Below are 144,179 nucleotides of genomic sequence, written 5' to 3' on the forward strand. Positions count from 1 at the left end.
TACCCTTTGTAAGTTGGAACTGTGGCAAGAAACAAAGTGAATTCTCTGCTCTTGTGCAGAAAGTTCTGGCCTTCTTGGTGCTCTCCTGCATGGAAAAATGGTAGCTTGTTGCCACAGTGTTCTCTTGAGACAAAGGTATTCGTCTGGGTAAGCCCTTACTAGCATTTATGTTAGCATGAACGACAACTGCACACCTTTAGCCAAATAAAAGATAAAAGTAGTTGAAAAATTGGCTCTGCTCTCCATTTCTGATCTTCTTGTTCCACCTTGTTTTTTCTAATATGTGTGGCAATCATGAGTATTCTTTTTGTCCTATCACATTGTAAGCAATCTGTGTCATTTCAACCTCAAATATATCTGGATTGCTCTCAAGCAGCTGTAATGTCAGCTTAAAATTCTGTATCTAAATTTTTCGCTGTTTCTTCCTCTTCTTGGGACTTCTGCCCTTTCCTGCTCAGTTTTCTTATTTCTGTTTTGATTTGATTTTTTTTTTTCTTAGACATGTAGTTAGTAGATACATGATTCTGCCAGCTTTTGTGGGGATAGTCCTAACCTACCTCAGATGTGGGAGTAAGCTAGGCACAGTTTTCTTCTTCTTTAGGTGAACTGGAAGAAAGACAGCTACCTTTCTGCTTCAAATTTGACATCAGAGTTCCATTTTGACTCTCTTTCAACTATGGACCTCCATTTATATGCTTCTTGTTACCATCCAGACAGTTAGTTTATAAAATTAAAGTAGTAAACAAAATATCAGATAGTCCTTTTAAAGCTCCATCTATAAATATCTCCCCTGCCTACTCATGCTATCTGATTAAGGGGCAGTAAGCAGTTATTTAGAACCTAAAACAGGTCAGATTTAGCTTCCTGTTTCATAGGAAGTTTTCTGTTTCTACCTGCTTTTCCTCTAGAAACTTACCCCATGATGTGTATAGAGAATAAGAAGAGATGGTTTTACTGAATTCAAAGGCTTTGATAGTCATTTAGGTGACTGAAATTGGACACCTATCACAAACCACTGATGACCACTCAGTTGTAAAAATTACATCAGCACATCCATTATGTGTCCATACATGAAGTATTTTTGTAATTGTTATTTGTTACTGTTTGTGAGTATCCCAAGAGAATGTTCATCTGTACATGAACAAAAAAGTCTAGGTAGAGTGTTCATCAATGTTTGCTTCATTCACTTGGCAATGTTTGCATTCACTTGGCAATTTTTTCATTGAGCAGGTGAAAAATACATGGTTCTGACTTTGCTGCTTAGATTTGCAATTTTTTTTTAGACTGTTTATCTTACAATTTGGACATCAGTCTTTGAAAGTTCAGCTTGCTTTGACTGCATGGAACATGTTGCGGTGCTCTTCTGAATTCCAATTTGTAGCCCTAGCAATTCACTTAGGAAGTTGTTTTGAGCTGATGGGTAGGTAGGGGCTCTGCATGTATGTGGGTTCTTAAGAACTGCTTAGACTGACAAGGATAGAAGGCAACTTCTCAGGAAGCAGAGCTTTAGTTAGCTGTACAAAGTGGAGGACAGGTGCTGTCTAGCTGTTAATTATCCTCATTATTCATTCACTGTGGCTTAGAGGCCTTTACTGAGCGTAGTTCTGCCTCACATCTGACTTTGTCTCTAATGGCTTCCAAACGCTCAGCCTGGTGAGCGGTTTCTTTTTCAAGTAAGGTTTGAATTCTATCCAGCATGGGCACTGCTAGATAGGATAACCTTGACTGATGATAGGTGCAGGCATTAATGACATGCCACATAAAGAACATAGTAAACTTGCCAGTTCCCAAAAGAAACGTTGTTGCCGGGGCAACTGAAATGAGATGACGCTGAACATGCCTGCCCGGATGCTTGATCTTGGTGCCATCTTTTCAGATTTATGCTGTGGAAAGCATGGGAAAATGGTTCGTGTCACACATTTATAAAGGTACTGGTTCTGGAGACCTTTGTATGCACTTCTTGGTGCCTGCTTTTGGGATGTACTGAATGTGTTCCATGGATCAAAAAGATACATGTTGCTTTTTCAAAGCTGTGCTTCTATGTTTTTTGCTTTAATTCAGGATCTGGTCTCCACTGGAAGTTGTTTCTTCTCTTGGTTGCCCTAGTCTGTGATGGCTCTTGTTACCCCCAGCCTGAAAAAGACAGCGCATAGTGACTCAAGGGTTCGCACACACTTCAGACTAATGATAAACGATGTCAAACTGTGTTAGCCAGTCGTAGTCGGGCCGTGAGAAGTGGAATTACATGTCAGGAGCAACAAAAATTAAAATAACATCTGTCATACTGGAAGGGCAGCGCCAAACACAGCCGCAGGTAGCAGACCTCGGCCGAAGCGCTGGGAGGAGCTGAGCCCCCCCGGCCCGCACAGACTTAGGACAGCGGGGCGGGCCGGCGCTCGGCGCGGCCGAGGGCTCCTAGCCGCCAGTGGCCGCCGCCGGCAGCGGCATCGCCACGCCCCACGTGACAGCGCAGCGGGGATAATAAGCAGCAGCAGCGAGCCGCGCCGCTCCTCCGCACGGTCAGCCGCAGGGACCCGCAGCAGCAGCAGGAAGACAGGGAAGGAGACAGAAGGCACGAAGGTCAACACAGGTCGGCATCTATCTGGCAGCTTCAGCCTCTGCTCTCAACAAGACTCACCAATATCCACTCCCTCTCACCTTGGATAAGGGAAAGAAGAAAACAAAAGACACTGCTCGCTACAAGCCATCAGCAAGTGAACTAAATTTAAAATTACATATATATAAAGTAGAAGGCACAGCAGCTGAAGCTGATTTCCGGGTATCATGAATAGCATGAACCAGATAGATACAAACATGCAGTACACCTACAACTATGAAGAAGATGAGTACATGACCCAAGAAGAAGAATGGGACAGGGACCTGCTCCTGGATCCAGCTTGGGAGAAACAGCAAAGGAAGGTCTGAAAATAAAGTAACATGTGTCTGTATTTGTGCTTCTGTGTGGAATTCCATGCTGCATCTGGAATTGCCAGAGCTGTGCAGTGTGCAGTAAAGGGCTCTGATTTTGTAAGAGAATGCATTTTACACCATATAAAGCATGTATACAATATATATTAGCTATGCTATGTTTTGAGGTTAAAGCATTCACTTTTTTGATCCTTAAGTGAAACAAATGTAAGATGATACTAATTTATGAGACTCAGGAGTTTCTTCTTATATTGCACTAGAAGTACTATGTCAGTACCTCTAGGTTTATATCTTAATGTTTTCATAACTTTTAACTTCAGTTCCTGGATCTTCCTTTCAGAGTCTGAATTGATGTGTGTTCCAGACTGCTCTTTAAGAACAGTAAACTGCAATTACAAATAGATCAATGAGATGGTTCAAAATTGCTGTGCAAAAAAACCCTGTATTATTTCTGAGAGCAGTCCAAGAAATTGCTTTTGAAATTATGATCTTGAGAGTCAACTCTTACTAAAATTTACTTTTGATGCTGACTGAATGATCTGACAAGGAAAATATTGCCTAGAAATATATCCAGGATAGATATGGTTCCCATATGCCAATTTACTGTCTAGGGGAAAAAATGGGTCTGTAAGCTCCTTGTAATACACCACTGTAGAGGAAATGCTTCTTGCCTTTTAGGTGTAATAAGACTATTATGTCAGCAAGTACTGGCTATGCTCTTTTTATGAACATAGGCAGAGATTATAATCCCATCAGCAGTTTTGTCAGTAGTTTGGTGCTTTAGTAGTGTTTGCAGTATCTAATTTCAGAACACAAGAGTTTTAAACAGCATATGGAAAAGAGAGAGATAAAGTATTGTAAAGGATTTTTTACTTCCCAATGTAAAAGGTGATGTTGAAGTCACAGCTGACAGATCTGGGATTAAAAGGTTATCTGATGGTTACGAGAATAAAAAAGGAAAAAAAGGAGGTGGGGGGAGGTGGAGAGAGAAATGGTACTCCAGATAATAAGGCTGAATATGCTCCTTTGCAGTAGTGAGCAGCTCATTTCTAAAACTTCAGTAGAAGCTGCAAATTTGTGTCTGATGATAGAGTCTGTCCAACTGTTACAGTCACAGTTTCTATTAAAGCTATGCTATAAAAGCTTTAAAAGCAAGAGCTGTTGGAGTTGTTAGTGCTGTGGGTTTGCCTTTTCATTGAAATCAGTAGAATCAGTATTTTCCTCTCAGTTTCCACTTGTAGTCTTCCTCCTGTGAGTTTTAGCTGGTTTTATTAATTTTCCTACTATCACACATGCTTGGATCCTGCTGCACAAGTTTAGTGGAAGAAGTGCTAGCCTAGGTTGAAATTTACTTTTCTTGATCTACCAGCTACTGCAACCCCTAACCCATTATTAAATTGTAGTCATCAACGCTGATACATCCTTGGACACTGTTTAGACAGTGAACTGTTCATTCATGTTTTATAATGAAAATGGAAATTAGTGCTTAAATACTTGAGTTGAAGCTTCCTAACCATTAACAGGTCACGGGTACATACTGATTATGATTCAATTGTCCAGCATTTCAAAATAGAGAAATAATGGACAGGTTACCGGATAGCACTCTACTGCAGTTTTCCTACAATGCAGATAAGTGATAAAAAATAAAGAGAATTTAGATTCTGTAGGCTTATGCTTGTGAAAGTCTTGTCTTTCACAGAAGAGCAGAGTAGTTATTATAAGACATCTTAGCAAATTTTTTGTTTTCATTCCGCCAAACAGATAGTGCTTCAGCAGAAAGCTAGGTTTCCATGTCAGTAAATTATAGCAGACTCTGCTTTACTTACATAAAGTAGAGAGAGTGGCTGTTTTGTATCACCAGTTCCAAAGGATACATTTTAATGTTAAAGTGATAGCACATTTAAATAAAATTTAGGAGAGGGAATCCTCATTCCCTCACTTGGAAAAGAGCCTGGATTTATTGTTACAATGAAAAATATGTGCTCTCATGATAAAGGGCCTGATAAGCTTTAGAAAATGTAAAGGTGTCTATCTTTTTGTAATTGGTGCTAAGACAGTTGCAGAAAGGCTTGATTTCCTTTTTTATTAGGAGAAGGTTGCAGATACACAGGTACAGATCTTTGTTCTAACTGATAGTATAATGCTGAAAAATTATCCCAGTGGAGTTGTGGCAGTTGGCAGCATTTATTTTCTATTAGACAGTCTTGGAACAACCCAAAAATAAATGCTATTGTTTCTATTGTGGGCTGCCCTCTCCAGACTTGCCATTTCAGTGATATGCCTGGTATGAAATCTGTCAACAGATGCTGGTAACACATGATGACATCCATAGGATTACAATGGACATGACGCCTAATTATAACCATGGTTCATAGAGTATTATGGTCTGCTGTAATCCAGCTTTCTTGGTGGTTGCAGATGTCAGAATAAATATGAAGTACATTGTAGGAAAGGAAGCTGAGCTGCAGCTTAGTTCTGTCTCTCTGCATGTGAAAGTCAATGTAAGTGCTTTAGTTAGCCTGTTTCAAGTCAAAAATGCAACAGTTTGCTATTTGCTGCATTAGACAGTATTGGTGAAAACCAGGATCACATGGTTGGAAATTTCAGGCAGCAACTTTGAAGAACGACAAAGTAACAGCCGTCTTCAGTAGGAACTAATTGAACGCATAAGGGGGAACCATGAGATTGGAAACTTCTGAAATCTGCTCCTTGACCTGTTACACTTCCACTGCCCTTGTGTACTTGAACTGCAGTTGAAAAATCTATGAAAGCGGCCCCTTGACTCTTCAGTACTATATGGGAAAAAAAATAAAAAATAATATTGGAAATCAAAAAGTCTGGCCACAGAGAGTGGTATTCTCTTCTGCACTCTGCTTTGTAACCTTAAGTGAGCTCAGCTCACCTTGGACCTTGATCTTTCTACTGGTAAAGAGAGGGCAGCAGTGATATTTGTAACAATTGATAAAAGTACTTGGTTCTGTGGTATTTCAATCTAGTGATTAGCTGTCTTTCAGTCCCTACCCTGTTGGACTGGATTGGAAGCAGGAATCATACTAACACACAGTGAAATGTCTAAACCCTGAATTTTCTTCTCTCCAAAATAAATCTATTTCGTATGATAAAAAAAAAAATCAACAAACTCTCCAAACTTCTTAGTTTTCCCTAGCCTGTATCTCAATATAACTAAAAGGAACATATGAAAATGCAGTGTGTCTTGGCTTAGGAAACCAAGTACATCAAAGATACACAAATTGCCAACACTAGTTACAGAGATGTGTGTTCAGTGGTCCTCTTTCTTAATTCTAAGTTCTGCTATCAATACTGTATTACAGGTATTTTAAAACATTGACATGGAATGTGGTTTGTTTTTCAAGGAATTCTTAAGCCTTCAGGATAACATTCTGAAGGCTGTCAAACAGGTGTAATGTCTTCTTCAGGACAGTTGTAGAGCACTAAACTGGCTCCACTTACGTCATTTGTGTTTTCTCCAGTCATTCAGAAGTGTCTTGCACATACAAGGAAAGAACTGGAAACATACTTCTTACCTTACTGATAGATGAATGATCTTGCTGTGTCTTGCTATATGGTTCTAATAACACCACTTTGTTAATGCAGAAGGGTTTTATTCTAGGTGTTAATACAATATCTGCCCATTTTGGTTTGATACTTTTTTTTTTTTTTTTACACTACTAAAGAATACAAAAGGAGACTTAGAATTTTTATGTACCTTGATACTGCACTCTTTGTGAATGCAGATGTTCTTGATGACTCTGAACACCATATTGTATGAGTAAGGACTTTGGGAAAGGTTCTTTAGGAAAGAATCTGTGTCTTTACAATCTTCATCAAGACATTCCAGACTACATTTTCAGTGTGATCTGTAAGGATTTATCTGCATGACCTCCTTTAGCTGATAATACAAGCTTCTGTTGTCCTTGTAAGTAAACAAATAATATTTTTTAAAAGCATTCAAAAGGCACATGCATGGCAAAATACTTGGAAGAGAGGACCAGGACTCTGAATTATGGACAAGATCCTTCTTTTTCTGGTGTTGCTCCAACTTCATTAAGTTCAGCAGGTTTGAGAGGTTCATTGCAGCCTGAAAGAGAAACTGACCTTCTGTTGAGTCTGACCTCAGTGTCTATAAATAGAGTTACAGTCAGTGTCCCAGATTCACTGTGGAGTTTGTATGGTATTCTGTAGAGGGAATCTAAACAGATTTCTTACAGAAAAAGATTCATGTAAGAAGCCTACTGGTGAATGAGAAGACAGGTGAAGTAGTGGAAGGAAACAGCTTCATTCTTCAACCAGGAAGAGAAGGAGAGAAACACCTAAGAGTGAATTAATGATTCAATAAGAAATTTAAGGTAGAAAAGCATTGATGGAAGTGGCTAGATGCCACCAGCAAAATTCAGTACTGTAGAACCATTCCTCATAGATTTACAGGCTCTGGATTTAAACCATTATTATAGAGAATATATCAATATCTACAGTTTATATAGGGAATTTCATCCTATTTTTTTGCTTTTTATACTGATAGAATCTGGAAATGATAAAAGTTTTGGTGTGGGTTTTAGCAGGGCCGATTTTTTTTTTTTTTTTCTTTGTTTGTGGTATTCTTTGGTTTGGTTTGGTTTGGTTTGGTGGTGGTGTTTGTTTTGTTTGTTTCTTTGTTAGTTTTTAGGATTTTATAGACCATGCAAAATTCTTTCCTTGGGGTTAAGTTCCCATAGCATGCAATGAAACCAGCTATCTCTCGAGGATTTTTAATGTTGTGACATATTTTACCCACGTAGAATTCCACTGGGATTGTTGAGAAGGCACAGAGATTCCCCTCTGCAAGTGAGCAACATGAACAGGATCTGGATGAGAACCAGCACTGAATGTAGGAGGTGTGAGGGAGGCAAAAGGTACACGCCTTTCTAAGAGTGTATCAGCCTTCTCATTACTTATTCCTAGTACTTAACCTGTTAACAACAGCATATTTCTTAAATAGATGGAGGTCCTTGGTTGAGTAGCTAATTTCAGGAAGGAATTTAATTTGTTAGGAGAAAAATCCTCCAGAGATGAAAGCAGAATTATAGAGAGAAAATCATGTGCTCTGCTGAGTCCTACACTGCAATTTTCTGCTTCCCTTTCATGTACAGAATTAGGATGACATAGGTGTCTTGGGATATTATTTTGTTGTTGTTGTTAAAATGCAGATTTTAAAAATTATTATTAACAGTTAGAAAAGCAAAACATCTTTCTTTTTTTCCCCCTTTTTTTGTACTATTCATCCAGTATTGTGGCTGTAGAAGAGAGTTCTGCAAAAGAATGTCTTGTCAAATGACATATGCCGCTGTAGGTGGCCTTACGATAACATGAGGTTTCAGCATGCGGCCAAATGCTTCTCCTTCAGGTGCAACAAGAATTTTCAAACAGTAGATGCCAAATCCTCAAGTATTGAGAACACACACTCAAAACATTTCTTATTTATTTAAATCCAGGGATGTTCTGTGAGTGAACTTCTCAGTGGTAGATTGCTTCGTCTAGGGTCTGATACAGAATGTGGTAGTCAATGGATAGACTTCCTTTTTTCCTGCCAGAGCATGTCTTGATATTTCAGCATATACTATAACTGTCCTAAATATACTAGAGACTGATGCAACAGAAAGACATGGAGTTGCAGTTTCTGTCATCCTGTAAAGCGCTCACATGAGGATAGAGGGACTCTGTACAGAAATATGGGATGCGTTTATGGCTTGTTCTGTATGGTTGGCCTCTTAGAGATTACTGCTTTTTAAAATAGAACATGTTAAATTCCTCTTGCTGATGCTACTTGCATGGAATGGTGCTTGAGAGGAGTATGCTGAAAGGGTAGTGGAGCACTCATGTTCTGTCTTGGAACCTCTCAATAAGGCATGTGGCTAAAGACCCTGTGGTGGTGGTGTATGAAGGAAAATTCAAATAAAGCTGTTCTGAAATTCACTTAACTTGAAAGTTTATGGAGGTAGATTTTTCAAATACTATGTGCAGGAAAGGAATAAATTACTCAATATTATATCTTCTAATTAAACAGCCCTCTCAATGTTGACCTGTTGCAGGCTCTGAAGTGACCTTATTGCTCTATACAACTACCTTAAGGGAGTCTGTAGGCAGGGAGAGGTTGGTCTCTTTTCCCAGGCAACCAGCACTAGAACAAGAGGACACAGTCTCAGGCTGCACCAGGGGAGGTGTAGGCTGGATGTTAGCAAGAAGTTCTACACAGAGAGAGTGATTGTCCATTGGAATGGGCTGCCAGGGGAGGTGGTGGAGTCACCATCATTGGAGATGTTCAGGAGGAGACTTGATAGGGTGCTTGGTTGCATGGTTTAGTTGATTAGGTGGTGTTGGATTGGTTGATGGGTTGGACACGATGATCTTGAAGGTCTCTTCCAACCTGGTCTGGTCTGGTCTGGTCTGGTCTATTCTATTCTATTCTATTCTATTCTATTCTATTCCCAGTATTCCTGAATTGATAATTTCTACAGTCTCAGTTCAGTTGTTAATTGCCACTCACTCTCAAATACCTGCCAGAAACAGAAATTTATGCATATGAAAAGAAATTATATGAAAGATTTTATAATGGGAAGCAAAGGCTACCTCCTGCTTACACTCACAGATACATACACAGCCTCCCCTGAAATTTGTATAGTAAAATGCCTGCAGATACACTGATCCAATTAGTTAGACAATAAGGATTGGAAGAAAGTATGGATCTAAGTGGGTTTCCATAAGCTCCAACCAAGGTGCTTAAGAGCTAGAGAAAAGCTGTGTGTTAAGAACTGGAATTTGCTATAATCCCTTTGGGGTGGGGGGTCTGCATCTTGCCATGGATGTGTGTTTGGGTTACTGGAGAGCTAACAAGACAGACATGGGAGGTGTTTGCTTGGAAGAACACTCAGGATTTTCAGCCCTGAGACTGCAGTAAATATGGAATTCAAGGTCATACAATTTATAGCCCTGTGCAAGCAAAATCAGGACTCAGCTATATTCTGTAAAGCAATGAATACCAGTAAGAAAATACCACGATTAGATCACCAGTTTCCAAATGAAATTAAGACAGCTTTGCAAGCTAAATTTGACTTTTTTTTTTGCCAGTGGTATAATATAATTAAGAATCTTCCACCAAAACCTTTCCACCATCTTGCAAGTAAGAGAAAAGAGGTTTCAGCATTATAATTGGATACCAAATACCTAACATAAATTTACTCATTGTTACATATATTCTGATCCATTTAATGATACATAGTTTTGGTAATAATTTCTGTATTGCACTGTACAGTTCTAATGAATTAATTCCAGCGAGGCCAAGTGTTAGGATTTTCTTTAGTTGTGAATGGTGGATACTATACAGATATTGGTTGCATTGTAGAAGTTTTACTTCAGAGCCTGCTTACAGAGAATCCAGAATGGAGGTGAACATGATGCAGGAAGAAGCATGTCAGTGAAACAGAAGTAGGAAGAAATTTGTTCTGCTTAATTGTGTTCCAACCCAAAAGACACTCTTCTTGGATGTTATTTTATATCCTTTCAAGCAAACAAATATAAAAGTGCTTACACAGTTGGCAAAGTTGAATTGTCTTGGATGGCTTTATTAACAAGCATAATTTTTATGAGCCCTAATTGTCAGGATAAAGAATGTGTAACTGATGTGGTATTCCTCTACTGTCACTACTGAAAAGTTGTTGACTCTGTCTTTTATGGCTGTTCATTCTTTATTCTCAGTTGATACCAGAAGGGGAGTTTATTCACCTTGAGCACTCCCTTTTCTCTTAAATGAAATTCCATTCCTAATAGTTTGGGGTGATTTTCAAATTTTCAGTCTTTGAAGAACATAATTTTATCAAATGCTGTGATAAGGGGTGTGGCATTTGTTTTTCAAATATCACTTGATTTGTTGGTTTTAAATATACCTCAGTGTTGAGAGACTTGATGCATAAATCTGATCATAACTATACAGGTGCTATATAATGCTCTTTTCCTACCTGATAAAATGGGGCATGTATTTAAAGATAGAATTTACTTTTTTCCACATAATTTAACCAGAAAACGCAACATTATGATCACCCTTTGTGACTCCTTCTGTACATATTCTGCAGTAGCTTTCCCTGCTGGCAGTACAAGTAACTCATCCATACAGATCAAGATAGCATCGTCCTAGTAATCCTCAAACTACTGGTGTGAAAGGATTACAGGGCAGGTATTACTGCTCTGCAGGAACAGGGCATCTGCAGAGACAGAAGTAGAAGACTTTGATATGCAATGCTCTTCTTTTAGGAAAGTGCCCCACTTAACACAGTACCTTGTAGAAACACAATTTTGTAGAAGGCCTGTCTGGAAGGAAGCAGAGCTGACAGTTGGCTAATGTTTAGTTAGTTTCTATATTTGGGCTTTAAATTTGCACATATTCACACAGGTGAGAAAATCACTCCTGAATGTATGTCCTAAGTGCAAGAATGGGCACTGCTGCCCTTACCTCTGGTTCAATTTCTCCCAGTTTTTGAGTTATGAGGATCTACCACTTTGTCCATGTCTTCATCTCCAAAATAGTGGTTGAAATACGTATATACTGGCTTTACAGATGAAAGTACTAAGTGTTGACTGTGCTTGGTATGTGTGAGATTTTCCATTTACTTCAAACGCATCCTCCCAGCAGCTCTTAACTGTCAGAATCCCTTCAGCTTGAAATCCAGTGCTTGTTCTTATTTCTCTTCAAAAATCTGTAAGCAGAATCAGTCCAGCCATCCACTACTGATAACTGAGAGAACCTCATTTGAAGCAGATGGATTTCACTCTGAACTACCCGTTAGAAAAGCCTTGTTCACCCCCACTTACCATAGCAGGAGTCTGCAGAAAATGACCACCACCCTAGTCTAAATTAGAATCTGTGTATATTCCTTAAACATCTAAGGAAATGCTCGTATTTTTAATAGGTGTTGAATACCCAGGCATTTCCACTGACGTCAGAAGGAACTTCTATTTTGCAGCTCTGAAAATCAGCCTGCTATTTTGGCACTCACAGAAAGGCTTAGCCATCTAGCATTAAGTGATACTTTTTTTTAAACTCCGTTTTATGTTTAATCTTGGCACCTGTGTGACTTTTCACTGCTGCAAGACTTAAGACAGTGAACTCTTCAGTATGAAGAAAATTGGTACTCAGCTGCACTAAATACAAATAAAAAAATGTACATAAATGATTGTGTAGCTCTGGGGTATTATTTCATGTAAAGGAGTTTTCTTAGGCTATGGAAATTTCTATAGTCCAAGTTCATTGTCAGCTGTATGCTGGAGTGTAGTTCCACCACGTTTTCTTTGGCAAAGCAGCTGACCAGCTTTGCATCTCATGCATAGATTTTTCATTTGCTGGTGCAATGGTCTTTTGCTATATACCAGATAATTGCAAAAATCTGAAGCACCCCTCCCTGTTCTTTCCACTACTTAATCCCAAATAAGCCCCACAAGCAGCTGTATTAGTGCATATTTTGTATAAAACACTTGTCATCCATCTTGCATTAATATTAAAAGTCAAACAAAAGACCATACATGAGGCTGAAGTTTGCCTGATTTCCTTCTTTTCTATAACCTTAATTTCTGTGACCAAACACAGGTCCCAGCATGACTCCTGTTAACAACAGATATACTGTAAACAAAGAACTAGGTGTTTATCTGACAAACAGTTTGCTTATCACAAACACCGTACTGGAACCACTGGTGTTTATGCTTTCAGCCCTTACAGCCATCATTGTTTGTTATTTACTCATCTGCTCTATGCTAAGTGCTTGACAACAGATAACTTAGCTAAATTTAATATTTGTATAGCATTGGGCCATCCAAAGAACCTAAGTAATGTTTGGCTTTTTTTCCCCACTTTTTTAGAAAAACTCAGTAATTTAGGAACCTAAGCCTCACTAAAAATTATTTAGGAACTCCAGAACTTTTCTGAAAGTCTGCTGTCTTACAGAATATTTCAAACGTTCTAGAAAATGTTACCCTACAGCCAGTGCCTCATAAAAAAAAAAATAAATGAGAGCTTAAAAAATTTAACCTAATATGTTTCATTAGTGCCTTTAACAGCAGAAGTTACCAAATTATTTAAACACTAGATTCTGAAACCAAACACCATATAAAAATTGAATTATTATTTTTTTAATTGTCAGTTACAATAGTAATAAAATTAACATGGACAAATTACATGTCTTATGTACTGTAAATGTACTGTAAAATATTGTACTGAGTAGCCTGGCATATATGCCACAGAGGAGCTCTTTGTTGCATAGCTGAAAATTAATACATGAGGTTTTCATTCTTTTGTAAGAATGTTAACGTTAGTTTAGATTACAAGTGAGACTAGATTTGGTGATCTTCACATGAGCTACTTAACAAAGACATTTTCTGTGTGAATGTCTTGGAGTCTGACTATTGAGAATGCTTTTCCTGTCATTTATTGGTGTCGGGGACTAATGGATCTGTGTGCTGGTGTGTGTGGAATTGAAAAATCTTTGAAAATCTCTTTTAGCTTTATCTGTCAGAAGATAGGCTTTTCTAATTATGGAAGTGTTTTAAAGAATGTAGATACATAGGAATATACTTTTATCTCACACTCACTGACTGTATTGACCAATTTATCATGGATTTACTTACTCACCTGGCAATGTAGTACATAATTCCTGGATAAAGATAGCACTGTGAAGAAAATCAACAGAGAAAGCAAGGGAAAGACATTTTGAAATCCAGTCAACTAAATCCTGGATTAGCCTACTTTAATTAATCCTTCTATTCCCAGAGGGCATACCTTTAGTTCCTTCCATACTATAATGTCTGAATGTTTCTTTTATGCCATCCTAAACAGTATTTGGTTATTTAAATACATGTTTGCTGAAACAAAAATGTTAGCCAGCACTATCTGTGTTATCTGCGCTAGTTCAGGAGTTCTTGGGAAACCAGGAGGAGCACTGTAGGGTACAGGTGATGAAAAGAGGACCCCTGGGGGTCTTTCTGGAAAGGAGAATAGGAAAAACGATCTCTCCCTGAGAAGAAGGTTCATTTGGCACTGGTAAATTAGTGGTAATGTGTGTTCTTTGTTTAATAACTTGAGAGAAAGCCCCAGGCAGTATGAAAGGCACAGACTTCACCTGTAAAGTATGCCTGCATAGTTTTCCCTTGAAGAACAACTACAGTATTGGAGACTCTTTTCAGATTACCTATGCTTCATTTTTAACTTTGTGCAGGAAGAAGTAAATATAAGAGCAATTATTCTTTTATTCTGTAATAGGAAAAAAAGTGGCCATCTGCAAAAGAATACAGAGGCAGGGGAAAAAAACAGCAAAGTATCTGGTCTCAAACCTTTTACCTCTGCAGAAAGTTCTCTCTAAAGCTGTTGGCATTTTTACTGTGAATCATTTTCTGAAGATGCCTTCTAGTTTGTTGATACTCTTATGGAATAGAAATGCTGAACATGGAAGGTGATATTCCAGAATCGATGACTCCTGAGCCATTTCTATTGACCCTGTAACTGTTCAAGTTTTCATAGGATATATTGGTCCCATGACATACTAAATACTGTATTCTATCCTTGTGTGTCTTAGTTTTTCAGTAGTTAGGTGCAAAAAGTGTGCTGTATATATAGCTCTTTGTATAACTAGTGCTTACAGTGAGACATACCACTTTGCTCAGCAGTGATACAGAAAGCACTAGAATGCCAACAGCTCACTGTTTCATTAATTATATCTTCAAAAGTGTAATGAGTATTCTTTATTTTATTCAACCAAGATCTTTGTCTAAAACTGTAGAGAGTGAGAAAGACAGGGTGCTTGAAAGAGAGATGTTTAGGTGCATGCATCAGTACACTGAAGTTTCTAACAGAACCTGCATACACCACATTTTGCAAACTCTCTGCTTAGGTCCCAAGCGTCCTACCTGATTAGCTGAAGAAGGGCATCTTTTGGACAGCATTTTGGAGATATTTATTTGAATGTAAATACAAAAATCCCATCTTTATTGCATGGACGATAGAGTCCATTAAAGCCTATATAAAAATATCTACAACATTTCTTTGCTGCACTGAACTTTGTGCAGCGTAGTGGCAAATTTATTTTAATGCTCTGACAAATGTGCATGAACTGATTTATTTGTAGGCATGTCAGAATTGCTTGTGTCTATAGTGTAAATTCAAGCTCTGCAAAGTTCACTGTATTGGAATGGAGAATATTTGGCTAGTAAGCTCTAAAGTTAGGTGACCCTGTTAGAGGAAAATACTGTTGTGCCATGCAAATAGTTGACAGTCCTTAGAGGTTCAGTCTAGATGCTGTACACTCCCAGTCATTCTGTGTGGGAGGAATATATCTCCATCAAAAAGGCACAGGTTCTTGTAGGTGATGCTTCTCTATTTCTGCAGATTTCAGTAGGAGATATTTTGAAAGGCAAAATTTGTCAATGTTGCATGTGAAAAAAAAAATCTACCATGATCTGTCAATCTTTAAATTATTTAATGACAACATGACTTACTGAAAGAGATTAACATATCCATAAAGTTTTTCTTCAAGAGAAATACAGACCTAACATCTGAAAATAAAATACATTAACAAAAATAGATTATTTCAAACTTCATATTTATATGGTTCCATCAGTCTCTATTTTTTTTGTTTTTAGTTTTATTTTTAAGCTTTACTCCCATTTAAGAAGAATGTTCTGAATATGCTTTTTTTTTCAGCAGTTTTTGTTCTTTGAGTCTTCTGGGAAAAAAAAGTCTTTCACTTGCTACAGCATTTAAAATTTGCAAAATTCAAGGCTGGACAATACTGCACAATCACTCAATTTCAGAGATGAACAGAGCCCTCCTAATTCTGCATTTAGAACCTTTAGTCCATGGGGCATATCTACATTTCATCTCTATTGTGGGGTAAATATTTTGGTCATATGTATAAAGAGGTTTTACCACTTGAAAGAAATTGTACAAAAAGCTGCAGAAGAGCAGGGACTCAGCAGCTGGGGTTTTACTCAGTGTCTGTCTTTTCATTGTCATTAGAGAAAGCAGTTTAATACAGGGCCTATTATAATGCATAAACTTGTTAGTAATTTAAGAACAATATATTTACTTCACATATCATATAATTTATTTATGATTTTGTAGAGCTAATCTTATATCTTGAGCATTTCAATGGCACTGAATAATGGTATGCAGTAAAAAAAAATCAGATATATTAATTCTGTTATGACAAAGTATTAACATACCTATTGTTTTACATAACAGGCAAAGATAGTTATCAGTAAAGTAGTATATAACTGTAAATGATGTCAAGCATGTTGTCATTGAAGTAGGAGGACAGATGAAGAGGTAAGATCATTGCAAACAGCAAGGGATTGCTCCCTGTTACTCCATCTAGCTAGAATGGATTGTCCAGGGCTGCTGTAAGATTGACCAGATGCTGCTCAGAGAGTATTGTCTGGATTCTGTTTGTGACCATCTTTTTTCAAGGATTTATGTATATGATGTGAATGAACAAACTATACTGCAAAACTAGTCATTCATATTTAAGAGAAAGCTGACTTTGTCACCACTTAGCGAGGTGGTGACAGTATTAATTAAAAGCCTCAGTATTGCAAAGCCTTTCAAGCGGAATATTCTAATAGCTCCTATTCCCCAACACATGGTGAAAGATAACCTTGTACTGAAGATGGACTTTTAATTTGTTGGCTGGGAATGTGTGGCTGGGGGGAACCTGCCACTTTTAGATCAGTGTTTTGAACCCAGGCCAGGTGAATAAGTTACAAGGTTGCTAACACATGCAGGGTGTTTGGTAATGTCTGTGAGGTGAGTTGTACTCTCAGTTTAGCTCTCAGGGAGACAGGTGTCCCTATCACTTAAACCACCAGAAATGGCAGCTTCATTGGAGGTGCCCAAAAATGACCTTATTAGTGAGAGGTAGGGACAGTGACTTTTCATCCTAGAGGTGAAAGCTAAAGCAATTTCTCTATATGAAAATGCTTTCTCAGATTGCATCTGTGGGGTTATTCACAGTCATTGCTATTCTTAACAGCTCCCTGAGAGACTTCTTTCTCCATACTTAAGTGGCTGGCAGATTTCATAATTCACTAAGACTTTATGGAGTAAAGGATAACTGGAATGCAACTAGATTAGCAGTAGTAGGGAACCATTTTATGCTAAACAGCTAGCTTTGGGTTTTAAATGTAGAATTAACTTTGAATGACTAAGAACAGATGCTGAAGATGTTGATAATTGTTATGTCTTTTTTCATCTGTTCATAGTAGGTTCTGTGTTTTACTAATTTTACAGTTCTACATTTGCAAGATATTTATAGTTTAGTCAGCTTTCTAATGTTTCTTGCTACTATTTCTTTATTTGATGTTTTTTCATGGTAGTGTTTGAGCATCTCAAAAGGAACAATGAATTCTCCCCCACAAAAGTGCTGTGGGGTATGGAGTGTTTAACATTTGCATTATCCTTCAGTGCAGAAGTGTGCCACTTAAAAGTACTAAGCTTTGGCTAACATTTGTTCATGATGTTCATGTGAGGAGCAATGGGTCATAAACCACTCATCATTTAGGACAATATAAACCTTAAAAAAATTCCTATCATAAATGACTTAAAAGGTGGTATAAAGTTGGGGAGAAAATGCAGGTGTCAGAATATTTTCTCTAGGATCACAATACAGACCTCAGGAAATGCTTGTACCTATAGAACAGTTCAGTGAATTCACTTTCATTTAAATTTGGTTCATGTTTAATTACCCTTGAACACTCTTCTGTCTATTGTTTTTGAATCATCTTTAACTCTATCCTGTTATATATTCAGCTTAATTTCTTTATTGTTCACTGTCTGCACTCTTCTACTTTCTTTTTCTTCAGTATTCCTGACAGAACTTCTCCAATATTATATTTCTTTTTGGTAAGGGAAATTAGGAGGTCATATAAAAGTAGGAGAGACAAGTGGGGATCACCACAGAAAGAATATCCTGACAGAAACAAAATTTGCAGCTGTTGCATGCCAAGTGCTTGGATTCCTAAAAGGGAGTTGTTTTCTGCTGAATGACTTCTTACTTTGTAGTCTTTGGATAACATATACCTAAGGTTTAGGGCTTCTCAGCCACAGAATCTGGAAGAAAAAAAAGGATCTTCTTGCCTATTCTGCCTTTTCAGGGCTGCAGTGTAGATGTCAATTAGATGTGAATCTTCCATGAACAGCATAGAAAGTATGACTGGGAGAATCTTGGAAAGCATTCAGTCCATTCCTCTGTTTTCAGGCAGAAACAAATATGCTCATGGTGTTCTTGGCACATTTATCCAACTTAGAACCATAGAATCAATAAGGTTGGAAAAGACCTCAAAGACCTTCATGTCCAAGCTGTCACTCAAGACCTCATGACTACTAAACCATGGCGCCAAGTGCCATGTCCAATGCCCTCTTGAACACCTCCAGGGACGGTGACTCCACCACGTCCCTGGGCAGCCCATTCCAACAGCTAACAACTCTCCCAGTGAAGAACTTTCTCCTCACCTGGAGCCTAAACTTTCCCTGGTTCAGCTTGAGAATGTGTCCTCTTGTACTGGTGCTGGTTGCCTGGGAGAAGAGACCAACCCCTTCCTGGCTACAACCGCCTTTCTTGTTCTTGATGATGTCCAAGAAGGATTGCACATTTACCCAGCCCATCTCTTTCAGTGTTTCACTGCTTCTGCAGTTAAAAATAATCTAAATCCTCTTCCTTCTTGTTTAAACTCATGACTACCTATCTTGAAATCTCTTTGGTGAACACAGAAAAGTAATCTATTCTCTGTTGTAACTTCTTAAATGATTGAAACAAGTTTTACTTTATTTTCAAAATTCTTGTGATTGAACATGTCCAATGGTTCATGTTTTTATTCCTAGATTTTTTTTTTTCTTCCATGGCTATTTTGTGAATTCTTTCCAATCCCTTTTCAGCATGGTGAAGATGGTAGAAATACTTAAGATATTTGTACACAATTCTTCTGCTTATACATTCCAATGTTTTATTTGCATTATGTAACAGTGAAATATTTTCAAAGCAAGGTAGGTTGTGATTCACTTTTATTTTCAGATCCTTTTCTTCAGTGCTACTGCCATGGCAGTTTTTCTCCATCCAATTTTTGCAGTTATTTATTACTAGAGGAGGGCAGTACTTCAGACTTCTTGGTAACCTCCATCCAGTTTTCTTCAGGTCATTTCACTGATTTATCAAGATTAGTTTGAATTATAGATCTGTGATGAAATATGATTACAGCCCCATCATGTTGTTGTAATATTCAAATATTATAAATGTACACTCTGTATAAGTGAAGTCAGTATAGGAAATGGTTTAGGTCAGATTCCTACAGAAGTGTTTTTAATAAGCCCTGCCACTTAATAGTGAGCCATTACTTGCTATTAGTAAGAATAAACTCTTTGACATGTTAAACACATTCATATTTTTTTTTCTCTCGTATGGTTTTATGTTTAGTTTTCTTCTTACATAAATAGCTCTCTGCTATTGCAATCAGCTTAGGTGCATGACATAAAAAAGGTCTGCTTCTGTAGAGTCTTGGCTTAATACTTTAGCTTAACTAGTGGGACTAGGATGAATGGCTAGAGTTTAGACAAGCAAAATCATGAGGGGAAGGACATGCATGTAAATGGGTGGAGACTTAGAAAAGTAGCACAATGTGAGGTTTTGCTTGCTCATACTTGGAAGTTGGTTCTGTTTTTTTTTCTTAAAATACAAGATTGGATCCTGTGAAAGCTGATACTACTTGCCTGGTGAAGTTTCCCACTACTGCATAAACAAGTCAAACTTCATATCACCTCTTAGACTGTCTTTCTGCCTTTATTTGCTACATATAAATTTACCCCAGACCACTCTGGTCTCCTTAGTGACAGGAATGTGTTAAAAAAATACTCAGAATTAAAAGAACACAACAGAAGTAGACAAAATATTTTCCCCTTGTCTAATTCCTTTACCTTAATAAATAGAGCAGGTTGCAGTTGCACTGTAAAGATAAGAATGGATAAAAATCTCTTACAGGGTTTTCTTTAATGTATGGTAAAACCATGCACATGCTGCTTTTACTAAAGATTTTCATTGGATACTTACCTCCTACTGCTGCATTATTTTGTGGAGCAGGGTTCTCTTATTTGAGTGAATCTTGAAATTCTGAAAATAAAATGTAGACTAGAACTGTCCTACAGATCCTGAGCACTCTTTAGTTTCAAATGAGATTTTAGTCTTTGCATATGCTCTGATTAAAATACATTTAAAATAGAATTATTTTAAACTGATAAAAATGAACAAGCAGACAGCTCTATGACACTGCATGTATTCTGAGATCATACAGAAGCCTGCTGCTGTAAACTTTTATAAATAGATATCATCAACAGTGATGGAAAAGGAAGGAGTTTCCTTCAGAGAATAGATCTGTTACTGTACTGGTGGTCCATCAAAGTCCTGAGTTGTCTAAAGGACTTAAGACTGATGCTTTTCTCCCACATGTGAAGATTGTCATATATGCCTGAAAACTTATCTGACTTTTCCAGCTATCTCAGATAACACACTACAGATATTACCTGCCTGAAATATTTAAACTATTTTAGCCCATCCAAAGATCTTGTGAAATCTCTTATCTTGCTTCCTGTTCTTCCCTCAGAAAAAAACAAAACCCAAACAAACAAAACCCAAAACCAACCAACCAACAAAAATAAACCACAAAAAACCCTCCAAAGAACAACTAAACAAATCCCAGAACCTAAACACACACACAAAACCCCCAAAAACAAACAACCAAAACAACCAAAAAACTGAGTTGAGGACAAGTGCATGCAGTGATCCATACTGATTTTCCCACACATTTTGCTGCCTCCTAAGTTTTATGCCATTTTAGATCAGTGGGGCAGTATAACATTTTTCTGTTGTCATCTTTGAAAGAAAGAAATAATGGCACTCAGTTTGTAACAAAAGGCTTAAAAATCTTCTTGACATTTCTTGGAGGTCAGCCTTGCCAAATTATTCTCTAAGGAATATTGACATGCTTAGGGTTTTCTGTTAGTAGTGAGCGCTGTAAAACAGATGTGCAGTTATTTCGTGCTGAGAGGGGCTTACATGTTTTATGGGAAACCCTAGACTTGCATAGGATTAGGCCACCTGCTTTGTAAAGACTGAGGTCTCTCCAGGTTCTTCCATGCGAGCAGAATGCAAAATGCAAGATGTGTGTGCTGAATTCACCCCTTTGAAGATGTCTCTTGTGAATAATATTTAAGAAACTGGAGTGAAGTTTCCTTAGTTGCTTGAGCATATCTGCTGACAGTGCAGAGTATGCTGGCATATCATGTCTGACACCATCTGTTCAGCTGGATGGATGGATGTGCTGGAGCAGGGAGGGCTTTCCCCAACTTTGGATTTAGGGATCTTGTGAGGGAGCTTCTATCATCTTCCCTTGTAAGACAGCTCTCTGCTATCCTTTCTGTTCTCAAGAAATTGGCTTTGACATACTGCCTATGATTTAAAGGTTTCCTTTTAATGACCGTTTGAAACACATTGAACATTTCCCCTACCTTAGCCTTCATGGCGTCTTCCACTGTGCTTCATTTGAGTTGTTGTTGTGCTCTAGTGTATTTAGTGTTAAAAATCACACTGCCTGCTGAGTGTTTGATTGATCTGTACTGGTGAACCATTTCTCCTATTATAGTTACTCTGATTGTTTTACTGGCTTCCACTGCAAGGGGAAATAAGAGCAAGAGGACAGTTAATAATAATGTGAATCAAGTAAGATGTAAGTTGTATTTATTTTCAGTTCATCAAAACATACTCATGCACCTAATATTCTAAAATGATAGGTGATCTAGGTGTTCTAGAAACATCTAAAAGATACCATGTGTGGTCATTGGTTCCCATTAAGTTAGTTTATAAAGGCTGTGAAATTTTCTGCAGTGTTTCACCTTAATGCTCCTTCTTTGGGGAGCAGAATTAAACAGTTAAAGAGAACCAGTGCAGACTGTATACCAAGCCCAGAGAAAAGCCCTGATCCTGCAGTGGCTAGAACACTGTGTGGACACAGGATCTAGGAGATCATGTTGCAGGTTTGCAACTTACATTTTAGAACGTGGTTAACAGACAGATGGGAAATTCTTCAAGGGGAAACCTCAGTCTGGCCTAGTGGGAATGTTCTGGCAGAGGTTTTTCTGCAACACCCTTGCCATGCTCTCAGAGCCCAATAATGTTCCGTATAACTACAGAGTGAATCACTGCATCCCATTTAGCCTAGAAGTAATGAAGATCCTCAGCTAGCACAAGCAGAGGGGTAAACCACTTTTGAAGCGGGGCTATAAAGCAGAGTTTTAAGAAACAACTGTATTACGCATCAGGTGTTTTCTCCTGCTTTGGGTGTTAGAATTTTAAAGTCCATCTCAAATGAATTGTGCTTCTGCTGTACTTGGCAAAGACAGGAAATATTAAGTTTCTTATCAATGCAATCTTTTTCATAATTCATAGGTTAAATCTGGATTTTGTTTGTATTTTCTGATGTAAACTTTACATAAAGACTAGAAACTCAAAAATCAAATTACTTATGAGTCAGTAGCCTGTCTGGTAGGGGTAGAGACAAGCAAACAAGTGCCTTTTAAAATTTTGTAAATATTATAGCAGTCAGAAATTGATTTGAGTTGCAGAGAGTGAAAGGCAGATTTAACCTTTGTTATGAGATATACATACGAAACAGGACTTGGACTGGGTCCATCTCTCAATTAATTAATGCTCCCTGAATTTGTGGAGTGTGGGCCCTGTGCATGTTCCCATGCAAGTTATGCTGCTGTTTTGGCAATGAACATTTTGGAGTCTCTGTTGATGTTGAACTAGAATTTACCCTGTATCTTCAGCAGGTGGAAAAAGTTGTCTTGTGATTGATAGGTAACAGTATTGACATTGGGATGGCAAATGGTGCTTTCTCAATTCTCTTTATCCCTGTTATCCCTGGCTTTGAAGCACTATCAAAAGTAAGTTAACATTACACACATAAAAAAGACGCATGGGTTTTCTTAGGAGTCTTGGACAACAGCTTTCAGAGATACCACTTTGTCTATCAAAATGCATCCTTCATTGTGCATATATAAAAATACTTGTACAGAGTGGATATACCCTATTAATTTTTGGCATTAGCTGTAATTGTTTGATAATTTATTAGAGCTATCACTTACTGGTTATAGTTCTGCTTGTCAAGGGCTTGTGAAATTAAGTAGCCTGAGAAAATTACCAGGTAAGTTGTTTTTTTTCCTGAGGTACACACTTTGCTGTCACAGATCTGTGAATCCAAATTATGGAGAATATGCTATTGGTAGTCTTCACAATGAGGCTAGGCGGGCAGAGAACATAAGATGTGCTCCATTTTCTGGAATTAGCTTTTCAAAAAATAGACTTGTGACAGCAGTAGACAATTAATAGAGCATTAAGAGAACATTTACCTGTGGGACTGCAAATTGTTTGGCTTCCTGCCCTGTTTCCCCTCTTCTATGGTTTGTCAGATCTAAGAATGTTAACAAAGTGTCTTCTGCAGTAACAAGTTTGGAAGTGAGATTTATTTATTTATTTTTACTTTTGTAGAGCCACCTATGGTAAATAAATTCTAAAAAGACTTGTATAGTTTTCTAGGCACTTACTTCTATACTTCTTGGTATTCGGCTTGGTGCCTTCAGTCCTGCCTTGTTTCTCTGAGCAATCTGATACTCTGAAATGTGCTGCACAGCTCAGCAGAAAAAGGGACTTGCTTTGTCTAAGTCATTTAATAGCTGTCAAATCCCAGTGGGTTACAAATTTGGAGGGTACTATATGCTGTCTGTATCTTGATCTCCAGGACTTAAACGTGCTTTGGATTGTTTCTTAATGACTATTAATAGAACAATTAGTTAAAGCCAAAGAAGTGAGAACAAGTGGTATCACAATAAGAACAGAAGGATGAAGGTTAAATAAAATGTGGACTGTGGAAACTGTTAAAATTTGCAAGTTTTGCAGTTACAGTCATCTGTGAATTGCATCACTGAAACAAAGTCAGTGCTTCCTTAAGTAGCATTCCTATAACTGTGCTAAGTCTTAGGAAAATAAGACATTTGGAAGGTACAAGACTGCGAAGCCACATGCCTGGAGTCTGCTATAACAATGCAGCAACATTTTTCATGAAGCACAAGACGATTGTCATGAGGTGATAGCACCCTTTAATGACCTGGTACACTGGTAAAACAGAAAGCTTTGAGAAATGGTAGTTTAGATAAAAGATATAAATCTCTTGTCCTGGATATAGAAGATAATCTAAAATATCTAGATACAAATAGTTTAAAGAAAGAATCCATATGCAGTGAAGTGCTTCTACAGAATTTACCTCATGAGCGGAGGCTTTGTAGGTACTTCCAGGTTTATCCTTCAGAATGCTACAATGTCAGTGACAAACCCCAATACTGCTGGAAAAAAAATTGTAAATACCTTGCAGTTACAAAAAGCCATAAAATCAGTGACTGTTATCAAACTATTTACTGAAAACGGTTTGACTCAGCAGCAGTAGCATCTTTTCCTGGTTTATATCATAGCAACATTGGCTGCTTAGTGTCTTCATAAAATGAACAAAATTGAGAAGACAGTTTGACTCATCAAATTCAATGACATAAAAATGTCTGTTTTCAGCAGAAAATAAATTATTTGAAAACTTTGGATACAACTTATGCTGTGTGTCTATCAGTGCAGCATGCAGTAAATTCAATCAGCTCTCACAGAGGAACACAGTGCCATTCAAGGTGGACAAAATTCTGATTTGTTTTTATATATGTGTGTGTGTATATACATACACACAAACACACACACACTTGGGTATGCATATAAGACCTAAGATGTGTCACGTTGCATTTATTCTTAAGAAACTAAGTGAGAAGTAACTTTCTTTACAGTAGAAGCCAGATTTATATTTTAAGACTGGATGACGGTAGTGTTGTTGCCATTAAACTCTTAATTAAATGAGAAAAGGGTAAGACTCATTTACTTGAGTGGCACAAATTCAAAACATTCACCATAAATGTCTAAAAGAGGAGATGGAAATGCCTGAGGTTTTCCTCCAAATTGTTCTTTGGGTTTAGCTTGATGTGCTTGGAATAATTCTTCAAACTGCAATGGCATCTTCAGATAAGCACGTGTCCATCACTTAAGCTTAATTCATGAAAGCCTTGTTCATTTACTGGTTCGGCTTTCTAATATTTATTGCCAAAGTGCCATACAATGTTCATGTGCATTTACACTTGGGTGATTTCAGATGTTTTTTCTACACTACCATAATATTGTTGCTTCCAAAGATGCTTGTTGTAATTTTTAGCTATTTGCAAATGACTTAATGTGGTATTAAGCCTTTTTAGAGACATACCGCTAGAAGATACTGCTTGAGGCAGACAAATTAGTCCTATATTAGTCATATAAACTAGATCCAAACCCTAATTCTAGATATTCAGAGAAAGCAGGAAAGAGAAGACAGTATTGGAAGTAGCTCTGGGCAGGGGTCTTGTTTAACAGCAGAAGATGAGCTCCAGGTAGAGGCTTAAGAAATTTGCACTTGACATGCAAACCAAATATCATCCTAAGACTCCATCATATCATGTTTTCTGAAAATTATATAATTTCAAACTAAAACCCATGGTAAGGCTGACCACATCTGCAGGGTCTGAATGTGAAACGGCTGTGCTTGAATTATTGTAGTTTCAAAATCCATTCTAATTGTGCTTTCAAAAGATGTTTTATTTCTCACCGCAGTGACAAGTAGGAGCAGATGTGATTTTGCATATATCGTTGCCTCTCTTCAGTTCTGTGATTTCTCTCTTCTGTGAGAATGCAGGTTACTTGTCCCTGGCATACATACTCCATTTAAGAACTATTTATTGTGGTATGAATTCAAGTAGAAGTCATTGCTTCTGTGTTTGGTATTGCCTACATTTCACTGTCACACAGCTTCCTTTATACCATATCAATCTTTCTTTTCAAGAAGAATGTGTAACAGACAAGTCCAAACATAAAATTGTGTGCTTGTAAAATGTTAAGTATAGCAATAACTATTAGACACATTTTGCCTTTATGTGCAGATATTATTTGGGGAAACATTTGTGAGCAGACTCAAGTACAATATTAGTTCTAATCAAGCACTTCATTGCATCTTCATAAACATCTAGAATAAGAACTTTGAACTCAGCAACGTGTATAAAATTAATAGGAGATGGACACCAAATTTGTAAGGTAGTAATGACAATCTTGGATGTAGTGTTTACTCAGATGGTTTAGCAGTTGTTTGGGAAAATGTCTTGTTGATGAGTAATTTTTTTTTATTTATTTTTTTTTAAATTGTAATTACAGACGTTTACAGCCTGGTGCAATTCCCACCTCAGGAAAGCAGGCACCCAGATTGAGAACATTGAGGAGGACTTCAGAAACGGCCTCAAACTGATGCTGCTCTTGGAAGTTATTTCAGGTTGGCTAAAAGGAAGTTTGCTATGTATTTACAACATGCTAACTGAAACACTCTTAAAAGACCAAAAATTGTTAACATTTCAAAACAGTGACCACAACCTCTGAGTAGACTGAAACATACCATAAACCAAAACAAAACAGCAACCCAGGGGGAAAAAACCCTTTACTTTTTCCTTGGCTCCAAAATCTGTTTTGTGCTTGTGTTCCAGGATATCACCGATACCACAGTGTTGTCGGACAAACCACAAACACTGGGGCCCGGTCTTGGCCTCTAACTGTTAAAAAACCTTTACACTTTGGTGACAAATCTATTTTATTCCATTTTTAGTATAAAAGTTTTGTTTTTAATGATTTTATTGGATGGGCCAATGCTTTCAAAAGTGAGTGCCTAAAGCAAAATTAGATCATTATTTAGTAATGAGTAACTGGTCTAATTTTTCAGAGTGGTGGAACATCCAATAACTCCTTTTGACTAACTGATGTAAATTCACTATGTTGCCCATTTTATGTGTTTTTCAGAGGGGTAGTTCTCAAGATACACCCAAAATGCCCCCGAATGGGAAGGGAATAGCTCAAATTACAGATGCTCAATAAATATGAAATAGGAGAAGAAGGTTTACAAGATGTTTCCACATACAAAAGACAGTTTACATTTTTGCTGAAGATTTCAGTGGGGAAAGAAGATCCTCAAATGATCAGTCTTCATGAAATGGGGAGTCATATTTTCAGAAATTAGTTTTCTTAGTGATCATTTGTAAAGATAAGTTCAATTAAGCACATCAGCCTATGCTCTGAAATTAATTGCTCTGCTGTCTTGGCTGAGGTTGTTAAAAGCCATTGTTCTTGGTCAGGTGTGGAAGAATGCTATAGATAATCTGCTGGATAGAGTCCAGCCTCCCTTTATAGTCTGGAAATTAAAGGTGATGAGCTCTGAGAACATCCTGCCTTCTTAGTGTTTGGCTACTCTAACACAGACAGTAGCGATGAACCAGGAGGAGTATGAAGCACTCATATGTCTTCCAGAGGTTTAGGGCAAACATAAAAATGATATTACTTCTATATCAGCAGGATCTAAGTAAGATGTTTCAACATTTGAATTTTCTCTTCTGTTTTGCTTTTTTTTTTTAACCATTTGACATTCTTTCAGAAAAACATCTGTTAAAATAGCTGCTAATTTTTAGCCAGTGTTCAGGGCACATTCATTCTGAAGTTCTAGTTCCTTGGATGCCTGTAGCCAGAGGTATGTAACAGTAAACACATTAAATCTCTTATTCTGCAGGGGAAAGACTACCAAAACCTGACAGAGGGAAGATGCGCTTCCATAAAATTGCTAATGTCAACAAAGCTCTGGATTATATTGCCAGCAAAGGAGTGAAACTTGTGTCAATTGGTGCAGAAGGTACGTGGCAGAGCTAGACAATGCACCTTACTTAGATCCTAGGCATTCACGTTGCACAGTAAGTCTGACAGAGACTCTTGGCCAAATTGTGCAGGCTGTTCTCTAAATATTACTGGGTGCCTGGACTGGGTACCTTAATATTGATTGCTGACCTGTATCTGTGAAAGGATAAGAGCTGGAAATTTGTGGACACATAGACAGGGATAGGGGTATAAATGGGCTCTGAGATTAGTTTTAACTCCAAGGTTAAATCAAATTGTCTTCTTCAGTGGGTGTACAGATAATGATTTCTTCTTTCAGGGCATTATGTTTTTCCTATACATTATTAACAATAAGGAACTGCTTCAGAAATCAACTGGCTCTCCAGGTTGTGCTTTATCCAATCTGGGATATTTTTTTATCTTTAAGAGATATTATTCAGGCAAGACAAAGTCCCAGGTAACTGGGACCTACCCCCATTTTATTATGAGACAACTGTGTTTCTGGAATTCAAATGCAGAGTTAAGGGAATAATCAAAAGAAATCTTGTTAGCTGGAGAGAGACTGAACATATGAAGGAAGTGAAGCCAGATGTTGCTCACTAAAGTTACTAATTTTTTATTGTTCTGTTGTTCAAGTTGTTACATAAGAAAGTGCAGCTGGCTAGCTAAATGCTTATGGATGTGAACTCTGAGCAACAGAAGGGAGACTTTCACTGCAAGTGAACCTGTGTCTGCTATGATATTAAATTAATTTCTTAAAAAGAATGAACGTCTGTCTAGAACTAGCTGCTCCATGGAGATATTTGCATAATGTTTTGCATATCTGTTAACATACAAAGGAATGATGTGGCTACTTTCGATTCCATATCCTCAGTTGTGTCTGTCCATTCTGGGGGCAGTCTCTAACATGTCCCTTAAAGCAAAACTGTGGGTTTAACCTCAGTATCATAGTGAGAATACTCTATTCACATTGCCAGGCCTTTTAAAATTGACCTATAAGCCTCCGCTTCCTGTTCTCTGGTTTCTCCAGGCTTATGTATGTCTTTATTCTGGTTTCCAAATCTTGATCTCAGGGAGTTTACTGTAAATGTGCCTGGAGCAGGAAGGTTCATTAGATGGGATAAGGGCATCTATAGAAGTAATGGAGGGATGCATCAGCATTCATTAATTTCACAATGGTTTGACCTACCTCACTTGGTTCCTCAAGTATTGTTCACCAAATGTGTTCAGTATCTAGATCTAGCTCTCCAAAATCCCAAGAAATGTGTGTTCTCTGGACAGAGCATTTGTTAGAACTCAACCTTTATTCATTTGAGACTGAACTAGATGTGTCATCTGAGTACAAATTCTATCTTTAGTCATGTTAGAGACCTTTTGGGGGGAAACAGGCAATTCCCAAAGGTACTTCAGACCTCAGAAGAGGTCTACTGCATTTCAGAGGTGCTTGGCTCTTTCCATCTGTTATATAGGCAGTCAAAGGCAGCTGGGCCCTTTGCTCAATTAATTGAAAGGGAGTAGAAAAATATGCCACTACCTTAAACCTCTTCAGTTGTTATTCTGGGAGTGACAATAAAAAATATTTTTACAAATATATTAACAATAAGGAGAAGGGCAAGAAGAACCTCCACTCCTTATTGGACCTGGAGGGGAACACGGTGACTGAAGATGATGAAAAGGCTGAGGTCCTGAACACCTTCTTTGCCTCAATTTTTAACAGCGAGGCAGGAGTTCAGGACGAGTGCCCTCCTGAGCTGGGCGATGGGGTCGGGGAGCGGTGTAGTGCCCCGGTAATCCATGAGGAATTAGATCGGGACCTGCTGAGCCACTTGGACACTCACAAGTCCATGGGACCGGATGGGATCCATCCTAGGGTGCTGAGAGAGCTGGCAGATGAGCTGGCCAAGCTGCTCTCCATCATTTTCCTCCAGTCCTGGCTCACTAGAGAGGTCCCAGGTGACTGGAAACTGGCCAATGTGGTCCCCATCCATGAGAAGGGTCGGATGGAGGAACCTGGAAACTCCAGGCCAGTCAGCCTGACCTCAGTGCCAGGGAAAGTGATGGAGCAGATTATCCTGGTGGCAATAACTGCGCACCTGAAGGATGGCCAAGGGCTCGGGTCCAGCCAACATGGATTTAGGAAGGGCAAGTCCTACCTCTCCAACCTGATCTCCTTCTATGATCAGGTGACCGGTCTGGTGGACATGGGGAGGCCTGTGGATGTGGTCTACCTGGACTTCAGCAAGGCCTTTGACACTGTCCCCCACAGCAAACTGCTGTCTAAGCTGTCAGCTCGTGGCTTGGACAGCATCACTCTGTGCTGGGTTAGGAACTGGCTGGAGGGCCGAGCCCAGAGAGTGGTAGTGAACGGTGCCACAGCCAGCTGGCGGCCAGTCACCAGTGGTGTCCCCCAGGGATCAGTGCTGGGCCCCATCCTCTTTAATATCTTCATTGATGATCTGGATGAGGGGGTCGAGTCAGTCATCAGCAAGTTTGCAGATGACACCAAGTTAGGGGCAGATATTAGTCAGTTAGAGGGTAGAAAGGCTCTGCAGTGGGACCTCGACCGACTGGACAGATGGGCAGAGTCCAATGGGATGGCATTCAACAAGTCCAAGTGCCAAGTGCTGCACTTTGGCTACGGCAATCCCATGCAGAGCTACAGGCTGGGGCTGGAGTGGCTGGGGAGCTCCCAAACAGAGAGGTACCTGGGGGTACTGATTGACAGCCACCTGAATATGAGCCAGCAGTGTGCCCAGGTGGCCAGGAGGGCCAATGGCATCCTGGCCTGCATTAGGAATAGTGTGGCCAGCAGGAGCAGGGAGGTCATAGTGCCCCTGTACTCTGCTTTGGTTAGGCCACACCTTGAGTACTGTGTCCAGTTCTGGGCCCCTCAGTTTAAGAAGGACATTGAAACACTTGAACGTGTCCAGAGAAGGGCAACAAGGCTGGGGAGAGGCCTTGAGCAGAAGCCCTATGAGGAGAGGCTGAGGGAGCTGGGATTGTTTAGCCTGGAGAAGAGGAGGCTCAGGGGTGACCTCATTGCCCTCTACAACTACCTGAAAGGTGGTTGTAGCCGGGAGAGGGTTGGTCTCTTCTCCCAGGCAATCAGTACCAGAACAAGAGGACACAGTCTCAGGCTGCGCCAGGGGAGGTTTAGACTCGAGGTGAGGAGAAAGTTCTTCACCGATCGAGTCGTTCATCACTGGAATGGGCTGCCCAGGGAGGTGGTGGAATGAGCGTCCCTGGAGGCGTTCAAGAGGAGATTGGACATGGCACTTGGTGCCATGGTCTAGTCATGGGGTCTGTGTTGATAGGTTGGACTCGATGATCCTCGAGGTCCTTTCCAACCTAAGTTATACTGTGATGCTGTGACATGGCATTCAATGGACAGTAGAGGGTACTGAAGAGACATTTTATATGTGGAAATGAAAATTAAGAATATGGAGGCCTGTTTGATAGCTCGTGCAAAAATATTGAGAGTACAAAGGGAGGAGCAAATGAATGGTAGTTTCTGTCATATCATGCTGGGACTTTGAGGCTTCCTGACCGAAAACAGGAGTGTAGCAAGAAGAGTATCTTGTGGGACAGGGTGGTTGTTCTCACTGATCAGTTTGCACAATGTACAATTTTCACACCCAGATTGTTAGAACAAGGCTGGAGTATTTAAACCAAGGTATCTCAGCTTTTATCTGCTCCTAAAAGGAGCAGACCAGTCCTCTGCACTCCCATCTCTCCCATTTTGGCCTGCTTATTGCTGCCTATTATTACCAGAGTGCACAGACCAGGGAGTAGCACTTGAATACTTTTTATATCACCTGCAGGCAAAGCATCTGGGATAGCTCAGATCAGCTATTAAAAGCATTTAAAATAACCCTACTGTTCTCCTTGGCAGCAACTGGCATGGGTTTAGGTGCCCTGTCATAACAGTCAATCCACCCCAGGAGGGAGGCAAGAATAAGAAGCAGTAACCTCTTTCAGCTTCTCATCTAGTTGCTGCAAGGTGATGTCTGTTCATGCATTCAGTATGTCTTTCTGCACGTAACAGCAGCTGTAGCTAGTAAGCCAGGAGATTACGATTATGCTCTCATCTGTGCTTCAGGCTTCATTACTTGTTTCTGGAATTCTTAATCTGTTAAATGGAGGGACTAGAAGCAAAAATTAATTTGTTAGCATAAAAAAAAAGAGGTTTAAATTCTTGAATGGAAACACAGGAGAAAAAATCACTGCTACTGTCACAGCTTAGATGCAGAGAGAAACCTGTCATTGTAAGACATTGCACTATGTCAAGTATGGCTACACACATTAGATTACATCCATGTGGGCAGAAGCAGATAGATTCATGTGCCGTCCACTCCTACTCTAAAAGGGCTGAACACAAAGCCAAGACCAGTCATGCTTAGTGCCCTGTTAAATTTACCACATCCCCCCTACTATATTTGTTATCTAAGGCACAATGCTGTGCTGATGCAGCAATGCAGTATCACATCTGACTGGGTATAATTTCGCACTGTGGGACCTTTGGCACCAGTATGTATTTAGAGTCCCTCTGCCCCCTTGTCCTGCATACTTGCTCCCACACTCCACACCCCTACCCTATCACTTGGCCTGACAACTGTTTCTGTAACTATGCTGGAAACTATATCAGCAATATGATCTGATTTTAAAATGCGTTTCACCTCTTTCTTCTCTTTTGTTGCATTTTCTAGCATTGTTGACTAGGCAGTCATTATAGTATGAAGATGGAATGAATGCCAGCAAGGAGGCTGAGCACAGGCTCCTTAAGCTTGTAATGTTATCAAAGTGCTTAAGACTCTCTGTGAGAGCATGGGGCATGTGGGCTCATCTGCACCCATCTGCTTTGACATTCTCTGAGTTACGTAGATGTTTGGAATGCTTTTTAATTGCCAAAGCATGAAAGTTTTGTATCTAAATATGACAAGGATCATGTTTTGTTATCTGACATGATGTGTGGTAAAGAGCGTGTAGGTCTAAGGGGACCAATGGGTCTTCAAAATGTAGCCTCAAAACAAAGATTAAGCTCATGTGGAACATGAGTACAGAGTTCAATTTAGTACTTTTTTTAGGGGGGCAGGGATATTCTTTAAAACCACCATTACTATTCTGAAACTGGGTTCCTTGGAATTTCTGTGTGAGCAGGTAATCACCTTTAACTGTGATGCTCTGCAGAAGACAAGTTTAGCTACTCTGGTTTGTCTTATGGAAGAGTCTTTATCTCCACTGGTGATGAAATGAGACTAAAGAGGCAAAAAGCTAAAGCAGAATCTGTGAAAGTAATCTTTTTGATCCATTAACAGCCCACGAGTTTAAAGGTTTTTAAAAGTTCAGTAACTCCATTTGCAAGGTAATTGGCATCCTGAATGAAAAGAACCGAGATGCAGAAAATGACAGAAGATATCCAAGTATCCTGTTAGTAGGAAATACTTCTGTATTGGTTTTTTGGGAGCGGGAGAAATATTAAAGACCAGGAATCTACTATAAGTAGGTTAGAACAAACTTAAATAAATAAAGCCAAAGCAGAATTAAAAAGAAAAAAAAAAAAGGGGGAAAAGAAAAAAAGGAAACAAACCTTTGAGAACTTGCCACATTGCTTTGCTTAGCTTTTTCCCTAGACCATTTTCATTTTTTTTCCATTTCCTTTCTCTCCTTTCCTGTCCTCATAGGTCAGCAAGAATGTTTTCTCCAGAAAGATGTAGTTTTGCATACATGAGGTGTAGGATCTATGTTCCTCACAGAGTAAATAAACAGTGTTAAGAAATAGTCTTCTGTTGACCTGTAGAGGAAAATTATAGGAATTAATTAGCATTTTTCCAGACTGACTGGTACTTTGCAATGTTTAGAAACTATGTTTTCCTTCTATTAAAATATTTTTGCTTGTCTTTTAGATAAGTCCTTTTTTTGTATGTGTTTTATGCTAGCAATAGATAATGAGAAACCAAAGCTGGCAAATCACTTGAAAATTCTCCTGAGGCACTACATAGAAATTTCCCTCTTGCTCTTCCATTCTGTCTGTGTGTACATAGGGATGTGTAAACCAAACCAATGATGTAGTGATTATGCAAATCCATGAACTAATTGCTAGGCAATCAGCAATGCCTCCTGAGTATTTAAATTCATTTATTTACATTTGAAGAAGTTCTTCTTTACTGCGTATACATATTAGAGATTGGATCAAAATACAATTAAATACTTGACCGAGGAGGAGGAGGAAGGAGGAGGAGGGAGGAGGAGAGATAAGTAGCTGTGTGCCCTAATTGCCACTTGGTCTGTTTTTGAGTAAAAGAATGTAGTTTTCTGATTTGAAGAGACTTGATACCTTTTGGGGCCAGTAAGATAGTTATCATACGTGGAAGGTAGGCAAAGTCAGGAAAGAATTCTGGAAAATTAGTGTAGAACCCAAAGGAGAAAGCTGAAAAATAGCCATTCATATATAAACTTGGATTATCCTACTAACAAAGTATAGACTAATGTTGAGTGACATATTTTCTACCACATTTGTTAATTCCATAGATTCAAAGGACAGCTTCTGCTGCATACTGCTGCAGTTTAGCATGTGTCTCAAGCCTTGGAGGTGGCAGCTGCTTTGTTCTGTAAAAGTTGCCTCTGGATTCCAGCAACATTTAAGCGGAGCTACTGCATTTTCTGCTGCCATCCCTATTGGCATTTGATGTTAAATTGAGGAAATTCCTTCTGCAGCAAGTTCCTCCTGCTCCTTTTCCAGAATACTAGTGAGCCCCCAGGCAGCCACTGTTGTGCCACTCTTTGGGGAGGGCTGGATGTGACTTTAAAAGTATGGGAGCAGCTCCACTGCTCTTTTGGTGTGAGGTGACTGGAGAGGCTGTTAGCAGTTCCCCTGTCTCATTATTCCACCTCTTCCCCTTCCAGTGCAGGACCCTTCTTAGAGTCTCACTATGTTCTTATAAGTCTCTCACCATACTTTTCAGAATGATTTAACATTATCAACACCCTTAAGTGGGATGGCAGCACATTTTTTGGTGTTGAGAAATTTAAGTGGTATCAATGTTCCTGTTACTATGTGGGAGCACTGGATTCTAACTTGGCTGGTGGAAAGGACTCCCATATATGTGTGAGAAAGGTTGGAGAAAGCACTTTTGTAGTGCCCTGTATTGTAGATAGAATCAAACAGTCTTCTAACAAATTGAAACCTCAGACTTTAAAAAAAAAATAAAATTAGATTAAAGATAGTTAAATGTGCATGGGCATCAGAGCTGTAAGACATTACAGCTTTGTGGCCATATTTCCAACTGCTTGTCAGGAAGCCGCATAACTTAGTCTGTGTCTCTTGAGGTGTTCTTCATATCTAGTCTGTTCTGACACTAAAGGTAAATTTCTCAAAAAGGTCTAAACTGTATAGAAGAAATTCTGAGTACCATTTTATTAAAAATTAGTACTGTTAATGTTCAGTAGTTTCTTAAAATCTGGGGTAAGACCAAATATTCCCCCCCACCCCCAGTTCCTTTGTATTTGAAAACAGTAAGGCTGATACTGTTCAATCTTTAAATAAATATTTCCCCTCAGGCTCTGTCTAAAAAATTCAGCCTAAAAGTCAGTGTTTGAGACAGTTAAAACTGCCTGAAGAGAAACCTTTTAGCATTGAAAGGCTGAAGTTAAGATTACTTAACCTTGGCAATGTTCAGTCCTGCTGCCAGTGTAGCACAAGCATAAGGTTGTTGAAAAATGAACCCAGATGAACTCTGCTTAGATAGAGAATTATGTTAGAAATAGAAACAATTTTGTAGATACAATATATTATTTATAGAAATATATTATTAAAATAAAGCAGAAACCACATTCTAAATACTACTCTGCTTTTTTTCACCTTAGAAATTGTTGATGGCAATGTGAAAATGACACTGGGTATGATCTGGACTATCATCCTTCGCTTTGCCATTCAGGATATTTCAGTGGAAGGTAATACTATTGCTACTATGCTAAACAGGAAATTTGTTTAAGAGTATTTTTATATGAATTGTGCACAAGTTGGATGAATGTTTAAAAAATGAATTAGTTTTCACAGTGAATTATACTGCAAGTTCCCTACCTAGTGAAAAAATCAGTTTCTGGAGGGAAAAAGTAATTACTTTTATCCTGTCAGAGACCTCGAGCCACCTTAACACAGAAGTTCTGGGCATGTGTCTCAGTTATGGAGATAGAAACATGCCTGTTTTTCAGAGCTTTGGTGGCCCAAAACTGTGCTCTACCCTGCATGGTGGTCCTATTTAAAACATACTTTTTTAGTCCCATCTATTTATCATATTCTGTGCAAATATTATCTGACTATATCTTTCTTCTTTCTATACCTTTTTTTTCCCACACTGCTTCAGATTTTATTCTTAATTCCCAGTTGGTTACTGTCTCCAGAAAGTATATTGTAGTTACAGTATACTTTAAATTTGGTCTGTGTTCTGAAAAGTAGAATTTGAGAAACTAGTCTCAATTTTCAATAAAATTAAGCTCTGCATACTGCGCTACCTATAATTTGGAGGACATTAAATGTGTACATAAGGAACTATTTGATCTTTTCTGTCCTTTGCTTTTGCATTCAGATGCATTCAGGGGCACACAGAGTTTAGATAATGAAAGTATTTCTTCAGCAAATGGACAGAGTCTACAGCCCTGTTTCATGTAGTCACCAACACAGTCTTGTATGCCTATTTCTATTCTGTTTGTATTGGGTATTTTCCTCCAAATATATATTCTGCTATCCAACAAAATATAATTTCTTAATCTTCTAATATCCTAGAATTACTATGCAGGCTGAGACTCTAGTCTTAAGTTGTTCCAGTTGAGCTGCCCTCTGTGTCCTAATTGAGCCCATTAGTCCTTTTGTATGAGTATCTTTTAGGATTAAATATTGGCTTGTGCCAACAAGTTTCAAGTTTTCAAGGTGGCTGACTACATTTACGAAGACAAAATAATAAATACTTGAGCACTTTCAACATTGTTCCTTTATTTTTTACTACCTGATGTCTTTTACAGAGACCTCTGCCAAAGAAGGGCTGCTGCTGTGGTGTCAAAGGAAAACTGCTCCTTACAGAAATGTGAACATTCAGAACTTCCATCTTAGGTAAACTTCCATTATTTCAAAGGGTATTAGCAGTCAATAATATTTTAGGTCATTTTTCCCCACCATTGTGTAGGTATATATTTTACAGGAGCTTTTTACTCTTGCCTGTTAACTAGATTTTTTTTTTTTCAAATTCTCTTGCTCTGTCTTCAAAGTCTTATTTTGATTAACCTTTGGCATTATTTACCATGGCTTCTCCAGATACTATTTAACAGAAAAAGAATTGCTACTACATACAGAATGACCATATTACATTATTGGAATCCTTGATATATGAGAATATACTAATGATGCAGCATAGTGACTTGGTGACTTGGCAAATGACTGCTTCAAATGTGAGCCACTCTAGACTGTTCTTGGCAACAATACCAATGTGTTGAGCATGCAAATATATCATTATATTGAATCAGTCTTTATTGTTTTGCAAGATAACTATAAATAAGGAGTCAAAAGTGCACTCAATACACAACAGCAGCACTTTAAACACATTTGTTTTCCGAATCAGGATTGTTACTTAATGGGGAAAATTTAGTCAAGCTCCCAGACCATACGCGGGCTGCCTGATCTGCGGATTTCACTGGGCTAGTTCCTGTAGCTCTGCCAGTGACACCCCCGCCCCCCCACTAAACTACAGGACTTGCCAATTACACTGTTTAAGCATGTGATCTTGCCTTCCTTGAAATCCTTGTAGTACTTACAACAAGAGCTCCATGACAGTGTTTTGGTGTTCTAAGTTAATTCTGCAGCTGCAGCACCTTAAGGACATGTAGTGATAGAAAAGATACAGATCACATATGCATCTATGGATAAACAGAATGTTTGATTTACAGTCCCTGTATTGCCTTTAAGAGATCTGAAATTTGTTATGTGCTATTTTCCTTGAATATATAGAGGTATATTTCTATAGATCTTTATATGGATGTAGAGTATGCTGTAAGTTAGGATATCGAATCTTAGTGTGTATACATACATATGCTGATCTGATACATGGTATGGGGAACACATCTTGAATGGAAATACCTTGATTAATGTTTGAGTTAATAAATTCTTACTTTACAAGGGGTTGTCAAGATCATTTTAGTCTTTCCCTTTTGGAAAAAATGATTTTGTTTGTTTCAGGTACCTTGATTAATGTTTGAGTTCATCAGCTCTTACTTTACAAGGGGTTCTCCAGATCATTTTAGTCTATACCTTCTGGGAAAAATGTTTTTGTTTGTTTCATGCTCATTTGTTTTCAGTTTTACCTTCTGGATGGTTTTATATTACATAATGTATGTGTATTTTGCTTAATTGTATTACATTTTTATTGTAGATGATTGTGTTACTTGGAGGATCTACCTAGACATCTCAGTGACAGGGATTCTAGCAGCCTTAAAATGCTTAGTATCACATCCTTACTGCACCGGATAAGACCTCAAACTCATAGACACAGTGATTACATAAAGTGTTTGCAAAAAGTATCTTCCAGAATAATTGCTTCTGGCTGAAAGGAACCTCTCATAATCTCTCCAAATAGATGTTTTTAGTATCTCTGTTCATTATCTATTCTTGCCTAGAAAGGCAGTAGGGCTGAAGTCACACTGATGTGTATATTTAGATCTACACTCAGAATGAAGCTGTCATATGTATAAGCTGATTTGTGACTTCTGTGAGCACATGGTTGTATCAGTAAAGTTGTCTGAAATAACTGACATATAAAAAGCCAGCTGCTTCAGCAAATTTAAGTAATTGCAGGTTTGCTCTGCTTTTATATTTTCACAAACATGCTCTAAGTGTAATTGGAGATTTAACTCTGAGCTATCCTGAAACACTGCACAAATTAAATAGTTGAAGTCAGGAACTGTTGCACATATTGTACACTGCTTAGAAAATATGGATGCCTTGAGTGTGTGTGAACTGTAAGATACATACTACAATAAAAAAAAAAAAAGTACAGTAACAGGAAAGCTCAGAGGGCTGAGAGTTTGCAGAACGTGTCAGGATTTGACAGGATTTTAAGGCTTGAGCAAGGATCAAACTGTAAAATGCCATGATTTTATTAACTCATTTTTTCCATTCTATTTTTTGTTGTAAAGCTGGAAAGATGGCCTTGGATTATGTGCACTTATCCACAGACACCGACCTGATCTTATTGACTACTCCAAGCTAAATAAGGTCATCAGTCTGGGGGGTACAGCATGCTGTCCTGCAGTGATTTGGCTCACTTCTGGTTTGCTTAGCATGTTTTCTAAAAGGCAAGCTGAGGAGTGCATACTAATTCTGACTGCCTATCTAAGCTCCCTCCAAAAGACTGTTACATGCAGGAGGGGATCTCATGACTGTCCTGTGTCCTTCTTTCCATCCCATTATGATGACTCCAGCATTTAACTGCAAATAATCTGGTTCTCAGCTGCCAGGTAGTTGATGAAGGTCTTTTATGCTGCCGCATAGAGACATTAAATCAAATACATTGCAATTCTCCGTTCACCACTGATAGTGTTGTACAGTCCATTCTGTTTTGTATGTGGTGTCAGTGACAGTAGATTGCAGAGCAGTAAACAGTGATGTGATGAATAACCTTAAAGTTCCTTATAATAAACATTATCCTTGTTAATTTATGTTATGCAATAAATTACTAGTCTTACATAGAAAATATTCACCAACCATACTTCTACCTATACTTCCAGACAAGTAGAAATAAAGCTGATATCCTAATGTCCTTAGGTAGTGCCTCAAGGAAATTACAAAACTATTTTATTACAGTGTGCTACTCATGGCAAAACGCACCTTTTCTAGAAGATACCACTTTGGTTTGAGAGGGAGGAATGAGGAGCAAATAATAATGTCAGAATTTCAGGGTTTCATTACTGAAGAATAAAACCTAGAAAGAAAATTGTGTGTTCTTATTGTACATTAGCTCTCACTACATATGTACTATTGTCTGCTCTCTGGAACGAATGCATCTTGAGGTCTCGTATAAGAATCAGTGAAACAGAAAACTTAAGCATGGTTTTAATTAGTTGAGTGCAACTTCTTATTGATGTGAAGAACTGGTAAAGCATAGTTCCATTCCATACCTTTCCATTCCAAATTGATTTTACTAGTGGAATCAACTTCCATCAGAAAGCTATTGATGACAGGGAAAAGATAATTAGTTACATGAAAATATTTGAAAATGTCTATATATGTTAAATTTATGCTGGGGTCCCCAAGGTGTGCAGTGATGAAAATTAAATGAACTTATTCCTAAGCTCATAAGATTTTAATTTACGCAATTTTAAGACAACTGCAGATCTGAACCAAAGGGCAAAATATTAGTCATCAACACCAACTTGTTCTCTCATTTTGCATACAAAGTTTCATACAGATAAACTAATGGAATGACTAAGCTACCTGTTCCTGGGTACATGTGCTTCAGCATGGCGTAAACAAGTTGGTTTGATTGAGTTTGTGCTTTGAGAAGTGATACACAGTACTAAAGAACTTAACAGTATAATACATATGAGCGCTGAGAAAAAGGAATAGAACATAAGCAGATCTGCATCAGCATTACTATTTCCCTCTTAGAGCTTTCCAAAATAAGAACAGGTCAGGTTTCACACTGAGGCTCAGCTGTGGCACGTAAAGCACATGCAGAAAAAAACCTAAAATAGATCTTGCTTTTCTGACCTGGCTGTGTTTGATTGACTGCTCATTTTGGTTACATTAACAGCTGCCTTGGTGTCTTGTTTCATGGTTTCTTATCTCCTGCATGCTGTCCTTTCCTTTCCCCACTAATGTGCTTTGTGTGAACTTATAGCTGGAAAAATGGCCTTGCTTTCAACGCCCTTATCCATAGACACAGGCCTGATCTTCTTGACTATGACAAGTTAGATGAGGTATTTCTTTAGCTGTAGCAGAGATTTTTAGTTACTGTAGTTTGTAGTTTTGTTTAAAAGGATGGATGATAAGCATCTCCAATTATTCAGTAGTTGCTATAATATTAAACGAATCCTTTATCAGTGAAACACTGTTTATTCATGTACTCAATACCAAGCACACAAACAGGAGGTGCTCATCACTCATCCATAGCAAGTGTTTTCACTTAGTCAGTTGTTCTCATTTCGATTCAGGGCATTTTTGTCGCATTTAATTTCAGTCAGAGTTTTTATGTACGTATTTAGTAAATGTATTGCTCACGGTGTCTTGTGTAATAGCAAAAAGAAGTTGGGGTTTTTAAAATACTGTCTACATTTTAAGTTTCTCTTAGTGATGCACAAAACTGCTAAATGATGATAGAGTAAGAACTAATGAATAGAGTCTTTGTATTCTATTATACCCAAATTAGGCTTCAAAATTTACAGTGTCCTTCATAACATGTTTCATTGAACCTGCAGCTTTTAAAGGAAAGGCTATCCAGTATGATATGTTTATAGGAAGACGTGTCACAAACATTACTACTTAATGATTCCTGGTATATGTAAGTGCATGAAGAGCAGAATTTGTGTCCTGTTTTTCCAACCTCTCTCTGTAGTCATTGATATTGTTCAGAGTGGCTATGATCATCTAGCAGTTTTTGAATACGTGAGAATAATAATAACATTAATGGTGTGACCTGCCATTTCATATGAGAATTTTCTCTCCAAGATGTTGTGGAAAGGCTGCATTAAGGACAGTCCTAATCTGACAAGCTTTTGCATTGCCAACAGTAACTGTAGGGCAAGATAAGAAATTGTATGCTGCTTATCTGAATTGTGCTCATTGTTTGGTTTCTCTTTCCTTCTTGAATTTCCACAACTCTAAAGTTCAGTTTATAGAAACAAGTACAGATTTGTCTGTCCAAGCCCAAACTGGGCATGTCTTGCTCCTTCTGGAGAAATATTCATCTGTCTGTGCTTGTGGTTCTGACAAACAAAGAACTTGGTAGAAATCATATCCCTATAATGTAATGCATAAGAGGTATAAAAACATGTAGGACTAGCTTGGTGATGATGGCCTAGTGTAAACCCACTAGACCAGTGGCCTTGACTATATGTATTACTGCTGTACTTAATTCAGAATTACCTCAAATTTATGTGTACACTACATACATTGTCTATGCTCCTGCCCAGAATATATTTGCAGCAGAGTCCTAATGGTACAGAATAGCTTACTACTGGTTTCTTTTGAAAGTAAAGTGGAAGATAGACCAAAAGTTCATATACTTGTATTCTGCTTTTTGAAGTACAACAGTTGTGACTCTAGTTTACAGTTGTGAAAAACATGATAAGTTTTAGTGTACTTACTGTAGTCTTCCTTCAAGGAAAAAATTCCACCTTTGACTAGTTGTATTTTCATCTTTAATGCAGGATGACCCCATAGGAAATATCAACCTTGCCATGGAAATTGCTGAGAAGCATTTGGATATCCCCAAGATGTTGGATGCAGAAGGTGAGAGTTGTGTCTTACTGCAGTTTGTGTTACTTGCAAACAGTAGACAGTAAAACTTTTTTATTTTGCACCTAGCAAATTTTCAACATTCCTTCTATAGGAATCATAATGGAACAACCTGCTTTGCTTTCCTTCTTGTTCACCATTTATTTGATAATTACACTCACTTCTGGCCTCATTCTTTATTATTTGTTAAATGTTTATATTTATTATAGTACTTTGGGCCCTAACCTCAGCAGAGAATCAGAAGATAATCCTTGTCTTTAAGAAATCAAAATCTAAGTCTAATAAAGGGAAATACTATGTCAGCAACTTAAAGCATATTCACTTCCTTAAAATGTTTAAATGAGAGAACTAGAAATAGAAGTACAGAATTTTCAAAATATACTAGCAGCATGATCTGTGTGGAAGAGAGCTAGGTTGAGGGAAGCATTTTGGGGGATTTATTGTAAACCTTTTGCAGTGATAGTTTTAACAAATGGTTTCTTATTTAGTTCATACCAAAATCATTAGAGCTTGCTGATAAATAACAAGGAAATATTCATTAAAGTTCCCTGAATTTCTTCAAGACAACCAATACATTTGGTACTCCAGGCAAAAAATGGTGCCAAAATACTGGAATTTGCCTATATTAGTTCAAAGCATTCTTTTCCAAGTATTCAGAAAAGTTAGGCCAATGCAGGGTGATTTGGAAAATCCAGGCTGAAACCTTGCCATTGAGGTGGTTTCCTGGTTTCACCTTTATACTTCAAAAGTAATTGTTTTCATTTTTTAAAATTGCACTTTCCCTTTCAAGCACCCCTTTATTATTTTACTCTGAAATACTGTACAAGGAATAAACAGAAGTGCTACCTCCTTAGCAATGAACACCTCCTACTATCATTCTCCTTCTCTCATTTTTTCTCTTCACATACCATGTATGAAATCTTTTTCCTTCCTTACCAGATTTTCCACGCGTTCTAGACCTTATCTTACTATTCTTAATCTTGGCAGGTGAGGGTGACATGAAACTATACTTCTTCTTATACCTTCTAAGTATTCACCATTGCTTTTTACTCAGTTTGCTGCCACTATGTTTGTTCTCAATAGAAACTTTGCAAAGTTTTGTTCACAACTCTGAAGTAGAAAATCAGCAAGTACGTTTGTCCTGAATTCAGAAATCTCACTCTTAATGTTGGAAATTGTTACCTCATTCCTTGGTCTTTTCACGCCAGTATCTTCTCACTCTTTGCACCTTCTACTAGCATCATTCATCTGTACTCATCTGTAACTGATGTAAACTCTCCTTTTCCTGCCTTTCTGTTAGGTTTTGGGAAGGTCTGTGTTTACCAATGTACTCATACCTTGATTGCACCCTCTCTATACTTTTAACTGCCATAATAGAGACAAAGCTATCTGCTGCCAAGCCAAACTCTTATGTGATGTATGCTGTTAACTAAAAAGGCAGACACTCACAAAGGTTGCAAAACTGCTACTCTTCAAGATTTTCTCAACACAAAATGTATTTTTGAAGGACTGCAGGAGTTCAACAGGTTGCCAATATATATCAATATCCTGTCAGTCACAGGGATCCTGTGCTAATGTACACTGCACTAACTCCTGTTTTGTGGCTGTGTTTAACTCTGGAATAATACTAGTTATTTAGATGAAGCTGCTTTGGAGTGACAATGAAGCTGAACCCAGCAGATCTGCTATCCATGCCATCTGCTTGGAAGTTTTCACAAGCCAGAAGGTAGCAATAGCCTTCTGTGTAGTCTCAGCCTTCAGATGTTTTGTCATTTCAGAGAGTTACACCTTTTCCATTTATGCAGTCCCAACCTCAGGTAGTTTTGCACTGATATCAATAAACAGCTGCAACCTGAATAATGCTATATTTATTTTGAATCCTTACAGCACTGAGGTGGCATAATCAAGCCTGATCTGATCGAAATACCATGTGAGAATTTCTGAGCAGTTAACCCTCTTCTCTCTACACAGATGTAGTAAACACTGCCAGACCTGATGAAAGAGCCATTATGACTTATGTTTCCTGTTACTACCATGCATTTGCTGGTGCTCAGAAGGTGAGACTGTAGAAGATGGATCAGATCTCATCGTTCACCTTCTGTCTTGTTTCCTTCTGCAATTTTTCCTCTTCTGATCTTTTGCTCACTAGTTACTAGGATAGCATCTTAGAGCTGAGCTCATTTCCTGTTGCTTGATTTTTCTGGGAGCCACTTTCTTGGTACAGCCAGTAGTAGTCTGTTCATTTGTTCCATAGAAGCAAACCTCATCTTCTGCATATTTACTAATAATATCCAGTAGGTTTTAGGCATCTGGTTACTGAGTGGGATAGAGGATATTATTCTCTTTAATTAAACTTGTGTTCATTCATTTAAATCACCTTTAAAAATTCAAGATGAATAAAAGCTTATAGTGAAAAGCCAATTTCAATAGCAGAATGCCATCTTTTTTTTTGTCCCTCCTGGATATTATTCTTGCTACAGATGTGAAAATCATTGTAACAGATGCTAAGAAAATAAACCCTTCTCTTATACTTTCAGGATTGTTTAAAAAAATGTTAAATGCTCAATGGTAAGTACAAGCAGCAACATAAAACATTGCTGCTGTGCAAAATAGACACAGAAACATACACAGACATCTCAGATCAGCTCTGGAATTGTGTCCTAATGAAAAGAAGGAAAAATTTAAACAGCAAGGCAGTAGAGTTGGACATATTTCAGGTATTACTAATATAAATAATCTGGTATATAATTGCTAAGGTTATAACTAATCTGTGTGCAACTTCCAGAGAACATCTCTCCAGATAAAAATGCAGTCTTTTCTTTCCTGTATTGTAGTCAAAACCTCCCCGCATTCTAAGTCACCACACATACGTGTGTCAATTCTTTAGCAGATAGTCCTGGTAAAATTAAGGTCATTCCCCCTGTGACAGTACTGCAGGATCAAGTGTATTTAAAAAATTCCACCTCTTTGTAACAGCTTATGTTGAATTTCCAGTGTTTTATTCTGTCAGCACCCATCAATATAACACTAAATTTATTGCAGGTTTATCTCTAGAATACAGAACTATGGACAAGATAACAATCAGAATGACACTATCTTGTGCTTTTATTTATTCATCCTGTTTTCTACTCCTCGACTCTTTTTTTTTTGTTTGTTTTAATTTCTTCCCCCCTCTTGTAGATATTGTGAACACTCCTAAACCCGATGAGAGAGCTATCATGACATATGTGTCCTGCTTCTACCATGCTTTTGCTGGAGCAGAGCAGGTATTAATCAATTGTCCCTTCAGGTTGCTGTGTTTTTGACTGACTGTTTCACATTGCCACTAGTTTATTAAAACCCCCCAAATTTAGTACTTTGTGGTTTTAATTAACAATTGCAAGTATTATTTGGTACTAATACTTGTTTTTAACCAACACTTGAACCTGTTTTAGTCAAATGTTGTGTAGCAAGTTGAACTTCTTTAATTCCAACGAACATTCCCATTTCTCATTTTGGGTCTTTAATTGCTGATTATAAAGACTATTTCAGAAAAAATATATTTGAAGATACTGCGAAATGGAGCTATTTGTTGGTACCTCAACATCTTACATTTGCTACATAAAAAAATGCTTGAGTTTTGGGAATTGAGACTATTCTAGACTTACTCAGTATGAGTAGTAGTTTAAGGTTAGATTTTTCAAAGTAGCATAGAGATGCAGAAAGGCACAGAAGACATCCAAGACAGTATTTGTGCCTAGTTCCCACTAAAACCAATGGAATAATTTGTGGATCAAAGTACTAGTATAAAAGGCAAGAAGAACATCAGCAAATCTGTCATACAGGATGAGATTATCACTTCTAAATGTGGCGTTTCCCACTGTTCTTCTGCATACATTTCTAGCCTACAAGTGAACATAACCCAACTGATGTGTAAAAATAAACCCAAACCAAACAAAACCCAGCTCTCAAAGTAGCTGATATTTTTCCTGCATTCTCACAATTTAATTTCCTTTCCTATCTGGAAGACCGTATCAGCATAGTTATGTTGTTGTGCCCTCTTGTTTCTGGGTGTAAGGAGGTGCCACATACTCCATGCAAGAGTCTACACATGTATTTATTTGATTAGATATATTCCAGACTTATATTTGTATGAAATTATAGATCTGTGATGTCAACCTATTAATATACATTTTAAACATGGCAAAGCTACACAGTACCTTCACAACTAGATTTGTCAGGAGGTTTGCTGTCATTAGTTGAACTGCATGTATTCTTAAGGGTATGTGGTGTGCAGATATATAGAGTGGTCTGGGACTTCTGAATTGCACAGGGCATCTTTCTGATGTGACTAACAAAACTAATGCTTCTTTTGGTGTGATTATAAAATAAAAACAACCTAATAGGATAACTCTGAAGAATTATTTAAGTCATCTTTGAAAAGAAGAGATTTATTAGACAATTAAAATGTCAGTGGGAAATTCCCCCTTGCATAACTAGGTTTCATTGTACAAAAAGGTGGCTTCTGAGCTGATCTGTGCCTTATTCAGGCCATTGGAATTTGTGACTACAGAAGGAAGGTAAATATATATCTAAGTAACCTAAGTGCATAAATCACCAACTATAAAATGATGTGATTTTTATTTGCAGCAGCACATTCTCCCTATTTCTCCAAGCCTGTACCTTTCTCAGGGTATGTTTATGAATATGACCTGTTTATCTGTTGTGTTTTACAGGCTGAGACTGCAGCTAACCGGATCTGTAAGGTGCTTGCTGTGAATCAGGAAAATGAGAGGTTGATGGAAGAGTATGAGAGACTAGCAAGTGAGGTAAAACCAGCTATATTTGTGACATGGAGATAATTATGTTAGTGAAACACTACAAGCTTAAAGGTTCATGCACTCTCTGTAAAACAGCACATTTGAGACACTATAAGGGTAAATCTTCACAGTGGTAGGATACAAAACTCAGTTGCCTAAGATGTCAAGGTTTGGGCGAATCCTTTGCCACAGACTTCCTGTGTGACTTCCAGCAAGTCGCATAGTCTCATTCATTTGCCAAAAAGGGTGTTTTGAGGACTGTCATCTATTTGCCCCAAGGCCAAGCTTTCTTTCTCTGTAATCTCCAGATATAGCCATCTTTGACCATATGGAACATACACGATCCTGTCACTCCATGCAAGCGAGTTGGCTTTGTGTACTGCAAAGCACACCTGGACAGGGCCTGTCAGGGTGTTCACAGCAGCAATTGAATGAAGAAGGGGTCATATTGTGTGCTTTCCTGGTAAATGGAAAATTTGTTGAGTCAGGACTACAGGTGTGTAGTCCACAAGTGAGAGCTCTGGTCTTTAATGCATACCTGCATAAACATACTAGGTTCATAGACACAAAGACATTAGTGCTCCAGTGGCACTAAGGCACTTTTAAATGAAGATTTGTCTATGAACTGTGTTACTTGAGTGCTGTCTGTCCTGGTCTCGTGACTACTTGAGACATACGCACTAATACTTTTGAACATGGCAAGTGATTTGGGGTAACTCAAGTTTTGAGTAATTAGCTACCGACACCTTACATGTATGGTCATCTTTCTGAAAACCAGGATATCCCTAGAAATACCTAGAATTTCTTGGCAAATCAATTAACAAAGTATTGTTTGGCTTTGGAAATCTTGAGCTCACTTGCCACTAAGGCACTGGTACAGATTGTAGTCAGTAATACTAAAATGGAGCAAACTTGGTTAGGATTTCTGTATTCAATATTATCATTATTTGGTTGCTTTTCTGTTGCCTGTATTTCAATTGTTTGTCTGGGTTTGAAAGCTTTTAGAATGGATTCGCCGGACAATTCCTTGGCTGGAAAACAGGACCCCAGAAAAAACAATGCAGGCTATGCAGAAGAAATTAGAGGATTTCCGGGACTACCGCCGCAAACACAAACCTCCCAAAGTCCAAGAGAAATGTCAGCTGGAGATCAACTTCAACACCCTGCAGACAAAACTGAGAATCAGCAATCGTCCAGCTTTCATGCCATCAGAGGGAAAAATGGTTTCAGTAAGTAAAGAAGGCATTGATATTCTGCTCTTCTTTTTGTCAGCGTTCTCAAAAAAATTTCAACATGAAGGACTGAAATGCCATTTTAAGGCAGCCTCAGAAACTTCAGTTAGTTGCACTTCATCAATATGAAACCACTCGTTTTACACATTCCCTTTGATTTTAAGATCTTGCTTTTACTGGAGCATGCTTCTGACTCTTTGAAGGCTTTCCCCAAGTGCAAATTATCTTGAGACAATGAGATGATACAGAGCTTCCTTTGGGGGTGTGATCAATGCTTCTGTATCAGTGAGGCCAAATATTGTTTATTTAAACAAATCTTGCAGACTTAGAGAAACAGATATTGCTCAATACAATTTTTTAAAATTAGTTCTTTTTTCTTAGGTCTGTGAAGATAAGACTAATCAGTACCAAGAATACTCATCTGTTAAGTGTTGTGAGCTTATTGTGGGTCAAAATATTTCCTGTGGAATATAGGAAACTTGTTTCTGTACTCTGTTCTGTCATTGCGTTTTGGCTGCTCAGATTTGATAAACAGATGACTGCACTCTCTGAAAAGGGCCATCGTCCACTCCCCATGGACAGAAAATAAGGCCTCTTTTACTTCAGCTTCCTACTAATGCTTTGAGTTTCTGAGGTACCTCACAAAACTTTGTGCACCACAGAAAGTTAAATGAATTTGTATTCCAGCTAAAACATGCACCCAATTGTCTTGATACTGTTTGTTGTCAGCTTCTCACAGCAAAGTACTTCTATTTTGATAACACAGGTATAAGTATGTACAGTGGGAGGCAAAAGCAGTATATCATGAAGACACTAAGCATGTAGCTATGCTTGGAAGCCATTTGTGTATGGGTTCTTTTCATGAATCCACCTAAACAGGGTGCTCTATTAGGAGCAGATGTCTGGACTGCAATACTTCCTGAGCTGCCTGACCACATTTTCTATGATTCTGTGATTTTACAAAGTACAGACATAAAAAATCTTCTTTTTGGAGAAAAATTATGAATGAAGCAGAGATCTGCGCATTTGGATAAAAAAAGAGATTGTAGTTTCATCCTCTCACATGTATTCTCGTCACAGGATATTGCCGGTGCTTGGCAGAGACTTGAACAAGCTGAGAAAGGCTATGAAGAATGGCTGCTGAATGAAATACGAAGACTGGAAAGACTTGAACACTTGGCTGAGAAATTTAGGCAGAAGGCTTCCACGCATGAACAGTGGGCATATGGTAAGCAGAAATGGCTCTAACATTGTTAATGTTTTAACACTCAAAGTTAAACTGTTGGTGCTGAATATTTGCCAGCCAGAAACTCACTCATAAATAGTTCACACAGCTTTAGAAACCTAGAGTGACAACAGACAAAACTGCATGTTTTGTTCACTGTAGAGTAGAGTAGGATAGAGTAGAGTAGAATAGAAGAGAGTAGAATAGAATAGAATTAACCCGGTTGGAAAAGACCTTTGAGGTCATCAAGTCCAACCTGTCACCCAACACTATCTAATCAACTCAGCCATGGCACCAAGCACCCCATCCAGTCTCTTCCTAAACACCTCCAGTGATGGTGACTCCACCACCTCCCTGAGGAGCCCACTCCAATGGCCAATCACTCTTTCTGTGAACAATTTCTTCCTAACCTCCAGCCTAAACCTCCCCTGGCACAGCTTGAGACCTCTTGTTCTGGTGCTGGTTGCCTGGGAGAAGAGATTAACCCCCACCTGGCTACGACCTCCCTTCAGGTAGTTGTAAACAGCAATAAGGTCTCCCCTGAGCCTCCTCTTCTCCAGGCTAAGCAAAGCCAGCTCCCTTAGCTTTTCCTTATAGGGCTTGTGCTCCAAACCCCTCCTTAGCTTTGTTGCCCTTCTCTGGACACATTCCAGCAAGTCAACATCTTTCCTAAACTGAGGGGCCCAGAACTGGACACAGTACTCAAGGTGTGGCCTAACCAGTGCTGAGTACAGGGGCAGAATGACTTCCCTGCTCCTGCTGGCCACGCTATTCCTGATACAGGACTCCTGATACAGCACTCCTACCTCTTGAGGTAGGAGTCAAACTTAATGGGAATATTCAGGAGAGGCCATTGCTGCGAGTGGATTCCTATGTGTTTGTACACTAGCAATCCAACCAGGAACATAGTGACACCACTGGTTAAGTGTGAAATTATTAACAGAATTATTCTGAGTTGATTATTCTTTGTTCAACATAGTCTATATAAACTACATGATAAAAGTCTCATTTCTTCTTTGTTCCATACCCTGGATTACACACCATTTATCATTCTGACTTTTAACGGTAATCTAGTTTACATATAGTTAAAACAGCTATAGGAGAATACACAGACATACAGTTTTGCTGGAGGCCATTAAACATAGATATGCTCTACTATCCTTTTGTTTGGCCTATCTTCCTGCTTCTGCCATGCTTCTGGCTTTTTCCAGCTAGAATATTGTCACGTTGTGAAAGAAAACCAGAGTCCATCCCATAACACAGTTGCTAGAAGCATACCAGGCTGTAAATTACCAAGCAGATTCTAGAAGGGAAATTACAGTGTTTGTCAGCCTCCAGAGTGTATTTTCTGAGCATGAGCTGCTCACGGTGACATGTTATGGCCATTATGCAGGGAAAACTTCACATAAGCTGGTATACAGCAAGAGAAACAATAGTACCATCTGGAATTCACAGAGCTGTAGAATGCCATGCGGTGAGCTGCAGTTTTAGAAGTTGTCTGTATAGATTTAATCATTCAGCACGGGAGCTACTGAGTAGTAATTCAGTTTCTGATTTCCTCTAGATTTTTGTAAATAGTTTGGTATTTTCCAGTTAAAATTCAGTGTTTGATACCAAAGAGAGTCATACATCTCAATTATTTTGTTGTTTTTTACATGCTGAACTGAATAATAAATTGAAGTCAGAACATTAAAAAGAATAATAGATTGTTAGTGAAAGTGAAGCTGAGCATAGCATTGTGATTTCTGGTTTTGCAGGTCATCTACTCTGCAAAAGATTTATCACAATAATGTAGAGCTCCAGTTCTTGCCAATATATCATCTTAATGCCAATTCCTCAAGCAGTGTAATACTCACTTTTTTAGGCCACTATAAACAGCCTGTGCAAAAATAAAGGGACTATTGAGAGGTCTTTAATGATACCTATTTCTTATTAACACTGTTGTACTGACAATTTGCTGCTGATTGCCGGGGAGGTGGTACTTCATCTCATAGATGTGATTTTCACCATGCTCATTAAAAGAAGTTGTCTAAATTCAGAGTTGTTCTAACCAGTAGTAAAAAATGGCTAAGATTTTAATTTCCTCTTCCAGGCAAAGAACAGGTCTTACTTCAGAAGGACTATGAATCTGCCTCTCTGACAGAAGTCCGCGCCATGTTGAGGAAACATGAAGCTTTTGAGAGCGATTTGGCTGCTCACCAGGACAGAGTGGAACAGATCGCTGCCATTGCCCAGGAGCTGAAGTATGTTCCATTTAAAGGCTTGCAGCTGCTGACATTTAACTTTGCGATAAACTCTTTCCAATGAATTTGATAGTGTCATAGGTACCAACATAAGAATTCCAGAGATAGCTTCATAAGTATATTATCTGAGCTGGTCACTGAGACCTTTCCCTCATCTCCCCCTTACCCCCAACCAAATATAGATATTCAACGGACCAAAATGATTTGAAAGGGAACATGTTAAAATTGACTTAACAGCAAACTTTTAGCATTGGCTTTGCTGATGTTGATGGTAATCCTGGAGGTGTTTATTTCTCAGTTCATGTGGTCTGCTGAGAGGTACTGGCTATGAGCTGTTTAGCCTAAAAAGTACTTTCACTTACACACATTGCAGATCAAGCATCTTCACTTCGATATTAAGTATTTTCAAAGAAGCAAATTGCTTATTTTGAAAGGCTTCACATCTCTAAACTATCTCTGTAGTAGTGGGCAATGCATTGAGTTTTCTGATTATTTAATTATGTCTAGTATACTTATTTTCACAGTCTTTTTGTATTATATTTGGAAGTGCTATTGTCTTAATTTCACAGGAAGGTAAGTGGGGCATGTGGAAACTAAGTAAACTCAGGGCACACAAGCAATCAAGCACACAAACTCTTCTATAGGAGACCCAAGGTTTCTACCCACACTTCCGTCAACTTAGCCACAGGTCCAGCACTTGTTCACTCAGCATACTATACCCAGAGAAAACACAACCATAGCTGACAGCAGTTCTACACATGTTTAGGCTACATCTGTATTTTTGGTATCAGCTGCATAGGTCAGAGATTTGAAAAGTCAAGGCCCCTGACTGATAGAAGAATGGCAGCAAAACTCCTGAGTGTTGATGCAGTTACTCTATCAAAACTCTGTCTTTATGTTTGGACCTTGCTTTTGTTTGTGGAAAAGCTTTTAATTCACTTGTGTGAAGCACAATTTTGTTAGCAAAGCTCTGCCCACGCTGACAAGACTGTAGTGTTACATACTGATGCCCCTATTCTGGTAGTCTAAAGCTAAGCATATGTAATTTTATGATGTTATGCAGTCAGTTGCGGTGGTTTTGTACTGTAAATCAGTAGTGCTACTTCTGGTCTTGGCAATTTGGCACATACTAAAATTCATTGCTCACCCACAGTATAACTCTGTAAAGCCAACAAGAACAAATGTATACTAGTATTCAAAACACAACCCAAGATGAAATTCCTGCCCTTGGCTTCAACTCTCCAGTTTTCATCTTCTCACCTTTGTGAATAGGCAAGCCAGTCTTAAAAGAGTGTTAAAACAGTCGAAAATCAAATGCTGAGAATGTGTCCTCTTTTCACATTCTTTAGTATGGATCCACATTTGTTAGGAATTCAAAAATCAGAGCGTTTACTAAAAATGTAGTTCACAGCTGGTAGCAGCAGCACTTGTAGTAATTGTATCCTTGAAATGGATTTAGAAGAAAAATCCTATTTGTCAAGATTATTTAAGGGAGTAGAAGTAAAGCATAGTGTGCAGAGTAAACACTGGGTTTAGTTAGTGTGAAAGTCTGAAAAACACTGAGAATGGAGATTTCACTGAGTATGTGAGCTTGTGAAACACCTTCTGGCATAGCTTGATCTCTGTTGTGGAGTTACTTGTTCCTCTTTATACTGAAGAAAGTTTCTGAAACACCTAATCATTGTTAATTCAGTTTCAGCTTTACAAGTGATGAGAAACTTGGGGAATGTAGTATACATCTGTTTAGCAGCGTTTTGAACCCTGTGTCCTTTACCTCTGGAGAAGCCAGTGAACATGCTATCCTGTCTATTTTAGGATTGTATCTTCTCAGCTGTGTAATTTGCTGTGTGAAGTTAAGTTATTTGTGGCTGGGGCTGCAAAGGTGCTGAAATCCTATTGCTTTTAGAGATGCTCTACTTAGATTTCTCTGCTTCTTCATACAGGGGGGCTATCAGTGCCTGATTTTTCACTGAGACTCAGTAGCTCAGTTACACCTAATGCCCTTGGAGAGCACTGCATGAAAGGTCATAAAGATCAAATGTTATTATTAGCTGCAAACAAATGGGCAGCTTTTACTTAAATATTTATTGTAATTATTTATATTTAATTCCTCACACAATGAAATTAAGAAGGAAAACAATAATTTTTCTCCATTCATATTTTTAAAGAAGGATTGGCTAATGTCTGAATGTTAAGAAATGTGCATTGCCATCTGATAAAGCCTACTGATGTCAATGTGGGTATTTTTATTTAGTTTTGTATTTTCATCAATGGATCAGGTCCTTATAGAAATCATCATTATTGTCTAAATTCCAAGTCAGTGGACCTCCATGTTTTGTTTTAGGCAATCTCCTTATGGTCTAGTGTTGCAGTTTCAAAGGAGAACAGTTGCTGTGTGACCCTGAATTCTACCAGTTAGCATTTCCTGTCTATTGTGGTATTTTCTGCTGCAGCAGCTCTTGCATATCCATAATTTCTAGAATAGCAATTTATTTTCAGCTAGGAAGATTGAAATGCTTTAACGTTGCTTTGGAGAGTCTTTTTGCTTCTAGAAACCTGGGCTCAAATTGTGCTTAGATGCATGATTAATAATGTCTGGTTCTGAAGCAGTTCTAAAGTATATTACTCAGCAGATTATTTTTGTGACACTATCACCACTCCTAAAGTGAGCCCATACTTAAGCTTCTTTGGATCAGGACTAAACTGGAGTCAGTTTTTCATTCTTTACAGATAAGACTGAATTTCTTGTAAGATCGGTAAGAACAGCTTGTAATGATTTTTACATTCTGAAAGCTGTAGATTTCAAATAACCAAAGAAATAGAAATTACCATTCTCTTAGCAGATCTGTAACACATGTACAGCAGTACTTTGTGTATTCACATTTTGTAAAAAGACATTTTGCTTGTTGTGAAGTCTACTTTTCAATGCTGAGAGAGATACAAGGCCCAGAAAGACAGCAGAACACCGTTTAATGCCACTTGGTAATCTGACTTACGATTTTTGACCCATAGGTGCCGTTCTTTGAAGTTGTTTTGATAATATTATTCTCCTACCTATTTGTCCATAGCATATACACCTGGAAGAAACAGGATAGCAGAGATTTTATGGGGAATGACTGAGCCTCCCTGGAGGCTCAGTGGAGGAATCTTCCACATTAGTTTCCAGAACTTTGACTAGCGTTGGTACAATCAGTTCCTTACTTTTATGGAAGAACATCAACTCTTATCCTAATCAACAAAAGCAGATAAGTGATCCAATGAAGCAAACCCAAAATTTACAGTACTCTCAGGGGTATGACCTGGAGTAGCTGGAAAAATACCCTGTCCATATATTAGGTTTGGTATGCAAAGAGAGACTGGAATACAAATCTACACATCCCATCCACTTAGCTCACAGTTGACACAGGAAGATAATTTTATAATCTCAATATGCTGTAATGAAAAAAACCATCTTTCAGCCAGAAGCTCATGGTGGCAAAATATATCTCAGCCTGTTTAATCCAAAACTCTATGATTCTGACAAAGTTTTACAAAAGACAGATGGCTTTTGTTGCATCCCTTGAAGTCTAACAAAATGGCTTGTTCCAAAGGAGGAAAAAAGTCTTCAAATTAAGGAATCCTTATATAGTATGACTTGGTGGCAGCATTCTACTTACGTGTAACAGTTCTACTTCCACAGTTTTGGGTTGGTTTTGTTATTTTAAAAAAATGTCATAGTAGTTTATTTTCCCTTGTTTTACTTCAATTTCAACTTTTGATCAATTGCAGCATATATGAAGCCTCTTTTAAATGTGATAGTTCATATACTTCTCAATGTCACCCTGAACCAGGTTGCTCTGATTGAGTTTATAGGAGGAAGTGTGAACACTGCTTCTGGCCTACAGTATAGCTTAACACGTGAAAGCTGCCTCTGTTCTTTTTTTGTCCTCTGCAAGGGCCGAAGCACCTCTGCTATGAGGATAGGCTGAGGGAGCTGGGAGCTGTTCAGCCTGGAGAAGAGAAGACTCTAGGGGGACCTTATAGCTGCCTTCCAATACCTGAAGGGAACATACAGGAAGGCTGGAGAGGGACTTTCCTTTAGGGTGTCTAGCAATAGGACAGGGGGCGATGGTTTAAACTGAGGGAGAGTAGGTTTAGACTGGATCTTAGGAAGAAGTTCTTCAGTACAAGGGGGGTGAGACTCTGAAATAGGCTTCCCAGGAAGGCTATGGATGCCTCTTCCCTACAGATGTTCAGGGCCAGGTCGAATGAGGCCTTGAGCAGCTGAGTCCATTTGTGAGGTGTCCTTGCCCATGATGGGGAGGTTGGAGTAGATGCTCTCTGAGGTGCCTTCCAACCTAAGCCATTCTATGATTCTGCAATTCTCTAACTTACTGGCAGAGTGATCTGTAAGTTCCTCTTGGCAGTTGCCTAGAAGAATGTTCAAAAGAAGGGAACAAATTCTACCTGCATGTAATGTCTTATTCGAGCCTTAAATCTTGGGTTCACTGGAAAGGGCTGCCCAGGGAGGTTGTGGAATCTCCTTCTCTGGAAACTTTTGAAACCCACCTGCATGCATTCCTCTGTACACTACGCTAAGTCATCCTGCTTTGGCAGCGGGGTTGGACTTGATGATCTCTTGATGTCCCTTCCAACCTCTAATATACTGTGATATAGCCATACTGTCATATAATCACAGTCTCTGCAATATTTAGTACTGGGCAAAGTGTCCTCAAGGAGAAGCTAAGTGCTAAACTCAGTGATACACATATAAAAGTGAGCTTCCAGATTGCTGAACACATGTATTTTCATTATGGTTATGATGACTGCAGGAGAACCAAAGGGATTATCTACCCCTGAGATAAAAAATTCAATTTGAATCAGAGTCAGTGCAGAATCTAAGAACAGAGCCTTTAAAAGTTATTCCAGTCTTAGGCAGAATAGTAAGTTGCTTTATGTCAGGAAAATATAAGAACATTAAACAAGCAAAAGAAGCAATGCTACTGCTACATGCACTTATTCATGCTGGTGGCATGCATGGGTCTGGAGATCCCTGTTCTCTGAACCAGCCAGTTCTAGATGATAGCTCTCTGAGGAGATCCTGAAGAGGAAGATGAAAATTGTTCTTTGTGCCCCTGATATGAGCAGCCCCTATTAGTATTATCAGGCCTGTGCAAAAGAGATTATGCTTTAAATGCAACTTGACTGTTTCTCAGCTAGTTTCAGAGCATATGAAGCTGGAACTGATTATTGGGTTATTTTAAACAAAATGTATATTTCAGGCCAATTAATTTTAAACTGTACCAATCTTCAAAAACTTGACTAGGCTGAAGCATTCTGGTTTTCTGGAGATCAAATTGCTTGTGTCACAGGAGTAGATGAGACAAAGATGGTCAGACATTTTAATTATCTGTGATACCTGGGTGCCATAGATGGATTTTTGATTTTTCTTACAACAGAGGAGGCTGATCCTATGGAGGTTCCTGTGCTGTGCTTCTTGAAATGCTGAATGTCTAAGATCACACGTGCCTATACTGCAAGTCTTGCTTACCTGGAGGAGAAATATTGCAAAAAAGAGGGGAGGAATTACTGAGGGCCAGTGGAAGACTCTGGACAATGTAACTGCTCATGTCTATAAGAAAGTCACACAGTTTTGTCTTCACTCTTTCTTAGTGAACTGGACTACCATGATGCTGCAAGTGTCAATGATAGATGCCAAAAGATATGTGACCAATGGGACAGCCTGGGAACACTTACTCAGAAAAGGAGAGAGGCACTGGAGGTAAACCGTTTAACAGTGAGCTGTAGCTCAGGTGGGCCAGTGAGGGGAATATACTATTTGTTTCAGATCTGAAAACAGTCACTGAGCATTCACTTTGGAAGCTAAAGAGCAATAAACCCTTTCCTCACAGCTCCATTTTATTTTGGCATGGCTTCATTTGCAAGCACACTGAACTTCTCAGGGTAGACTTGACAGCACTCAGCTGCCAAGAACAGTACTAAAGCAGTAACAAATGGTATGTGATTTATAGCATTATTCTTTGGGAATTTGATGTCTAGCAAGATAACAACAAACATAATAAGCTTACATTTTCATACTTGCTTTAGATTAATCAGGGTAATAGCCAGCACTGAGTTAGTTTTCTTGGTAGTAAATAGTTTCTGAAATAGCTTCCAAAACCTTGTTTCTTAAGAAGAGAAGTCACACACATGTATACCAAGGTGAAAACTGTATGACCAACTCTTCCTTTTTATCCTTACAAAAAAATTACTAAAGCAAGATTAGCAAATTTTAATTGATTTGTAGATAGATGGATCTATCCAAACCCAAAAATACTTGAAGTATCAGTGGCGAAAAGTAGTTTTTACCTGTTATCCTTCAAAAACATGTAGTCCATTTAACATGTTGGATATGAGAGTATCTTCACCACAGTCAGTGTGTCTGCATTGAGTGGGAATCCTGAAAGCAGGTGGTGAAATCAGTCAACAATAACATCAATTGCTTTTGAAAAGATGAGGCATGACTTTGTGCATAGGTGGGTATGTGTGGGGAGCTAGGTCTTGCCCTAGTAACAAAGGAACGTGCCTTTCCTAACCTCTGCAGAGAACGGAGAAATTGCTCGAAACAATTGATCAGCTTCACCTGGAGTTTGCCAAAAGGGCTGCTCCTTTCAACAACTGGATGGAAGGTGCTATGGAAGACCTACAGGACATGTTTATTGTTCATAGCATAGAGGAAATTCAGGTAAATGTCACCTGTTTTTTTTGGCTTTCAGTCACAGGGAAAACAAGAAAGGAAGTTTTTTTTTTTTCTTAGAGAGTAGAACACATGTGAAAAAAAACACCCATAGTTGTCTTGACATTTTCTTGGTGATAGACTGTGTATGCTCTACTATAAATAGGGTTTTTCATTGATATGAAAGTATATTCTAGAGATCATAAAAGTAGCAATGGAGAAGAGAAGGCTTTGGGGATACCTTATAACTACATTTCAGTATCTGAAGGTGACCTACAGAAAGGCTGTTTAGAAGGGCTTGTAGTGATAGGATACGAGGCAATGGTCTTAATCTGGAGCAGGGTAGATTTTGGTTAAAGATAAGGAGGAAGTTCTTTACAATGACAGTGGTAAAATACTGCAACAGGTTGCCCAGGGCATGGTTGAGGTGCCATCACTGGAGACATGCAAGATAAGAGCTAATGTGGCTCTGGGCAGCCTGATCTAGTTGAAGGTGTCCCTTCTCACTGCAGGGTTGTTGGGCAATATGACCTTTGAGGATCCCTTGCAACCCAATGCAATCTGTGAATCTGTGAGCGTTTCATTAATGTATTTACATGTGCTATTTCCTCTCTGTACATGTTGACAGGGTGTTGGAGAGGCTGAGAGGATCTTGCAGGTGTTGAGTCATACATGAAAGTGTTCATGCTTTCCCTCTCTGTTTCTGATTTTAGAGTTTAATCTCTGCGCATGATCAGTTTAAAGCTACTTTGCCAGAGGCAGATGGTGAAAGACAGGCCATACTGTCAATCCAGAACGAAGTTGAAAAAGTTATTCAGAGTTACAGCATGAGAGTAAGCGCAAGTAATCCTTACAGCACTGTTACTGTGGAAGAGATTCGTAGCAAGTGGGAAAAGGTAATGTATGCTAAATATATAAAAGACAGTCTGACATACCATTCTAGTTTAAGAATATTGAAAACATTCAGAGTACATTACAATACATCTGTATGATCATCAGATGCCACAATGAACTTTCTACAATATCTTATGCCCTTACAATAGTCTTGCTTCACAATGTGCTGTTACTCAGTATTACTTAACGTCCTTTTTGGCTTTTTGGCAGAGCAAAAGAAGCATGTGTTTGGGCTAGAGCAGAGTTGGTGGCCAGGGGGTGCCATCAAAAGAACAGAACAGAAGATGACTTTTTTTTTTTTTCTGTAGAAAAAGCAGTGTCTCTTCTACCCAGCTGCTGCTTTTCATTAGTGTTGTACAAAAATTTGCATCTTTGGGACAGCTAATGTTGTGTCCAATTAGACTGAAATTGGCAATTACCTGAAATTACTTTTAAGAATTCCTAGGGACGGGTTAAAGAGAGGCTTCTAGAGAAAACACACAAGCTTTATTTCACTAGGAACCAAGATACAATATGCCCAAAGTAAATCATTGCACAGAATGTGTGAAATCACCAAATACACACATTTAGACAGACAAGAACACACCCTCGATGGGTTATAAAAACCAAGCAATAAGGACTAATTTCAGAATGTCCCAGGGCAATCCAGAAGGATAAGACAAAAAAGTATTTACAGCATATTAGAGACCTTCAGGTATATAGGATGAGTAGCATATGTCTCATATATCTTCTTGTAATGGCTGTACTTGAATAAAATGCTTTTCACCGATTCTTCTTAGAACAGTTAGTTAGAGATTGAAAAATCACCTGTGTTTCAAAACAAAAACAAAGCAATTGCTCTAATAGCAGTTCAAGTTAAGTAATTGTCTGGAACTTAGATCCAGACAGAGGTCAGGTTTTTTTCTCTGTCCATGTCAGTTTCTCTGGTCACACTGCCCAAGTAAATGTATTAACTGTAGATGTGTTTGTTCCATTTGTTTTAAAACTATTCATTGGTGCCTGCTTACACTAAGTGCTTTCCCACTGTAACAGGTGAAGCAGCTGGTGCCTCAGAGGGATCAGTCCTTGCAGGAGGAGCTAGCCCGGCAGCATGCCAACGAGCGCCTACGTCGCCAGTTTGCTGCTCAGGCCAATGTCATTGGGCCATGGATCCAGACCAAGATGGAGGTGAGTGTCAAACCTTCACACAGAAGCTGATGAACAAAGTGGTTTGTAATCATTTTATCTCTGCTTTATACACAAACAGCAATCTCCTTGATATTTCACCAGCTGTTTGATCTCGAGGTTTTTAACACCTTTTAAGAGGATTTTCAAAACTGTGAAAGCTTGTAAAAGTTGTTTCTTGGTGGTGAGCGGCGATACAGCTTTGAAAAATTGCTCACTGAACAATTACAATTTAGCTTCTGTTCTCTGTAAAGGAAAGATGCCAGGATCACTGGGGTCACCATACTAATTGTAGAAATACATGTCCTGCATTTCTTCTGAAATGTGTTTTCTACAAAATTCCTTGTCTATGCTGTATGAAGGTTTTATTACTGTTGCTTCTTAGTATGAACATATTACAGTTTTATGTGAAAGTTGGTCAAATTAGCAAATCTAAAGCTTAATTTTGTGGGGTGGGGGTGTGATTTTGTTTCTTTTAATAGGAAATTGCCCGCAGCTCAATTGAAATGACAGGGCCTTTAGAGGACCAGATGAATCAGCTGAAGCAATATGAACACAATATCATTAATTATAAACACAACATTGACAAACTGGAAGGAGATCATCAGCTTATACAAGAAGCCCTGGTGTTTGACAACAAGCACACCAATTATACTATGGAGGTAGCCATTTATTCCCTTTTATATTTGTTTATTTTGCCCTCTTCTGCCATATAACTACTGTCCCTGATCTGAAGAGACTACAAAAGAGGATGGAATTTGGCAGACTTTCTGATAATCTCACAAGACTTGTTTCGTTTTCATTTATTTTTACTTTTAATGAGGTAACTGTTACATATTTTCCTGAGGGTGATTTGTATTTTTAATGATCCTTGGTCTTAATATTGAGTTGGTGATATGGAAAAGGTATCACAAATATTTAGAGATTATTTTTGCTTATCATACTTGTTATAGTCTTAGAAAAATGTATTTCATACTTTATTAAATCAGTTTTTTCTTTCTCATAGCACATCCGTGTTGGATGGGAGCTCCTACTTACCACCATTGCTCGAACTATCAATGAGGTTGAGACTCAGATCCTCACCAGAGATGCCAAGGGTATCACCCAGGAACAAATGAATGACTTCAGAGCATCATTCAATCATTTTGACAGGGTACAGTACTCCTGTTTGGTTTTTTTTTCTCAGTTAGCAATGTTTATTGTTCCCCAAAGAAATTTTCTTCACATGTAAGCCTTTTTAAAAACTGCAAATGCAGTATCAATAGGCTCTTTTTAAAACATTCCTACAATGCATTGTATGGATATGTTAAAGATTGATTTTTACTCTTTAAATGTAATGCAAAATTATAGTTCTGCTAATACGGTTGAGTATTTGTTTAAATAATAGGCAGGACTGGATAAATCTCTGTTTTGGAAGATAACATGCACCTTTATTTTGAGGCAGTGCAGCATGTTCTACATACTTGCCAGCAGCTACCATTTCATTGAATTTAGCTGTAATCTATACAGGTTGTTTTTTGTTTGTATGTTTGTTTTGTTTTGTTTTGTTTAAAATTTGAATCACAACTTGTCCCCCTAGAAGCAGATTTGTAGGGAATGTAGCTGGTGCACTGATAGCTGTTGAGGACAATCCTTTATTTTTCTGGCTCTATATGGAAAATAAGAGGCTGTTTTTTTCAGGTATCTAATCATGGATGATCAAAAAAATAGGAATAAAAATAACATAATGAAGAAATTTAACTCATTCTTTGAGTTACACAATATTTATGGATACTTACGAATAGACACAATAGAAAACTACACACAGAAAGGGATCTGACACTCCCAGTTGAGGAATAATCTGCACATAAGTTAGCTCTGCTGGCACTGTGCTCACAGGAACCCATCTTCACAACAAAGTTCACATTTCAAATGCTTAAAAAAGATTACCATCAAGCAGCACCAGCAAGCTGTCTTTTTCCCAGTACAGATTTGTGTAGTTAGCAGACTGTGCTTAACCCCCTACAGTTATCACATGAGTGGGCTTCTCCAAATCATTTTGGGCTATAGCAAAATACTTGTTTCTTTTCACTAACATCCTGCTTGTCCAACTTGACTCAAAATGGCTACCCAGGCTTGGACTTACACTTTATGTGCATTGGATGCCGACAGTCACGGTTTGGTAAATATTCTTTAGAATATCCATAATTGTTTAGAAAGAAAAGCAGAATTGCCAAATCTCTGCTTTCTGAAGAAACACAGAAGCATAATATGGTTAGCTACACAGAAACCAGGAACAGAAAATCACAGAAAATCTTAATTTCAAGGAAGCAGAAGATAGCTTCACAGAAGCAGAGATAAATTTCCTGGGGCAGAAGGAGGTATCATACTAAATGGCTTCCCAGTATACTGGAGCAGAGAATTGAGCTATTAAAAACAGACTGAGTCCCAGGCCTGGATAAATTACATACCAGTATTTGAGACCGAAGTAAGGGAAACCAGCTACTTTGATCAAAGATTTGATGGCTCCCTAAAGATAAGGAAGCAAGGTGACTGAACCCTAGTATACCTTACATCCCTTATCTTTGTAGTTTATAGGTGAGTTCTCTGGCTAGCCTGTGTCATGGCTGGTTCAGTGGCTGAGGAGATATGCACATCTCTGGATGCCTCAGGAGGTTTCAAAGGGAGAAGTTAAATACTACACCAGCCAACCCTGTTGTTACAGATCTTTAGATTTTGCAGTTACAGCAAGACTTTGAGAATAAGGACTTGGGAAAGGTTGTGTTGGCCTGGAAGAGAGCACTCATGTCACACTGTTGCAGGCAGATTGGAGATGAGCTGTGACAACATGGAAATTAAGTGCTTCCCAGCTCCTTGGACATTACCTATCCCTTGTTGTCTCCTTTTATTCCAAGTTATAATGGCTTCAGGTAGTGTCCATTCTGCCTTTATTTCTGTTGCAGGAAGCCTGAGTGTTCAGGTCGGAAGCTGAAGGAGACAGATACTTCATCAGTTTCTATGGCCTCAACAACCTGGGCCTGGAGGGCAAATTCAGATGCAGATCTTACCTTCTGCCATGACATATATATATCTGAAGGCCTTAAGAAGGAGGCCTGGAAGGATCATGTTAAGGGAAGGACCATTTTGCATATGTGAACCCTTACATCAGACATGGGAAATTAGTCTAGGTAGATTTTTGCACTGACAGAGTACAACAATTATGTTCTTAGTAGCACAATGCAAGTTAAAGAAATTAAGAATGTGAGATCTAAAGCCACTCAATCATTAACACAGGCTTTCTGCACAGGACTGGAGAAGCTTATACTAACTAAATTACACTGTCATTTGATGGGCAGATGTGACTTAATCTACACCAACTAGGAGATGTTGAACAAACATGCTTGAGAGAAGCAGGCATTTTTATATCCTTCCTGTGTCCTTGCATATTCAAATATTTAGTGTTGGTGAATAAAGGGTCCTTCAGAGTACACAAAATAATGAAGATTCTAAATTTGGAATTTAGATAGAGATGGCAGTAAAGGTTTCTTTTATGGTCTTGATCACCTTAAAGAGAAATGCAGATGAAACTGGATCATCTGAACCTAAGCACTAACATAAAAAATACTGGCTTATCCATGTCAGATGGAATTAGCAGTATACGTAAGAATTTTGTTGTGCTTAGCAACATTTCTGAATACCTGCCATAGCTGAAAAAAATACACTGAAAGAAATGGACTGCTGTTCACAATGCTGAACAGCCAGAAGAGATTAAGAAACTTAATACTCTCCCTGGTGAGTGGGCTTTAAATACCTAAGCATAAAAGAATCATTTATCCATGCTGTAGTTCTGGCTTCTGTGACATTTCTCCATTTTAAGATACATCTTAATGTTTGACTCTTAGTGTGTGTTGAGGATGTTAGCAAAGTGCAAATACACAGAGTAGCTCCCTTAACCCATTTCAAATAATGTATTTTGGTACACATAAACTTAACAACTTTCTATGGAGTGCTTCTAGAAACAACATTTTTTACTTACAATAGGAACCCCTAACTTCCTCACAAGGAAGAATACACAGTTCATAATCCATCATGGGTCTTAATTCTGGAATTGTTAGTCTTTTGAAAAAGAGTTAAATAATTGGGTGAAGCCATTTAAAATGTCTTGAATATGTGAAAGGAAATTGTCCAGTATTTTACAAGGCTTTTGGGGAGGGCTGCATGCGCTTGGCGCTCAAACTGCAGTAAGTGGGCACCATGCCTATATGAATTACAAATGCAGGAAGAAATTGTGTTTCTTTCAGTGCATCTACCAGTTGGAGATATGCTAGGACAGGCAATGTTAGAAGTCACCCTTCTTGAAGGCCAAATGGTAAATAGGTTAGCTCCCTTGGGGCAAGGGGGCAGCCCTCTGGGCTCTTGCATTTCCAACAGCATGTACACATGCTGGTACCCCAGTGGTTATTTCTGATGCTGCTACTTACTCCTTGCTGGAGGCTGTGCCAGAAGGCACAGTCTAGTTGTAGGTATAAATAAAAATCTTTAGCAGTTCTGGTATGTTCCCTTCCTTTATGTGACTACACAGAGAGAAAAAGAGAAAGTGGGACACAATGTAGGGATCACAGAAGCAGTTTAGAAGTGCTTGGAATGGTGTATAGCTGACTTATGGTGTGCACAGACTGGGACACCAACAGAGATACCTTGTCAGTCACTGATTTTGATGGTTTTTTTATGCAGGGATTTTTTTTTTCTTAATTCACTAAATTTAGTAAATTTTAAATAACATTATAAAATATGTGATTAAATATCTGCAGCTGCTCTGCATGTAATATCCTAATGCCTGTTAACATATTCTTCTTTTGATTTTTGTGCAACCTGCAGATTTTAAGTAGGAACTTTGCATGCAGGGTGATAGCATCTTGCCACCCTAATAGTTTACTAACAGGAAAGCAACATCTCTCTGTTCAAAGGAGCAAGTCAGTTAGCATTCAGGAAACTGAAGGACATATTTAAGAATAGATTACTTTGACTCAGAAGCTCAATTGTTTTGTAGGGCTAGATATGAATCACAAAGAGGAAGAAATAGATTTCTGAGGACTAATAATGAGATCTTAGTGTTTTTCTATGTATTGTCAGGATTTTATGAACAAAGTTATTCATATTATTAAAAAAAATAATTTCAGTGATTAATGGTCTCCAAACAATAAAAATAAATACAAAGAACCATTTTGCAATGAGAAAGCCCTTGCATGGGCTTGATTAATTGCAATATACCATTGAATTCCATGAAAGTCTAGTACACTGCAAAGGCAAAGATATCTTTTTTAGGCTCTATATAATGCAAATTAAAAATTAATGGTTGTGGGAGTGTGAGAACCTGCTACAGCATGTTCCAAATATTTGGACTCTCACTGAGAGATAACAGTTGTGAGCTCCCGCAAAATCATTGTACTCCTCTCCTAAAGAGAATGGATTCTTGGTAGATGTGCTGGTCACTCTCACTCTCATCTGGCATTTGCTACCTACTGCATAACTGCCGTGTTATGTACTGGTGAGGGAGTTCATGCACATGCTGACCACCCACCCCTATGGTGTAATCAGGTACCTAATAGTGCTGTACCAACACCTAGTAGAGGAAGTGGAGGGACAGAGTTTGGCTCTTAGCTCCTGTTTTTATATAATTTTTGTTTGCAGTCACACATTAAAATCTCTGGCTTTAGAAATAAAGTAAAATGAGCTGATTCACTTCACTGCTGTAGCCTGTCTTCAGGATGATTTTTGAGAGTTTTAAGATAGACTAGATAAACATTTTCAGAATGATAAAATAAACCATTTTGAATGCTTTATAGCAAGAATTAGCCTATAAAATGGAAATATTAAAGGAAAAAAAATGACTTCACTGTGATTATGGCTTTTGACTAAATGCTGCCACAGTTTTGCACCTTTGCTTTATCTCTCAGCATTGACTTCCTGCTGCTATTTTTCATCTTCCCTTTATGTAGCTGGTGGGGATTGATGCAGATGGAGTCAATATAATAACAGCAGGATATGTCAAGAATGCTTGCTGTTCTGAAGCTAATGAAGCACCACTTCATTCTATTAATATAATAAATATTCCCAGTGCCTTTTTTAAAACTCCTATAATTTTAGTTATGCATAACTATATGAAAATTTTCAAAAAGAAATTACTCATCTAGCAGGCAAATGCATAGCAGACAGAAATCCTTGGATCTTCTCCACATTGTCAGTCTGTAAAATCAGTCAGGGTAATAATTTTTCTTCTTAGAACATCTCCTCAATTGTATTCATGTTAACTCAATCTGGAATACACCTCTGACAGGACACATTTTGTACAAACAGGAAGATGAGGATGAGGCAGTCTGTCTTTTAAGAAGTTAATGGGAATTTCTTGACCTGCAAAAGGAAAAACGTGTGATTCAGTTTGATGTGGTCTTACTAAGGAGCAATTTAACCCAGAGTTCAGTGGGGCTTTTTTAAAGTCAGTTTTCAAAGCAAAGCCTTACTGTGTAGGTTATTAAAGAAGACAGATAATGGAAAATAATTTGACAGTTGCGAATGTATTTTTTGATCGAGACAAGAAATCAATTGTTTTGTACTTCTCTCTTTTGAGATATGCATTTTCAGTACTTAAGTAATGTTATGAAATCAAGAGTTAAGTAACAACGAATGGAGAAAAAATGTCCAGTGATCTGAAGGAAGCAAATGGGAGTTCAAGCTGCCTTATCAGCAAAAATGTTAAAAAAGCACCTGTAGAGGAAGCACAGTTTTAACTTAGTAGTTGAAGGACCCTCTTCCATTCAGAGAAGACCTAAAGCATGAAACTGCAAAGTGGTGCAGGAAATTCATTGCATAATGTTGACAGTGTATTTCCATGAACTTCTGTAAAAATATGGCTACTGATACAAGAACAGAAATTTCTTTACTAACCAACTAACCTGATTTGTGATTTTTCTTTGTTTCCTTTCACCTTCCCAAATGCATGACCTGTGATGGGATGCTAGGATGAATCTGATAATCTGCATTCTGATGAATTCAAAGCCTGCCTCATCAGTCTAGGACAGGTTGGAAATGACCTTCAGGTAGAGGAAATTGATATTGTTCTGTTTTCAGATAGTCAAATATAATGTAACAATCAAAGAGATTGTGAATTTAAATTCCAGTGTTTTGATCATAATGCTTTGAAAAGATCCTGCCTCTGGGAACACAACTGGATTAGATGGACTGTCAGCATCACTTTCTATGCATTTGTCAAAGTTTTTTCAGGTTGTTTCCTTTACTTGGTTTGAGGCACTTTTTCTAGGACTTTACTAGATAGCTATGAGGAGCTCCTATGGTTCTTGTATTCAGGCTATTTTTTTTTTTTTGCTAATTTTCCTTTCCTTGGGCTCAATACTCAATACAAGCTCTCTACTGCTCTCTCCTGATATAGGATGACACAATTCTCTCCAAACTACTACACTATATCACAACACAGAGCAAATTATTGTTTACCTTCTTACTGTCGTGCCATTTCATGTTTACTCATCTTTGAGTCAGGAATGCCACAGGTGTGATACTGCCTGGAAAATGAGAAACCTCCTTTTATACAAGGTTGTCAACTGACCTCCTTCTAAGTCTTGCAGGTCTCATCCTTGAAGCCAGGATGCACATCTGATGCTATTGCTCTGCTCTAGTCCAGATCTTGACAGCCTGCAGACAGAAGGAAAATCCCTGTACCTGTTTCCTATATGTCAGCAGACAGCTCTCAAAGTGTGCCTTAGCTTTGGAGTGGAGTATTTGAAATAGTCAGTGATACACTATTTTCAGACTGGTTTTAACAATACATTTTAGTCACTGGCTCATCCCATGTACAACCTTTCAAAGACATTTTGTATCAGGGACACAGCTTGAGCATCTCCTGTTTGACTAGTTTAGTAACAAACTTTTCTCCTTCCCCTTTGTCTTCTCTGTGTTCTTTGTATTCTTGTCTCATTCACCTCCTCTTCTCCCTTATCTCTCCCCTGACCTTTCCTGATGTTACTTTCTGTGGTGAAAATGTCTGTTTCCTGTCTGTAATATGTTAGTTACTTCTTTCTCCTTTGAAACGTGATGATTCTGGTAACCCACTTGGGCAACATCAATGAATACTGTTAACACTGGATCCAATATGCCAATGGACTCAAATCATCATCTCTCTGGAAACTACCTGGGATTCTTCAAACCTTCATTTGTATATTCCTTATGTTTTTTTGGTCAATAGAGGAAGAATGGATTGATGGACCACGATGATTTCAGAGCTTGCTTAATTTCAATGGGTTATGATTTGGTATGACTTTTAAGAAATTATGGCAATTGGTTGTGCTTACAGCTTACAACATTAACCACAGCAACACTAAAGCTTATTGAAGTTGACAGAGTACTACTAATATATTTTACACTAGTGATGCTAATTTCTTGTTTCTTTGCTTTTTCTCTATTTTCAAATGGTTAGAAGGGAAGTAAAAATGAAAACTAGACACTTGAAAACCATATTCTGTGGTCCTCTGAAGTCCTCTTTGAACTAACTAAACCTTAAAAGTTGAAATTAACAGTTCTTAAATTATATGGTTTTTTTTCTTTTTCCTTTTTTATCTGCATGAGAAAGAATGAGTTTGATGCTGTTTAATTCTCATAAACCAGGCTTTGTGGGTTGCATTTTCTTTCCTTCACTTACTAATTCTGAATATTTCTCTCCAAATTCACCCTTTTTAGTGGGAAAAAAGGTTTAGCCATAACTGAACCATCCTTTACTGGGCATGACGTTTTCAGAATTGTTTCCCTTATTTATTAGTTCTGTGGGTCTGTGAGTGCTCGGGCTGCTGTGTCACCACAGTACCTAAATTACAGTGGTTTAAGGACAGAATGTAAAATGAAGTGTTAAGTTAAAACAAGTTACATAGGTGTTGTGGGAGGGTAGGAGGGGGGAAAAGTTGCAGAAGGTTAATCGAAAGGTATATACTATGCATTTAGGACAAAGAATACATTTTGCAAAAGCACAGAGTCCTTGTACAAAAAAGAGAGGTAGGCATTTAAAATCCCAAATGTTATTGGCTTTGACAGTTACATTCTTAAGTCAGGAAGATGCTTTAAGATGCTTTTAAGACTTTGTAATCACTGGTCCCTACTAGTTCATAAGAGACATGTGCAACTCGTATTACAGTGACCATTTTTGGTTTTTTTTGGATTCTATGAAAGGGTGAAGCTGAATTTGCCCGAATCATGTCTCTGGTTGACCCCAATGGGCAAGGAACCGTCACTTTCCAGTCCTTCATTGACTTCATGACCAGAGAAACAGCAGACACAGACACAGCTGAGCAAGTCATAGCTTCCTTCAGAATCCTGGCTTCAGATAAGGTCAGTCATCATCCTGCTGGCTGCAAAGATTCAACAGCTCTCCTATTTAGCCTTTCTATGCTGAAAGTCTTATACAAGCCTTTGAGTAATAATGAAGCTTTGTTTTCAGTTTGTAAGATTTCAGAGAAAGCACTTGACTTTTCTTCTTGTTTGGATCCAAGACTCTTGGCTGAAATTAGTGCAGAATTCAAGGCTTAGTCTGTATACCCTCATATCATAAAGAACCAACATAGAAATTAGGTATCTTGGACAAGATTTAGACACTTTGTTAGTATAATGGATATATTGTACATCAGATTATTTTTGCACAACAGCTTTGATTAGAGGGGAATCCTACAGAGCCCTACAGAACTCCTGTTATTTGGATGTTCCAATGCAGAGTTAGACCCTCTGGAACACAGCCTAGGTCAGCTGCAATTGTGTGCCAAGGGCGTGACCTTACAGTTTATCCAACACGGTGATGCAGTGTGGTATACCCCTGTCCTAGGAGGAGTCAGAGGAGGAGGCCTCTCTTAGTTAATGAATTGGTGGAGGAAGCTCCTGAATTTGGCATGCTTTCCTCTCCACAACCAGATCCACTTGTGCATGAGTGTTGTATGAAGATGAAAGGGAGTGTAATGGCAACACAAGAGCTTCTGGAGCAGTCAGGGTCATAAACAGTGCTGCTAGGGAACTAATCCTGTGCTGTGGAGAAAGGAGAGATCACAGCTGTATAGGTCTCTTTGCCCAGGCTCGCTCTATTGATTTTCTCATTCTGGCTGTTTGTATTGATTTCGTGATCTCAGTTACTGTGGACCACATTTTGAATTCCAGACATGTTCTCAGTAGGAATTAATGTGGAAGATAAAAGCCAAGGTCTCAGGAGAAAATGGGTTTCATTGTGTTGCTAATTTAAACACTGTCAAGTATGTTAATAGAGTTAACAGACATTTGTATCACAACATTCATATCATAAATGAAAACCATTAAGAGCAATAATGCATCTTACCTTAGGACCTGGAAACTATACTGAATCTAAACTGAAAATGTGTCTGTCCTGTCACTGCTGAAGGGGCAGTATTGTGCTTTAGAGATACTGAGTAGCTATCTGTGGAGGAGCTGTAACAGCAGCAGTCTCGGTAGATCATAAAACAGTCACATATCCTGAGACTGAGTTCTGACCTAATCAGTTTGTGGGCAGGATTGTCCCCTTCAACTCTTCTTTAGGGATGGAAATTACCAAGGAGAATATTTGGTCTCAGAAAAATAGTCAGGATATCCAAGTTTACCAGTCACAGCTACAGAAAATCAGTATACTTTGTGACTTTGAAGAACATATACTAAATTTGTCAATCCATTCCCCCCTTCCAGCCTTATATCCTGGCAGATGAGTTACGTCGAGAGCTCCCTCCTGAGCAGGCTCAGTACTGCATCAAGAGAATGCCTCCGTACACCGGCCCAGGTTCTGTTCCTGGGGCTCTGGATTACACTTCTTTTTCATCAGCGCTGTATGGAGAGAGTGACCTCTGATTCTGTAATTGGCTGTATTTGTGGTAGGCACTAAAGATACCCCCACTATTGCCCAGATTGCTTCTCAAAAGCTTTGACAAGCTGATTTTAAAATGAGTTTTACAAATACAGTAGGTACCATCAGTGTAAAGTGCTAGTAACTAGTGTATATTAGAGTGTGTGGCACACTAGATTTTGGCGTTGTTGGTTTTATGTTGTCTGTCCTGTTCATGCTAGAGAATATATATATCTAAAAAGAAAAAAATAATTAAAAAAAATTGCAAGGCACTAACTTTGGAAACATCAATTTGGAAAGCAATGAAAGACCTAAGAACATCGAAACTCACAAAATACTTCTCCTTTTTCAGAATGTTTCAATGCCATATGTGCGTCTCTTATGATGATGTTCATAGCACAGTGTCAGAAGTCATGCTTTTTTCTTTCATGGAGCAATAATGTTTTCCTCTATTGATTTCTGATTTTATATGCTTGTACTGCATGGAATTTAGTCAAATACTAAAATGCAGTTTTTCAGGGAATAAATACATAAACCGAGTAAACTACTTAATTATGAAAGTCATCCAAAACGTTATGCTTTTTTCTCTTATAGGTGATTTTATTTTACCACAAAGAGTTGTAATATAGGGGGGAAAGCTGATTAAATCGCAGGTTTAGAGTTCTGTAAGTGGTACTTTTAGGTTTTTAACTTTTACAGCTGAGGGATTATAACTTTTATAATCAGAAATAATAAGGAAGCTAATTTCACGTGAACTGCTTTTGTTTTGAAATGCTCATTCTTGTCCGTGTTGGACAATCTTTGTTTCTCAGTATGAGAAAGCCAGCCCCTTGTTACATTTGTGGGAAACATTCATCTCTATCCTGCATAATGCAAAATCCCATCTGAGCAAATGTAGTGTGCTTGTCCTGCAGCTTTAACTGTTCAGTGCTCACATTTCAGTTTGTCTTGACTTCCACTGCATCGCAGGCAGTACTGTCTGTATTATACTCCTGTGTGCTAGCTGTTGACTGTTTTGTGTTTTCCATCTTGAGAACTGATAAAGAAATGAAAGCAGTAACTTTTTTACTTGAATCCTACTGACACTGAGGAAATGCAATGTAACCAAACAAAACCATTTACAAATGGTGAAGTGAACGGTGCAGCCCAGTGCTATTAAAGCAATTATGTGCCTATTAAATAAAGTCTGCTTTTCAAAATCTCATGAGGCTCTGTCATTCCCTCCAAGAACTGGAAACCTTTCTGAATATTGAAGGTGGCTTCAGTCTACTGAAAGCAGAAGTGCAAAACACTGTCACACGTTTCTATGCAGAGTGTTTGCGTGAACAACAGTCACTACGTGCTGGAGGGACAGGTACAATTTCGTGAAGTGAGTTTGAGCTCAGAATAAATGGGACAGATTTTCTCTTTAAGACTGCTGAGCACAGATGTCCATAGCTTGTTAGGGTCCTAGCTTTGATTTCTGTGAGGCTTAGGTACTAATGCTTTTGAAGATATTTGCCTTAACTTTTCTGTAGCTCTTTTTCCTCATGTTCAGAAAAGCAGATGTTATGTATGCAGTAATGCTTTCACTGGCCTTTGCTTTGAAATCTATGAAAATCATTATGAAAATCTATGAAATCATTAAAAATGTGTGTGTAATTTCAGTCCTAAAGCAGATGTCTTGCAGGTAAGGTGCATGTATATGGTGGGAGCAACTTCAAAACAATCCCAGACAAGATAGACAATGACCAAATACCTCTTTCCCCTCCACCTTGTGTACTAAGGCCAGTAGAGGAGTTAAAGAAATACTGGGGCTAGAATCATGTCTCCCATGTCCAGCCTTGCACACAGCCAGAAGCTGCTACTGCTGATACTGACATAGTGCAGTGCTGCCTTTTTTTGTTACGATAGTGCCCACACAAACTAATTTGGAAAGCTCTGCCTTAAAGCAATGGTATTTCCAGCTAAATAACTGCTGGGCAGGTGAATACTGTTACAAAATATATCTGAATGTATCCCATTCTCACCGTTTAATGCAACTGGAAGAATAAAATGTTGCACTTCCAAACATGGCACAAAAGTGCTCAGTGCTGCAGTCATGACTATGCTAAAAAATTTGCACAGTTTATATCTGACACCTCTATTAAGTGTTACTCATATTCTCTACCTGCTAATTTTTATATTGTGATAGCCTTCCTATTTTTAATAGTATGGAAAAGAACTTCTAAACTTGTCTTTTAGCTAAATGTTCTGTTGCTCGAAGCATGTGAGAAATAACACTTTCTTTGGCAAGAGAAAAAGACTTTTGCAAAGCAATGTTTTAATTCCCATATCAGCTTTCTAATTTCTAAAGCAGAGTGAACAGAACCAGTGGCAGAAGGCTGCAGGGATTAATTACCTATCTGTACTTGCCTTAAAATGTTATACCATATTTATTACTTTAGTACGTCTTTCATGTTAAAAAAATCTGTATCATAAAGTTAGTATTTTTAGGGTAATTACATTAAATAAGTAAGTTGTATTATTTTACCCCGAAAAGGGTAACATTCAAGGTTGTTTAAACATTCAAGGTTATTTGGCCCGCATCAGGAACAGTGTGGCCAGCAGGAGCAGGGAGGTCATTCTCCCCCTGTACACTGCACTGGTTAGGCCACACCTTGAATCCTGTGTCCAGTTCTGGGCCCCTCAGTTTAGGAAGGATGTTGACTTGCTGGAATGAGTCCAGAGAAGGGCAACGAAGTTGGTGAAGGGCTTGGAACACAAGCCCTATGAGGAGAGGCTGAGGGAGCTGGGGTTGCTTAGCCTGGAGAAGAGGAGGCTCAGGGGTGACCTTATTGCTGTCTACAACTACCTTAAGAGAGGTTGTAGACAGGCAGAGGTTGTTCTCTTCTCCCAGGCCACCAGCACCAGAACAAGAGGACACAGTCTCAAGTTGTGCCAGGGGAGGTTTAGGCTGGATGTTAGGAAGAAATTCTACACAGAGAGAATGATTGCCCAGGGAGGTGGTGGAGTCACCGTCATTGGAGGTGTTCAGGAGGAGACTAGATAGGGTGCTTGGTGGCATGGTTTAGTTGATTAGGTGGTGTTGGATGATAGGTTGGACACGATGATCTTGAAGGTCTCTTCCAACCTGGTTTATTCTATTCTATTCTAAAATACTCTGTGGTCGAGGTCCAGGGCTACAGATTTAACAGAGAAATTTCCTTTTGCTCCAAGGCTCCATTTTTAGTAGGTGACATTAGTATTTTTCTGTAGAACCACTCTGTTGACACTGGGAGTCAATGCAGTAGTATTTCTTGTCTAAGCAATTCTGGCAGCAGACTAGATTTACTGTAAAAAACCCAACATGGTAACTGAGCCTAAAGTAATAAACTTACCAATCACAGGGGCCAACTCAAGGTTCAACAGGTGAGAACACAGCATTGTGTTGATTATTATATCAATGAACATTATAGAATTAAATTAAATTTTTAAAAACCAGTAAGATCTTAGTTGCTTTAATAATTGCAATACATATGCCTTCTGTGACTTTATATGGATATAACAGTTCCTTGAAAAAACTTCCTGCCAAGAAGATCTTGATTTTCATAGTTAGTGATCTCCAGGAAGTTGCTGATGTACATATAATAGAGTGTTGTCAGCTGTGTGCTACCTTCATATCTCCTTTATTCATATACAGAGTTTCTGGATCTTCGTTTCTTACCTACAGGCCACAAAAGGCTTGGATCAGAGCTGGTTCTACTGGCTTGTATTTTCATCACAATGTCCTATGGTTCCGTTTGCTCACTTCTCTTTCATGCAGTTTGTTCCTGTTATTCGTAGTGGTTATCCCAGACAAAAGTGGTCTCAATGAAGGAGGAAAATACTCCTGTTAGCAGCTGGATTTGGACTGGAAATACATACCCAGGCTTCTAAGAACAGTAGATTATCCTCTCCAGCAGCAATCTGAGTTTACATTATCTTAAAGTCCTTATCTAACTGTGGAATTGGGGACTCAGCCATGCACTTTCTCAGGAAGTAAGTCTTTTATTATGGACAACAAAGGAATGTTTATGTATAGACAACAAACTTTGAGCCAGTACTAGGAGTACTACTGACTTCCTTTGTTAAGAGAGAGTTACATTAAATGACAAGCCCAGGCTTTTCCATATATAAGCTTGACTAAGCTTCAAAATAAATTCCTTCATCTCTGTGCTTCTGGGTGTCCTCTTTCAAAACCTGGCTGTTTTATTTGTGCTTAGTTCATGGGAACTTTCTTCCCTTCAAAATACCTTTTAACGCTTTCCTTCTCAGAGTGATTATCACATGCTCTCCTGAGCTGGAGACTTCCGTCTGTGTAATAGCTACTTGTGTCACAAGCTCAGGCATAGAAGAGCCCTAGAGTCAGATCACAAACACAGAGGGTCCTGTTTCAGGTTTTATCTGGTCTGTTGGCATAAGTTAAGAGCATGTCTTGCCATGATTTGGACTGAAGCATAATATAAAAAGAAATCACAATAGGAAAGCAGATAATATGCTATACCAAACATCTTGTTCAGACTTGTATCCTGGCTCTGACAGTTACCAACAGCAGGCACAACAGAAAAGTATGAAAGTGAGGCAGCGGGTGGCCATGTGTGCCCAGAAGAGTTTCTGAGCTACCAGTAATGTGTGAGTCAGGAACTTGTGAAACACTGTGCACTAATGCAGGGAAATTTAGTCTGTTTTTCTGCTAAAGCAATATCTTCTCTGAGAGCTTTTTTTGTATTCCTCTCAGTAGAATCTACTGTCCCTATAAATTCTCCAGCAGGCTACTGTATATATATTGGGGGGGGGAGGGTAGGGAAATGTGTCAGAATATACAAGGAGACTCAGATCCACTTTCTCTTGCAGCCCTCTAATGGCATTTACAAGCTCAAGTTGTTGACAGAGTCTATTGCACAAGGGGCTGTACACCATGTAGACTGTTCCTGATCTAAGGAACAGTTGGGAAATGTACATGGAAAATGTTAATGGGATGTAGCAATGCTAAGACAGACTTGACAACAGATAATAGATTCCTTAATACATTTTAGGCTTTACAAGTGTTAAGGCACAAAAGTAAGAATTTTCATTTGACAAGACAGAAAGACACCCCAAAAAATGTCAAAGGGAATAATTGTAGACCATAGGCTACAGAAAAAACTTTTCACTTCTGTGTTGAAAACTAGCAAAAGAATAAAAACTGACTGGTGTAAATAACTGCAGGGTGGAAATATTAGGCCTTTAGAGTGACAAAGTACACTCTGGGCGTGCTTAATGTAAATTTATACTACTGATACTTAAAGAAGGGCAGAACAGTGACAGTTCCCTGTCTGTGTCTCTTGTTCATGCTGTCACTACTGTTCGCAAATGCAAGAGGCTTCCTCTTCTTCACAATTTAATTTCTAAAGCTTGGGCAAGATTTAGGACCAACATGATCTGTGAATATTTCTTCATATCTTAAGAGACAGAAGACTTTCAGCATTAATGTTCTTTTCTGTTTGGTAAAGTTGCATATTTCTTTCATTTAATATTTTACACAGTTAATATTTACAGCTAAACCAGTTCTCTAGAGGGTTCATATTTCTGGAACTGGTCCTTAAATTTGTTTCTTAGCTGATGTCTGGGGCTCAAGTCCTTGCCCCCTGTCTTGTTGCTCTCATCAGCTTCCTGATTCCTGCTCTTTATGCTATTCTAGCCAGAGCAAACTGAACACCAGAAGGGATAGCAGTGCTTGAACCACTCTGAAGAAAGAGGAGATTGCAACTGCTGTATAAAGGGTAGAGAAAATGTTACTGCTGTGTCTGCAATCATAAGGAGTTTCCACAAAGGGTTGAAACCTGGTGGGTTGGACTTCAAAACAAATTGAATGAACCATGCGGTTTCAAAGTCGTTTAAAGGAAAGAGAATTGTCTGTAAAACGTGCTTTTCTAACAGATAGTTGGTAACATGCAGCATTTTTTGCACGTAAGTCAGAGAAAGGGAAGTACAGCACTGGTCTTTAAGCTTTTGTACACAGAAAGATTCCCTGTGCCCTTGCAAAAAAATGTAAACTGGTTTGCTGTTCAGTGAAAGAAAGCTGTATTCATAGAGGCTGCATAATCCCCAGAATAGAGTCATGATGGACAGCCAGACTAGAGGGAGAGGAGAACCTCCCTAGATCTGCTGGACACACTCTTCTTAATGCACCCCAGGATGCCATTTGCCTTCTTGGCCTCAAGGGCACATTGCTGTCCCATGGATAACTTGTTGTCCACCAGGACTCCTAAGTACTTCTCCACAGGGCTGCTCCCCAGTAGATCACCTCCCAACATAGAATCAATAAAGTTGGGAAAGACCTCAAAGATCATCAAGTCCAACCTGTCACCCAATGCCTCATGACTACTAAACCATGGCACCAAGTGCCACGTCCCTTGACCCTCTTGAACAACTCCAGGGACGGTGGGACTACGTCCCTGGGCAGCCCATTCCAATGGCTAACAACTCTCTCTGTGAAGAACTTTCTCCTCACCTCCAGCTTAAACTTCCCCTGGCGCAGCTTGAGACTGTGTCCTCTTGTTCTGGTACTGATTGCCTGGAAGAAGAGACCAACCCCCTCCTGGCTACAACCACCGTTCAGGTAGTTGTAGACAGCAATTAAGGTCTCCCCTGAGCTTCCTCTTCTCCAGACTAAACAATCCCAGCTCCCTCAGCCTCTCCTCATAGGGCTTGTGCTTGAGGCCTCTCACCAGCCTTGTTGCCCTTCTCTGGACATGTTCAAGTGTCTCGATGTCCTCCTTAAATTGAGGGGCCCAGAACTGGACACAGTACTCAAGGTGTGGCCTAACCAGTGCTGAGTACAGGGGCAGAATTACTTCCCTGCTCCTGCTCGCCACTCTATTCTTGATGCAGGCCAGGATGCCATTGGCCCTCTTGGCCACCTGGGCACACTGCTGGCTCATGTTTAGCCAGCTGTCAATCAGAACCCCCAGGTCCCTTTCTGTTTGGCTGCTCTCCAGCCACTCCAACCCCAGCCTGTAGCTCTGCATGGGGTTGTTGTGGCCAAAGTGCAGCACCCGGCACTTGGATTTGTTGAATGTCATCATATTGGACTCTGCCTATCTCTGTCCAGTCAGTCGAGGTCCCTCTGCAGAGCCCTTCTACCTTTTATCCCATCAACATCTGCTCCCAACTTGGTGTAATCTGCAAATGTACTGATGACTGACTCAATCCCCTCACCCAGATCACCAACAAAGGTACTGAACAGGATGGGGCCCAGCACTGATCCCTGGGGACACCACTGGTGACTGGCCTCCAGCTGGATGTGGCACCATTCACCACCACTCTCTTGGCACGGCCCTCCAGCCAGTTCCTAATCCAGCACAGAATGCTGCTGTCGAAGACATGGGCTGTCAGCTTGGCAGCAGTTTATTGTTGGTGCAGTTTATTATTCTTTCCCAGATGCAGGACTCTGTACTTACCCCTGTTGAACCTCACTAAGTTTCTCTTTGCCCAGCTCTCCAGCCTGTCTAAGTCTTGCTGAATGCCTGCACAGCCATCAGATGTATCAGCTAAGCCTCCCAGTTTCATATTGTCAGCAAACTTGCTGAGAGGACACTATCCCCTCATCAATGTCATTGATAAAGATGTTGTTCCATGTTGTTCACCCTCATTTTCCTATGAGTTTGATGTAGATGCCTGAAGGTCCTTATTGAAAGTTTTTCAAATGCTGCAGCATTTCATAATCATATGAAGTCTGTAACAAACTGTAAACAGTTGACACAGTTTGACTTGTGCAGCAGTATGGATGAAATGTAAGATTACACACACTATTGAATTCTCAGTCCTCTTCATGCTTGCACTTCAGACCTTCTAGACATTTGATATTTTTTTTTGATCAAGACAGCTTCTCTAAAGAAATGAAAAAGGTTATGTTCCGGTCACTTTAGTGTGTTTGTTTTCACTGCAATGGAGACTTTGGGCTTTTTTAAAAGCAGTGAAGTCTAAAATCTTTTCTATGGTAAGTGGAATAATTTTGTTGATATTAATTTAAACTGCATATATTTAATAGGCTATTTTGGCATTTGAAGTGTGCTTCAAGTGAAGTTCTGTGCTGACACTCCTTTGTAGGATAATCTGGTTTCATAATTGCTACCCTTAACCCCTCATTCCTCTCCTTCGCCTTCTGGAGTGTATCTTGCCTTGGCTGTGCTCATTCGGTTGTCTGTACAACTCCAGTTTCTCAAGCAGGTTAAATGCAGTCTGGGTCTGGACAGCTGCTACCTTCTCTTCCTGCTGCTGTTCCTATGTCTGCTCCTATGCCAGCTCTGGAGACTGTTCAGCTGCAAACAATTGGATCACAGACCTGTTCCCACTGAAAACTGACCTTTAAGGAAGAATTGTGTTTGAGGGCTAGCAGCCACACAAGGAAAGGCATGGACATACGAGGATGGCACAGGGTGGAGTTTGGAACTTAGTTTCACAGCACTGCCGAGTTAAACTGGCTCAAACTGGATGTGAAACTGAGGACTGCATGGGATATGTGAAATGATCCTTTTCAAAAGCACCAAATTTTCAGCCGTTCTACCCCTACCCACCTCCTTCTTTCTTTCTTTGTTTATTTTTTTTCCTTTCCCCCCCCCCCCCCACTGACCTACTTTGCAGCAGTTACATAAACAACACGCAGGGACTTTCTGAGCTGTGGTACAAAGTTCTGTTGCCACAAAGTAACTGTGGATACAGAGTGCTTTTAAACCTGAATTACTGCCAGAGAAAATTTTCGTAGTGTTACGTGGCACAACAGAGATTGGAAGTTGTCCAAAAGTCAAGCATGTAAATATACCCCCTAAAAATCTCTTCATGAATAGTTTTTAAAGCATTGATCATCTCTATAATATGTGCAAGTTATGTATAAAAGGGATAAATTTAAACTGTACCTGACTTTTGCTTTTGCTTGGTGTATTCCAATTCTGTTGTTAGGCTTTTAATGTTTATGGGTTTCCATACCATTGCATCTTACACTGGAATCTGGGGACACATTTTTGCAGTGGGAGCTTGGACTGACCACTGCAAGGTCTGCTCTCCAATACTGTCTCCTGGCATGCAAAACTGGAGCATGGCCCCTACAACTCAAGTTGGACTACTAATTCATTGGTATGCTGGTTTGCTTTTTTTCTCCTGCAGGTGAATTAGCCATATACTTTATTTATTCTACATTTTTACATGTACTTGTATCACCATTAACCAAGGTGAGAGTTGATTATAAAAGTTCCTAGATCACAATGGACTCAAGAGATTTGTACCTAACTGGTTTTGCATCTGAAAATAAAATTCAGACATAAATATTTAATCTCCACTAATAATCATTGCTAATGGTTTTTAACACATGTTGGGCTCCCTAAAAATTTTCCAGGGAAAATGCAGAAGCTATTAAGTACGGCACATGTAGCAACCCATACTTTTAGCTGATAAAAGGCTTTCCTGTTGCCACATAGAGCTGAGGCCCAGGTGCCTGAAGGAGGGGAGAAAGCTCATTCCTGATAACACAGAACCCAGCAACTGCTGCATCTTCACCTGCACTATTTGCTTTGCTGGCTGAAGTTATTGAACCAGACCAAAAAAAACCCAACCAACCAAACAAAAAAACAAACCAACAAAACAACCAACAAAACACAAACCAGAAAAGACTGGTCAATAATCCATTTTACATATTTCGTTCTTACCATATTTTGAACTCTGAACTAGTTTAAATGACAATGATGTTTGTCTTTAATTCTGGCATCTGAATTACTAACACTGTTAATGAGACCAGCTGCTATTCCTGAGATGTTGTGCCTCTTAGCAAGCAAGTGTTGTTCTGTACCTGAAGAACAGGCAAGTTCTTCTTTCTTTAAAAGTATGAGTCCTCTGATAAGACATTGAGAGGGTGTATCATTGTAAGAGAAACTCTTGAGTCACAGAATCACAGAAACATTCAGGTTGGAAAAGACCCTCAGGATCACCAAGTCCAACTGATAACCCTAGTCTACAAGGATCACCGCTAAACCATATCCCCAAGCACCACATCCAAATGACCTTTAATCAGATCCAGGATTGGTGACTCAACCACTTCCCTGGGCAGCCCATTCCAATGTCTGACCACTATTTCCATGCAAAAATGTTTCCTAATGTCCAGTTTAAACCTACCCAGTCACAGCTTGAGGTCATTCCCTCTTGTTCTATCACTAATTACCTGGGAGAAGAGACCAGCACCAACTTCTCCATAATGTCCCTTCAGGTATTTGTAGAGAGCAATGAGGTCTCCCTTCAGCTGCCTCTTTTTCAAACTAAACAGCCTCAGTTCCTCGTCATAGAATTTATTCTCCAGGCCCTTCACCAGCTTCGCTGCACTCCTCTGCACTCACTCCAGCACCTCCACTTCTCTCTTGTATTGAGGTGCCCCAAACTGAACACAGTACTCAAGGTGTGACCTCACCAGAGCTGAGTACAGGGGACAATCACCTCGCTACTCCTGCTGGACACAGCATTTCTAATACAAGCCAGGATGCCACTGGCTTTCTTAGCCACCTGGGCATACTGCTTGCTCATATTCAGTTGCTTGTCAATTAGAAACCCCAGGTCCCTTTCTGCCAAACAGCTTTCCAGCCACACTTCCCCAAGCCTGTAGCAATGCTCGGAGTTGTAGTGACCCAAGTGCAGGACCTGGCATTTGGCCTTGTTGAAGCTCATCCTATTAGTGTTGGCCCATGGATCCAAACTATCTAAGTCCCTCTGTAGAGGCTCCCTACCCTTAGGAACATCAACACTCCCACCCAACTTGGTGTCATCTGCGAACTTACTGATGGCACACACTATGTCTTCATTAAGATCATTAGTAAAGATATTCAACAGAAGTGGTCCCAGCACTGAGCCCTGAGGAACACCACTTGTGACTGGCTGCCAGCTGGATTTAACTCCACTGACCACCACTCTTGGGGCCCTTTTGCCCAGCTGATGCTTTATCCAGCAGTGTGCATGCTCATCCAAGCCATGAGCAGCCAGTAACATGCATGATGTATATAGATACACACCACTGGAAGTCTGATCTCGTTTATGCAATGTGTGTTTACACCCGTTTGCTCTCAACACGGTCTTCAACTGCAAAGTGTTGCCGGCATTTGAAACACTTAACTTGTCCCCACCCGTACACCAGCTGAGGGCAGGCTCATTTTGTTTGGCTCTGCCTGGCGGCTCTGCCTAGAGCAGATACAGGGGCATGTAACGTTGGGAGAGTTTGTTATAGGGCCAGGCTTTGCTTTCCCCACCCGGCCCTAAGTTTAAGAGCTGCTGTCGTCAGGCTGAAAAGGGAGAGCAAACTCGCTCTCCGGGTGAGTTTTCAGCCCACTCCAGCGACAGCCGCACGGGGCCAGCCGCCGCTTCCTGCCCGCGCTGTGGGCGGAGCTGTTGCGTCCGGGGATGACGCGCCAGCCCTGCTGCTCGTGCTCGCCTCACAAGTTGCGCGGCGGCTGCCTGGCTGCGCAGCACGAGCAGCGGTGACGTCTCGGCAGCATGGCGCCCACCGACTCGCCGGGTAACGGGAACCAGCGCTGACGTGGAGCGGGGGCTGGTGTAGGGGAAGGTGGCGCACCCCGGCGCAGGCGGCAACAACGGGCCAGGGTCTGGGACTCGGACTCTCCACGTGCCGCTGTTATGGCGGCGGGCCGGGCTGGGGCGGGGCGGGGCGGAGGGGACCGGGGACCCGCTCAGCCCCTTTGTCGTTTCCACTGCCGGGATCGGTGGTCGCTGCCGTCTTGTTCCCTCGTGTGAGGGGGTGGCAAGCTCGCCTTCCCCTGAGCCTCTGGTGTTTGCCCGCGGCTGGGCACCGGTGCGGTCGCAGCCTCAGTTGTTCGCCGTGCTTAACTTTGTAAAAACCGCGTCAAGAGGCCGGTCCTGCATTTAAACGGGTGGCGCCGCGACGGTAGTGCGATGTTGTAGGAGCCCCCGCCGCTCCAGTGCAGACCTGGTCCTTCGGGGTAGGCTTCGCTCAATCTAAAAGGGGTCCTGAAAGTACCAGGACACCCACACTTCCCTGTCGGACGCAATTAAGCCGGCAAAATACATAACTGCTGCCTGAGAAGCTGCGGCATGGTGATAGGGACTGGATGTGCTCCAGCTGCTTCGGGGTTCTAAACCAAAAGTGCCGTTTTGTGAGTTAAACAGAAGTCGTTGGAAGGGGAGAAATAAAATTAGCTGCTAATGGGCATTGTCGATATTTTTAAATGGACACTTCTGTCAGTGGCTGTGTTCAACAGGGCTGCTACCTTCCCTTTTTAATATTTCTGAGGGAATGTCTGCTGATGAGCCTGTCTTCCCCCCTGGGTTTGTATCCCCTGTTTGCTACCAGCCTGCAGACCTCCTCAGTGCGGAGCTGTGTGTGGCACCAACTCCATAATCAGGTTTTGTAGTCTGAGTTTTTTCAAGGTTCTTCTGGCGAAGATGATGTTGACCTGCCCAGCCCTTTCTCATCTGCCCTTTGGGCCAAGCCATGGCTAGCAACTGTCCAGCTACTGCAGAACTCCATGGGTTTGGCTGAAATGGGGATTGTGGGAGGGTGTTTCAGCACCAGCTTGAGAAGTGATGGTGATTAGAGAAAACTTCTGCTTCGGGAGAAGCAAAAATTGTGTACCAGGGATGTTTGTGAAGTCCAACTGAACAGCAGAAGGCAGTAGAGGATGGTCTGTACATCTGGCAGTGATGCCAAGGGCCTGTGTGCAAGTACAGGCCATTTAGGAAACTGAGCAAAGTGTTTTCCAGTGGCAGTGCATGCCACAAAGCAAAACTGCTGGTCTGGAGGTTGGTTTGTTTCCCCGTACCTCCTGTTACAAATATCTAATCTGTTGCGAACATTTTACTGTCAGAAGATGCACAGTTATGGTTACCATGCTGCTAGCTTTCTCAGCCTTTGATTTGCTTTTTAGCCAGAGACAATGGGCACAACTAATGAGGCTCTTCTTACTCTCAGTAACTTTTGAGATTGTGGCTTGCCTTTCAAGCTAACAACTTTGTTAAATGCATTGGCTACACAGTTACCTGTCTTGCCTGTTGTGGAAGATCTGAATGGTTCTTAAGATGTGTTGACATGGAAAATGTCATGAAGGTACACATGTATGCAAGGTGAAGGAAGATCCAATGCACCACTCTTTGGATAGGCAGGATGACAGATAACTTAGCAATAGGGTGCTGCTGCCTGCTGTTGTAGAAGACCTGTCTATTGTCTGTTGATGCAGTTCATGAAACTCTTAATGTTGCCAGAGGGCAACCAGTTGAAGAAGAGATGCCGAGATGCCTTTGCCAGGCTGATAGCAGGAGCATGGTTTCTAGGTACTGTTGTAATTTTTGTGTGTTGCAAAACATTTTTTTTGAAGAAGCTTGTGCTTGGAGCTGGTGTAGGGAAGGGCTGATTTGCTGAATTGGGATGAGCAAATGTCGAGTGCCCCTGTGGCCTAAAGGTGCAACCTGGTCAACCTAGGAAATAGACTGTAAGTGCCTGCAGCTCCTTGTAGTTCTCCAATTTGTGTTCTTTCACATTAATGTGGTGAAAATACTGTAATACTGTCACATCTGGGTTGGTCCTTCATTAAAAACTTTGGCAGCAACTTGTAATCCTTTATTCCCCTCCAAGTACTTATATGCCAGACATTTATCCTAAGAATAAATTTTGAATAGAAGTGCAGAAATAACAAAAATCACCTTTTGAGACTCATTGCAGGCATCAGAAAAATGTGTTTTTAAGCAAGTTGCGAGCATTGATGTGCTGCTTCTCGTGGACAAGCATTTGTCCTTTCAATTCTGCACGTATGGCCTTTATGGGGGTTGGGTTAAGGAGATGGAATAGCTTATCTCACCTTGTCCCCTGAGCTGTTGCCACAGTGTGAAAATGGAACGTTACAGTTAGACGAAGTTTATAATTATTACTGGTAGAATGGTCTATAGGGGTAAACAGCTGTGCCAGAGACACCTTGTGTGCCATGCCAGCTTACTTGGAAACACCTGGATAGCTGTGGCTGATAAAATTTCTCCTTTCTAGACTAGCAATTCCCTTCTTTATGCCAGAGTGTTTACTGTAGGAAGTGAAGTAGGATTATTATAATTTTTCATTCTGCATCCCATTGATTGATTTTTTTTTTTTTAAGCCAATACTGATGAGTCACTTTTGCTGAGTCTTGGTATGGCCTGCTGAACTACTTCCAGCCCTAGAGCACTGAGCTTTACATTTAAAGGTTCAGTGGAGTGTAAAATCAAGGTCATTGCACCTGGGTGCAGTTACCGCTGCTGGTTTGTTACTATTTCTTTTATAGCTGTAGAATCTGGAACCTTCTGTTTCCCAAAGTTTACCAGTGATCTTTATAAAGCATGTTTTTAATGGGCTTCCGTCAGGGAAGTGCTAGGGGCAGGGTTTGTAAACCGTAACAAACAAACAAGCTGACTCGATTTGTTTTTTGTTATTTTTGTAACAAACTCTTACACCTTGTCTGTGCTGGAGAGTGTCTACCTTTAGCCTGTATCTGGGGCTAAACTATAGCAGTTGCCCTGTCACCACATAACCTTTCCTTAGCAGAGAAGGAGACTCAAGCAGACGTGTGAGTTAAAATGAAAACAGATTTAATGAACTGACAAAACTGATACCAATGCCAGGATAAAGTCTGGTTCAGCAAAGGTACAGTGGTCACATTACACAAGAAGGCAATCATCAAGTGCTGGATGCAGAAACGCAGAAGGAACCCAAGCCAAAAGCCTTTTGCCCTCAGCGAACTTCCACCTTTATACTGAGCGTGACCTTTATGGTAGGGGATACACCTTTGAGTCTACTCAAGTCAGCCATCATGATTGACTCAGAACTGCTAACAGCCTGCCACCCATGGCTGACCTAGGGTTCTGTCCCAGTGAAACCAAGACAGAGTGGGGAACTATGTGAGTTGAATGCTGAATTAAGGTGATGGTAATTGTCCAGCTGAGCTGACTTCCACCTTCCTCCCTGCTTTTCTGCCTAGGGCAAAGTTTGGTACTTTATAGTATGGCTTTATGAATTTATTCCCTCTAATTTCTTGGGGTCTTTTTGGACCTGTCTTGTTTGCAACCTGAAAATGGCCTCATTGGTGTGCTAGAGCACAGATTGAAGTAGTACAGGCTCATAATGGAAGAAGAGTCAAGTGCTATTGATAGCAAGGACAGGTATTGGGTTTTGGTGGACTGAGAGCTATGACATCCATCTGTCCAATATAAAGTCTCTGTGCCAGCCGCTTTTATGATTCCCACTCAATTTCCTGCAGCTGTTTGAGATGCTCCTGAAGAAGCACTGATTTTGAAAGCTTCTTCACAGGAAACATTCAAAAACCACTTGAACATGTTCTTGTGTGACCTACTCTAGGTGATCCTGTTCTGTCAGGAGGGTTGGACTAGATGATCTTTCGAGGTCCTTTCCAACCCCTAACATTCTGTGATTCTATGAGGTTCTCACAGACCTTGGAGCAGAGATGAGGCAGATTGCTGCTGCTGTGAGCAGAAAAACGTACACTGAAGTGTCATCTGTTCAGTGAGGCAAGCTGTAGAGGAAAAATTTTTATGCAAAGCCTTTGACACTGTCCCACATGACATCCTGGACACAGATTTGTTGGTTGTCCACTCAGTGGATAAGGAGTTGGCTAGAATGCTGCTCTTAGAGTTGTGATCAATGGCTCAATGTCCAAATGGAGACCTGGGATGAGTGGAGACCCTCAGGGATTGGTACTGAGGCTGCTGCTGTTTAACATCTCCATTGGTGAGATGGACAGTGGCATCATGTGCACCCTCAGCACATTTGCTGATGATACCAAGGTGTGTGGTCGACACCTGGAGGGATGGGATGCCATCCAGAGGGACCTCCAGGACCTCAATGTACTCAAGCTGCGGCCTCACCAGTGCAGAATACAGGGGCATGACCATCTCCCTGCTTCTGCTGGACACGCTCTTGATACAGGCAAGGATACCATTGGCCTTCTTGGCCACCTGGGCACACTGTTGGCTCATGTTCAGCTGGCTGTCCACCAGCACCCCCGCATCTCCTTTTCCACTGGGTTGCATACCAGCCACTCTTCCCCAAGCCTGTAGTGTTGTTTGGGGTTGTTGTAACCAAAGTGCGGGACCCGGCATTTTGATATGATGATAATATATCATATGATGATAGGTCTGAAATTTCTACAGGTTTCTGTTTCAGTGATTTTTAGACTTAACCCTGGTTTGTTTTCATCTGGCATTGTTGCAGAGCAAGAAAAGATCTTACTGCATTTGTGCAAAAGAAAACCCAGGTTATTATCTCTTGGAGTATCTTGGTGTTTTCTCACCAAGAGAAGTACAAAAACCCTGTTTGCTTATCTAATTCTAGAAAGAGGTGAATTCAGGATTCAGTTGAATAGTTTTGCTTTTCTCCACCATAATGACACAGGCAATTAAAAATAGATCTAAAAAATTATTTTATTTGGAATTAAACTTAGTAGTTTCTGATTTGTGTTTATGTTCCACTTACAGTATGGTGTCTGGTACCAACAGACATCTGTGTTGCTGTTCAGATGTTGCTGTGGTGGAAATTAGCTCCTTTTTGGTATTGGAGGCTAGTTTATATAGACGTATGTTGATGTATGTGCTTGTGAACTTTTGGTACTCTTTTTCTGCATCTGACTCTGTATATTTGACTATACTTAGGTGAAGGACAAATTGAATGTAAATATATGTAGATAGATGCAGCTGGGGATTAGGGTATTTTCTGTTTTTTAAATAGGAGCTTCAGTTGCACAAATGTATTGATAAATTTCAAAGCTGCCTAAATAGTGTGTTTATTTTCTCACTGCAGAACCCCAGAAAAACATGGCAGATGAAATTGAATCAGTTCTGCAGGAGCGGATAATGGTCTTAGATGGAGGTATGGGTACCATGATCCAGCAACATGCCCTATCAGAAGAGGATTTCCGAGGGCATGAATTTAAAGATCATTCAAGGCCTTTGAAAGGCAATAATGACCTTCTCAGTATAACTCAACCAGATATAATCTGCGACATACACAAGGTAGGTGATTCTGATTTCTATATCTTGACAAGAGAAGGAAGGTGAATTTTGCCTCTCTGATCCTCTTTTCCATGCCACAGGCTACTGGCTCTCCTCTCTCTCTCTCTTTTGGGGGTAGGGAAGAGCATGGTAGGTAGCCATGCAAAAAGAATGAGCAGGTATGACTGTTCTGGTTATGTGAGCACAGCATTCATGTTTTGGTTCCTAATGTTACCCAAGCACTGTTGGTTTTAGATCCCATTTTGACTTACATCCCTGATGCATTTCTGTTACTTGTAGGTTATTTACTTCATTTTCTTTCTGAAGGGAGATTGTAGCCAGGTGGGGGTTGGTCTTTTCTCCCAGGCAACTTGTGACAGAACAAGAGGACACAGTCTCAAGCTGCACCAGGGGAGGTTTACACTGTATGTTAGGAAGAAGTTCTTCACAGAAAGAGTGATTGCTCATTAGAATGGTTGCCCAGGGAAGTGGTGGAGTCACCATCACTGGAGGTGTTTAGGAAGAGACTGGATGAGGTGCTTGTTGACATGGTTTAGTTGATTAGATATCGTTGGATGATAGGTTGGACTTGATCGCAAAGGTCTCTTCCAATCTGATCTGGTCTATTCTATTCTCTCCTTTTCATATGGCTATAGATATGTCCATATATATCACAATGAATTCAGAGAAGATGTATTAGTTTGCACCAAGACATGTTTTAAAGCAAATTTAATTTTCTGCTATTTGGATCAAGAAATTATTTGCTCTGTTGAATCTGCTGAGCTCATCTGTTTCTTCTAGGGAAATCTTAGTGGTTTGCGTAATGGCCCCATCAGTCTTTTTTATTTCCTAGCATTTCAGATATCTTAATTTCTTTGAATATGCAGGGGTCAACTAAGGGTTAACCTGATCAAAAAGAGGAGTTAGGAAGGAGAGCAACCAATAGAGGCTATAAAAATGTAGACTAGAGTCTGTAAAAATATTTGTTTGAATTAATTTCAGTTTAGTGGAAATTAGACAATGAAAATGGAGCAGAAGGATCAATTGTTTTGTGGATCTGGATCATTATTAGAAAGTTACTGTGATCTTGTAATAAAATGTATATATTTGTATATTTTATATTTAATATTTCCTGGTGGTGTTATCTTCAAACACTGTTGGAACTTATTTACAAAGTATATTTACTGGTTCTGTTTTTCAGTTGTATTACATTCCACATATGAAGACAGTTAAATGATTAAAACACAGATCTAACAATTTCCAATACAGCCATTCAAATTGGAAAGAAAGGTGCTGTGATCTGCAGTTTCCCACAAATGGGATTCTGTAGCAGACTAGCCAGACTCACAGCTTGCTCCTCTGTCTGGTATCTTCCCAGATGCTGTGATTATAGTTCAAGCATCTCTTGGTTTGGAGAGGGTTAGGCGGCCTCTCTCTCACATGCTCTGTCACTGGACTGTAGCCTTTACGTGGCTCTTCTGAAATTCATTTCTCTTGAGGCTTTTCTCCTTTCTGCCTCTGGTGCAGGGCTCTTGGAGTGCTGGTTGCCTTGGCCCAGGTGTAGTTGGCCTGCTAGGGTGGGCTCTTCAGCTGCTACTCCAGCAGCATTTGGCTCTTGTTGCTGTCTGGGTGAGAGCGAGGCCCAGGTGTAGTTGTCCTACTAGGGCAGGCCCTTCAGCTGCAGCTTCAGCAGCATTTGGATCTTATCTCTTTTGTGGTAAGAACAAGGCAAATTGCCTACCTACTTGGCTGGTTTAAGTACTGTCCCAAGACAATTAATGCCCTTTGATAACAGAGAAACCTGATAACTGAGCCTATAGGATAGGGCATATCCAAACATGGCCAGTGGCACACCCAGTTTGCAGGTGTGTTACAAAGTTAATTACACATGCTACAGATTTGCCTGGACCATCTGGATCCCAGTAGTGTCCAGGTTTACACATTCATAGGTGCTTAACCAATTGTCTGGGTTAGGGCATGTTTTGGGGTTTGACCCTTCAGGATAGATCTGCCCAAAACATAATTCTCCTAAGACTGTGTTCTGTCCCAGTATGCTCTTGTGCTGTACAGCATCCTTAATAATGTTCAAATTTTCTAATCTTCTGTTGTTTAATCAATGCCTTTGCTAAGTCTGCCCACAGCAGCCCTTGCTTGCTGATGGCAATTGGACTACATCCAGACATGTCCCTGTGCAAAAATCTAGAATGTACTCCAGCTACTGGACTTGGTGGCAGAGGTCACTTTATACGTCTCATCTGTTAACAGAAACTGTCACATAAAAACTCCAAAAACTGGTCACATGGAACACTTCTATTTCTTTGACCACTGTGCCTTTGAGTAAAGCCTTCAGAGTTTGCTTTGCATTAGATAATTTGTGACTTGCTGAATGAGACAAAGTAGATGGGTTGCTTTCATTCCATATCTTGGTTCTGGAGGCTTTGGAGGACTTTTGTTGTTTATGTCTTGCAGGAGTATTTGCTGTCAGGTGCTGACATCATTGAAACCAACACTTTCAGCAGTACCCGAGTTGCACAAGCTGACTATGGTCTTGAACATTTGGTAAGAACGCTTTGGTAAGAATTTGGTAAGAATTATCTTTGTAGCCAAGATTAGCTTAGTCCCAAAGTCCATTGGTGTTGTGTTTATAGACTGCACTACTTCTTCAGCCAGTGATGGGGTAGTAGTTCATTTTCACTGCTGTGGACAGCTGTATTTGCAATGTATGACAGTCATAGTGTGCCTCTTGATGAAGGCACAGGCAATAATAATTTGTCTTAGATTATCTTCGATCATTCTCAGAGTGTCTCACTTCTGTGAACAGGGATGTTTTGCTTCAGTCCTTCCAACTTGCCAAATGCCACAACAGAACTGCATCTTTCCTGGATGATGTTTGTGTTGTTTGTGCCAGTGTGTGTAGTAGTCCTTTCAAGCTTGCATTTGTCATACCTATTTTCTGTTAAGTGTTGTTTTGAGAATTTGAGAAATTAGTGAAGGAGATACTTGAAAATACACTAATTGAATAAAAAGTCAGTTTAAAAGTAGGTTAATTTTATCCTCAAAGTCCTCTTCTTCAGTAGGATTTAATTAGTACCTTAGAGAAATTTTGTGATTAGCAAGTGTAGGCTGGGGTATATATGGGGTGAGACCTGTCATCTCATATTAATATGAGATATTAATCAGATAACTAGCTGTCAAAGGTGAAAGTTATTGACAGGTTATGAAGAAGTAACCAGTAATTCTTGTGTCTTCAGAGAAAATAAAAAGAATACTCACATTAGTTTAGAAGTTTATAAATTAGTGATAAAATAAATGGTAATCAACACAAAACTGTTGCTGACATATGTAGATCTGTTCCTTTTGAATTTTTGCAATAGTGCCTGTGTGTTTGTATGGCTTAGGGAGCCTTCAGAGTGTGCTGCAAGATACTGAATGGAAGTGTAGTGTTTTTGTGAGGATGAGTTATGTTACACCGAACTAAAGGTTACCCAGTGATTTTCTGTGATTGTTCTAGGCATATCAGTTAAACAGAGTCTCTGCACAGGTGGCAAGAAAAGCAGCAGATTATGTAACTGCTCAGACAGGTAAGCAATATTTACTTTAATTTCTTACTCATTTGTGGTTTTGACTGTATTGCTTTTGTCTTTGAAATGTTGCTAACTAGAGAAGAGCTTGATAGTTTACATCATGGGGACATACATTGCAGACATTCACAATCTTCGTTTTAGATACAGTATCAATTTCATATCTCTAGTCATACTAGACTAATTTCAGCATGTTTGTAGGATCTATGTATGTTCTTGTAATGAAGTAGGTTATTCATTTATGAGTTACAATAATGGGACCTTGACAGGCTGGAGAGGTGGGCACAAGCCAACCTCATGAGGTTCAACAAGACCAAGTACAGGGTTCTCCATCTGGGTCGAGGCAATCCCAGGCACAAATACAGGCTGGGCAGTGACTGGCTGGAAAGCAGCCCTGAGGAGAGAGACTTGGGGGTGCTGGTGGACGAGAGGCTCAACGTGAGCTCTCAGTGTGCACTTGCAGCCTGCAAAGCCAATCAGATCCTGGGCTGCATCAGGAGAAGTGTGGCCAGCAGGTCAAGGGAAGTGATTATTCTCCCCCTCTACTCAGCTCTGGTGAGACCCCACCTGGCGTACTGAGTCCAATTCTGGAGCCCCTATTACAAGAGGGATATGGACGTGCTGGAATGCGTCCAGAGAAGGGCCACGAGGATGATCAGAGGGCTGGAGCACTTCTCCTATGAGGACAGACTGAAGGAGTTGGGGCTGTTCAGTCTGCAGAAGAGAAGGCTCCGAGGTGACCTCATTGTCGCCTTCCAGTATCTGAAGGGGGCCTACAGGAAGGCTGGGGAGGGACTTCTCAGGATCTCAGGTAGTGATAGGACTAGGGGGAATGGAATGAAGCTGGAGGTGGGGAGATTCAGGCTGGATGTGAGGAGGAGGTTCTTCCCCATGAGAGTGGTGAAGCCCTGGAATGGGTTGTCCATGGAGGTGGTTGAGGCCCCATCCCTGGGGGTGTTTAAGCCCAGGCTGGATGAGGCTCTGGCCAACCTGATCTAGTGTGGGGTGTCCCTGCCCATGGCAGGGGGGTTGGAACTAGATGATCCTTGTGGTCCCTTCCAACCCTGACTGATACTATGAAAAATACTTTAGTAATATTCAAAATTACAAATAAATTACAAATAATTTTATCAATATTTATGTGTAGATTCTAGTGCACAATTGTGGACATATCCCATAAACGGGCACATTTTAACAATTTGAACCCAATTAGGATAACTACAAAATAGTTTACTCAGTTAAGAACCGAGAGTACAATTCCGCCGCTTGTCCACCAGATGGCGACTCGACAAGACACTTGGCGACTGCTAGCTATCTAGAGAGGCCAGGGGAAAGCCGTGCTGCTTCGTGCCGCCCCCATGCTCTCTGACAGCTCCAGCAGGGAGCCGCCCGAGCCTGTCCAGGGGAAGCTGCCTAATTGGCGGAAGTCTATGCCTCCGTCAGTGCTGCTGTTATCCAGATAAAATGTTACTGATGTGATTGATAATATGCAATAAAATTGTGAGATTTGAAATAGCTTTAAAAAGTGAGATTATTAATGAACACATACCAGAGTATTCCAATCAGACTATATAGTGAAAAATACCAGGACAAATCTGTGCTGTTTAAAGTGATGCAATGAAGCTTCCTGTGTCAGAGACATATGACCCTTAGAAGAAAAATTAAGCCAATTACCTTTTTTTATAGATGTTGTTCTATTTTGTGTGTGCAATGAACTATTTCTTGGAAAATTTAGCTGTGCTATGTAATCTTGTGCTGATCAAACTCCTGATTTGAGACAGGAGTTTTCTATTTTCTAGCCTCTTCATCTCTGAATGTCTTGATGTTTACATTCATATGGCTATCATTGTAAAAACAGAGATAAATTGTGTTGTGGTTTTATATTTTTTAATTATTTTTTTCTTTCTGTGCCTTTGTTTAGGAATTAAGAGATATGTTGCTGGAGCCATGGGTCCAACAAACCGAACACTCTCTGTGTCACCATCTGTGGAGAGACCAGATTACAGGAACATAAGTATTTATAAACATTTTTTAACTTAAGTGATAATCTTGATAGAGATACCTCCAGATGAAATTAGCATCATTCCTGTTTTACAGTTTTTGATGAACTGGTTGAAGCCTATAAGGAACAAGCCAAAGGACTTTTGGATGGAGGAGTTGATATTTTGTTAGTGGAAACTGTATTTGATACAGCCAATGCTAAGGTGAGACTCTTGGGGAAAAAAGATACTTGGTGATACAAGTATTTGGTGTACTGCCTCAGGGAATTTATTGTAGTATTTGTAAGAGCTATCAGCTACTGCTTATTAAATATATGAAAAGACTTTTTATTTGAGAGCAAACAGGTTAAATGTGAGGAGATGTTTTTTAATCAATCTTTTCCAGAGTATTTCCTTTGCCTTTAAACATGTGCCATTAGTATCTTTCTGGCTGTCTCTGCCAGCTGTCTTCTATTCCCAGAAGCTCTGCTTTATTGCAAAACACCTCCAAATGTATCTGGTTTTGTTTTTCAGTTAAGTATGTCTGCCCAAAGGATGCTTGAGATCCACACTGGAGAGGAAATATCCAGTGTCTCTGATTGCAGCCTTGAGAAGGCTTGCGAGGCAGTCCTGTTGAAGTGTGAGAGTTCTGGGAACTCAGCTTTGAAAAGAGCAATTGGGAGTGGAGGATTCAAAGGTTTACTATAGAAGGAATAAAATATCGAAATATGCCACAATTCCTGTGATTTTTGATGTCTCTAGCAAATAATTGCTCAGTGCAGGTGGTGGAATCACTAGGGCACTTAGAACTGTCTTGCAGTTTTGTGTGGAAAAGTCTGGCTGGATATTCACACAGCATTTCTTTAGGTTTTTATCATGGGCTCGTTAATGTGTGCAGTGGCATGACTTGCCCTATGCAGATTTGACCAGTTATGATGGGGGTTTGGCTAAGATCCTGTGCACTGCAGTTCTTTGAAAAATTTGTGGTGGTTAGAATCTTAGTGATACTGAATACTGAATCCTTTGCAGGACATCCAAATAGATTCAAAGGCAGTGAATGTGTACTGAGAATGCTACACAAAACCATGTTTGGAGCGGCAGTTGTGCTGCTTTAGGGAGAAGTACATGCAGACATGACTTGAGTTTCAGAGTAGTCTTGATTGTATTTGGTTACCCCATAGTACTTCCTTTGTACTTGTTACCAAAATGTGTTTTGGAACATCTGGAAGGTGTTACTGGTAAGGGTGAAATTTCTTGAGAGTAGTTAAGTTGTCTCTGGTCATTTGAGGTAGCAAGTTGATTACTTATCTATAAATGTATTAATATAAATGGCAACAACAAAACCACTAAAGAAACAAACCGACCAAGCCCCCCCCAACCAAACCAGGAAACCCACACAAACAAATAACCACAAAAATTAATATCTGAAACCTGCATTAATGTTTTGCAACTAATCCTTCTATAGGCAGCTCTTTATGCACTCCAGACTTTGTTTGAGGAAGGTTATGCTCCCCGACCCATATTCGTAAGTATTATTTATTTAATAAGTTACATGTATTTAAGCTCGACATGTGAACTGGCTGAGATGACAGTGGGTTAAAGTGTTTTGAAATCAAAGAAATTAGTGTCTTGGAAATGTGTGTTTTTTTCATGTGATTGTGAAAGGAAGAACTCTTATGTGAAGAGCTCTATGAAATCTGCCTTGGGTTGTTCTGTCCAGTTGATCAATCAGAAGACTAAGGAATGACTCAATTCCAGTGTGTGTTCATTCATTTCCACAAGAAAAGGATTTTTTGTTTTCAGGCTTGCTGTCTTGATAGTAAAAAGAACCAGTGCTTTAAGGATGAAAATGAGCAAATTCTGCCATATTTTAGAGTAAAATATGAGTGACTGTTTGAAGTAAAAAAAAAATCTATTGAACTCCATATTTGTTCTCTGACTTGTTATTTTCTGACAGTCGTGTATGTGTAGGAATGAATATAGAAAAAGAATAAGCTTGTTTTGAAAGTTCTAATATAGTCTTACAGTTTTCTGCAGTTTGCAGCCCTGTCTTTCTGATCTGCAGTTTCTATCTGTTCATAGCCTTTTGTTGTATGTGTTTACTCCTTCCTTGAACCGATGATTAAACCTTTGTGGGACCCAGGTATCCACAAAATAATGTGCCAGTAACTTTGGCAGCTTACGAATGCACTGGTTTGAAAGTTTGCTTACTTTTGGACATTCCAACCAATAGCTTAATTTATTTTTCTCTTTAAAGTGACACTAAGCAGCTGTTTCATGTCCCCTTTGCTGCTGCAGAGTCATGGCATTTATAGTTCTCTGTGAGAGCTTTCTTTAGTTTCATCCACAAGAATCCTTGCCTATTTGGCTGCTTTATACCACTCCTTTGTTATTCTTGCCACCTTTTTGTTTTCCACTTCCTCAAGTCAGAAGGGAATTAGAATAACATACAGCAGTCAAGGTGGAGACCTCAGGGATTCCTATGATAGCCTAGTGATGTTCTCTGCTGTGTCCGTTTCTATCTTTGTAGCATCTGATGGTTTACTGCTAGTAAGCTTTGAAATTGCATTCATAAAACTTCCTTTTGTTACTCAGATTAGTCTTTTAATCAGTAAAGACTGGATGAGAGGTGTCAGTATGTAGATTTTGTCCTGTATTCACAACTTTGTACTGGATCAGCGATGAATTTCATCATTCATTTGGGAAGGGGTTGGTCTCTTCTCCCAGGCAACCAACACCAGAACAAGGGGACACAGTCTCAAGCTGCGCCAGGGGAGGTTTAGACTTGAGGTGAGGAGGAAGTTCTTCACCAAGCGAGTCATTTGTCATTGGAATGGGTTGCCCAGGGAGGTGGTTGAGTCACCATCCCTGGAGGTGTTCAAGAGGAGATTGGATGTGGTACTTGGTGCCATGGTCTAGTCATGGGGTCTGTGTTGATAGGTTGGACTCAATGATCCTCGAGGTCCTTTCCAACCTAAGTTATACTGTGATTCAGATCAGTTAACACTGAAGAGTTTTCTGATTACTTAAATTTGACTTTCTGTCTTCACTGTCCTGAACATTTGAGTCAGTAAGCTTGGTTGCCTCATTCTCTGCTCCCTTTACAGTACAATTATGTTGAGAAGTGCAATCCTTAGTGCATCTCTTTGTAGGATTTCCCTGGTCACTGTCCTTGAATCACAGAATCGCAGTATGTTAGGGGCCAGAAGGGACCTCAAAAGATAATCTAGTCCAACCACCCTGCTAGAGCAGGATCACCCATACCAGATGACACAGGAATGTATCCAGGCATGTCTTGAATATCTCCAGGGAGGGAGACTCCGCAATCCCTAGGCAGCCTGTTCCAGTGTTCTGTCACCCTCGCAGTGAAAATTTTTCCGCATGTTTCCATGGAGCTTTCTATGCTTCAACTTCCACCCATTGCCTCTTGTGTGGTCATTGGGCATCACTGAGAAGAGCCTGATTTCATCTTCTTGGCGCTCACCCTTTACATATTTGTAAACATTAATGAGGTCACCTCTCGGTCTCCTCTTCTCCAAGCTGAAGAGCCCCAGCTTCCACAGTCTCTCCTTGTAAGGAAGGCGTTTCACTCCCTTAACAATTTTTGTGTCTTTGTGCTGGAGTCTTTCAAGCAGTTCCCTGTCCTTCTTGAACTGAGGAGCCCAGAACTGGACACAATATTAGAGATGCAGCCTCACGAGGGCAGAGTAGAGGGGCAGGAGAACCTCTCTCAACCTACTGCTAATCCACCCCAGAATGGCATTGGCCTTTTTGGCCACAAGAGTACACTGATGGCTCATGGTCAGCCTTCCATCCACTCGGCCTTACCAAAGAGGATGGAGAGCAGTCTGGCAATGACCTCCACTAGCTCCCTCAGCAACTGTGGGGCCCATGGATTTATGGATGTTCAGACTACTTAACTGTTCCCTAACCCAGTCCTCATCAACCCAGGAAAACTCATCCTTTGCCGTGTCTTCCTCTGGGGCCTCAGGGCTCTGGGGCTCCTGAGGACAGTCTCCAGCAGTATAGATGGAGACAAAGAAGGCATTTAGTAACTCCACCTTCTTTGTATCTTCTGTCACCAAGGCACCCATCTCATTCAGCAGTGGGCCTATATTGCCTCTGGTGTTAGTTTTTCCTGCAGTGTATTTGAAGAAGCCCTTTGTGTTGTCCTTGACCTCCCTTGCAAGGTTGAATTCCAAGGAGGCCTTAGCCTTCCTAATTGCTTCCCCACATTCTCTGACAACAGTCTTATGCTCATCCCGAGTGGCCAGCCTCTCCTTCCATGATCTGTAGACTCTCTTCTTCCACTTGAGCTTGCTCAGCAGTTCCCTACTTAACCATGCAGGTCTTCTGGGTCCCTTTCTCAATTTTCTGTTTATTGAAATGCTCTGATCTTGAGCTTGGAAGAAGTGGTCCTTGAATATTAACCAACTATTATGGGCCCCTTTGCCTTCAAGTACCCTGTCCCATGAGTTTTCCCCTAGCAATTGTTCAAAAAAGCAAAGTTGGCCCTGCTGAAGTCCAAGGTCCTGATCCTGCTCAGTATTCTGTTCCTACCACACAGGATCCTGAACTCCACCATGTCATGATCACTACAGCCAGGGCTGCCCTTAACCTTCACCACTTCAGTAGTAGTTTGAAGGAAAGTAGCAACAATATTAAAGCATGGTTCAGAGTAAATGTAATGGGTTGGGGCAAACCCCCTCCCCACCACAGGGCAGAAACAACGACTCAGACAAAGGGATTGCAAAAGTGATGGAAAGTTTAAATAGAAAAACAATTTAAAAACAAACAACAATGAAAGCTTTACAGAGAACCACAAGCACTGTGACAAAGAGAGAGATCCCAGAACATGCCCAAGAACATCCCATCCCCACCTGGGGGTACACCCAACACCCCCCCCAGGGCTCTTTCCTCCCTCCCAACCCAGCCTTGGGCCTGGGCAGGCCCAAGGGAGGCAGCTCATGCCATTTTACCTAGGCTGCAGCTGGGGACAAAAGAGGAAGTGAAGACCCCGCATGGGCATTTTATAGGGGAGCAGGGCATTATGGGAAATGGAATACCTGCCTGTGACCACCCCCTGGGCTGGGCCCACCCCTTGGGACCTCCCAGGTGTGTTCTGTGCAGTGGCATCCGGGCCAGCACCCAGCCTAAACCACCACAAGAGTGAATAATGGATTTGCCATGGAATTTTCTAAATTCATTCCATCTTCTGGAAAAAAAAATCTGTAAACTCGGGAAGGCTTTCCTGGCTCATTCAAATGCTTTCAGACTTCTCAGCTTCGTAGCTGTTAGTTGGGGTCAAGACATCAGTATTTGCCCCTCTCTCTCTGTTGTAGTACAAACAAGGTATGATTACACTGGTTAAGACTTCTATCTCCACTAAGCTGCAATATCTGATGTTCCCTTATGGCAAAAGGAATAACTTGCTTTAAGGCCAGCCCTTCTTTTCCCACCTCCCCAGCAACCACCACCAAATAACCTAATAGCAGTTCTGAGACTTCAAATAACATAAGGGAGGATGAGAATAGGAGAAGGAGCTGTGATGACTGATAGCTGCCTGAACAGGTAACCACTGCATGTTGTTTCAGAGGCCATTATCAGAGCAATACAGTGTTACTAATGCTACCTGGCTGCTGAATGGTATGTGGTAGTTTTCTTTCCTCCCCAACCCCTCCTTGGAAATGTTTTCTTAATCCTGAGGTGGAGAGTGAGAAAGACAGACGAGTGGTCAAAGGTTTGCCTTTCCCTGGATTAACTATTTAAATGTTTATAGGGAGGAAAGGGATTAATTTTTCCTCTTTAAGTTGTGCCTCATCACTTGGGTGGAACACAGGTCTCTCTTCTTTGGCTATAAGCAGTTCAGCCATTTAAATTAGTTTTATTGTTAATTTAGTTCTTCCTCTGTGTTCAATTGATATTTAGGTTTCTGGAACCATCGTGGATAAGAGTGGGCGTACCCTCTCAGGCCAGACAGGAGAGGCATTTGTCATTAGTGTTTCCCACAGCAAGCCACTTTGGTAAGGAATCGTGTCTTTCTTTTAGTAAGTTATCTGTAGATTTTGATTCTTCTGTATTTTAAAGCCTTGCATGCAGCTAAATGAAAGCTGTACTAATTGGAATCATGTGATGACTTAATCACATGTATTGCTAACACGTTCTGCTAGCATTCCTTCAGCAGAAATTTAGTTTCCAGAGAAGCTGAATTTTTTAAATGCTGCTCTAAATAATCTATAGTTTTGTGTTTGCAACAGCCACTGAAATCACAATTTGGTCAAAGCATTAAAAAAAATAAAAAGAATTCTGAAGTTGTAGTTTGCTGTCTTCTACTGCCTCGGAGCCTGCAAGGAACTAATTCCTGGTGTGGGCAGAGCTTGCATCCCTCTTAGAGGGAAACAGTGCTAGCTCAGAATGTTTCACAGTGGCTTGAAAGAGCAAATCCTAAGATTTTGTTCCAGTGTGCTTTTTAATGAAATCTTACAAAACTGTAGATATTCCCTGAGTATTTTTCTCAAGGATGTGAATTGTTGTGTTGAGAGGTCCTGATGCCTCCCTTTATTTGTATTCTTTTCTGTTCATGCAGAAAAGTTGAAAGAAGTATGAACTTAAGATCTGTGAAAGTGCATAATGTAGCAGATCGAGCAAGATTTTGAATGTTGATTTGAGTACCCTGTTCTACATCCTTGTCCCCTCTTCCCTCCTTACCATTTCTTCTTTCGGGTTGATTCTTCATGCTAAAACTTATGCGGGAAATTGATGGCTCTAACTAAAATATTCTAACATAAACCATTTAATTTGTAATTAGCAGTGCATGCCATGCACATTGTGGTGAGCCATTGCTTGTTTTTACAACAAAATTCAAGCTAAATCAGGCAATCTGTCATCTTGGTGGTACAAAAGCAGAAGACTGCATTCACAGTTTTCCTGACTGCCCTTGAGGCTCCACTTTCCCAGACCAGACGGTGCTCCAGAAGTGACATATGGAGCCTCTTGGAACAGGGTAGTAGTTGATGACCTCTCTCAGCATCACAACCTAGTGATCCGTATTTGGCACGAGTCTAAGATAATCTTGCTTATAACTCTTTCCTCTGAAGAGGAGAGAAGGGCACTGGAGCAGAAATCAAGAATTTATTATACCATATTTCATGAAAGATGTCTTACGGTTCTGAATGCTCAGGGCTTGTTTCTCATCTGTGCAAAGGCTACTATACCACACTGTGGCAGAAGCGTTTTAGTTGTGGAGCAGATAACATTTAATGTTGTTTCTGCTGCCAAATTGGTACAAAGTGGCTGACTTCAGGGTTGTGAAAAAGCTGTTAAGTAGCAGTTTCCTAGGGAGCATATTATATGTGTACCCATGTTTCTATTTGGTTTTGTATGTCCCGTTCAGAGTGATGGGTTGCCCTTAAGTCAGTTCAGTTTGAATCTCTCCCCTAAAAAGTTTGTGCTCTGTGTCCTGTTGATTGTAGCTGAGAAACTCATAACTGTGTGCTTGTAAGTGCAGAAAGACATGTGGCAGGCTGCTTGCTATGAAAGATGCTCAGATATGACATGAATGCCCTTTGTGTTATTTTGTATCCTGCCATTGTTTGTACTGTGGTAGCATTAAGAAGACATATGCTGAGTTTAGGGCTCTAACATGGTGTTTTTTCTGGTCCCAAGGGCATTCTGCAGCCTTAGCTTTCACAAGAACTGATGTGTGATTGTTGTGAAGAAATGAGTAAGGGAAAGAGGTCATGTTTGAAATGAGAATGTGACAGTTATTACACTAGGGTAGCAGGGATAGCATACCAGCAATTTGATTCAAGGCTTCTGGCTACTTGCTGCAGAGGCTGCTTTTTGTTCCCGAATGAGTCTGCATTTCTGTGCTTTGTTTGACATGGCAGTTTTGAAGCAGGGAATGCTTGGATCCTGTCATGCTCATAGATATATTTCATAGAGTCATAGAACTATAGAATGGTATGGGTTGGAAGGAACCCTAAATATCATCTAGTTCCAACCCTACTTCCATGGGATGCCTTCTGCTGGAGCAGGTTGCCCAAAGACCCATCCAGCCTGGCCTTGAGGACTTCCAGGAAGGCAGCATGTGCAGCTTCTTTGGGCAACCTATTCCAGTGCTTCACCAGTCTCACAGTAAAGAACTTCTTCCTGATCTCTAATCTAAATCTACCCCTCTTTCAGTTTGAAATTCTTGTCCTATCACTATGCTCTCTAACAACCCTTTTAGTGGGTAATCATTCCGACAGTCTGGATCACCAGTACCCAGTAAGTCAAGGCAGAACTTCAAGAAGTACTTGTTTGGTATGCAGGCTGCTTTTACAGTATCTCTCTGGTAAGGAAAGGTAAAGAGAGTGGCAGGTCAGTTTGTACTGAGAACTGGATATTAAATGTGGAAAGGAAAGATGAAACTGCCCAATGTAGGAAAGAGCTTAAAAAGGTATGGGGAGTGTGAGGTGGAAGCTTGTAAATTGAATGACTTACAGTAGAAAATACATTATATTCATCTGCATTTGACAAGGACAGTCTCATTTACCATTCTTACCTTGCCCTGCTTAGAAAATCCTCGAGGATGAGCCCCCACTTGGAAATAAAATTCCAGAACTTCATTGCTATGATTGCATATTCTCTGTGCATATTGTTTGTATCTAGGGGATTGTATGAAGGAATTAGCTGTATGTAAACACTGGGTAAGGTAGTAAAAATAAAAGGGGTTTGCTGTTTAAACAGAATGGCTGATATGAGATACATTAGAAAAAGCATTTTAAAGGTAGAGCTGTCTGTTTGAAAAAAAGCTTGCATGTATGACCATCCTTCTACCAGCAAAAACACACCTAAGCTGTTGGAAGAAGTTTGTGTATCATTTGGTCTTCTTATGTGACTGTGTAATCTTGAAGGCCACAGTTTTGGATGTTGCTGGGCATGCTGCAGAACTCAAGGATTTGTCATTCTGTTCAACAAGTGAAATTGGCTGCAAGTATTTGTTGCTATTACTTACGCAGTTACCAGGCCATGCCTACTCCTTGGAAACAAGCAAAAAGTCAAGAACCATTTTGTGCTCCTAGTCCTGTGCAGGGCTTTATTACTTTTGATTTCTGCGAGACTAACCGGGCACGTGTGCGCTTTATTAACTTCCCTCTGAGGCAGCGCCTGTAACTCAGTTGTGAGATGTGGTTGTTATCCATTGCTATTTCAATGAGCTACCTTGCATCTTGTCTGAGACTGTTTTTCCAGAAAAGGTAAAAGCTGCTTCTAGCAGCACTGTGAGCACCTTTTGAGTTTCACAGTGCTCCTAAGATGGTTTCTAGAATGGTGAAGAGAGATCAGAAAACTTATGTATGAGATGTCTCACAAACTTTCCAAAAGAGAAATTTCCCCTTTTTAATACCAGTGTAGACATTTTGAGTGCAGGCCACATTTGTGTATCTGTCATTGAACAATAGAAAACATGGTTGTACCTCATATACTGACTAAATTGCTTGAGAAGCTTACTCATATAAAAATAATTCTGCTCTAGTGCTGTCTTGGTTACTAAGATATAGCAGGTTCAGTTGCCCAAGCTTAGTGCTGCCATGAGGCATCTTGGAGGAGGCACTTGGTTTCTTCCAAGGTTGACATAATTTATGCACCATTTGAAAATGGTTAATGGCTTGATGCATGTCTTGCTTTTTTCAACCTTTTCTTATAGTTCTTGTAGCACAAGGCTCCTTTCCTGTCTGTTGTTCTCATTCCACTTGTTCTCTCTCTTATCTAGAATATCCAAAGCTGTCACGTTGCTGCAGTTGCTGTCAAAATGCTGCCAGTTCCCTCCTGGATTTTGAAATGAAATCTTGATTTACTGTTCCCTGTTCAATTCAGTCCAGTCCCCTTCCTCCTTGCATTTTTCTTGCACCCAAGAGTTCTCTTTTTGCACAGTCTTGCTGTGTTGATGATGATGATTAAACAAATTGGAGATCAGGTTGGTTTTGTTGTAGATGATGGCGGGTATTAGCGGTTGCCAGCGCTAACATTTGTCTGGTTTGCCTGTAAAAGGTGTTTTTTACCTCAAAATAACTTTTGAAAATTTCTTTTTCAGTATCGGCTTAAATTGTGCTTTAGGGGCAGTTGAGATGCGGCCGTTCATTGAAACAATTGGCAAGTGTACGACAGCCTACATCATCTGTTACCCCAACGCAGGTGTGTGGGTGAACGTCTCCCTCTGCTTATAGGTAGATGAAATGTAACTAAACCATCACAGCCCATTAGCAGTAGTAGAGTTGAAATACTTTAAATAAGTGGGGGGGGGGGTGTGTGTGTTTGTTTTTTACTGTTAGAAAAAGATTATTTTAAACTGCTGAAAGTGATTTTTTTTTTGTTGTTGTTGTTGTTCTGTGACAGCACACAATGCTCGTTAGCCTAATTAATATTCTATTGAGTAATGATTGCAAAGGTGACAGAGTGTACAAGTGTAGTTACTTTAAATATGTCTTTTATTGTGGGAAGAGGGTTGTTTTCAGATAGCTGTAGAAGACTATAGGGAAGATTTGCCTTTGCTCGAGTTAGAGAAAGCTATGTTTTGTCTTTGACTCTCTGAGTAACGCAAACACCTTGTAACTGAAGGAGAGAAGCTGGGCAGAATTTGGTTGGATGTGTTAAAATATTGTTTTATTATTTTGACCTATTGTATGCCTTAATTACACGTATGCCAGTAGAAAATGACCAATTGAGATGTGACATATGTGCCTTCTGATAGACTTTGCTGTATAACATAACAAACGTCTTCGCCTGCTTACATCTGGTCCTGAGAGCATCGGTCGAGGCAAATCTGACATCTACCAAACATCTATACTTTTACATTTTATGGAATTTAGTTCTGGGCTATAAACAAATTGTAATACTAGGAAAAAAAAAATTGTGTTTCAAGGTCTTCCCAATACTTTTGGTGGTTATGATGAAACTCCAGAAGTGACTGCCAAGCATATAAAGGTATGAAGTATTCGTGTTGTGTCATGTCTGACATATTAGTAGACTAGAATTCTTTCTTTGTGTTTTATGCACAGTTACAGTGGTGTATTGATTTGTTTTTCATTAGGTGGTTCCATTTGTTATTTGGATTGTTTATAAGCAATTTGCTGAATGATACTGATTTGAGATACCAAATTAGGGAAAAACTAGGAAACTTTGCAAATCTTCATTATCTTCATATTTTCCTGCTTAATCTGTGGATGTTACTCATTTGCACTTCTGGGTTCATACCTTTACATTCTAGAATTATTAAAAAGCTTAGTGGCTTTTATGAACTTAACAGAATTTTACAGATTTATGTGTACAGGAATCACCTATAATGGTAGTGTTCTAGTGGAGGGTGTCCTTCAACATGCCACTTGATTTATGCAAGACAGAGAAGTATGTGGCTAGGCTGCAGTTTGTCAGTGAGAATGCAGTAGCTGATGCATGTTAATTCCTTCTTATAATACAGTATGACTTTTCTTTGATACTCACCCAAGTTTTCATCTGGGACTTCAGTATAAAGTAGGCCAGTTTAAAATGTAATTTCCTAAAACGTAGGTGTTGAAATTGCTGGTTAGCCTTGGGAATCCACATCTCGAGACAAATCCATGAGGGAAGACATGGTAAAATAGTACTGATTGGTTTTTTCCTTGTGATCCTCCTGATTGCTTAGCATATGGAGGAAAAAAAACACAACTAATATAGCCTAAAGATATCTTCTGTTTGGTTTTGTTTGTTGTTTGTTTGTTTCCCACATATATGTATATCTTTATAAAACAAAATTCTTTCCCTTACTTGTGCAGAGTTTTGCTTTGGATGGTTTGGTCAACATAGTTGGAGGTTGCTGTGGTACTACACCAGCACATATCAGGTACCTCATGAGCTACAACTTTAGGTGCACTGGGAAGTAGATTAAGTGCTGCTTCTGTAGAGCAATACTGCGTAGCATGTCTTGGAGTTTCCTGAAAAGGTGGATCACATGAATACCAGTGGCAGTGAATGCCAAGTGCAATATGTGGAGTAGAAATAACCTGGCTTTCATCAGCATGCATTATATGAAATGAGAATGGGTAAAGGCATGGCTCAAACCAGGGTTATACCTTTGCTGTTTCGTTACCTCAAATTGTTTTGGAATGATTCCTCCCTTTATACCACTGGATATAATAGACTTCCCATTTCTGCTACTGGAGTGGTGCTGGTGCTAGTCCTGGCCAGTTAGAAGGAGCATTTGATCTTTCTCACTGAAAGCAGGTCAGTGGGAAAATCTCTGTTTTTCATCTGGGCTTGGAAGAGAAGGAGACCTTGTAGTCTATTTACAGACTGGGAAGTGGTGGTATATGAACGTAGATGACACAGTGCTTTGCTCCTGATTGGGGCAAGGAGAAAATTAACACCATGAGTCATTCCAGCATCTGAGAAACACATCTCAGCACTGAACAATATTTGTCACTTTTATTCTTGCTGCGGTCATCAGCAGTTGCTCAACTCAGCAAATGATGACTAAGGTAAGAGCTGATGTGGTTGAGGAATGTTTCTGATACCCATCAAGTATCCCATTGGCATAGTATCTCACATTCTGTATTTGCTTTGTACATTCCCTGCAAAGAGCTATGAGAGTCTTCTGGGAGCATATTTTTGCTTTGGCTACACAAAAACTAGCTAATTAGTCTTGTCAGCTACAGGGCTAAATTTGAGATGTAGGTCTGTGTCTAGTGTATTCTGTTTGAGTCTTTTCTGGAATGGTTTAATTTCAATAAAACAACTTTGCTCTATACTTTCTGTAACTCAGGAAAATTGCTGAAGCTGTGAAATTTTGTAAGCCTCGTGTTCCACCCTCTCACTCTCAAGGATACATGCTGCTGTCAGGTAAAACAGTGTAACAGTTTGAACTTTATATCTCATGCAGTGTACCTTTATAAATTTATTTGCAATTTTCTCCTATCAGAATGGCACTATGAGTTTCTTATTCTACCTAAATCCAGCAAAGTTATGGATGTGTAACTCGACCTAAATCTTACTGTCTTGACCAAAGTATTAATAGAGCATTTTACTACAGTCTTCTATAATACAGCCATGGCAGCATATTTAATCCTGCAGTCTTAGGCATTTTCTAATGGTGAGTGTCTTTACCTTCACTTGGCAACAGGAGAAGGGTCAAGCACAGAGAGATCAGGTAATTTGACTGTTGATGGCAGAGCAGGGATGAGATCCTAGTTCACCTGCTGTGAGAGAGCTTTCTTGTGTTGCCTCAGATGCAGTCCAGTTGTACTGGGACAGTATTCCAGCAATATATCCAGGTCTAGAATGACTTTTTACTTTAGCAAAGTCTAGATCTGTGTGTTCCTCAAGCAGACCTTCTTTTAAGACTTTGAGCCATCTATCCAAATAAAATAGTACCACCTTTTGGGTCTGGTATTGTAATCTCAAAGTCAAATGACTTTAGCATAAATTCAATAAATTATGGTTGCCTTGTGTTTTCATGCATTTGCTTAGTCTGTTCTGTAAAGTTCATTTGCCTCTCGGTAGCCTAATATGTGAGGGTTCCTCTTAGCTTGTTTCCCTGAATGTGGGTATATGGTTAGGAGCTGTCTGTCTTGGTTGGTCAATTCAGTGGACTTCTCTGGTGGTGGTAGAGTCATGAGATAATGTGGAAGCTGAGAGAAGGTATGTCTGCATACACATAGATGCTTGAAAAGTTGTAGCATCATTTCATTTTTTGTAGGTCAGGTAAATTATTGACTGTCATTGAGGAAGGACAGAAACCTTTGTCATGTATGTTGGAATTTGTTTCATGATGTGCTGAGAAATTGCTCATCTTAAAGAGAAAGGGTACCTCTTCCCACAGCATAGAAAAGGGATTATGTCTTTCTTAAACAGTATTTTTTTTTTTTTTCTTCTCTGCTTTTACAAATATCTAAAAAATATCTTTTTAAGGTCTGGAGCCATTCAGGATCGGCCCATACACCAACTTTGTTAATATTGGCGAACGCTGCAATGTTGCAGGCTCACGGAAGTTTGCTAAGCTCATCATGGCAGGCAACTATGAAGTAAATATTTTAACAATAGTCTTTATAACTGATGCTCTGATTTTTCATCAATCCACTGCACTGTGTTATTAGTTTGGTGGTTTCTTTTTTAACAAGTGTTACAGGAAACATAATTTTTCATTTTGCATTAAGTTACAGAGCTGATGATAGTTAAGAAAATGTGCTGGTCTGTGCTGTATCTAGTCATGATTTTACAGAGGAGAGAGGAGGGAATGTAATCCCTCTTTTCCCTCCCTTCTCCAATCCCTGGTTAGCATTATGGTTGCATCTGATCTTTATATATTTGATGACTGGCTCCAGCATGCTACATGGGAGTTGCTACAGAAAAGGGTGCTTAGAAAGTAACTGCTTTCTTCAGAAAGCTGCAAGGAAGAAACGAAAAGGCTGGAAGGCTCATTCTTCTGTAAATACTTACTGTAATGTTCAAAGAAATAGTAGAGTGGTATTTCTTGAGAGCTGAGACTCTGTCCCAGAGAATCAGCTGCTGTTATAGTTGATGCAAATAAATGTGCCTTTGTTGTTTTATAAAGTCTGACTCTTAACATCTTAGAAGTCATGAAGCAAGTTAGGCCTGTTAAATAATGAGATCTTTAAGCACAGGTTGTTAGGGACTGTGAGCAGCTAAAAAGCTCAGTCTGCAGATTGACAAAAAAGAGAAAGCAAACAGACTTGGGTGTTCAGATAATTCTGTGGGATGGATAGAAAGCTTCAGTATTTCCTTCTTAGCACTTGGTGATTATTCTACACCTGGGGGAAAAAAAAAAAGGTCAAACACCCTGCAAAAATTAAGTACTTGTGTTATTAAACAGCAGAGCTTGTGTTACAAGACCCTTATGTCATATCATCACAAAGACTGTTTTCATGTGACCTTGTGCTGTCAGAAGTCCTTGTTACCAGGCAAATCTTAAAATCATTCAATTAAATGTAAGACCAACTGTCTAAAATCAATGTCGCTACCTGCACATTAGGTCTCTGGTGTCATATTTTTGTAAACAGATTAAAAATCAGTTGTGCCATGCTAACAACAGTTTTATGATGTTGTATATCACTGATCATTTTCTTATGGGATGTCTGATAAATTTTAAATTTTTTGTCTGAATGCTTATTTTGAAGTGAAATGTTATCCTGAGAATGGCTAGGCTTTTTTCTACTGAATGGTGTTTTGGTTTTTTGCTTTCTTCTTTAGGAAGCCTTGAGTGTAGCCAAATTGCAAGTTGAAATGGGGGCCCAGATTCTTGACATCAATATGGATGATGGGATGCTGGATGGCCCTGCTGCAATGACCAGATTTTGTAACTTGATTTCTTCAGAACCTGATATTGCAAAGGTGGTTGTTGAGTCACTCCACTTTTTATCGAGTTGGGAAATTTTCAGAAAATGTTGCTACTGATTTATTAAGTAACCAGTTTAGATGCTTAATAAGCAGATGTAGGTGTTCCTCAAGAAGAAAAGGTACTGTAATAGGTAAGGCGTTTGGGGGAAGCAGAGGTTTTAACATCATCTGCCTTATTTCAGCTAAATATATGCCAGTTATATTCATTGGCTAGAAAAGATGATTGCAGGTTCCCTTTGCAGCAGTTATGAGCTGTAACCTGTATATTGGCAGTGCATAATGTTGTTAGTTTCCATGAACTTAAAATTGCTATGGGCATAGGATGGGTACTGCAATGTGCACTGTCTAAAAAAGAGTAATTCAAAACCACCAGACAATACAGGAAGTATAGGTCTCCATATAATAGGTGAGGGACATGCCATAGAAACTCTTGAAGTAAATTTTGCATCTAAAGCAAAGTGAATCTACAAATACCATATGGAAACTTTCTGTTCATAACTATTGATTCATGTTTGTGCATTTTTGTGTCCAAATGGGTGAATAGCACGTGGAACTCTAATTCACTGCTTGTATGTATTCCCTTGCCCTACTCCTCTGTTATTTACAGGTGCCATTATGCATTGACTCATCAAATTTTACAGTGATTGAAGCAGGTTTGAAATGTTGTCAGGGGAAATGCATTGTTAACAGCATCAGTCTGAAGGAGGGTGAGGAGGACTTTCTGGAGAAAGCAAGGAAAATTAAGTTGTATGGAGCAGCTGTGGTTGTCATGGCTTTTGATGAAATGGGGCAGGTAAGTATTGCTTTAAAGGAGAGGTATTTTTTTTTCTGGAGTGCGAGCCTTTTTTACTCTTGTGCCAAAGCTGTTTCATTGACATGGATGACTCAAAGAGGTCTATATAGTCTTAGCACTGGTTTCAGCTCTGATGTGTAAGTATTTCTTATACTGCTTACATTTAAGGAATCCAAGTACTACTGTAAGCATAGCTCTGCTAGCACAAGAGTTTGTTCCTTGCTATTCAGCCATGCAGAACTCTTTCTTCCTAGTTCTGGAAGGAAGAGTTTTTTCCTAGTTCAGGAACTTAGTTTTGCATGAGAGTGGAATCTTCGCTAATCAGTTTAATTATGTCAAAACCCACTTACTTAAACTTTGCATAGGATGATGAAATGTTGGGGAACAAAACACATAGCTCTTTGTCCAGTGATGTAGTCACTCCATCATATAAAGTCACTAGATTGGTCAGACAGGACTTGACCTTGGTAAACCCATCCTCCCTGTCCTCTATGTCTTGGCACAGCTTCTAGGATGGTTTGTTTCATGATCTTCCAAGTCATGAGAAGCGAGTCGCTCCTGAATCACTGCAGCCATAAATGATTTCTGGGGAGCTGATTTTTTTTTTTTATGTTGTCTGTAAGTTTCATGTCAGAATTCTTTCTCTTCACTAGGCAACAGAAACAGAAACCAAGATTGCAATCTGTTCCAGAGCGTATCACCTCCTTGTGGAAAAAGTGCAGTTCAATCCAAATGATATAATATTTGATCCTAATATTTTGACCATAGGAACTGGAATGGAAGAACATAACCTGTATGCCATTAATTTCATCAATGCTACCAAAACCATTAAAGTGAGTTGTAATCTTATTTTAAAGTATTTTGCTGAGACTATTTAAAACCTAAACTACCACAAAGCAGATAAACACTCCCCACCCCCAAACACCACCACCACCACACTGCTGCAAAATACACATTTTAAATCAGCTGTGAAGTGCAACCATGCCCCAAAACAGCTGTATTTTCAACAGAACTTCCAGTAATTCATAAATTTATTTCAATACATTATCTCTACTGTAAATATACATTAGAGACAACAGTCATATTCATGTTCTAGCTAAAAGGACCTTTTTGAAGGTCTTTTTTAAGCTGCCTTTTTCAGTTACTGAAACTTCTGTTACTGTGAAAGGGAGTTTTTTTTTATGTAGCTAAAATGTTTGCAAGGAAGTACAGCAGTGAAGTGCATCATCTGAATAAAGCCGAGGAAGCTGCACTGTTGACTTTTTTTCTCCAAGGCAACTTGATTGGTCTGGAAATGCTCTGTCAGTGTAAGTCTGGGTTTTGAACACACCACAGGCTGTTTTGTCACCATGGGGATTCTGGAAGGCAGGCTGCACCCTTCAGGTTAGCTGCTCAGATACAGCCTGATCGTGAGATATGCAAGCAGGTGGGCTGGCTCCTCCTATTTCCAGAAAAACTGGGGATGGAAGAGCCATAAATGGGTCTGCATGGAGGATAATGTGGAATGCTACTGTGGGAGGAGTGATAGTAGCACCTATGACTATGGAACTCATAATAGCTGCTTACAGATCATTATGCCTTTTTTTTTCCCCTTGTGTGTTTTTCTACAGAGATTTTATTTGCATTTTATGAATTTAAGTAGCTAGAAGGATCTGGAACAGGGAAGAGGGAGAGAGTGCATAGCCAATGCACTATAGCCCAGCTGCCAAGTGTTTTATGGATGAAATGCTTTGTTTAGGTTTCCTTTTTGGAAAACAGTTTTCTAAAAACCTATGTCCAATTTATGTAGGAGACACTGCCAGGAGCCAGGATAAGTGGAGGACTTTCCAATCTGTCTTTCTCCTTTCGAGGAATGGATGCCATTCGAGAAGCAATGCATGGGGTGTTCCTTTACCATGCAATTAAGGTATGATGTACTTTAGGCTTCCATATGTTGGCATTTGGCAGATGTGTCTTGGTTGGAGGACTCTCTCTGATTTTTTTTTATTTTATTTTTTTTTCAGCATGGCATGGACATGGGAATTGTGAATGCTGGGAATCTGCCAGTGTATGATGATATCCACAAGGAATTGCTACAGCTGTGTGAGAATCTAATCTGGAACAAAGATCCTGATGCGACAGAGAAACTTTTACATTATGCTCAGGTAACTTTTAAGCTCTGAATAGTATTTAGCTTAGCACCTGGTCTTTAACACCTCCCTGCTGATGACAAGTAGAACAACCTATAAACCACATCTATCAATCTAACACTGGGTGTTAGAAGTTACTAATGCTACTACAAATGGTTCAATTGTTAATACAGAATAAAATGTGAAGTCTGTGACAGACTGAGCCTCTCTGAATTCATAGGTGCCTTGAAAAATCTTACAAAGATCAAGTTTCTTCAGGAGACCAAGCTGTATAGGCATTATTTTTCAAAAAAGACAAACCCCAAACCAATAAGAAGCAACCCAACTAAATTCCCTCTCCAAACAAACAAAAAACCAAAACACCCTCACAACCAAACCAACCAAACACACACAACAAAATTAAATAAAACCAAACTAAAAAACCCCCAAACCTCAGAAAAGGCCAACCCACTACCAAAGGAAGCCTTTATGCTGAAGCTTAATTGACAAATGCAGTGTAGGAGATAGCAAACCCTTCTCTCTGGTAATAATGGTTTACTTCAAGTGCATGTAAAAATAGTTGCTTGTGGTTCATGGCTGTGCTAGTGTATGTAACTGATGTCAAAAGTGAGGATCAGCTATTTAGTGTTTTTCAGATGGTGATAAAAGCCAAAGATTACACATCTTAAGTTTTCCAGATCATCAGCTATAAGATGATTAGTAATGTTCTAATCTGAACAGAAGATAGCAAAAATCTTTGAGTTAGGGGGTTCTTAGATTTTAGTGTGTAAGAAGGTTTGCATGCGTGTTTTGTAGCTCCTGTAGATACTAGTTCTGCACACAGCTTCATCTGGTTTGTGGTTTACACAGGGGTGGTGTGTTTTCAGGAGTAATGGCAAAGTGTTGAAAACTGATACAGGAGGACTCTCCCTATCCCTTGTACATAGGCTATTTTAGATGACGCTCTTAGTGCCTAAGCAATTAATCTGGGAGTGATCTTGTCTATAAAAGCAGAGTTTTGCCATTAGAGTATTCAGTGTTGCATAAAGAGGAAGGAAAAAAAAGAATGGGAATTAAGGATTGCTTAATCAGTGTTTCAGCAGAAGGTAGAATGTGAATTTAAATGGGGCATGAAAAGAAGAAATGGAAGTGGGTGATGACTTTTTCTGCGTCTAAAAGTTTGGGCAGTCATTGTTGGTATCTCTACTCTTCTTCATGGTAGTGGTTTTATTGTGGGATTAAATCAGCTCCCAGTTGCAAAAAAGACACTCCTGATTCAATATATCTTTAAAAGCTCTGTTAAAATTTAACAGAAGATACTACAACTTTTGGGTTTTCACTGGAAGTAATCATCTATATTTGAGTTTCATCTTGGTTCTGGAAAAGTGTGAGTCCAAATAGACAGACACTTACTGCCAATGAGAAAGATTATTACATAAAGTTTTGGAATTTGAGGTATATTTCAAAATACTTATTCTGACCTTCCACTAATGTAGTGGAATTGAATGGCTCTCAGTTCTTTCATCTAAAGGTGTTGGCTTTTTAAACGCAAAAAGTGTATTCTTTACTCAGTAAGTGTGTATGTTCTTTTTATTTCAAATTATTGCAGTTTATTTTGCACAACAAACAGCAGGATATTCAGTCTCATTTCAATTTTCACACCCCTAAGAGAGCACCACTGAAGTTTCTTCCTTGCCATTTGCTTCAGCGCTAGGTCTGTGGGGGGGAAATGAGGAATGTAATACTTGCAGATTTAAGAGATCAGTCTTCATTTGAACTTTGAGGTAAAAAACCCCACCAGCCTACAACATTGTCCATAAAGTGTATAGCTGCACACGTTCTCAAAATGAAACTTTATCCCATTAAAGGCAAAGGGAGTTCTTCCAGAGGCAGGTTTTTTTCATCCTCTGCATGCACTATAATCACTTTGTTTTTAAAGATCACAGACTCATTGAATGGTTTTGATCAGAAAGGACCTTAAAGATGATCTAGTTCCTGCCATGGCCAGGGACACCACCTACTAGAGCAGGTCACTCAAGGCCCAGTCCAACCTGACTTCCTGGACTTCAGCAAGGTCTTTGACACTATCCCCCACAGCAAACTGCTGGCTAAGCTGTTAGCTCGTGGCTTGGACAGCAACACTCTGTGCTGGGTTAGGAACTGGCTGAAGGGCCAAGCCCAGAGAGTGGTGGTGAATGGTGCCACATCCAGCTGGCAGCCACTCACCAGTGGCGTCCCCCAGGGATCAGTGCTGGGCCCCATCCTCTTTCATATCTTCATTGATGATCTGGATGAGGGGATTGAGACAGTCATCAGCAAATTTGCAGATGACACCAAGTTGGGAGCAGATGTTGGTCAGTTAGAGAGTAGAAAGACTCTGCAGAGGGACCTCAACCAACTGGACAGATGGGCGGAGTCCAAAGGGATGTCATTCAACAAGTCCAAGTGCTGAGTGCTGCACTTTGGCCATGGCAACCCCATGCAGAGCTACAGGCTGGGGTCAGAGTGGCTGGGGAGCTGCCAAACGGAGAGGGACCTGGGGGTGCTGATTGACAGCCGCCTTAACATGAGCCAGCAATGTGCCCAGGCCTCCAAGAAGGCCAACGGCATCCTGGCCTACATTAGGAATAGTGTGGCCAGCAGGAGCAGGGAGGTCATTGTGCCCCTGTACTCTGCATTGGTTAGGCCACACCTTGAGTCCTGTGTCCAGTTCTGGGCCCCTCAGTTTAGGAAGGACATCAAGACACTTGAACATGTCCAGAGAAGGGCAACGAGGCTGGTGAGAGGCCTTGAGCACAAGTCCTATGAGGAGAGGCTGAGGGAGCTGGGATTGTTTAGCCTGGAGAAGTGGAGGCTCAGGGGTGACCTCATTGCTGTCTACAACTACCTGAAGGGTGGTTGTAGCCAGGAAGGGGTTGGCCTCTTCTCCCAGGCAACCAGCACCCGAACAAGGGGACACAGTCTCAAGCTGCGCCAGGGAAGTTTAGGCTGGAGGTGAGGAGAAAGTTCTTCAGAGGGAGTCATTCGTCATTGGAATGGGCTGCCCAGGGAGGTGGTGGAGTCACCATCCCTGGAGTTGTTGAAGAGGGGATTGGACATGGCACTTGGTGCCGTGGTCTTGTCATGAGGTCTGTGGTGGCAGGTTGGACTCGATGATCTTTGAGGTCTCTTCCAACCTTAGTGATCCTGTGGTACTGTGACTTTAAACATTTTAGGCTTGGAGCTTTCACAACATCTCTGGGCAACCTGTTCTAGTTCCCCCTCCAACCTTGTGAGGAAAAATTTCCTGTGATGTCTAATTTAAAGCAAATGTATTCCAGTCTGAAGCCATTACCACTCACCCTATCACTACATGCCTTTGTAAAAAGTCCATTTCCAGTTCTTCTGTTACCCTCTTCAGTTATTGGAAGGCTGCTCTCCCTGGAGCCTTCCCTTCTTCAGGCTGAACAACCCTAACTCTCTCAGTCTGTTTTCATAAGAGAGGTACTCCAGCCCTCTGATCATCTTTGTAGCCCTCCTCTGGACCCACCCTAACAGTTCCATGTCTTTCTTGTGTTGGGAGCTCTAGAGCTGGACACAATACTCCAGGTAGGATCTCAGCAAGAGTGGAGTATAGGGGGAAAATCTCCTCCCTCAGCCTTCTGGCCACATTGCTTTGATACAGCCAAGGATACATTTGCACTCATGTTTCATGATGTTACCCTAAATACTTGCTTTCCTCTTGTTCTGCTAAGAAAAGGTAGCCTGAGTATGTATTTGGAGTGGAACAATAGGCTTTTCAATTCAACTTTTCAGAACAATTTTGTAAATATGAAAATGGTTTCCAAAAGGGCAGCTGCAGAGCTCAGCCTAGCCAGCAATAGACCATACCTCTCAGAGTGAGAGTTCAACCCTCATTTCATGAATGATTTGCCCCTTTTCTTTATTTCTTTATTTTATTTTTTTTTTTTAATCATTTAAGAGGGAAAACTACCAGGGCCCCTATTTTACAAGGTACTGTACAGTCCCAAAGTGAGTGACAAAGCCTTCCTAAAAGAACTTACAATCTAAAGGACTAGAGAATATGAGCAGGGAAAAAAACCAAAGGGGGTGAGGTAGCAATCAATAGGAAAGAAAGCAGCTTTAAATATCCAGTACCAGTATTGATGACTCATCTCTTGCATAACCATGGTGGGTTGTTGTTTAAGTAAGTTTTCTGTATGTATTATGGCATAGATGAGCTCTCTCTGAAGAATAATCTGGTAGCTCTGTCTATGTAGTAGTTCCTACTGTGATCTGTGCATGCCTACTCTACAGCTTCATGGGCTGTTTAGATTGGAATGGTTCCCTCGCTAACGTTGCTGGCCAGATATTGAGGAATATTTAGTGCACTCAAAAGTATAGGAGGTTCATAAGGACTGAAAGATACCAGGTTATGGAGAACGACTGAGGAAAGAAATTACTTGCTCAAATTGTAGTGGTTAAAGTAATGGATAGAGTGCCTGTTTAGGAGTCTCCCTGGGGTGGATGCTTACGAACTTTCTCGCATTTTGAAGCCCTTTTGGCCTTTACATGCTTAGTAAAAGGGAGTGGGTGTGAGGCACAGAGTATATATGAGGGTTTGGGACAACCTCTGTACTTGAGAAATGATAGTTCTGTAGGACAATGATTGAAAACATATCTGCAGTATAGAATTCTGTAAAGTATTCCATCAGAAACTGAATTAGTGCCAAATTAATGAGAATTTTAAAACGCAACGTAGCGTATGGGCCAGGAATCAAATTATGTTCCCAAAAGTAAAACCCTTAAGATTAGTCATTTTGTCAATTATTAAATTGCTCCTTCTTTCTTTATTTATTGATTTATTCTGTTTTGTGGGCATTTTCATTGAGGTATAAACTTTTCTGGATGTAGACCTCGCTAAGTGTCTGTGTGTCTGTAATACATCATGGATGTTTGCAGTATGATTTGCATGTACCTTTTGAATAATCTAAATTATTTTATAGGTCAGTATGTGAAATTATCTTCATTTATCTAAAAGTAAAGTTTGCAGTTGTACTTCTGACACTTCTATTGGTGTCTTTTCAGAATCATGCCCAAGGAGGGAAAAAAGTTCTGCAGACTGATGAGTGGCGGCAGAGCTCTGTGGAGAAAAGGCTAGAATATGCTCTCATAAAGGTGAATCTCTGCAGAAAACTGTCCTATCCATCAGTTCAGAAACTTGATCTCAGCTTGGACTTCAAGGGAAACTTCTGTCTTAAAAAATTTTCCAACTACCATTCTTTCAAAAGTTATTAATTAATATATTTAATTAATAACAGGGGAATTTAGGGTGATTTCACCACAAATTTCACAAGTTGAAGTCTTTGACCTTTAATTTCTTTCTCTAGTATTGGTTAAAAACATACTGGTTTTACTTTGTAGCATAACTGATTGTACTTTCTAGGGTTTGGTTGTTTGGGTTTCTTTTTCTCTCAACAGTGCTGCACTAAGTGGCACTTGTGTTGGAGGCAGACTATAAATGTTTGTTTTTCCTTATGACATGGTTAAGAAAAACACAGGAAACCTGCTAATGTTGGGGACTCTTGTTTTGGTTGTATGCCTAAGAACAGCAGTGTTTTGCTTCCTCAGAAAACCTATTTTAAATACACATTTGAGGTATTCTTAAAGACTAGCACTATTTGAAGTGCACTCTTTGTGCTTTCATTTTGATTCTTCTGGAGGAGAGGGCAGCTAAGCAGAAGCTGTATTTCTTGCAAGTTCAAAAGCTTCTCTAGTGTTTTTTTTGGGTTTTTTTATCCAGGGTGTTGAGAAGTATGTCACTGAAGATACAGAAGAAGCAAGATTAAATCAGGAAAAATATCCTAGACCTTTAAACATAATTGAAGGGCCTTTAATGAATGGCATGAAAATCGTTGGTGACCTCTTTGGTGCTGGAAAGATGTTTCTGCCTCAGGTAATGAGAAAATTATTTCATATATTTTCCCATTTTACAAAATCTAATGTTTTAAAATATAACCAAAACATTCTGTGCTGACAGTTTTGGGCTTTTTTTTCCAGACATAGCACATGAATTGTGAAAATCCAGTGACTGCTGAGAAGCAGCATTGTTCTGTCTTTGGAACTTTATGTAGTTTTACATGTTTGATTTGTTTTTTCCTGTGTTTTTTTTCTTTATTTGAAATGCAATTTTTAATCTGGGCCTGGGACAAAGAGCAAGCGCGAAAAAACATTTGATTAAAAATCACAGCATTTAGCACCTTCCAAGTCTAGGCTTGACGTAGCTTTCAGTTCTGTTGTGAGCGGTCCAAGAGATTGCATTGTAAAAGCAAGCATCATATGTGGTCCAGTAGGACCAGCAGACTGCTACCACAGAAAAGTCTGCAAAGCTGGAATCTGGTTTTGTGAATCACAGAAACATTCAGGTTGGAAAAGACCCTTGGGATCATCAAGTCCAACTGACGACCCTACTCTACAAGGTTCATCTCTAAACCATATCCCCAAGCACCGCATCTAAACAACCTTCAAAAATGTCCAGGGTTGGTGACTCAACCACCTCCCTGGGCAGCATATTCCAATGCTTGACCACTCTGTCTGTGACAGAATTTTTCCTAATTCCTAATTTTCCAGTCTAAAACTACTGAGTCACAGCTCGAGGCCATTCCCTCTTGTTCTATCACTAATTACCTGTGAGAAGAGACCAGCACCAACCTGAAGTTTTGTTTGAATGGGTATAGAAGAAAACTAAGAGAAATCACAGTCTATTAATATACCTAATCTTGAATGTTTATTTTGCCACTTTTTACTTATGCAGGTGATAAAGTCTGCTCGAGTTATGAAGAAAGCAGTTGGCCACCTTATTCCCTATATGGAAAAAGAAAGAGAGGAAAGGAGAGCCCAGCAAGGCAGCACAGAGGAAGAGGCAAGACAAAGTCCTGTGTGCTGTAACTTTTTCATAGCTTGCCATGACAAAAATGTGAATTATTTTCTGCTAATGGCAATTATTCAGCATTCATGAAGGAGAGTTGGTGCAGTCATATGGAAACGGACATAATTTGAAGTAGGATTGAAATTCATAAAGCGTAGATTTTGTGGAAGATGTTGACACAAGTTTCCTAAAAGATACCATAAACCTTTGGAGACCCTTGATACCAGTGTTACTTATTTATGTTTTTGTAGACATTTAATTAGTGATATTTATTCACAGTACTTCTAACTTTATGCCAAATTTTGCCTTTTGCTTCTACAACTTCTGCCCTCGGTGACCTCTGAAGCTAAGCTGCCTTTGGCGTGCTCAAAGACTGTTACCATATTTCTGGTTATTCAACTCTTCCCTTTCCTCTATCCCTGACCGTTCTCTCAGCTAAATAAACCAAATTTTTTCATCTTTTTTCCTCATTGATTGTGACTTCAAGACCTCTTGTTATGACAGAATAGAATGCTCACTGCATTTGTAGCCATGAGAAAGTTGCAGGGGATAAGCGTTTATGAAAAGAAGATCTGAAAAGAATTGTCCTTGCATAGGTGTAGTTTTCAGTAGTTTCTGAAGACTACTTTGTATGTAATAAATAGAATATATATAACTGAAAAAAATTCAGTGATTTTCAGCTCCTTGCGGGCCTTTCCTTTATGTCATTTTCTGTTTCACAGCCAGTGGTTGGTGATGCCTGAGAATAGTTTTATCAGCTATCTTTGATATACTTGAAAAATTGATATACTTGGAAAAATTCTTCCAAATTTTGTTAACGGACTATATGATAGGAGCACCGGAAAATAAAAATACAGGATCTCCCTTGTTTCTCCATACTGGCAAGATTCTGTTCAGTAGAAAAGAGAGTTCAGATTGTAGTAGTTTCAGGCTATGCCTTTAAAATTTTTCACAGATCTTGAACAGAAAATAGTAAAATGTAAACAAATCACTATTGAGTGTAAAAAGGAAAATAATAATAGTTCTAAACAATCCCATTGGAGAGTTACCTACCATAAGATTTAGTTTGCAAAATAATTTTGCTCTCTTCTCACCTCTTCGCTCTGGGAGATACTAACTTTGTGCTTCCGCTGGCTTCTGCTTGACCTTGGCTGCATTGTTTTGGCTAAGTTCTAACTTGCCTGCTCTGTCTCTTGTTCCTTTTGTGTACAGGGGGTAAGGGGAGGCAGGGAGGGAGAAGCTATTAGCAGCTCTCCTAATCTTTGGCCATGGGGGTCTTTGTGCTGTTCATTAATTGTAAATACCTGTAAATGTTGTAAATACTGTGTATTTCGTACATATTGCATTTCATTGTAGACTGTAGTTTTGCTTTTAAACACAGCTTTCATTTCCTTCAAACTGAGCTGGCCTGGCAAATTTAATGCTCTCTTAAATACTCATGTCTACTGCTTCCTACTATATTTACAATGTGATAGGTGCATACGGTTTTGGTTTAGTATTTTTCTTGTTTGCTTGTCTGACTACCAAATTTAGGTTTGATGTACATTTACTTTAGTCATGTAGAAGCTTACATTGTCTTCATAAGTTCTCAGGTACAAAGGCTATTACCACAAGTCTGATATATAATACACATTAAAAAGGAAGAATAGCAGAATTTCTCTAAACCATGTATTTCCTTTGGCTACCTTTCTATGGATTTTGAATGGTTTGTAATTCTTCCCTTGTAGTTTTACACTGTGTATTTCCATTTACTGTGGATCTGTTGTGTGATTATTCAGAATAAGTGTAATGCATACAGCAAATAATTTAGAAAGAAAAATAACCCAGTGATCAAACCTGATTAATCTTGATAGTAGGAGAACACCTAATCTCTTTTCCCACGCTCTTTCTGGATGTGAAGTTGTCTTCTCTGCAGTATCTCGAGTAGATCTTTTCTGGCTGTTGTGAGTCACCTTTTTGTGTCATCTCTCCTCGTGCTGTTCCTTTTCATTTTAATTCAGATAACACTGTCAGTACTTGGCACCTTCTGGTGTGTTCTGATACTGTTGCTTCCATGAGCATTGGATTAGGTTCTACTGTGAACTTATTGGCACTTAATTTTCTGGTTAAAAAGAAACAAAGTGGAATTTGACAGGTTCTTAAAAACACAGCAAACACTCTGAAGAGACTGTGAGAGATTCTGTGTGGCTGAGGAGAGCAGGAGGGGGGAAAAGTAGGGCTTCTTTTCTCCTGCTTCCTCTGTATTCTGCTGGACAAGGGATGTGGTGCTGCCTTCTTAAAAACAAATTGTCACTGTCTAGAGAATTGGTGAGAGAATTAAAATCTGCTGCATCTATCTCCATAATTAGATGCTGACTTGAAGGAGAATGATTTGCAGACTGTCGTAGCTGATCCATCTGATGTTACCCAGGCTAGTGTAACCTGCAGGACAGTTTGAGTCACAGGGTGCCAGGAAATGCAAAGCATTGTTAAGTTACATTTGAGAATAGAAAATTGTGGCTGTGGATCTCTACCAAGACTGAAAAGAAGAAGCCTCTTGGATGTGTGCCCAGCGCTTGAGGACCTCTTTGCTTAAGACAACTGAAATCTTAGTGTGCCCTATATAGAGTTTATTTTAAATGGTGTGTGCTCTGGTCCATGTTGTTTGCTGCCCAGCAAATCTAATTTATTTTTTTTCCCTAGGGTATCAATCGCTAGTTAAATCACTAGTAGTTATTTGGTATAATCATAGAATGCTTTGGGTTGGAAGGGACCTCTGGAGATCACCTAGTCCAACCCTCCTGCGAAAGGAAGTTCAGGTAGATCAGTCTAGCCTAGTAAATCATCCGCATTGATGAAGCATTGTTTCCAGGCTTTACAATTACTTGTACTACAATAGGACTCTTGGTCATAGATTAGGATTGCACTGTTGAAAGATCTGGGCAAAAACATACTGAGGCTTCCAGGTAAATTAACTCTTATGTTATTTGTTTGACTTACAGGATCCTTACCAAGGTACAATAGTGCTAGCAACTGTGAAAGGAGATGTGCATGACATTGGCAAGAACATCGTGGGAGTTGTTCTGGGCTGCAACAACTTCAGGTAGACAGTATGTAGCTGGGAACTAGCTAGCTGATTAATATATTATGCTAACTGCAACTCTGGTGGTGAGAGGTGGGCATTTCTTGGGCACTGTCCTCTGTTGTAGTTGGGAATGCAGATCATGAGCTGTTACTAACAGGAAGGCAAGAGGGAGTATAGCTTCCTCCTTTAATTTTTTTTTTTCCTAATAAATAGACATAATGTCTGAAAAGTTCAGGTATGACAATTGCAGTAGGCAAGACTATGTGTGGATTGTGTGTGTTGGGAGAAAGGAACTTTAAGATTTGATTGTACTTTGTATTTTGTATTTCAAGATGTTCATTAACTATGAGATTTTAAAAACTTGATGGGGTATGTTTTGTTAAATGAGAGATGAGATTGTCATCCTATTTCTGAGTTTGAAAAGATAGAGCTTTAAGAAAAGGCAGCTCTCTTGGGGTCTGTGTATGTGCATCAGAGTTGGCAACAGTGTTGTTGCACTTGAATTTTCTTATCTACTATATAATATGAAAGTCTGATATATTGAAAATTTTGCCAGACCTAGATGTATTTTCTATATTAAAATTCCTGACATAGGTCTTAAGAGAAACAGGCAAACAAAATTCTCAATTTTAACTTTAATTCTAGGTCAGTCATTTACAGTAAGAGCAGTGTATTTGCCCTTTAGCAGAAATTTGACCTGTTTTTTTGAACAATCTTGTGTCATATCACTTCTTTTCACAGAGTTATTGATTTAGGAGTCATGACTCCATGTGATAAGATATTGAGAGCTGCTATTGAGAACAAAGCAGGTATAGAGAGATTTAATCAGTACTCCTGAATTGTTTGATTTTTAAACCCCACTCATTTTTTCAATGCTATTCTTGCATTCCTATGCTGTCTATGGCTTGGTCAGACTGTCTTCAGATAAACTGAAACTTCTGCATTAGCAATAATAATGATTTAGTATTTGGCACTTCTCTGAAACTTAGCCCAAGGAATTGGAAACACTGTATCAGGACAACTCTAAGAGAGATGTAGTTGTTTTACAGTTGGAGACTTGGAAAGGTTAAATAACTTTGTGCTGGGTCTTAAATCATTAAGAATTTGGCTTTCAGCCTGCCAGATCAGTGAGTGTGAAATTGGGAATAAATTGTTCTAATAAATAATGCACTTTCTGAAACAAGTTACAGTTGCTTTGAAACAGTCCAGTGCATCTTGGAAAAGATGAATTGTCTGTAACATAGGTGGTGAAGTCTGAAAGCATTTGCTGTTTCTAAGAGCTGAGCTGATAATTATTTTGTCTTATTTCCATCCTCAGTGCTGAACTTCTGAGGTTTGAAGCTTGCTAATCACAAGCACTGTATATTTATTGCTGAAACTAGAGCAGTAGGTGTTCAGCTGTGAAGACTGAAAAATATCTTAAACTGTGGATTTGGAATCACTTTCATTCTTAGGAAGCTTTCACTTTCTAATTAGGTCAAACCCTATTTCTAGACTAGCAACTGTTTTCTGATGTACAAAAGAAACCTTTCTGTAGTAATTCCTGTGTTTTTCTACAGTGGATTTGATGAGCCTTTTGTGTATGTATGTTTGTAAATTTACAATAGATATAATTGGCCTGTCTGGTCTCATCACCCCTTCTTTGGATGAAATGATTTTTGTCGCCAAGGAAATGGAGAGATTGGCAATAAAGATTCCTTTGCTGATTGGAGGAGCAACTACTTCTAAGTAAGATGTCTCAGTTGGGAAGATGGAGAATGTGTATAAAAATAGTGTTTAAGAGGGAAAAAGAACAAGTGTAGCTGTTTCTCTCTACATTACCCTCAGGTAATTTCTTGTGTAACCAAAAAACACTGCTCGCAGGTTCATCAAAGCAGCACAAACTGTAGCAGAACCATTGTATTCTGTATTTTTTGCCTTAGCAAATCATACCACAATTTTAGGGACAGTGAACAGAGGGTCACCTGTATGCAAGGTTAGCTGTATCCTTTTGTCTTTCTTCATAAATCTCTTTTCTTGTGGCTGTGATACTGTGAGAAATATGCATAGTTGGTTTTGTTTCAGAAAAAGTGGGTAATGGTGTGGAAGATTGCTTCCTGGCCTCTAATTTGCAAAATTATATTTGAACTTACTCAAGAAAGAGAACTGTGCCTTGGGGTTGGGTCTTTGTTTGGTAACTGTTGGACTTGATGATATTAAAGGTCTTTTCCAACTGTAGTGATTCTGAGATTCCTGTACTTTATTGCACAGTTTGCCAAGACTCTGAGCAACAGGGGCAGTCAGCTGCATTTCACGTGGTGGTTTGGGACTTTAAACTTTAGTTTGATTAACAAATAGTACTGTAATACAACAGTGATTCTTCATTATATGCTGACTTATTTCAATAAGGACTGGAATATGTGTAAGTGCTAAATAATTGGATGAATTGTGAATGTTTTATGTGAATTACTTGACTGACAAAGCTGGTGCAAGTTTGTAATAGTTACTGACCACTGACAGAATTCCTTCATCGGGTGAGTAGTGGGGTTGTGCTTCCAGTTGTGAAGTAGAACATCATGGAAATGGAATAACCATTACTGAAATATGTTAATGATAAACTATAGACACTACCACGTGGGAGGGAAAACATAAGATAAGCAAAACAGACTTCAAAAATTTTGTTAGCTCCTGGTAGAGACTTATTTGGAGCATTTTCACTGAGATTTTCTTTAATTCAAACTAATGACTTGCTGATTTTCAGTCATCTGGTAAGACAGAGAATGAAGCAGTGTGATACTGTTTTAAGGGTTTATGTACCTCATAGTAAAATCTGTGTTTAATCATCCTTGCATAGCAGAAGGATGAATTACTTTCTACTTTTGAAGCTGTAGTCTGTGCAGTAAAGCAGGATTTATGTTACTGGGTATGTTGTCTGGTTTAGGGTTTTTGGTTGTTTCAGTTTTGAAATGCTTACTCTTTTTCTTTTTCATTGAAGAACACATACAGCTGTTAAAATTGCCCCACGATATAGTGCACCTGTAATTCACGTCCTGGATGCGTCCAAGAGTGTTGTGGTTGTAAGTTCTAAATTATGGTTTCTCATCCATGAAAAATGCCTCTCATTCTTCCCCTGAGGCTAGTGTTATGGCAGAAAATTGGAAAGGCATGACAGAGTTTCTGAACTACTGCTCTTTCAGTTATTTTTTACTCCCACATGGTTATCTTATCTGCCTTTTGTTAATTATTGTCACTGGAGACCTTATATAAATATCCATTTCTCTAGTAAGGGTGACATGATTTACTCTGAGTCCTTGGCTGTAGTTATGAGATGTTTTATAGTGAAGAGTGATAGCATTAGATTTGAACTACTAGTCTCTCCATTTTGGATGTATTTCTGAGATTACTGATATGGCAACATTAGTACTATGAAATGTGTATGGAGTTTTCTGGGATGGATACTCAGACAAATGGGTAGTCTTAGCTGGAAGATACCTTCTGGGAAGAAACAGGCCAAGCTATGTGTTGTTTCTAAGACTATTCAATCTCTAAAATCTTGGTGTAGTCTCCTTTCAGGTCTTTACCAAGCCAGGCTTGGTTCTGGTAATACTATCTGTGTAGTAGAGGAGTGCTTTCAGTGACAATCATGTTCTAAAATATATTTTTAATCTAGTTTGCAGACTAGTGATAACACTTAGTATGATATGGTCAAGTATGATGGGAAGGCAGTCTGAAAAGAAAGATATCTTAGGCTGAAGTTCATACTCCACCCTTGCTATAGTATATTACAGTACATACGTAGTTCATTCTTTTTCCTTTTTTTTCAGTGCTCCCAGCTCTTAGATGAAAGTGTAAAGGATGATTTCTTTGAAGAAGTACTCGAAGAATATGAAGAAATTAGAAAAGAGCACTATGAGTCACTCAAGGTACAAATGTAATTGATGTAGCAACTGCAAATTTTCTTGTTTGAAGTGATTGGTACTTGCCTCTTTACTAACTCTTGACTCCATATGAAGACCTTCAGGTATATTTGTTCTGATTTAAAACATGCAGCAGAACTGATGAAAAACTTGCAGAAGTCTTTATGAATGCAGAAGAAACCCCAACTTACAAGACACCGATGCTCTACTGGAAAGGGGGCACTACACTGGAGTAATTAAAATGGCACTGGTTGATTTTTCCTGGCACTAAACTCTAGTCTATTGGATATTTTTACACCACCATGCTTTCCTGATGTGTTTGTATTATTTAGGTTATGGATCCGAGCAGTCTCAGAGCTGAGGTTGCCATTTTAGGAAAGTGAAGAGAAGGACACAATGAAATACTGTGCAAATTAACAGTAAGAAGCAGATAACATCTGACTCCTCTGAGGCCATCCTTGTAAATAAACACAGAAACAAGCTGAAAGTTGTCTGGCTGGTTTGTGGTCTCTTGATCAGGAAAGATAAAGCTTGAGGAATCCTGCTGAGTACCTGCATTTGGCTTGGCCAAGTTTAAGAATGTCTTTGCACAAGTAACCAGTGATTGCAGCAGCCTCTTTTAAGCAGAGGTCAACAGTGAATTCATGGGCCTTACAGAAGTTGCTATAAATTTCATGTGCCTTTCAGAAGAGCCAGTCATTTGGCCAGAGACATGCTGAAGTCACTGCTGCTGATGTCACTGCAGTTCTAAGCTTTTTTGCAGGCAGTAGGAGAATATCTTGCTGTACCTGTATTTTCATGTATTTTTGTATTTTCATGTATTTCAAAGTTATACAGGAACTTCTGATTTAGTTCAGAGGAGCTAGAAGTCTTGTTGACCAGTTTCATTAGAAGCATAGAGGCAAAAAGAGCATATGATTGTGATGTAATCTTACTTTACAGTTGTGAAGTGGGAGTTGTTGGAACTGAAATTACCTATTGTCAGATTTGTCCTGAAGACTGTTTTCAGTAAGACTCTGCCACCAAATCAACAGATTGTGTTTTGAAGATGGCTGGCTTTGTGAAATTAACCCTTATGTCCATACAGGAACGAAGATACTTGTCTCTACATCAAGCTAGAAGAAAAGGTTTCCATAATGACTGGGTATCAGGACATAAACCAGGTCAGTTTAAATATTATTGTTGTTACTATGCCTTTCCATTTTATATTTATTTTAGACATAGTTTAATTAGATTATGCTTTATTAAAATTCAGGATATAGTACTGTAACAACTTGAGCAAATTGGTGACTGCCCAAGCAGAGACATTTTTTAGCATAAATTTGAGAATCCTATTTTTACTTTATATTTTTTTGCAGTGTATTCAATGAAAAAATTATAGTTAATTAAAAAAAGAAAATCTAAACCAGTGAGTTACCTATAACACTGTATCATAGAATCAATAAGGGTGGAAAAGACCTCAAAGATCATCAAGTCCAACCTGTCACCCAAGACCGCATGACCACTAAACTATGGCACCAAGTGCCACATCCAATCCCCTCTTGAACACCTCCAGGGATGGTGACTCCACCACCTTCCTGGGCAGCCCATTCCAACAGCTAAAAACTCTCTCAGTGAAGAACTTTCTCTTCACCTCGAGCCTAAACTTCCCCTGGTGCAGCTTGAGACTGTGTCCTCTTGTTCTGGTGCTGATTGCCTGGGAGAAGAGACCAACACCCTCCTGGCTACAACCTCCCTTCAGGTAGTTGTAGAGAGCAATGAGGTCTCCCCTGAGCCTCCTCTTCTCCAGGCTAAACAATCCCAGCTCCCTCAGCCTCTCCTCATAGGGCTTGTGCTCAAGGCCTCTCACCAGCCTTGTTGCCCTTCTCTGGACACGTTCAAGTGTCTTGATGTCCTTCCTAAACTGAGGGGCCCAGAACTGGACACAGTACTCAAGGTGTGGCCTAACCGGTGCTGAGTACAGGGGCACAATGACTTCCCTGCTCCTGCTGGCTACACTGTTTCTGATGCAGGCCAGGATGCCATTGGCCTTCTTGGATACCTGGGCACACTGCTGGCTCATGTTCAGCTGGCTGTCAATCAATTCCACTAGGTCCCTCTCTGCCTGGCTGCTCTCCAGCCACTCTAACCCCATCCTGTAGTGCTGTATGGGGTTGTTGTGGCCAAGGTGCAGCACTTGGACTTGTTGAATGCCATCATGTTGGACTCTGCCCATCTGTCCTTCCGGTCATGGTCCCTCTGGAAAGCCCTTCTACCCTCTAACAGATCAACAATGTCAGATAGCTCATTATATTGCAAAGCTTTCTGTACCATATTTAGGGAGCACACTTTGTGTATGGCATTTTTTTCTTATATTCCTCTTCATACTCTTCCCACATCAGTTTCGGAACCAGTTTTGGTCTCTCTCATTAGAGACTAGAAGTATAAACAGTCTCTTCTCCCAGGCAACCTGTGACAGAACAAGAGGACACAGTCTCAGACTGCACCAGGGGAGGTTTAGGCTGGATATTAGGAAGAAGTTCTTCATGGAAAGAGTGATTGGCCATTGGAATGGGCTGCCCAGGGAGGTGGTGGAGTCACCATCACTAGAGGTGTTTAGGAAGAGACTGGATGGGGTGCTTGGTGCCATGGTTGAATTGATTAGATAGTGTTGAATGATATGTTGGACTTGATCTCAAAGGTATTTTACAATCTGGTTAATTCTATTCTATTCTATTATACAAGAATTGGATCCTGTAGTGATGTTAACCCTTTGCTACGTTCTGTCATTTCATTTACAAGACTGAAAAAGCTGCTAAATATTCAGTACCTTATCTTAATAAAAGTTGTGTGGCAAAGTATTGAACAGCACAGACAAGTGCAAAGCTTGTGGCCATATCATAACCATCATAACATAGATCCATCCTTGTTGCTTGCACATATACATCTGAACACGTGTGGTGATTGCAAAAGTTCTTTAGGGATTTGTAAATATTAAAGGTATATGCCCATAAGATATTTGGTATTGGTATGTTGTGTAGGTTTTGGTGGTCTTCTATTTTGTTCAATATTATATCCACTTAATTAAGTTCAGATGTCCAACAGCTAATAATTGTTGATTTACATGAAATAACAAAAGATCTTATTTTTTCAGATTTTCTCTTTCAACTTTATATGCCTTTTATGCCTTTTTTTTATTTTATCACACTGTAACTGTAGAGTATGGTATGAGTTGCAATATGACAGTAAGAACTCTAAGACAGTTACTTTGGAAGAGGTCATTTACAGTTATTTGAGCTAGTGAGCATCAGCTGTGCTGCACATGTAAGATCAATATTAAATTGTTTTCCTCATGTCAGATTGTACTTCTGATTCCTACAGCTAAACCAAAATTCATTGGCACAAAAGTCTTTGAAGATTATGACCTGAACAGGCTGGTAAAATACATTGACTGGAAGCCTTTCTTTGATGTCTGGCAGCTCAGAGGAAAGTACCCCAACCGGGGTTTCCCTAAGGTTTTTAATGATAAGACTGTAGGTGAGTACTGAAATTGCCTGTACTGTGTGTAAATAACCCTAACAGACCTGCCATGCTGCATTAAGATTCTGAATAGTTTGAAATACATAGCAATAGTGGAAACCTTGTGTCACTGAAGTAATTTAGCGTAACACTTAGTGAACAGGTGTTGGCATGTGAGTCTGAAAAATTAAATGAGTAAAAATTCCTAATCATTTTATTTAGAATTCACCCACCAAAGACAGGGAGGTATTTTAATGACAGAAAATGGCAGCAGAGCACTTAATGTATTATCTGTGTCCCTGTTGTGGGAGAAGATGGCCCTGTTTCATTTTGAAACTATTCAGTAGGCCTTGAAAACCTAGCTGAAAATGCAAGGGCTGAAAATCCATGTTTCTGAATCTGCTGCACTGTGATAATGTAGGTGGACAGACATAGTCTCTGTGGCTCATTTTATTCTGTACACCTTGCCCCTACTGGAATGGTACTGGCTGAAATGTTGGTGTTTGGGGTTTTTTGTTTGTTTGTTTGTTTTGGTTTTATTTTCAAGATATATGTTACGTCTTTATAGGCATAATCACACTGCTGTCTCTGTTTGCTGTAGCTGACAGATTGTCCCATCAGAAAATTATATGGAAAATAAACCTGTCTTCAGCAATTCTTAAACACATTTAGCCAGTGGTGAAAGCATGCCTTTTCTAAAGGTTTCTCTTTTTTTGATAGGTGAAGAAGCAAAGAGAGTTTATAATGATGCTCAAAATCTACTGAAAACTTTGATCGATCAGAAGAAATTACAAGCCAGAGGTGTGGTTGGGTTCTGGCCAGCTCAAAGCGTTCAGGATGATATCCATTTATATGCTCTAGAAGAGGCAGTGGGACCTTCGGAACCAATAGCAAAATTTTATGGCTTGAGGCAGCAGGTACACTAACAGCAGTTGTTAAATAAAGCAATTTTTTTTTCTCCCTGAATTTCAAGAATGTAACAAAAGTGCCTGTGGTGGGTGGAAGGGCAAGGCCAAGAAGCCTCCTCCCTTCCCCCTTGTAAAGTAAAAGGGAAAAAAAAATTGAAGGGAAAGGAAAAAAAAACTCGCAAGCTGAATTAGCAAAGCAGTGGAGCTATATTTACAAAGCGATGTAGGGTTTGCAGGGAGATATTTACAAATTTACAATATCTACAATATATACAAAAATATACAACAGAGTAACACAGAAATGAGAGTGAACCCCTCTCGGCAGAGAGGGGGGTTCCCCACCTCCTCTTTCCCCTCTTTCCCCCCTTTCCCCAGATTAGGTTAGAAGAGAGAGAGAGAGCGAAAGAAAGAAGTTAAAAGCAGTTTTGTGTTAATTGGAAAGGAGTTAATACAGGCCTTATCAGTTTTTCTCTCAAGGCCGGAGCCTTGGCAGAAAGCCCAGCACAGGGACAGAGAGCAGCCGCACCGTAGAAAGGCGGAAGCAAGACTGAAGATAAGGTGCTGGAGAAACTCAGTATAGTCCCAGCTCAGAAAAGTGCTTCCTCCCACTCGTCCAATGAAATTAGTTTAGACTATTCCTTCCGTTTACCAACTTCCGTCCACCATGTTCCCTTTCTTAAGGGGGCAACGTCAACCGGCCACAGTGCCCTATTAAATTCTGTACAGAAACTGGTTGTCATAATCTGTCTGCAGCCATTGTGCTACCATTTTTTTCAGTAACAACAAGATCTTGTTAGTCATGACCCAAGTGTTTGTATTGTAGCATTTTCAGTATTTACATTGTAGTAGTGCAAAATGCTACAAAATGCTTTGTACGTTTGCCATCTTCAGATATGACATGTATTTTCTGTGTACACTTCAGAATATGCTATGAAACTGTGCTATATAAATTCATCACACAGATCCTGTCTGCTAAATTAGAACCTAATGAACCTTAATTCTCTGATATCCCTGAAATCTGCTTTAGATGAGAAATTCTGCTTGAATGAGTTAAAGGCTAAAAACAACTATAATTAAAATACCTAGAAAATAAAATTCAATGGAGATACATGTTCTCAACAGTCTTAGGGGTTTTTAAATGAAAAATTCTGCATATGAAGAGGCAGTTTAGAGTTAGTTGGCTGCTAATTCAGAATTTCAAGATGTCCTGCCTCTCTTTTTTCCCCTACCTTCTGACTTAGTTCACATATTCAGTCATCAAACGTGGGGAAAAAACCCCTAACAACAAGGTAACCACTACCTACATTTCTGGAGTATAGTACTCTGTGAGGACAGTCCTGTGTCAATATTGGAGAATTGTACTAAGAAATAACATCACTTCAAGTTTATTAGTTACGTTAAATCCATCCAGGGATCTGGATCTTGATAGTCCATGACAGATCTGTATGTAAACTTTTGTCACAAGCATTCAGGCAGGGCTGTTCCAAGGCCTTCTTACTTAATTAAACATTTTGATGTCCCATGTATATCAAGTTTACTCCAGTGCCTTTTCCTATGATTCTCCCAGAGAGAATATCTGATTTGATGTTCTTTTTATAATGTTTTTTACTATTGGAAGACTGTTGTTTTCCTTAGTCTGCTTATCTTATATATCCCAAATTTATTCAGCCTTTTCTCAAAGGTTAAGGCCATGAAACTGTGCTATTGTGGGTGCTGTTCTTCTGGACTGCTGCATCTCCTTCAATTTGGTGTATGTAGTAGTTCAGCAAAGGCATCACCAGAACCTCTTCCAGTTTCTTTTAGTACACAGCATTCTCTCTGGTATTGACACTACTAAGGATGTGACATAAATCTAAAAGTTGGAGTATGTAGTATTTACCTTAACTGTAATCACTACCAAAAAAATGAAAATTAACATAGATCTCACTTGTTTGGGAAAAGGATATTTCTTTAGCTTTATGCTCCTTGCTGTGATGTTGTAGGTTACAGAAACTAGGGAAACAGTTGACCATTTGTCTTTGTTTGTGGTGGTGGTGGTATGTTCTTTTATTTGTTTTATAAACTGTGGTTGGGAGTGGGTGGAAAGCATTGTTAAAATAAGTTGTAGAAAAAGAAACTTTGGAGAGAAATCTTTAGCAAAGTAATAGCTGTAAAGTAGCTTCTACCTCTGTAAGTTGGGTAGATTTACAAGAGCTGTGCCACTTTTTAAATAGTAGTCATGTTTCCACAATGAATTGGTTGGACTTGGTGATCTTTCGACCTGAAGGTTTCTGTGATTCTGTGAATATGCTGGTATGATCCTCAGCAGTAAAACTTCTTGCGAGGTGCTGTGGCTAGTTTCTGTTCCTTTTTTTGCATTTAGGGAAAAGGAGCCAGTGGGCAGGATATTTCCTATTTCTGTAAACCCACTTGAACTTTGCTTGAGATTCAACTTTTCAGAAGTGATAGATCCATTTTATGTGTAGCACTTTTTTTTTGGTCTGAATTACTGACTGCATACTTTATAGCGTAAGAAGCTGGCAGTGTTTTTAACTCTCTCAGCCAATGTAAAATGGGAGTTGATGAAGAATTCTGCAATTGGCATAATGGATACAAGCCATCACTTTTCATAAGAAATGTGCAATCTGAGTGCTGGAGATGGAAAGTTCCTCCTCTAGGAGTTGGTACAAGGGTGTTCCTTATTTTCATAATAGTTTGTCTGCAGAATAAGCTGTTAAATCTTGCTGGTTGTAAATAGAAGCAAAGCATCTCTCTATGTGTGTTTAGCACAGCGTCTCTTCTCTTTGATGTTTTGTTCTTGGGTGATCCAAACACCCTCAGAGTAAGAGACATGTTTTTCTTCTAATTCAAGTGCAAGATTTGCATGGCTAAATGACTAGCTAGAAGTTTGTCTGAAATGCCTTCAGCCTTAAAAATAGTAGTCTTCAGATTAATAGTGCACTAATAGTATATTTTAAAATGCTTTGATTTATTGCATTGTTTTTACTGCTTTAGGCTGAAAAGGACTCTGCCTGCACAGATCCATATTACTGCCTCTCTGACTTCATAGCACCATTGGATTCTGGCATTCGTGACTACTTAGGCCTGTTTGCTGTGGCCTGCTTTGGTGTAGATGAGTTATGCAATCAATTTAGGAAACAGGATGATGAATACAACATCATAATGGTAAAGGCTCTTGGCGATCGGTTGGCAGAGGTATGAGGGTTTATCTCATGTTTCCCTTGCAGATTTTATCACTGTGTAATTAGATTTGATTGACAACTTACTGTTCTAAGTTTTAGCTTAAATTTAGGCTGTTGCCTGTAATGTATGCTCTTCATTAAATCCGAAAGTGAAATGGCTCTACTGAAATTGTCTTGAGAGGAGAGTTCTTTTCTGAACCAGAGAACTCTCCTGTCGTATGTCACATCTGTAAAAGTGTCTCTGAGGGTTTTGGTGACTGTTAGAGTTTAGGATTTAGTAGTTTCAAAACAAGTTTGTTTAAAAAGATCTATGTTGTTTTATCTACATGAGAACATGTTTGGACCCAAAAGCACCCCACTGGTTATAATCTTGAATTGCAGATGTGCCTTCTGCTTTTAATGGTGACCATAGAGATGTATCCACGTTCTTCTGACTTAACATGTCTTGAGCTTAGACAAACATGCTCTTAATTCTCTAACTGAAGTGTTTTAGAAAATGCCAACCCTTCCCTCCTACCCCTCTATCCCAGTCAGGCTGCCCCCACACTTACAACCAAGTAACCATGTTAAATCTTAGAGTAACCTCAGGGCAATGTAAGTGGAGTTAGCTCTAGTTGTGTATTTTAAGCTGCAGAGTTTCAGAAATTTTAAAATGCTGTCTAAAGATACTGAAGTGGAAACTTCTCTTGAAGATGCCAATTGCTGGCAAAATTGTGTAAGCTGTAAGAGCTATTAAGGAAAGCTGTTGCCCACTTTCAGCTAAAGGAAAGGTCCTCTGCTAGAAAGAGTAGCAGCACTTACTTAACATCTGATACTAGCAATGATACAAGAATGATTTGGCCTTCCATAACTAGACCTGATCAAGATACCTCAACAGTCATAACCTGGTAACTTCAGTGCTACTTCTTCTCTGGTTACTTCTGCAGATCTTTACCTCTTTCAGTATGTAGGATTTTAAAACAGGACAACCAAGAAACACTGTCTGCCACTAAGAGAGAAAACTAAAATGCTTGAATTAGCAAAAATAAATATTGTATGTGAACTTTGATGCTATCAAATGTCTCACCTATAATAAGAACTCACTTTAAAATGGGAATGGGGAGAAAGTCTCTATCAGTGATTGTCTTCATCAAATAGGTGTTGCATCAGTCTGCACAAATAAAAAAAAACATTTCAAGTCTTTCCATTCTATTCCAAGGCATTTGCTGAGGAGCTCCATGAAAGGGTTCGTCGGGAATACTGGGCATACGCTAGTTCTGAGCAGCTAGATCTTTCTGACCTGCGCAGGATTAAGTATGAGGGAATTCGCCCTGCTCCTGGATACCCAAGCCAGCCTGACCATACAGAAAAACTCACCATGTGGAAACTTGCAAATATTAAGGAAACAACAGGTACCTCTACCTCCTTTTACTGACGTTCTTAAACTGGTTTTAGGCAGGTGAAAGATTGAAATACCAGCAAAACAGTAAATAGAATAGTACAGAGCTACATCAGAAAACCAAACTGAAGCAATTCTGGGAATCGCTGTCTTCACCTTTGCATTGCCTTTTATTTTGCCTCATTCAAAGCAGAATTTGCAAACTTCTGCTAGCACTTTTTGTGAGGGAGTTATGTCCCCAATTAGCAGATTGCATGCAAATGGAGCTCTGCTGTACAGAGAAAAATTCTAGCGTCCTTATGGTTGCAAGAAGACATTGCAGATATAAACAGGAAAAAAGCCAATTCAGCAGTGTATTTCCTGATCTGCAGAAATTTTGAGATAATAACTCTGAACAGCATTAATTACATTTTCTTTCCTCTGATTTTTTGCATGCCAGACATTTCACTGCTACTTCCACAGTTCTGTGTTTCAAAGCCTCTGGTTGCCCATTTCATTTGCCAAACTGTCTCATTTTTTTCCCCTTCCTACTATATTGTTACTCTACAGTAATATTGTGGTGGCAGTCGCAATGCCACAGTGCATTAGAGATTGGAAGGGACCTCGAGATCATCAGGTCCAACCCCCCTGCCAAAGCAGGATCTGTAACCCTCACTGTAAAGTTTCTCCACATATTGAGGTGAAATCTTCTATGTCCAAGCTTGAACGTGTTGTTTCTTGTCTTATTACTGTGCACCACTGAAAAGAGCTTGGACTCCTCCACTTGACACCCACCCCTCAGATATTGCGATTTATTTAAAGCTATGTGTATTTTTTAAATAGATAACAAGTGGGAAAATATTTTGGTTTCAGTTCATCTGGAAGCTTCTTGGTTTTCAACTTTTGCTTGAAACTGTCCAACAGAAAAAGCTTCTGAATTAATTCTTATTACCAGTTCAAAGAATAATAAAATTCTCATTCTCTTTTCCAGGCATTGGTTTAACTGAATCACTAGCAATGATACCTGCTTCTGCAGTTTCAGGCCTCTACTTCTCCAATCCCAAATCTAAATATTTTTCCGTTGGCAAGATATGTAAAGATCAGGTAACTTAACACTGTTCATTCTGGTAGCTGTTAGAGCCTTCGAAAACACCTTGTGAGCAGATGCCTCAACATTTTTGTACGGGAATTTCCAAATCTTCATCACGTTTTGTGGTCCCTTTGCAGGTTGAAGATTATGCACTAAGAAAAAATTCATCTGTGGCAGAGGTTGAGAAATGGCTGGGACCCATTTTGGGATATGATACTGATTAACTGTGACACCTGTGGACAGACATATCTTACAATGGTCTATTCATCAGAAGGAACAAGAAAATTCTTTCCGCCATAAACACCCATCCATCCTAATAGCTTCTCTGATTGTTTTTATTTTTGATCAAGAAACTTCATGTTTCAAACCTGCCCTGTTCACTTGGCTCAGCACCATGAATGCATTGCAGATCTCAGTCATAGCAGCATACTTTTATTTATTTTTAGTTCTTTCACAAATACTCTAGCTGAGCAGCTAGAGAATCCCATTAGCTGTGGATATATGTAGAACACACTATTACTCCTGTTATTTGAGTATATTTTAGCAAGTCCAGATATGGAAATATGATGTGATTTTTCTGTAAAGTCCCAAATGCTTTGTATCAAGTGATCAAGAACAACTGAAGTATAACAGTTCTCCTTTTTAAAAATCTCTGCTCCATGCTTAGGTCCTTGTGACTGGGACATACGCTGTTCCCTCAGAAAAACCATCAGGATCTTAAATTACTTAGTGATTAGGATTGCATTTAGAAATATCAACATAATATAATGTGCACTATGGAGCAACATTAGAGATACATGAAAGAGGATCACTGACCCCATGCTCCTCATGCTTCCTCTTTCAGTAAGGCACAATCTGTTTCTACTCTGTATAAAGCATAATGGCACTTCCTACATTATGTTGTGAGGTTTAATTTGTATTTAAACAATCTTTTGTATATGAAAAATGTGAAAGAAGCTTTAACTGTTGCTATAGACAGACTGAAAGCTTGGAGCTGACTTCAGTGTTTTACAAACTCTTTAAGCTTCCAGGTACCTGGATTTTAAAAACAAGTAGTAGGACAAGTAGTAGTCGTAAGTGACAGCTAATACTGTAGGCTTGTTCTTCAGAGTTAGCTCTGAGAGCACTGATTATTCATAGCTTTTAATAATCTCTGGAAAGTGCCTCAGATATTATTTAAATGCTGTTTTAGCAAAATGTTATGAGGGAGCCCCCTCACTTTTCTGGGTTCTAATTGTAAAGAAAAGACCAATGTTATAACGAGAAGGTTCTTTCAAATAGTTTGTCTGTAATCTAATAATAGCTATATCATTTTTGTAATGTCTTCATCAGACTTTGTGGCAAAAGAATCATCTTGAATCAACAGTTTAATAAAGGTTAAGCTGTCAACGGTTTTATCCTATTAGAATAATTTAGATGGCAGCAATAAAATGTGTGCAATATTCTGAACAGATAATGTCAAAATTAATATGTACATTGTACCATGAGTCTGAAATTACTAAAGCTGCTTTGGGGTTTTAAAGTGGCTGTGTGTGTTCTTAACTGAATGTTTTAGGATGTCTCATCCTGTAATGACTTACAAAAATAATTTCTAAATGGAACTCTCCCTCCCCCCACTGATATCGAGGGACTTGAAACATGCCCTCGTACATCAGCTGATTCTTACTGCTGTGGCAGTTCCTCAGTAGAACACACTCTTATAGACGACAAAAAATATAGTAAAACATTCTAATATAAAGGGAAATTTGTTCCTGAAACAAGTAGCCTGTAAAAATAGAAATCCTCTCCACTTTCTTTTTGATACTTGCACTTTTACAAATCAGTTTAATGTTCGGAATATCTCCTCTCTGCCACTCTTCTATATTCTTATATTTGGAAGAGGAGTGCCTTATTAGAATGAATTGATAATTCAGTGAATGAGGTCAAAGTTTGACTTGCACAGCGGTTTGTTTATGTATTTGTTTTCTTGAATCAGTAGCACGTACTTCAGGCAGTGCAGCTTTACCAGAATCAGAGTGACCACAGGAGGTGCACTGCTGTGTAGCCTTGGTGGTGTCACCTTGTGTACAAGCCAAGGTTTTGAAGTGATGTGCAATTGCTTTATCCCTTCACACATGGCATTATACACTGAGAAAGATCATCTCTGCCTGCAAAACTTGTCATTGTGAGAACCTGTTTGGAAGAGCTACTCATGGCAATTATGCAGGTGTTTTTACCAAGGACAATTTCTTTAAAAAGCATTTCTTTGAAAAAGACAAATCTTCATTCTTCTCTTCAGGAAAAAAAGTAAATTGTGGAGGGAAAGAGTCTTGTAGTACTACTAGGTAAGACTGTTTTACTAACATGAAACCATATTAAAAAAGCATGGTAACAAGTCATGAAATAGAGTGGGGGAAAGACTGACAGGTTTAAAGTGCATGAAAGGGGAGACCTTATTGCTCTCTACAACTACCTGAAGGGAGGTTGTAGCCAGGAGGGGGTTGGTCTCTTCTCCCAGGCAACCAGCACCAGAACAAGAGGACACAGTCTCAAGCTGCACCAGGGGAAGTTTAGGCTCGAGGTGAGGAGAAAGTTTTTCACTGAGAGAGTTGTTAGCCATTGGAACGGGCTGCCCAGGGAGGTGGTGGAGTCACCATCCCTGGACGTGTTCAAGAGGGGATTGAACATGGCACCTGGTGCCATGGTTTAGCCATGAGCTCTGTGGTGACAGGTTGGACTTGATGATCTTTGAGGTCTCTTCCAACCTTGGTGATTCTGTGAAAGACTTTTTGTGGTGGTTTTCTAAGTCTATTAACAAAGTACAAGATGTAAGAGATTATGACAATTTAAGAATAATTTGTATAAAATTATCTTTTAATTACTGAGAATAATTTAATTTAGATACTGATTCTTAAAAAAAACCTTTATTTTTCTACCTACTCCACCCTCCCCACTACCACTAATCTGGGCTGGCAGCCTGGAGATTCAATTAAGTTTTGAGGCACATATCTTAATTTGTGAGTGTCAGAAGGGAATACCATCCCTAAACTTGCCCCTTTATTAAGAAGTTGATTTCAGTGCTGCTGTTACTCCTGAGATAATTTTAGTGCAGTTTATTTTGGGGTGAGAGTGCTACCACAGATCAGGCCATTCCTCAAGAAAACTCACATTTATTTTTTTGTATGCTTGTTTGGGCATATTTTGGGAATCTTCTGCTTTCTCGTTCAACTACATGAACCTCATGAACCCTTTAATTTCTGCTTCTGAAAACACAAGTGATGTCCAGAAAATGAGGGGAATAGTGATAATTCTTTGAGGGCCTTGCTTTTTAGAAAGGAGCTAGTTTACTAGTAACTCACTGGGTTTCATGAAATGCTTTTTGAAATCTTTGGTTTACCTCAACATGCCATTAAAAAGTGGATTTAATGTCTTAAAACAGTTTGAAGAGTGGGGAAAATAAGTAATTTCACTACTTAGTTCAGGAGTTCCATAAAGAAACAGCAGCATATGTTCTCAGTCACTGGAGAAATAATTCCTGTGCCCTCAATTATTCATAACCTTGTCACAGTGAAGCCTGTTCAGCCACTTTACAAAGTCATTTTGTTTGATTGTCAGGGTTCTGTAGGAGCCAGTTTCCAACTGAAGATACACTGAATAGGATAGAGACATATTTGTCCTGCCCTCACACATCATTTGTATACTGTCCAGCTACACAACAACTGAAAATGAATGCAATAAAGCCTCCATTTTTGTTCATTCTATTTTACCACCAAGGCTGAATATTCTGACATTTTTGACCATGTTATGTGTCTGGTATAAACAGCTGTGTGAAACAGAACTCAGCTGAGATTACCAAACTTGGCATTTTGGACTTGTGACTCAACTGGAACCAGAATGGTAAAAACAAGCTGATAATGATCCTTGCTGGCCTGAAGCTGCCATGATGACAGAAATGAAGGGCCCTATTTTCTGCCTTGCTGCCATAGTGCCAGCATGGCCTGTGCCTGGAACTCCTGATGAGGCTAACAGGGAGAATTCTCACACCAAGGTGGTCTCTGACATTCCTTCCTACAGCAAGAACATGGAGTAAGCCCAAGAGTTTAGGGGTCAGGCTTACCCCATCATAGCTGTTAGCTTATTGTCTTTTCTACCCCATCTGCCTGTCCAATCAGCCTTCTCTTCCCCCTTTTCTCTCTAGGAGTCCTCTTTCACTGCATGTCAGGGTCCTCTTTACGTTCTGCCAAAATGGAATCGTAGAAGACTTTTAAAATAAGTCTCTTATTCCATGAAGAGGAAGGAGTGTGATTAGTAGGTCAAGAGAGGTTCTCCTCCCCCTCTACTCTGCCCTAGTGAGGCCACATCTGGAATATTGTGTCCAGTTCTGGGCCTCTCAGTTCAGGAATGACAGGGAACTGCTTGAAAGAGTCCAGTGCAGAGCCACAACAATTATTAAGAGAGTGGAACATCTTTCTTGCAAGGAGAGACTGAGGGAGCTGGGGCTCTTTAGCTTGGAGAAGAGGAGACAGAGGTGATCTCATCAGTGTTTATAGAGATGTAAAGGGTGAGTGCCAAGAGGATGGAGCCAGGCTCTTCTTGGTGAATGCCCTATGACAGGACAATGGGCAATGGGTGGAAGTTGAGGCATGGGAAGTTACATGGAAACATGAGGAAAAAAATTTTCACTGTGAGAGTGACAGAACACTGAAACAGGCAGCCCAGAAGGGTTGTAGTCTCCCTCTCGGGAGATATTCAAGATGTACCTGCATGCATTGCTGTGTGATCTGGCGTAGCTGATCCTGCTCTGGCAGAGGAATTGGATTAGATGATCTTTTCATGTCCCTTCCAACCCCTAACATTCTGTGATCCTGTGATGGAGAATTTATCTGTCCCTTGTTCTTAAAATAAATGCTTTTAAAATGCTGTAGGTATTTAATAAGTTAATTATTACAATAGAAAAATCTGAGTACAAACTCAGGTTACAAAATGCTAATAACTTGATATAGAAGTCTTTACCACTACTGTCTAGATATAGCTGAAAAAATAGTTTTCTTTAAGAGACTGGAAAGTTTGCTGCACTACTTGGGGAAATTTCTGTCCACGTAAAATTGCGTGTAGCAAAAGAAGGTAGGCTGTCATGGGATTCACAGAGGGTAAATCAAGTTTAGAGGTACAGGCAGTTCTTTAGAGGGGAGCTGGAAAATTAAGAGTCACGGCAAATTTAGGTCTCTTTAAAAAAAACAGAGGTATTTTCAGTAACAGTATTACAGTAAATGAAAATAAAGGCTGTGGGCTCTATGTGCACCATCAGAGTATAAGAAATTCAATTTGAGAACAGTTTTACAGGATCTTTTGTTAATGTGCATGGTGAGGATTAATGAATTATATTTACATGTTTATGACTGAGAGGATTACGACATAGTAATTACATTGTGAAGTTGCTCTAGGGTTAAGTAACAAGCTGTTGAAAAAGGGAAGAGCACACAGAAGCACCTCACCCCTTCTTGGGAATAATTATTGAGCTAAACAATGAATGTTTTTGACAGAATTTTCAGTTACACTGTCAGAATCCTGTGATACATGAAAATAGAACATCCTGACTTTTCCTGGACTATCCAAGATATTTAAACTCTGCATCAGTTCCGTATCTGCATATAGATAGATGTTAGTGCAATTTCAACTTGAGAATTATTTCAGTCTAGTAGATAAAATAACACTGTGTATGCAGTGCCTTTTTTCCATACTCAGTGTGTTTGAAAGGTATTTTTTCCCCTCTGCATGTGAGAGTGCAGCCTCCATTGGTTGTTTTGTCCTTACTTCACTCTTTCATATACTTGGTCTGCACTCTTTTCCCCTTATCCTGCTCTACAATAAAGGTGTGGAGATGTAACTCAGATTTCTCTTATTGACCTGTGCTTGTTCCATGTTTGGGGTTTTTTAAAGTAAAAAAAAAATACACATTATTTTGGAGGTTTTGTTGAATTTCACAAAGGTTCTTGTTGGAGTTGAAGAAGAAAAAGAGTTCTTGTCGTGTGTCCTTTTCCTAGGTTGCAGACAACTTTATTCCTTTTAATCTACTCATCAACTGAAAATCTAGGTTGCTGTTCAGAAATGGAGTGCAAATATGAGGCCTAAAAAAGTGTCACCTCTCTGTGGTTGGTAGACTCTTGCATTTCTGTTCCTGTTAGGACATTATGAGAACAAATACATATGTATTCTGTAGATTAGGGCAGCAGTGGTACAGGAAGAAAGAAAAAGCTGCATTGTACAGCCAAAAGTCTTATTTAGCAAACTGTTCTTCAGAGATGCATTGGCACAACATGCTCTAGAGACTGGTGACGATCAGGATGCATTTCTAACTCCTGTCTCAGCTGCTTTTATTTCAGGTAATCATAACTTGTGTGACCTGTGCTTTGTTAAAGACTGTACAAAGTCCTCTGCACTTAATCAGACTTGTATAATGAATGACTTTGCAGTGTCTGCTGCTATATTTTCATAAACCTTTTTGTAATCAAATAGGTGGCTTTCTTTAGAATACCATTATAGGGCAAATAAATGCATTGTTTCTCTGGGGCCCATAAGATAAATTGTATTATCAACACCTGATCTAACAAATACATAGCCAAGAGTTTGCAGACCAATCCTGTTAGTCAATAAATTTGCTATTTAAAAACACATGACCATGTTTATGCACTTTACTTGGGATTATTTGTTTTTTTTAAACTTCTTTTTTTTTCCTTCCAAGTATTGTTCCTTGCATCTCTGGGCAACTGCTGAACTTGGCTGTTTCAATGGCATAATATTAGGTGCAGGTTCAAAGGTAGGTAAAAGCATGTGGTACCTGATGAACACGGGCCATGCTGCTGGCTGCAGCATGTGTCATGCCCACATGGCCAAGCAGCAGAGCAGCTGAAGCTCAGGCTGTTGTGACTGAATTATTGTTTGCCATGCAGTACTACTGCTAAGAGAAATGGGCTGAATGTTGACTGCAGTTTCAGCATAGCTGTGTGCTCAGGCATGGTGAGGAGAGCCATGTTTGTGTGTGCACAATGTAGACTTAGCTGGTCTGATAGATCAGATAGGATCAACAAAACCCAGTACCCTTATGACCCCTCTTTCAATTTACTGTGAAGCGACCATGCAAAACTGTCATCACAAAAACCAGATTGCTTTCTTCTAATAGCTTCTGTCAATTTTGTTCTTGCTCCTGGGATTCCTGACCAGTTGCTGCCATAGAGTAGTTGCAATAGTTGTGCAAGTTTGGCCTGCAGAAGCAGCTAGTGTAGCACAGTGTGGTGGGGCACCACTACTTAAAGGAATGGGGAATTGGCAGATGGATAATCATGTGACAGAGCACTTGAGCCCCTAGCTTGTGTTCCAATTTCATCCCCAAACAAGGCCTTTTAAAACCAATGAACATGACTTGTTAATTAAATACTCATAACTATGTAGCCTCTCAAATCTTTTGATCCTTTAATCAAAACTTGAACATTGGCTGAACTCCAGTTTGTAATATAAACATGATCCATCACAGAATGCAGTTGGGCTGGCATTAAAATATGTTCTGTAGGTACCTGCTGAGTGAGGGCCACACTGCTGGCTGATGCATGTGTGATGCTCACGTGGTCATGCTGCAGAGCCAGCTGAAGCCCAGGCTATCATGACTGGAGAGCAACCACGCTGCCTTTTTGCAATAAAGCAGGACATTGCTTAATAGAGGTAACCCAGTTACTCTGCAGAAGCCAGAGAAAGTCTTACCAATCCCCAAATTTCAATTCTGCTACATTTAAAATTTCTAGAATGCATGAACACTGGATGTTAGATTACTAGACAAAAAGCATAGCTGAGCATGTTGTATTTCCAAAGGCATGATAATTTTAAGAAGTTACCTCTTGATGGAAAAATAATACATAAGCATTAAGTATCTCCTTCTTTCAAAAAGACAACTGGACAGTGTTTATGTGAGCAGGTAAGTACTGTGTATGCACAGGC

At 39.6% G+C, this 144,179-nt stretch overlaps 2 protein-coding genes across 11 annotated transcripts; both read left to right on the forward strand.

Annotated features, from left to right (window-relative positions):
• The first annotated feature begins 2,499 nt into the window (after positions 1 to 2,499).
• Positions 2,500 to 72,665, forward strand: ACTN2 (actinin alpha 2). Of its 8 annotated transcripts, XM_068155097.1 has the most exons (22): positions 2,500 to 2,919; positions 26,325 to 26,439; positions 27,718 to 27,837; positions 35,682 to 35,768; positions 36,837 to 36,924; positions 39,000 to 39,078; positions 42,231 to 42,312; positions 44,290 to 44,375; positions 47,034 to 47,126; positions 48,116 to 48,346; positions 49,430 to 49,577; positions 51,667 to 51,817; positions 57,470 to 57,578; positions 58,401 to 58,541; positions 59,246 to 59,428; positions 60,459 to 60,593; positions 61,073 to 61,252; positions 61,597 to 61,743; positions 67,589 to 67,666; positions 68,827 to 68,892; positions 69,801 to 69,959; positions 71,310 to 72,665. In XM_068155097.1, exons 1-22 carry the CDS (start codon positions 2,785 to 2,787, stop codon positions 71,466 to 71,468), a joined length of 2,772 nt encoding a protein of 923 aa, XP_068011198.1. In that variant the 5' UTR covers positions 2,500 to 2,784; the 3' UTR covers positions 71,469 to 72,665. The 8 variants fall into 8 exon arrangements, with proteins under 8 accessions (XP_068011198.1, XP_068011151.1, XP_068011137.1 ...); XM_068155050.1 differs by lacking the exon at positions 68,827 to 68,892; XM_068155036.1 differs by lacking the exons at positions 44,290 to 44,375; positions 68,827 to 68,892 and adding an exon at positions 45,499 to 45,584.
• A 10,238-nt stretch (positions 72,666 to 82,903) lies between these two features.
• MTR (5-methyltetrahydrofolate-homocysteine methyltransferase) lies at positions 82,904 to 142,834 on the forward strand. Of its 3 annotated transcripts, XM_068155109.1 has the most exons (33): positions 82,904 to 82,993; positions 88,289 to 88,500; positions 90,949 to 91,038; positions 91,991 to 92,060; positions 93,982 to 94,074; positions 94,158 to 94,264; positions 95,505 to 95,564; positions 99,968 to 100,062; positions 104,115 to 104,215; positions 104,943 to 105,004; positions 105,832 to 105,899; positions 106,818 to 106,894; positions 107,963 to 108,075; positions 109,262 to 109,402; positions 110,016 to 110,201; positions 110,855 to 111,034; positions 111,991 to 112,107; positions 112,205 to 112,345; positions 117,377 to 117,466; positions 118,092 to 118,244; positions 119,103 to 119,210; positions 122,198 to 122,298; positions 123,022 to 123,089; positions 123,888 to 124,008; positions 125,255 to 125,336; positions 126,084 to 126,182; positions 127,264 to 127,339; positions 129,537 to 129,692; positions 130,395 to 130,591; positions 133,577 to 133,777; positions 134,963 to 135,155; positions 136,113 to 136,225; positions 136,349 to 142,834. In XM_068155109.1, exons 1-33 carry the CDS (start codon positions 82,972 to 82,974, stop codon positions 136,433 to 136,435), a joined length of 3,780 nt encoding a protein of 1,259 aa, XP_068011210.1. In that variant the 5' UTR covers positions 82,904 to 82,971; the 3' UTR covers positions 136,436 to 142,834. The 3 variants fall into 3 exon arrangements, with proteins under 3 accessions (XP_068011210.1, XP_068011221.1, XP_068011229.1); XM_068155120.1 differs by lacking the exons at positions 82,904 to 82,993; positions 88,289 to 88,500; positions 90,949 to 91,038; ... (7 more) ...; positions 106,818 to 106,894; positions 107,963 to 108,075 and having other exon boundaries at positions 100,046 to 100,062; XM_068155128.1 differs by lacking the exons at positions 82,904 to 82,993; positions 88,289 to 88,500; positions 90,949 to 91,038; ... (7 more) ...; positions 105,832 to 105,899; positions 107,963 to 108,075 and having other exon boundaries at positions 106,841 to 106,894.
• Positions 142,835 to 144,179: the final 1,345 nt, after the last annotated feature.

Source organism: Melanerpes formicivorus, unplaced genomic scaffold, assembly GCF_026170545.1.
Source record: "Melanerpes formicivorus ecotype bairdi unplaced genomic scaffold, bMelFor1.0.p_v2 SCAF_2, whole genome shotgun sequence".
NCBI lineage: Eukaryota > Metazoa > Chordata > Aves > Piciformes > Picidae > Melanerpes > Melanerpes formicivorus.

Excerpts from the sequence above, each read along its gene's own strand:
- ACTN2 (XM_068155097.1), top strand. The coding sequence starts at position 2,785 with ATGAATAGCATGAACCAGATAGATACAAACATGCAGTACACCTACAAC. Across the intron at positions 36,925-38,999 it reads ATTCAGAACTTCCATCTTAG|CTGGAAAGATGGCCTTGGAT; the intron begins GTAAACTTCCAT and ends TTTGTTGTAAAG. Across the intron at positions 60,594-61,072 it reads GGATCCAGACCAAGATGGAG|GAAATTGCCCGCAGCTCAAT; the intron begins GTGAGTGTCAAA and ends TTCTTTTAATAG.
- MTR (XM_068155109.1), top strand. The coding sequence starts at position 82,972 with ATGGCGCCCACCGACTCGCCGG. Across the intron at positions 112,108-112,204 it reads TCCTTTACCATGCAATTAAG|CATGGCATGGACATGGGAAT; the intron begins GTATGATGTACT and ends TTTTTTTTTCAG. Across the intron at positions 112,346-117,376 it reads AACTTTTACATTATGCTCAG|AATCATGCCCAAGGAGGGAA; the intron begins GTAACTTTTAAG and ends GTGTCTTTTCAG.